The sequence below is a fragment of the Nymphaea colorata genome, chromosome 11 (assembly GCF_008831285.2).
Source record: "Nymphaea colorata isolate Beijing-Zhang1983 chromosome 11, ASM883128v2, whole genome shotgun sequence".
In the NCBI taxonomy this organism is placed as follows: Eukaryota; Viridiplantae; Streptophyta; class Magnoliopsida; order Nymphaeales; family Nymphaeaceae; genus Nymphaea; species Nymphaea colorata.
The window spans coordinates 19,734,730-19,877,054 of record NC_045148.1 but is presented as its reverse complement, the minus strand read 5'-3'; the positions used below and the strand labels follow the sequence as shown (position 1 = coordinate 19,877,054).

General features: G+C 39.8%; 11 protein-coding genes across 14 annotated transcripts; all 11 read right to left on the bottom strand.

Moving 5' to 3' along the window:
• Positions 1–16,193: 16,193 nt before the first annotated feature.
• Positions 16,194–18,854, bottom strand: LOC116263645 (G-type lectin S-receptor-like serine/threonine-protein kinase At4g27290). The gene is made up of 5 exons (XM_050080371.1): positions 18,803–18,854; positions 17,863–18,029; positions 17,178–17,388; positions 16,751–16,988; positions 16,194–16,305 (listed from the first exon to the last, which is right to left on the bottom strand). The coding sequence occupies exons 1-5, from the start codon at positions 18,852–18,854 to the stop codon at positions 16,194–16,196; spliced, it is 780 nt and encodes a 259-aa protein (XP_049936328.1).
• LOC126410511 (cysteine-rich repeat secretory protein 38-like) lies at positions 17,973–20,044 on the bottom strand. The gene is made up of 2 exons (XM_050080424.1): positions 18,803–20,044; positions 17,973–18,230 (listed from the first exon to the last, which is right to left on the bottom strand). The coding sequence occupies exon 1, from the start codon at positions 19,891–19,893 to the stop codon at positions 19,039–19,041; it is 855 nt and encodes a 284-aa protein (XP_049936381.1). The 5' UTR covers positions 19,894–20,044; the 3' UTR covers positions 17,973–18,230; positions 18,803–19,038.
• On the bottom strand, positions 19,911–20,702 carry LOC126410512 (putative cysteine-rich receptor-like protein kinase 9). The gene has a single exon (XM_050080426.1). The coding sequence runs from the start codon at positions 20,526–20,528 to the stop codon at positions 19,911–19,913; it is 618 nt and encodes a 205-aa protein (XP_049936383.1). The 5' UTR covers positions 20,529–20,702.
• A 2,288-nt stretch (positions 20,703–22,990) lies between these two features.
• On the bottom strand, positions 22,991–28,257 carry LOC116263927 (cysteine-rich receptor-like protein kinase 6). Its single transcript, XM_031643754.2, has 7 exons — positions 26,456–28,257; positions 25,641–25,739; positions 25,380–25,546; positions 24,720–24,930; positions 24,267–24,504; positions 23,597–23,747; positions 22,991–23,414 (listed from the first exon to the last, which is right to left on the bottom strand). Exons 1-7 carry the CDS (start codon positions 27,909–27,911, stop codon positions 23,127–23,129), a joined length of 2,610 nt encoding a protein of 869 aa, XP_031499614.1. The 5' UTR covers positions 27,912–28,257; the 3' UTR covers positions 22,991–23,126.
• Positions 28,258–38,656: 10,399 nt separating this feature from the next.
• LOC116263928 (uncharacterized) lies at positions 38,657–54,458 on the bottom strand. The gene is made up of 14 exons (XM_031643755.2): positions 52,749–54,458; positions 51,918–52,022; positions 51,656–51,822; positions 50,937–51,147; positions 50,457–50,694; positions 49,816–49,966; positions 49,347–49,642; positions 42,323–43,770; positions 41,513–41,617; positions 41,251–41,417; positions 40,535–40,742; positions 40,055–40,292; positions 39,413–39,563; positions 38,657–39,222 (listed from the first exon to the last, which is right to left on the bottom strand). The coding sequence occupies exons 1-14, from the start codon at positions 54,205–54,207 to the stop codon at positions 39,010–39,012; spliced, it is 5,157 nt and encodes a 1,718-aa protein (XP_031499615.2). The 5' UTR covers positions 54,208–54,458; the 3' UTR covers positions 38,657–39,009.
• Positions 54,459–59,440: 4,982 nt separating this feature from the next.
• LOC116263644 (uncharacterized) lies at positions 59,441–81,776 on the bottom strand. The gene is made up of 15 exons (XM_050080370.1): positions 81,179–81,776; positions 80,445–80,546; positions 79,871–80,034; positions 79,559–79,772; positions 78,822–79,059; positions 78,348–78,498; positions 77,195–77,477; positions 64,159–65,757; positions 63,305–63,409; positions 63,044–63,213; positions 62,327–62,537; positions 61,489–61,726; positions 60,822–60,972; positions 59,954–60,237; positions 59,441–59,776 (listed from the first exon to the last, which is right to left on the bottom strand). The coding sequence occupies exons 1-15, from the start codon at positions 81,381–81,383 to the stop codon at positions 59,773–59,775; spliced, it is 4,119 nt and encodes a 1,372-aa protein (XP_049936327.1). The 5' UTR covers positions 81,384–81,776; the 3' UTR covers positions 59,441–59,772.
• An 854-nt stretch (positions 81,777–82,630) lies between these two features.
• On the bottom strand, positions 82,631–86,032 carry LOC116263935 (cysteine-rich repeat secretory protein 55-like). The gene is made up of 4 exons (XM_050080425.1): positions 85,958–86,032; positions 83,933–85,500; positions 82,939–83,784; positions 82,631–82,855 (listed from the first exon to the last, which is right to left on the bottom strand). The coding sequence occupies exons 3-4, from the start codon at positions 83,634–83,636 to the stop codon at positions 82,762–82,764; spliced, it is 792 nt and encodes a 263-aa protein (XP_049936382.1). The 5' UTR covers positions 83,637–83,784; positions 83,933–85,500; positions 85,958–86,032; the 3' UTR covers positions 82,631–82,761.
• A 1,805-nt stretch (positions 86,033–87,837) lies between these two features.
• On the bottom strand, positions 87,838–107,920 carry LOC116263642 (uncharacterized). The gene is made up of 17 exons (XM_050080369.1): positions 107,451–107,920; positions 106,524–106,652; positions 106,309–106,436; positions 105,986–106,196; positions 105,149–105,386; positions 104,655–104,805; positions 104,234–104,569; positions 101,459–101,625; positions 101,367–101,406; positions 98,126–98,297; positions 92,701–94,179; positions 90,612–90,725; positions 90,329–90,501; positions 90,028–90,238; positions 89,028–89,265; positions 88,574–88,724; positions 87,838–88,379 (listed from the first exon to the last, which is right to left on the bottom strand). The coding sequence occupies exons 1-17, from the start codon at positions 107,917–107,919 to the stop codon at positions 88,098–88,100; spliced, it is 4,689 nt and encodes a 1,562-aa protein (XP_049936326.1). The 5' UTR covers position 107,920; the 3' UTR covers positions 87,838–88,097.
• Positions 107,921–107,972: 52 nt separating this feature from the next.
• Positions 107,973–109,385, bottom strand: LOC126410501 (cysteine-rich repeat secretory protein 38-like). The gene is made up of 3 exons (XM_050080368.1): positions 108,536–109,385; positions 108,100–108,233; positions 107,973–107,984 (listed from the first exon to the last, which is right to left on the bottom strand). Exons 1-3 carry the CDS (start codon positions 109,383–109,385, stop codon positions 107,973–107,975), a joined length of 996 nt encoding a protein of 331 aa, XP_049936325.1.
• Positions 109,386–112,901: 3,516 nt separating this feature from the next.
• On the bottom strand, positions 112,902–117,461 carry LOC116263641 (cysteine-rich receptor-like protein kinase 25). The gene is made up of 7 exons (XM_050080367.1): positions 116,636–117,461; positions 116,381–116,557; positions 115,220–115,356; positions 114,863–115,073; positions 114,327–114,564; positions 113,445–113,595; positions 112,902–113,204 (listed from the first exon to the last, which is right to left on the bottom strand). The coding sequence occupies exons 1-7, from the start codon at positions 117,459–117,461 to the stop codon at positions 112,902–112,904; spliced, it is 2,043 nt and encodes a 680-aa protein (XP_049936324.1).
• Positions 117,462–119,683: 2,222 nt separating this feature from the next.
• Positions 119,684–126,657, bottom strand: LOC116263929 (cysteine-rich receptor-like protein kinase 15). Of its 4 annotated transcripts, none has more exons than XR_007574791.1 (8): positions 125,686–126,657; positions 125,404–125,583; positions 124,448–124,569; positions 124,074–124,284; positions 122,641–122,881; positions 121,634–121,784; positions 121,076–121,440; positions 119,684–120,140 (listed from the first exon to the last, which is right to left on the bottom strand). XR_007574791.1 is itself a non-coding variant. In XM_050080654.1 (7 exons), exons 1-7 carry the CDS (start codon positions 126,503–126,505, stop codon positions 121,138–121,140), a joined length of 2,028 nt encoding a protein of 675 aa, XP_049936611.1. In that variant the 5' UTR covers positions 126,506–126,657; the 3' UTR covers positions 120,909–121,137. The 4 variants fall into 4 exon arrangements, 1 of the variants encoding a protein (XP_049936611.1); XR_007574792.1 differs by lacking the exon at positions 119,684–120,140 and adding an exon at positions 120,245–120,719; XR_007574790.1 differs by lacking the exon at positions 119,684–120,140 and adding an exon at positions 120,245–120,714.
• Between the last annotated feature and the right edge of the window lie 15,668 nt (positions 126,658–142,325).

The following is a 142,325-nucleotide window of genomic DNA, read 5'->3' as shown; positions in this document are numbered from 1 at the left end:
GCGTGCCTGGTTCCGTTTTGAGTTTTGGTGGCTCCGTGATGAGTCCTTTGTCGCTGTCGTCCCTAAATGGTGGGCTCACATCATCAATGGTAGGTGGGCTGCTTTTAGAATCTCATGGAAGTTACACTCCATCAGGAATGAGGTATTCGCTTGGAAACACATTTTCTAGAGTGGCAAATTTTCTGAGGTGTCTGTTTGGGATGAGGAGATCTTGTCCATTCAATCTTCTGACAATATCTCTGCGGATCAGTCTTCCCGTCTCCTTTGTCTCCAGTGCCTTGCTTAGGAGTGGCGGGTTAGGGAGTCCATCCATTGGCAGCAGCGTTCTAGGTTGGGTTGGCTTTCCAATGGAGACCAGAATTCTAGATTCTTCAACTTGGCCGCCTCTCAAAGGCGTCGCCAGGCGTTGCTCCAGTCCATGGTTATCGGGCAAAGGGTTTTTCTTGGTGATGACATTCTTCCGGCTTTGACTGCTGATTTTCGAGATTTCTACTTTAAACCTCTTCCCTTCCGTGATCCATTGCCAGACTTTCACCTCTTCTCCCTCTCTGTCTCGTGTGTGATCTCTCTTGAGCGGCTTTTTTGGCAACAAAAGATCAAAAACGCTGTTTGGGCCCTTGGTTCTGGTAAGGCGCCCGACATTGATGGTTTCCCTATTGAATTTTTTCGTACCTTTTGGGAGGCTTGTAGCGCTAATGTCTTTGCGTTTTGTGATGAATTCGCCTCCAACTCCGTCTTTCTTAAATAATTTAATCGTGCCACCTACATCTTGGTGCCTAAGCGTCCTAACCCTACGGACGTCACCCACTTTCGTCCGATCTCCATCTTAGCCACACCTTATAAGATTATTGCTAAGTTGCTTTACTTACGGCTTGCACCTGTTTTGCCTTCTATCATTAACCTCCTCCAGATTGCTTTCATCAAGGGTCGGCGTTTGCATGATGCGGTTGTCCTCGCTAATGAGGTTGTTTACTCCATATACTGTCTGCGTCTTCCTTCTTTCATCCTAAAGTTGGACATCTCTAAGGCCTTTGATTCGGTTAGTTGGGAGTTTCTTTCTGACCTCCTTACCCACCTTGCTTTTGGTTCGTCGTTTAGGCAGTGAATCCTTTCGCTTGTTACTGGGGCCCAGCTTGCAGTCTCTTTCAATGGGTTGTGTGGTGATTTATTTTGTCTCGATCGTGGCCTTCATCAAGGTTGTCCATTATCGCATTTGCTTTTCCACTTGGTTGTCGAGTGCTTTTCTGTTTTATTCTATCACGCGGCGGTCGTTGGCTTCCTCACACCACATTCACTCCCCCACTTACAGACCTTTTCCACCATTCAGTATGCTGACGATTTTCTCCTGTTTGGCACCGCTGGTCGCCAACAGATTGTGAGAACTTGGCTCATCCTTCGGGTTTTTGAGTTCATATCGGGTCTTTCTATTAATTCTTCTAAGTGTCACCTTTCCCTCATCCACGCGATCCGGCTACGGTACTCTTTACAGAAGCTTGCTTTGGGTGTAAGGCTGCTGGCCTACCTATGGACTATTTAGGTCTTCAAATTTCATTGTCGCCTCCTGTGCCCTCCTTTTGGGATGGAGTGGAGCAGAAGCTTGTTGATCGCCTTCAGTGTTGGCAAGGAAAACTACTTTCTCTCCCAGGTCGTATTACTCTTGCTAAACACTGTCTTGCGTATGTCCCCCTTCATGCTCTAGCGGTCTTTCGACCTCCTGTAGCTGTTTTGAATAGGTTTGACAGAATCATTCATAATTTCATCTGGGATGGTGAACGGCCTTCGGATCGACTTGCTCGCTGTGATATGGTTGTCTTTCTGCGTCTTGGGGGTGCTGGGATTGCAACCTTAGTCAGGCTTGTGAGTCTTCTCTGTATTCTTGGTGGTGGCGTCTGGCAACTGAGCACTCTCCCATCACCTTATTCATTTGCTCCAAATTTGACCTGCCTTTCCCTAGTGTTTGAAGTGGTTTCATCTCTCACACATCTTCCTCTTACTTTTGGTGTGACCTTCTTTCCGCCCTTCCTCTTTTCCTCCGCCTTGCTGACCTCCCATCGTTTGCACCTCCTTCCTGGCCTCTTTCACCTTCCCGGAGTTTCACTTTTTCTTCTTGCTACCTGGCTTCCTTTGGTTCTTCCGTAGCATCGCTTCCACCCCGATCCGTTTGGTCTCCTGCCCCTTCTCCTTATGCCATTGCTTTTACATGGCTTCTTTTTGCTGGCCACATCAACACTTTTGACCACTTGCAGTGCCTTAGCTTCAGTTTAGCTAACCAGTGTCACTTCTGTCTCGCCGCGGCTGAGTTTAGGGTTCACCTTTTTACCTCTTACATTTTCTTCTTTAGTGTCCTTACCTCTGCCTGACCTTCCCTTGTTAATAGTCTTCCAGACCCACCTTGCATCCGTCTTCTTTTCCTCTTATGTCCTTTCCCCAACTTGGTTTTTTTTTAAGGTCGTGTTTGGAGGTTGTGGCTCGTTTCAGCTTGGTGGCGCATTTGGAAAAATAGTGCAACAACAGAGTCTTCAGTGGCACCTTCTCTTCGCCGGAGTCTGTCGCTCGTCTTGTGCAGGGAGATGCTCATTTTACCATTCGGCTGCGGCGGCGTCTTTCTTTTGCGGCTGGGTGATGGTGTCGTTCCGTCCTTCCACTCTCTTCCCACCGTTCTTATTTCTTTTTTTTTGAGCTGTATTGTATATTTTCTCTTTTACTTTTAGTTTACGATTTCTTACTGTAACTAGGGGACTTTTTGTCCCCAAATTTTAACATGCATTCTCATTTTATCGGCTCTCTCTCTCTCTCTCTATATATATATATATATATATATATATATATATATATATATATATATATATATATATATATATTATAACACATTGATCTCATTGTCTAATGAGGAAAACATGAAAAAAGAGCAATTCCCATATGAAAATTACTCAAATAAAATTTTTAATGAGATTGATAAGGACTCTTCGGTAGTGACGTTCACTAAATCTTTACTCGCACCTTTATCTTGGTGTAATTGAAGTAATTGGAAGGGAAGAAAGTAAAGTGTTTTTTATGCTTTCCAAATGTTAATGTGTGGTTTTGAAGTGCATCATTTGTTTTTTTTTTGAAGAAATTGGGCGGAGTTGAAGCAATCATAACTTTCTCCATCAATTTAGCCAATGAGATGCCTAGAGTATTCAAATGAACTTGAACTTTTCTTCAAAGTCTTTAAGCCTAAACCCCTCGTCAGATTGGTGAATCTGTTGTTGCAAATGGTGTAGAGAGATAAATTACAAGCTTTTACGCCTCAATAGAATAATAGCTCCCAAGTTAACTTCATTTTGTGGGCATCAATGCTCGTCTTAGTAACTTATGATCTCACGCGTACACACTTTTACTTATAATTGCAATAGCTCCACAGGTCACATTGTAAATAAATCTTTATTAGCTTATTTTCTTCCAAAAAATTGTCTGTAGCATGTTGTATGTTCCTTAGGCCGATTTGTGGAAAATCACAGTCTTCCTCGTTCTCCTTTATTCTCCCAACATCAACCAAAGAGGCTTCTTTATAGTTCTTTCCTGAAATGCCATAAGAGGTAGTCAATCAAGAAAGTTGTGCGACTTCAGTGAAAGAGAGGACCTATAATGCTGTTGAAACATATACAAATTTACTTGAATTTCGCTGTCTTCTCCAAACAACACACAACGCACAGGCTGCTGCTATGATTAGTCCGCATATGATGCTGATGATGACAAATATCCACCAGCGCTTATTCCCTGCAAAGTTTGTAATTGGGTGACATGATTGCATTCCTAAACGTTTCACCAGAAAAACTGATTGCATTCCTAAACGTTTCACCAGAAAAACGGAGCCAAAAAGGGTTTCTTCATTTTAAGCAGAAAAAATGAGCTTAGTAGACATGAAATTTACTGTAGTTCTAAGGCAAGGTGATAATGAGAGTCTGAGGCATCCCGAGGCCTGGGAGTAAGCAGTGCTAAAATGAACGTAGGGAGGCAGAGCAGGGGCGGAGGGAAGGGGGGGCCGCCTAGGACATGGCCCCACCCCAGTTAATGAAAAATTTGTTTTTTATATTAAAAAAAATAATATTTTTTAATTATGTAATGTATTTTTTGTATTAAAATTCAGTTTGGCACTACCTGGATTCAGAGATCAAACTGTCGGCCTACCCTTAAAAAAAATCTTAAAAACAGAAAAAACATAAACAGTAAGATACGGTTGCAGTAGCTAAGCAGATATGATGCTCTGTTTTCATCGGAAAAAATAGTCCTTTTAACAGCAAGAAAATTAGTTGATTTTTGTTTTTTGGCCTTTTTTTTTTTTTTTTCTTCTGGTGCTTCCAAGAAGGCTAACGCAAAACTCATGCAACGATAGATTCTCGACCTGGCGTCTTGATAATTAATGAAGACAAGACAGATTACATCATTTGCCAAGTTACATCTTTAAATACGACTGACATTGACATCACAAACACGAGTTGGCTTAATGAATCTATTCTGGATACAAATTAACCATTAAATCTCATAATGGGAGCAGCCTTTCACCAAAACGTGTAAGCCCGACGATTTTTTTTCTTTTTTTTTGTAATTATTGCGAAAAATAAATGATAGATTAAAAGGGCTGTTAAAAATAGTTGAAACTGCCAAATCATGAAGGGGCAGTAAAAGAAAGAAATAAAGGGATTATGGCTGAGAGGAATAATTGAAAAGATTAAACGAAAGATGGAAACTGAAAAAAATCATTTACTATTTTATGAGAAGCTGCAAAATTAGTAGGGCAATTTTGGAGTCCTCAATATAGCAAAGAACCATTCCTTTTGCTGCAGTCTTAAAGAAGAAGGTCCAGCAATGAGAGAGGTCTTCATTTTCTGCGCTCTTTTTGGTGGAGGTCACGGTTCGTGGCTGCTTGAAAGAATCACAAAGCATAGAAGGCTGCTTGAGAGAGGTCCTCATTTCTATGTGGTTACTCGCCTAGATATGAATAGAGGTGTATACACAACACTCTCATTCTTAAACATCACTGGTTGCCTATGATTTTCTGTTTCTCACCCACGGCTCCCTGTTTTACCGAAGAGGTGTCTCTTGCGGTCGATTCCACCCACATTGATCAACAAACACATATGAGCTATTTGTGAAAGAATATATATGTTATGGTACTCCATGCATGATATGATTATATGAAGCAAGATGTGACACCCTTGTGCTGCAATTGTTCGTAACATGTGTTCCTATTTCCATGAAGGTCCAAGTATGCTGAAATTGATGGTGTATACATATGACAGTTGTACACGTTCTGTTTGAGAAATGAAACACTTTGAAATCAAAGGTTTTAGACAGTAAATTTTATAAAATGAAAAAAAAAGGAGAGAGTCTTAATTTCACCTTACCTTGAACCTATACAGGATACAACAATGTTGAAGCCAGGCTTGCCGAATGTTTCACTCGTTTTATAGTTAGCAATATTAGACACGTAGGAAGATACTTGACAATGATAAGAACATGCAGTTATGTTTTGGTATGTTTATATGATGATACATAACCAAAACTCAATTTGAACTAGGTAATGGATTTCTGAGATACCCATGTGTCTGCTGTTAACATGATAAGCAACAACGAGTATCTTCACAAAATTAGAATGGTTGGAAAATAAGATCATTTGGTGAACCTGCATATGGATAGAATGATTTCCACATGTCTATGAATCAACCAAAAAAATAAATAGGTGGAACAAATCCAAGGAACTAGAATAGCCCTTCTGGCTAAGATTAGCTTATGAATGTTATCAAAGGAATCATAATTTTTCTTAACATAGAGATTCTATGAGCAAAGCTAACAAGACGTAGACAAACCAAAAGTAGGATCCAAAGAAACTTACAGGACAAGCAACGAGAATAAAACAGATAGAAACTTATAGAAGTATGCAATTAAACTTCTTAATATTGGGTTGAGGTTCCTCGCTTGAAACCATCAAGTTCCAGAATAGTCAACGTATTATCACTTAGGAGGATTTTTACCAAGTTTGATGTGATTTGGACTTGAAATGAAGGAATCGAAGATGGAAGGAGTTGGGTGTTTTGTTCCTGTGTTTCTACAATGTCTGTGAAATCTGAAAACTATGTCAAATTCTAGCGACCGGTGTTGTTAGCTTCAATGTCGGAAAATGTCGAGTAAAGGCTTGTTGGATTTGCATACTTCTGAAGATTCTGCCTGTAAAATTTCATAATTTTTTGAGCTGCCAATGAAGAGATATAGATTTTTGAATGATTGTCTGTCGCTATTGCTTTCTGCGATGGAAAATATGAAAACTACGTCGAATTCCGGTGACCCGCACTGCCAGCTCCAGTGTTCGAAAATGTCGAGTAAGAGCTCATTGGATTCATCTGCTTCTGAAGATTCTGTTTGTAAAATTTCGTAATTTTTGGAGCAACCGATGAAGAGATATATATTTTAGAATGACCACATGTCGCTAAAGTGCTTTCTACGACGGCTAAAGAACCAGTGACAAAACAATTGTCTCTCGTGCCTACCCTTGTCAAATTCAGCTGGTGGGTAGGTTTGTGATTTGATCCTAAGTCCCTTGGGGTCCCTCGAACCAAATTTTGAAGCATTTGGAGCTGTGGGTGAAGTTTCGGCAAATTTTACAAGAGTCGCTACCCTAAGAATCCTAAATTATAATGGTAGTTGATGATAGACACAAGAATGGTGGAGATTATTAAATGTATATTGTCTGAATATATATATATTCACGTACGTGTGGCGTACTCAATACCAGTGGATGCACATATACATGAATTGGTAAAAGACCGTAAATAAACGTGTATACCTAACACGTATGTTATAGTGTTTATCCTCACTTATTGGGGATTTAAAGTGGCTGATTGATATTGTCTGGTGAATTAGGCCTAAAGTGGGCTTCATAGATGAAACGTGGAATATGCTTTATGCAATGGTATATGCGAGTGCGAGCACGAGCTTTGGTCCAGTAGTTGGTTCTGTCCTAGGAGATAATGTGCATGAGCTTACTGTAGTTGCACAATCCTCCGTTTTGTTATGTTTTGGTTGGAGAGCAAGGTGTCTCCTAGTCTCTCAATCCGAGTGCCTAGAAAGACTGATCTACCACTTCGGGTAACACCAGTGGTTGGACTCTGCTGCTACAACGGTGATCTGGGATATCTCAGGAAACTTCACTTCATGTTACCCTCGATCAGTTTGGATCGCCTGGTAAAGATATGTTATGTGCTACCTGTGGGTTGTGCTCACAAGGTTTTCTGTTGTTGGCTTGTCACAATGACCATGATCATTGTTAATGGAACACCGTTGTAATTCTATAAACATATGGATGTCATGTACACCTTGTTCAAGATAATAACTCTAAGGTGCTTTATGAGTTAACGATTTATGGAGGTTGACTATAGAGTCTTCATATAAATTTGTTTGACATAATGATATACTTATTTTGTCGGACTATGTTTCACTCATGGTTGGGTGTTACCATACTCATAGAAATTCTGAACATTTTTTCTATCTCTACAAGTAGTTCTTGAGAGATCGTGACTACAGGATTGGTGTCATCAGTCTTTGTGATGGACCGACATTGACAATTTGGACACTGCGTCGAGTTTGTGAATTATGGATGTTTTAGTTGTTTGAGTTAGGGTGTTATGGATTACTACTCAAGTTTCGTTAGAGTAAGACTCATGTTGGTTCTATTATTATTTATAAAAAAAAATTTGTGTCAATGAGAGCTAATCACTTTAAAAATGGGATTCCACACAAAGAGTGCAGCTCACCATGATTGGACTGAGGAAGTGAAAGCAACGTTGGATCGCCGAAAAAGAAGGGCTCAACTCCAAAACGCCATAGACTTGGTTGGAGCCCAGGCCGACGGTGTCGCTGTAGAAGCCAGGGCGCCGGTGTCGCTGTAGAAGCCAGAGGCGGCGCCCGTCTCTGTCAAATAAGTGAGCAGAACCTTGAGGTTTCTGTGGAAGAGGGTGCCAGTCATATTGGCCGATGCTGGAAGGGAGCAGTTAGATGAGAAATTGACGCTGCTAAGATCGATGTTGTGAGAAGAGGGAGTGAAAAAGGGGTAGGTCTCATATCTTACAAGGCAGACCGCTCTATAGAAAATCGCACAGCCTTGACGGCCAGCAACAGATTTAAGCATCTGGATGAAGGCCAGTCTAAGCAAGATTTACAGTCGTGCGGTCCCAGGGATTGCATGCACTGTGCGGTGGAGTAGGATTAACTCTGTGGTAGAATCAGATACACAGCCCTGAAAACGTTGGCTACTAAAGAAGCCAACGCATTGCGGTCGAAGGTGCTGTTGGTTTCGTACTTTTCGGGGCTGAAGATAAGCATCAGGCAGTTCTGGCCATTGCTGCTCCGATGATACCATTCGCCACGTTGTGAATGATGACGAAATTCTTCGGTGATTGGCAGCCGAAGCAAAAAAGATGAGGGGGGATGCCGGATGGTGCATTAACTAGTGATTTATGTTCTCTCTCCGCATTGCTTCCAAACTCATGGCGGACTCATGGTCATGGCCACGTCGTTGTAGACTCCATGGCCATGTCCTTGCAATGATTAGCAATCAAGAACAGTGATCTTGTGGGTGCTCATGGCGGCTTCCACCATATTTATCTAAATATCGCCCACTTTCGTACTGTTGCATGTCACATTTTGTATGCTAGACATTAAACTCCTTTATAGGGCAGGAATCCTCGAGTAGAAAGTCGTCTGATTTTTTGTGGTGTTGTTTTTCTATTCTTTAAATCTGTTAAACAAGGTAGTGTATCCTAAAAAAGAATAAAGAAATAAAAAATGTTATTTATAAGAAGCCCGGTTTAACAATTTTCAAGTTGAAGAAGGTCAATAAGTGAATAAGAAAGCAACTAGACGTCCTTGTGGGTACCTTTGCATAAAGTAATGGACTATTGATTCTTTTTTTTTAACTTTATTATTATTTTTTTATCGTTTATAAAAAGTTTTTGTAACAAAATTATTTTGGTCGGTGCATCACAGAAAAAAGGTGACAAACAAGATTTCCATGCAAAATTAGGGCTGGATAAAAAGTCAGGTTTAGGGCTAGGCGCACAACTTAGACTTAGCCGGGACCCCTTTAAAATAAAAAAAATATTTGTTAATACAATTTAATATATAAATATAATTAATTATAATAATATTATCATATTTTAAAAAAAATATTTTAAACATTGCATAATTTTTTGTGCACGCGCCAAACACGCGCCAAAAAAGTAAACAAGTCCATAAAAAATGTCAGGTTTGGGCTGGGCGCAGAACATGACTGTAGCATGCAACTGGGACCCAATCCCAGCCCACCGTACTTAGAATATATATATATATATATATATATATATATATATATATATATATATATATATATATATATATATATATATATAATTAATGATGGCAATAGAGTGCTCAATTTTAAGGGGTGAATCGGGCTGGGTATCTGATACGTGTCGGACCCTAAAATTGCAATTGATTACTTATATAATCCATGTTATCTCGATACAGAGCTTGCTCACCCATTTAAATCTAAAGTTCTGTTTTAATCACCAACCCCACGTACTTCACAGATTCGTATTTCTCTCAAATTTCTTCCCCAAAAAGCTCCAAACATTTTCTGCCACCAAGCGATAAGCAAGAAATGACCGTTTTTTTTAAACGCTTACGGTTTTCTTTTACACAGGTACTTCACAAGAGTATACACAGTCCTTATGTAGCAACTTCAGCATAGCATTGATAAAAAGGCAAAGCCACATGGAACAACCCCTGTGTAGGAGTTCCCTGTGTAATGATTTTTATTTGTAAGTTAGTCTTTGTCCACCTTCTTGGTTGTGTTTTGAGGAGGAGAATGTGGGCTTCCCATAAAAATATACGTCTTAAAGATAAAGCAGCTGAACTTTTTATTCATGTTGATATTAGTCGAGTCATATTGTTTCACTAATGCCTGCCAAAAGATTAGATATCAAAACAGAAACTCAAATATCTTTCCCATAGTAAAGTATACATAATTTTTTCATGACATTTTCATTTTGCAAAGTGATAATTTTAATTAAATTAGCATGCAATGCCCTTGTTTGAAATAAACTAATAGATTTTTTTTTTAACGCAACTGACCATAGACAAACAGTGTATTTTTAAGAAAATTTAAAATTTGCGTGTGTTTGATCTTATTGTTTCCAAATGTTAATGTCATTTGACTTCAACAATTTTTTTTTTCAGAAAAAAAAAAAGTAAAAAAGGAGACGGGCCGGGTAGATGAGCTTACAACGCAACTATATATATGTGTCAAGACTCAAGATGCTGACCATACGCACCGCAATTAATTTGATCCACTTTACCTCGCACTGTTAAAAGTAGCAGACTCAACGCCACAAGAAAGTGTTTGACAGGATTCGACAGCACCATTCCCCTGGACAAATGCTGGTTGCTTGGGCAAGGGAAGATCCAAAGAGTTGTTACCGAGCATGAGAACCACTGTTGACATGGCAGGCCTACTTGCAGCATCTTCTTGAATGCAGAGCAACCCAATGTTCATACATCTTATAATTTCAGTTTTACTTGAACTTGTTCTTTTTAGGACTGGATCGATGAACCCTTCCCCATTTTCTTCACACCACATGCTCCACGCCTACTTGCCCATTATAAATTCAAGTAAGAAAGCAAGTTTCTGTTTTTTCTTTGTGTGCGTGTGCGTGTGTGTATATATATCAGAGAGAGGGAGGGAGGGAGAGAGTGAGAGGCTTACATGCGCGACAAGGCTATGAGCTTGATGAGTAGCATTATAACTTGCATTCAGTTGGCCACCGATGATTTCCAGCAACAAAATACCAAAGCTGTAGACATCAGATTTGGTCGAGAACACTGTTGGCGTTCTCCCGCGATTCACACTCAATCCCTCTCTTTTGGTAATGACAAAATGAAGAGAGGGGACCGTAGGCTGCAACACACCAACGAGGGAAAGGGCAAGAGAGGGAGCAGCTGTACACGGGCAGAGAGAGAAGCAAGCTGCGTCTAGGGCAGCGTGAGAGAGAGAGTCAAGGACGGAATGAGAGAGAGAGTAAAGAGCGAGAGAGGGAGGGAGAGAAAGATGGAAACTTTCTTCTCCTCTTTTGGCGTTAACTTCTCAACTTCTCATTTTAGTAAAAAAAGCTAACATTTATAGACGATAAAAAAAAACTGAAAAACTTAACGAGTAAGTTTAGCAACTCGTAGATCGTGCTTTCTCACGATCCCTCCGCTTCAACTTTTTCAGCTTCCACCATTTTCTCCACTCCTTATTTAACTGCCCACGCACACACTTTCTCTTGTTTCCACTTTTCACTCCTTCACGCACTCATGCTTTTCCCACGAGCTCCACACGTTCTCACGAGCTCCTCCACTTCAGGAGTTAGAGCAACAATCTCCCCCCTAATCCTGATGTGGCCCGAGCTCTCGAACACCAAGTACGTGTCGCATTGTTGCCAACTTTGCCGCTGATAATGCCTGTCATAAGATCCGCTCGTTGTTCATCTGTGCGTACAAAATCCACAATAATATGTCCTCTGTCGACACATTCTCGAATGAAATGGAACTTTGTATCAATGTGTTTACTACGTCCATGAAAAACTGGGTTTTTCATCAGTGCGATTGCGGACTTGTTGTCCACATACAACTTCACCACTTGCGGCTCTCTCCCAATCAGTTCGGCCAAGAGTCCTCTAAGCCAAAGTGCTTGACATGCCGCCGCAGTTGCTGCCATGAACTCAGCCTCGCATGAAGACAGAGCAACGGTCTTCTGCTTTTGCGAGTTCCATGAGACTAGGCTTTCATTTACATAGAACGCCATGCCTCTGGTGCTTTTCCGATCATCGACGTCGCCCGCCAGGTCACTATCCGTGAACCCGACAATCACTTCTTCTCCTTTTCCTCTGGTGTATACAAGACCGAAGTTGATTGTGCCTTTCAAATAACGTAAAATCTGCTTCACTGTTTTGTGGTGCATCACTGTCGGTCTCTCCATGAATCTACTAGCTACACCGAAAGCATACGAAAGATCTGGTCTTGTGTGGAGAAGATACCTTAGACATCCGATGACTCGTCGGTACTCAGTTGCATCCACCGGTTGTCCTTCGGGATCCTTGTTCAACTGTGACCTTGGTTCCATAGGGATTTTAGTAGGATTGCAATCAAACATGCCAAATTGAATTAGTACCTTTTTGGCATAGGCTGCTTGTTTGATCCAGATACCATCTTCACCTTGTTCCACCTCAATCCCAAGGTAATAGGTGAGCAGGCCGAGGTTGCTCATCTCGAACTCAGCCATCATCTGCTGCTTGAATGATGCGATTGCCTTCGAATCCTCCCCTGTTACAATTAGATCATCAACATAAACTCCGACGATGATACCGGTACGGTCTTTTCCCCTCGTATACATGGCTTGTTCAAGCGCACACTTTGAGAACCCAAGGTGCTTCAGGCTTCGATCCAGCCGCGTGTTCCAAGCACGAGGTGCTTGTCGGAGGCCGTACAATGCCTTGCTTAGTTTGAGCACCATATGCTCCTTGTTCTTCACCGTGAAACCTTCTGGCTGAGTTACATAAACCTCCTCCTCAAGTTCGCCATTGAGGAATGCTGATTTGACGTCGAGGTGATGGACTTGCCACCCACGGTTCGCTGCGACGGCAAGGATGACTCGCACGGTGTCGAGCCTGGCGACTGGTGCAAACACCTCATCGAAGTCGATCCCTTGCCGTTGAACATAGCCTTTTGCGACTAGTCTGGCCTTGTGCTTGATCACCTCTCCGTCTGAGTTTTTCTTTAATTTGAACACCCATTTGAGTCCAATTGCTTTGGTTCCAACTGGTAGGGTTGTCAGCATCCAGGTCGAATTTTTTTCAATGGACTCAATTTCCTTGGCCATCGCATCCACCCATGCCGGTTGGCCCATTGCCTCTTGATAACACGATGGCTCCTCTATTGCCGCAAGCATGGCCTCTTCTTCGACGTCTTCATCATCGCGCTCGACATGCCGAGCGTCTCGCATGATATCATCGATATGTCTATACCGAACGGGTCCGTCATTACTGTCCTCCATCTCCGAGGTTGCGGCAGTTTCATCCGCCAGCAATCTCCGAGCCGGCGTCACCACCGGCATTGCTTCGCCACCCATCGGTGTCGATGAAGAAGTAGGGTAGCCTAGATCCATGGATAGCGACCTTCCTGCTTGTCCGCTTGCAACCGAGTTGTCCACTGTTGATTCATCCTCAACAGTGAAATTCGACGAATCACTGCCTCCTGCATCCATGTTCCAATTCCACTTTAATTTTTCTTCAAATTTAACATCACGACTTACATGGATTCTCCCGCGCCGCGGATCGAATAATCGGTGTGCCTTGCAGCCATCCTCGACGCCGAGATACACCATTGGCTGGCTGCGATCATCAAGCTTCTTGAGGTGTGGTGTTGTCACCATGGCATGCGCCGTGCAGCCGAACAATCGAAGATGTGCAAGATCCGGCTTCCTATGACTCCAAGCTTCATACGGGGTGCACTCACCCATGGCCTTCATAGGCAAGCGGTTCAACAGGTAGACTGCGTGTCGTACCGCCTCTCCCCAAAATCTTCCCGGCATGCTCATGCTCTTGAGGAGAGATCTTGCCATCGCCATCACTGTCCTGTTCCTCCTCTCCACCACACCGTTTTGTTGTGGTGAGTATGGCGCAGTGAGGTGTCGCGCAATGCCCGCCTGTTCACACACATTGGCGAACTCAAGAGAGAGGAACTCGCCTCCACGATCGGTCCTAAGCGTCTTGACGCGATGCCCGCACGCGTTCTCGGCCAGCGCCTTGATCTTCATAAACGCTGAGCATGCCTGGTCTTTTGTTCTGATCACGCACAACCACATCCAACGAGTGAAGTCATCAACTATTAGTAAGAAATAGCTATTACCGGCAGGGGTGGGTGGCGTGATCGGGCCGCAAAGATCAGCGTGCAAGAGTTCGAGTGGCTCCTTCGCTCGATAGATGGCTGCCGACGGGAACGACTGTCTCGTCTGCTTCGCCACCAAACACTCCCGGCATAACTGAGCGGGATGAGAGATAGGCGGTACCCCGGTTGCCATCTTCTTGTTTACAAGCATCTTCAATGCTTGAAAGTTGACGTGGCCAAGACGAGCATGCCACAGCCATGCCGGATCTTCGAGGTTTGCCAAGAGACACACTGGCCTTGCAATCTGCAGCTCGATGCGATAGAGACGATTTGGCGTGCGTCTCACCTTCATGATCAACTGCCCTGGATTTTTGACAAATACCTCTAGTTTGTCTTCATCCATAACCACCTTGTGGCCCACCTCAGTGAGTTGCCCGAGACTCACGATGTTGCTGCGAAGCCTTGGAATATAGTATACTTCCTGGAGCAGCCATTGATCATCATTTTTGCATTTAAAAAGAATTGAACCCTTACCCATGATCTGCACCGATGAGCCGTCGCCGAACTTCACCTTGCCGGTGATTGCCTCGTTCAACTCCCGAAACTTGACCTTGTCTCCGGTCATGTGGTTGCTGGCACCGTTATCCAGGTACCAGGTGTCGGTAGTTTCCTTACCGTGCTCGGTCCCGTGCAGTTCGGGCCATACTTGCTCTTCATTCAGCAGAACGGCTTCTTGTCTCTCAGGTGCAGCGGGCACTGCTTCTTCCAACTCTACAAGCAACAGAGTTGGTTCGGTGTCGTCAGTTTGTGTGAGATGCGCCTCTTCCTTCTTTTTGGGAGCCTTGCACCGGTTCGCATAATGCCCCAATTCGTTGCAATTGAAGCAACGGAAGTGACTCTTGTCACGACCATCGCCTCCAGAGCCACCTGCTCTGTCTTTCAGTGGGAAGTCGCCTCGTCCGCCTCTCCCGCGCCCTCTACCGCGCCCGCGACCACCCCGGCTGCGAACTCCTCCTTCCCTGTGACTCGTCTCCCTTCGGGTCAACGACGGGTCGCTGCCGCTTCTCTTCTGCCGTGCCTCCCACTCAGCCTGAGTGAGAAGCAGTTGTGCATCGCCGTTGCCACCGGTACCGAATGCTCGGGGACGAGAGCGTTCTTCGTACGTCTTGAGTCGTCCCACAGCCTCTTCAAACAACATTGTGTCGAGGTCGCAAAATTGCTCTATGCCCGCGATTACGCTAAGAAACCTATTTGGAACGGTGTCAAATAGCTTCTTGACTAAGGCGGCATCGCTTAGGGTGCCCCCTAAGTTGGCATACCTGACGGACATTCCGGTGAGCCTGCCCGCATATTGATCCAACGACTCTCCTTCTTGCATCCTCATGGCGTCAAAGTCACTCTTCAACGTCTGCAGGCGTGCATTCCTCACGCGATCTGCCCCGACAAATCTCGTCTTGAGGCAATCCCAAACCTCCTTCGCCGTCGCCTTCTTCGCCACTTGCATTAGGAGATCCTCTGGGAGGGCTTGGAGAAGATGCGACCTCGCCTTCTTGTCCTTCCTCGTGTCGACAGCCACACCGGCCGTCGGCTCGACTGCCTCCCAGACGCCTTGATCTTCCATCATGGCCTGGACCCTAATCACCCAACTGGTGTAGTTGGTCGCCGTGAGCAGCGGATATTGGAACATACCGCTGGCAATCTCCCGCGCTGCCTCGTTTGTGATGATCGACATCGGCTTGAATCGAGGGAGCTTTGGCATACAACCTGGCTCTGATACCAAATGTTGGCGTTCTCCCGCGATTCACACTCAATCCCTCTCTTTTGGTAATGACAAAATGAAGAGAGGGGACCGTAGGCTGCAACACACCAACGAGGGAAAGGGCAAGAGAGGGAGCAGCTGTACACGGGCAGAGAGAGAAGGAAGCTGCGTCTAGGGCAGCGTGAGAGAGAGAGTCAAGGACGGCATGAGAGAGAGAGTAAAGAGCGAGAGAGGGAGGGAGAGAAAGATGGAAACTTTCTTCTCCTCTTTTGGCGTTAACTTCTCAACTTCTCATTTTAGTAAAAAAAGCTAACATTTATAGACGATAAAAAAAAACTGAAAAACTTAACGAGTAAGTTTAGCAACTCGTAGATCGTGCTTTCTCACGATCCCTCCGCTTCAACTTTTTCAGCTTCCACCATTTTCTCCACTCCTTATTTAACTGCCCACGATTTGAAACCGCACACACTTTCTCTTGTTTCCACTTTTCACTCCTTCACGCACTCATGCTTTTCCCACGAGCTCCACACGTTCTCACGAGCTCCTCCACTTCAGGAGTTAGAGCAACAAACACGCCACCCATGGCATATTCTGGAGCCATGTATCCGCTGAAATAAGAAAGGCTTGAACATAAGTGAAGACAGCAGATGCTTCATGTAAAGGGCTCTACAGAACTCCCAGTTTACAATTCGGGGAAAGAAAGGTTCTCTACATGACTAACAAGATAAAGGCCACATAATTACACAGATCATCTTCATGATTCCCAGTCCTTCTAGAAAGAATTTCAGAGTTGCAACTTTCTTCTTTAATTTGACAAAAGAGATGAGTTCAAAAGAAGGCTATAGTCCCAATTTTGACTGACCAAAACCTTTGAGTTGTTTGGTCATATATTATATCTGTCACTAGAACAGATGAAAATGTTTCCCCTCAGATCAAACAGCGTTGAAGGCCATATAACTCGGACTTTGAAAAATTAAGACAAACAAGAAAAATAGTATTGGTGACTATGAGGTACAATAAAGCTATTAAGGTTCACGGTAGTCTTGAACTTACTATGTTCCAACAACAACACTGGTAGTTGCTTGCCCGTGAACTCCACTGAAAATCCTTGCCAATCCAAAGTCGGAAATTTTAGGATTCAGTTGCTCATCTAGCAGCACGTTGCCAGCCTTGAGATCCCGGTGAATGATGTTCAATCTAGAATCTTGGTGAAGATAAAGGATTCCCCTTGCAATTCCAATGATGATTTTGGACCTCTTTTCCCAATCCAATTGTATGCGATCTTCTGCATCTGCACGGTGTAATGTTTAATTAGATTAACCTCTCTTTGTCTCCCTCTCCCTCATACAAGTTCCTTGCCTACCAAGCTAATTTTTTTCGAAGAATCATTAGGCTATTCCCTCTTTGTTAGCCAAATTTTATGTCCTTCTCTTTTCCAAAGGTTTCACATGTATGTGGGGAAAGAAATAAAGAAGCTAACCTTTCAGCAAGGCGTCGAGGCTTCCATTGGGCATATATTCATATATCAGCAGCTTCTCCCCTTTTTCCAAGCAGAAACCGCTCAGCTTAACCAGGTTTCTATGTTGAAGTTTGGATATCAAGCCAACTTCATTCTTGAATTCCTTTAGGCCTTGCCTAGAGGTTACAGACAGCCTCTTCACAGCTACTTCTTGTCCATTGGTAAGCTTTCCCTGGTTGACAAACGTCACTCCTTGTTATGTTTTTCTAATTCTAACAAAAGCCAACCGTATTCAGCTTATGCTGCTCATCGTATAGAAAATTCTATTTTTGGGACAAAATTTACCTTTACTTTGAAAATTACTCATATTGTTGAATCTTTAGATATTAACAGGGCCACAGGCCATATAACCATTGAAATCAGATTTAAAGTATGTAATTAGGGATATGTATCCTCTGAAGCTTTTCCTAGTGATATCTACAATATCGAAGAGTATCGTAGTCCTTATTTCGTTTCACATCATGAGACAGTGAACAGTGCAAGAAATCGTTAAAAGGGAAAAAAAAAAAAGGACAAACAGTGACCCATATCAGGAAACTCAGCAATAGAAACTACTTTTACAATTTACAAGTAACGTCTCTATACAATAATTTGCTGTCCTCATCAATGAACAACAGGGAGAAATGAATACGATAACTCCAATTACCTTATAAACAGGGCCATATCCACCTTCTCCAAGCTTGTTTTCTTCTGAAAAATTGTCTGTAGCATTTTCTATCGTCCTTAGGCTGATTTGCGGTAAACTACAGTCATCCTCATTGTCTTTTAAGCTCCCAGCATCAACCGAAGAGGCTTCTTTATATTCTATCTTCCCTGAAATGCCATAAAGATGCAGTAAATCAAGAAATATTAAGGCTTTTAGTGAAAGATAGGACCTACAATGTTTCTCAAGGCAAAATCAAAATTTACTTGAAGTTTTCTGTCTACTCCGAACTAAGCACAATGCGCAGGCTGCTGCTAAGATTACCCCTCCACTGATGCTGATGATAACAAACATCCACCAACGCTTATGCCCTGCATTAATAGATGCACGAACGAGTGTTTTGTATGAACTATGGTTTTCAAATCATTAGATGGCCAAATTTGGGGGTCATGGATTGCATTGCTACAAAAAACATTGCACAAAAAAGGGCACCATTAGGCACACAAGCTTCTGGTTACTCAAAAAAGTAAATGTTTTCTCTTGCCACTTATTAAGCGGAAAAAGAAAAAAGAAAAATGAGCTCAGCATACTACAATGAACCATAGTCAGAAAAAAACACATTTTTTATTCTTAATTTTTAAGTTTTTATTTGTTTTAAGTCATTGTATTTTTCTTGTTTTTCTCAAACTCACCATATTATATCTGAGAAAAAGTATGATCATTTAAAACGTTAAACGATAGTTGTGACTATGGAATGCACCTAAACAAGATCTAACCTAAACAGCACTAAAATGAAGATCAACGAGGCAGGTAAAACACAAACGGAAAGATGCAATTCCAGAAGCTAACAAACAGAGAAGATAGATTGGCTTTGCTTTCATCGTCAAAAGTCGGCCAACAGCAACAAAATTATTTCTCTTCCAATATGGCCAAGGAAACACACATGCAACACGGGATAAAATGATGAGAGTAGACGTCTTCATCTGCCTCGTCATTCCTTCAAATCCGACTGACACCACAAAAATCAGCTGGCTTGACGAGTCTGTTCTCAATAAAAGTGACGCTCTCAAAACCATTAATGCTCATAATGGTGACAGTCGTTCACCAAAGAGTCCATTTGGTAAGGTAAGCAGAATGGTAGGCAACGGCCCCAACACATGTATTATAATTCTATTTAGATCATGTGATTCGACTGAGTGGGAGTGGGGACTCACCATGATTGGTCTGGGGGAGAGATACCACCGTCGGATCGCCGAAAAAGAAGGGCTGCGCTCCAAAAGCTAGGTTGCAGCTTCCGGTGAGAATCCGACCGCCTTGTTTTCCATTAAAGCATCCTTCGATATTAGAGCCGGCGTTATCCAAGCACCACTTACATCGGTCCACGGGTATATCTCTCACGCACTGCACCATAGCATAGATCCTCTGTGATTCACCAACCACAGAAACTCCTGCGGCAAAGAAGCGACTGGAAGAGCTCTGCGTCGCCTGCGAGGTCAGGTTGGAGATGAGGATTCTCAAACTCTGATTGAAGTTGGCTGGGCTGGATGAATCCCCTAATCCACCCTGGCATGCCCTGTCATAGACATCAACCATGCCGGCGAAGTTCACGTCGGAATAGCGCAACTGGCAGCGGTCGAGCCATATGATTGCGCTGCTACTGTTGGGGCACAGCTCTTGGATTTTGGTTGCAGCCTGGGCTGTGCAGTTCCAGCAAACGTCAACAGGGACGTCGCCTCGGCACAAGACTTGGCCATACACTTGGTTGGAGCCCAGGCCCATCGTGTCGCTGTAGAAGCCAGACATAGGTGCCTTGTCTGTCAGATAATAGAGCAGAGCCTTGAGGTTTATGTGATAGGGGGTACCAACCATATCAATAGATGCTGGTGGGGAGCAGATTGACGTGATGAAATTCACACTGCTAGATTCAATCTTGTGAGATGAGGGAGTGAAAAAGGGATACGTCTCGTATCTTACAGAACATTCCAAGTTATAAAAAACTGCACCACCTTGTCTGTCTGCAAAATCTTTGAGCATTCGGCTGAAGGCATTGTCTAAGCAAGACTTACAGTCCCGTGGTGCCAAGTATTGTATGCACTGTGCTGTGCCGTAGACAGTAATATCTTCTGTGTAATGGAACTTGTAGCCCCAGAATAAGCGTCCTGAATGGTTGGTGATGGCGGAAACGATGAGATGGCTGAAGAAGGAAATGAGTATAGGCCTGAATTTTGGGGGTCGGGGATGGCATCAGGGCTCGACTGAGAAAAATTCAAGAACGATTGAGGTATAGTAAAGTTGGTATCGCGGTAGTACGAGATGCAGCCCCGCAAGACAAAGAAGGCCCCTCTGTTGCTGGGGCAGCGCTGAATGACCTGTGTGGCGGACTCAGATACACAGGCCTGACAAGCTTCCCCGTCGAGGTCGCCTCTGCACAGAGCCACCGCAATGACTTCGTCGGGTTTCTTGCCCACGGTGGCGTTGTAGAAGCCGGCGAGGGAAACGTTGGCTGCCAGAGAAGCCAATGCGCGGCGCAGGTTGTGGTCGAAGGTGCTGTTCGCCGTGTAAGTTGAGCTGCTGGCACAGTACCAAAAAGGAGCGTCGGCCATCTCGGCGAGTTTCAGTGGCTGGAGAAGGACCACAAGGAAGACGAAGCAACGGGGTATTCTGCCCATTGCTTCTCCGACGTTACCACTCACCGAGACGTGAAGGATGATCAAATTTTTCTACGATTGGAAGCCATGTTAGAAAGCCCATAGAATCACCTTCACTTGTATCGACTGGAGGGGATGAAGCTGTACACAGCTGTAAGTAGAACCGCATTTATAGCGGTAGACAAAGAGGGTATAAGTGCCAATGTTGTTAAATTCGGTGTCTGAATTAAACATGAAACTAAAAGATTTAGTGAATAGGTAAGTCGAATCCGAATCAGAATTGAATAGGAATGATTTAAAATGTATTTTGATTTTAAAAAATCAAATAAAATTTGGACAGCATTAAAAAATCAAAGAGAAGAAAAAATCAAAAAAATAATTTAAAATCTTTATCATTTTAAATAAAAATAAATACAAAGATAAATTTTTATAGTACTTAGCGGCCAAATGAAATAAGATACTTATCAAAGTAAATCACATGTTAGACCATACTTTCATAGTTCATACATTCAGTGCAACACATGTTAGACCATACTTTCATAGTTCATACATTCAGTGCAACACATGTTAGACCATACTTTCATAGTTCATACATTCAGCACAAGATATCAATAGTTTACTTTAAAATTTTAAGTTGTCATTAAGACATCACCATATCTGGCCCATCTAGGCCGGCCTGATACCCCGGCTTATCCAAGAGTGTTTTATGGGCTCAAATCTATTGGACTCCCAATAAAATATGTGGTTGAGTTGATTGAACCATGTTTGTGATCGCCTTGCTATCAAAAAGTGTCGTTTTAATTTTCTACATTTTTTCAGTGGGTCGGAATACATTGGGGGCCGTGGTTTTGCTTTATGAAACATGTTTGTGATAATAAATTGGAAAATAAATCCCTATCTTCTGCGACTAATCTTGCTTATATAATTGATTTGATATTACTTAATTACTTTGCAAGACCTTTTTCATGATGATTGCATATGTAGATAGTTCACCAAAAAAAAAATTGCATATGCCAAATCTGCTTAATCTCTGTCAATTAAGAGATAGGTAACAGTAAAGATATTTTTTTTCCTCTGCCAAGTTATAGATATGAGTTATACATATGACAGACTGTCGTTTATGTGGACGGTGAAAGATGAAAAGATGTAAGAAAATAATCAAATTTAATGCGTTTACTTTTACCTGTTGCCTTTTTTTTCTTTAACTTTTTCCTTGCCGTCGGCTTCCCCACCTACCATTCTCTTCACTCCTTTTTCCAACACCCTCCTCCTTTTTGCCCTTACCCCGTGTTAGTAGGGGCGAAAATAAAAACTTTTTATGAGTGGGCCGAATTAAAGTTTCAAAATTTTGACAGGGGTCTAATTATCATTTTTTAAAATTTTTATATACGACAAGTAAAATTTTCTAAAATTAACATGTAAATTTTTAAAATTTTTTAAGAGGGGTGCAGGGCCTTGCGAGCCCCTCCTTGGCTACGCCTTTGCTTATTAACCGTTTCTAACGGTTCACCTGCCATTCTTGGTTTAAATATGGGAGGAGTGGAATAATGAGTTTTTGGGACACAGCTACCCCTGTCTCTATGGGTTCTGCAGTGCGGTTGATGTGCACCTAGTTCTTCGCATTGATCTTCGTCTAATGCTGAATATTTGCCCCTCTCCAGTTTTGCCTCCTTTTGTTTGTTTGTTTTTTGTATTTTATTTTGCATTCCTTTTGTTTCTTGTTTCTTTGGTTTTGGCTATTGAATTTCCTGTCATCTCTCTACAAAAAGATATGGGAAGTGTGTAGCATAGCTGGTCTAGCAAAGGTATACCAGTTGCTAGTTGTATCCCCTTATTCATCTCTCTTTCTCTCTTGGCGGCTTGTTCTTGTAGTTAGTCGACTTCTTGTTCTCAAATTTTGTTATATATTTCTATTTTATCGGCTCATGAGTATATATATAACGAACATTGATCTCATTGTCTAAGGAGGAAAACATGAAAAAAGAGCAATTCCCATATGAAAATTACTCAAATGAATTTTTTAACGAGATTGATAAGGTCTCTTCGGTAGTGACGTTCACTAAATCTTTATTGTCACGTTTATCTTGGTGTAAGAGAAGTAATTGGAACGGAAGAAAGTAAAGTGTTTCTTATGCTTTCCAAATGTTAATGTGTGGTTTTGAAGAGCATCATTTTTTTTTTTGAAGAATTTAGGCGGAGTTGAAGCAATCATAACTTTCTCCATCAATTTAGCCAATGAGATGCCTAGAGTATTCAACTGACCTTGAACTTTTCTTCAAAGTCTTTAAGCCCAAACCCCTCGTCAGATTGGTGAATCTTTCGTTGCAAATGGAGTACAGAGATAAATTCCAAGCTTTCACGTCTCAATGGAATAATAGCTCCCAAGTTAACTTCATTTTGTCGGCATCAATGCTCGTATTTGTAACTTAGGATCTCACGCGTACACACTTTTACTTATGACTGCAATAGCTCCACAGGTCGCATTGTAAATAAATAACTTTATTGATCAACAGAAGAAAGTGATCACTTAGTTGCAACACCTCACACAACCATGACAAGCCTCAAGTTGCTAAGCATACGCATCACAACCACTTGATTCATGCAAAGCGTTCGGTACCTTCACTTTGGACTGGCAAAAGTTCCAGACTCCAAACCAGCAGAATGTTTTTGACTTGATTCCACACCATTCCCCTGCAGAAATGCAGGTTGGCCGGGCAAGGGAAGATCCACAGAATTGTTGCCAAGCATGACAACCACAGTTGACATGGTTGGCCTGCTTGCAGCTTCCTCTTGAACACAGAGCAAGCCAATTTGCAGACATCTTATAATTTCAGTTGCTGAACTTGTGTGTTTCAGGACCGGATCAATGAATTCTGTCCCTTTCTGTTCAGACCACAAGCTCCAGGCCTGTTTGACGACATTAATTAAAGTAAGCAAACAAGTTTTTGTTAATGAAATCATTGAATTATAAAGATACCCACCTTGGTGTAAGCTAAACCTCATATGAGGTCAGTGCCCACCTTACATCTCCACAGAGTGAGAGAGAGAGAGAGAGAGAGAGAGAGAGAGAGAAAGAAAGAGAGACTTACATGCACGACAAGGCTACGAGCTTGATAACTAGCACTAAAACTTGCATTCAGTTGGCCGCTGATGATTTCCAGTAACAAAATACCAAAGCTGTAGACATCAGATTTGGTCGAGAACACGCCATCCATGGCATACTCTGGAGCCATGTATCCGCTGAAATAAGGAATGAAAGTCGGTTAATTCGTTCTAACATCGTTCAAGATGGCAGCTGCTTCATAGAAGGACTCTGTAGGACTGCCCGTTCACCATTCAGGAAAAAGAAAGGCGCCCTAATTACTGATAAGACAAAAGTCACAAAAATACCCAGTTCACCTTCATGATTCAAAGTCTTTCAAGACAGAATTTTGGACTTGCAACTTTTGTGTTTTGACAAAAAGAGAGGAGATGAGAAAAAGCCTATAGTTCCAAGATTTCATTGACCAAAATCTGCAAGTTATTTGGACATGAAAGCCAATCAAAATATCAAGTAGGTTATTTCCAATCGTTTCTGTCACTAGGGCCAATCACGATGTTTCAGCTCATATAAATGGAGGAAATTTGACATGGAGACAAGACAATATTGAAGACCATACCACTGGGATCTTAAAAATTTACGAACAAAAGAGGAGAAACAGTTGTGAACATTTTAACGTCATGTGAGGTTATCAAGGTCCACGGTAATCTTGCACTTACTATGTTCCAACAACAACACTGGTCGTTGCTTGTCCTTGAACTCCACTGAAAATCCTTGCCATTCCAAAGTCAGAGATCTTAGGATTCAGTTGGTCATCTAGCAACACGTTGCCAGCCTTCAGGTCCCGGTGAATGATGTTGAGTCGAGAATCTTGGTGAAGATAAAGGATTCCCCTTGCAATTCCCATGATGATATTGGACCTCTTTTCCCAAGCCAACAATTTGCGACCTTCTGCATCTGCACAGTGCAATTTTTAATTAGATTAACCTCTCTCTCTCTCTCTCTCTCTCTCTCTCTCTCTCTCTCTCTCTCTTACTCAATTCCCATACCTACCTACCAAGTCAAATTTTAAAAGGATCATCAGGCTATTCCCTCTTTGTTTGCCAAATTGTATGCCCTTTTCTTTCCCAAAGGTTTCACATGTATATGAAGAAAGAAGCAAAGAAGCTAACCTTTCAGCAAGGCATCGAGGCTTCTATTGGGCATATATTCATATATAAGCAGCTTCTCCCCCTTTTCCAAGCAGCAACCGATCAGCCTAACCAGGTTTGTATGTTGAAGTTTGGCTATCAACTCAACTTCATTCCTGAATTCCTTCAGACCTTGCCCAGAGTTTACAGACAACCTCTTCACAGCTACTTCTTGTCCATTGGAAAGCTTTCCCTGGTCGAGAAACATCACTTCTTGTTATGTTCTTCTAATTCTTACAAAAGCAAACGGTATTCAGCTTATGCTGCTTATCGTAGAGAAAATTCTATTTTTGGGACCAAATTTGTCTTTAATTTGTAAAATAGCTCATATTGTTGAATCTTCAGAGATTGAGAGGGTCTCCGGTCTTTTTACAACTATTAACCATAGAAATCAGATTTAAAGGATGTAACTGGAGGTATGTATCCCCTGAAGCTTTAATTTCCTAGTGATATTTAGTATATTGAAGAGTATTACAATCTTATTTCGTGTCAGTTGAGGCGGTGAAAAGTGCAAGGACTCATTGGAAAAAAAAAACACACACAGTAAACCCTTGTTTAGCAGTAAAAACAGTGTCCCTTGTACAATAATTTGCTCTCCTCATCACTGAACAACAGAGAGAAATGAATATGATAACGACTTACCTTATAAACAGGACCATATCCACCTTCTCCAAGCTGATTTTCTTCTGAAAAATTGTCTGTAGCATTTTGTATAGCCCTTAGGCTGATTTGCGGTAAACTACAGTCTGCCTCATTCTCTTTTATGTCCTCAACATCAACCGAGGAGGCCTCTTTATATTTTGTCTTCCCTGAAATGCCATGAAGATGTAGTAAATCAAGAAAATTAAGGCTTTGGGGGAAAGGGAGGACCTACAATGTTTCTCAACGCATATAAAAATTTACTTTGTTGTCTTCTCCGAACTAAGCAGAATGCGATAGCTGCTGCTAAGATTACCCCTCCAATGATGCCGATGATAGCAAATATCCACCAGCGCTTATGCCCTGCATTAGTAGGTGCACAAATGAGTCTTTTGTATCAATTATGATTTACTAATGGTTAGATAGCCAATTTGGGTGTCATGCACTGCATTGCTACAAAACACATTGCACAAAAGAGGGCCACCATTAGGCACACAAAGCTTCTAGTTACTCAACAAGTAGACGGTTTCTCCTTCCACTTGTTCAGCAGAAAAAATTAACTTGGTGGACTACAAATTTTCAGTAGTATGAACCTAAAGGGAGGTGAAGATTGAAGAAGGAGACATAACTTTGCCATAAAGTAACCAGAGCCAAAATGAAGATAAGGAGGCAGATAATACAGAAGCAGAAAGATACGGTTCCAAGAGCTAATAAACAGAGCAGAGATGACGCTCTGTTTTCTGTCAAATGTCCTCCAACAGCAAGAGAATTGGTTCCTTCCCCAAGTTGTCATCTGGAAGCAGCTGATTTTGTTTTTTTGTTTTTTGTCCTTGTTTTTGTTTCTGGTGCATCCAGCAAGGAAAATGGAAAACACATGCAACACCATCTTCCCCATAAGTCGTGTATTTAAGTACGGCTGACGCCACAAAAATCAGTTGGCCTGACGAGTCTAATACAAGGGACCGACTCAACGCCATTAATGCTCATAATGGTAACAGTCGTTCCTCAAAAGGGGCTTGCCGTTAGGATTTTAATTCTCTTTAAGCATGTGATTCGGCTGAGTAGGAGTGGGGACTCACCATTATTGGGCTGCGGGAGTGTTACCACTGTTGGATCGCCGAAAAAGAAGGGCTGCGCTCCAAAAGCTAGGTTGCAGCTTCCGGTGAGAATTCGACCGCCTTGCTTTCCATTAGAGCATCCTTCAATATCAGAGCTGGCATTCTGCAAGCACCAGCTACATCGGTCCATGGGTATATCTCGCACGCACTGCACCATAGCATAGATCCTCTCTGATTCACTACCCACAGAAAGCCCTGTAGCAAAGAAGCGATTACGGGAGCTCTGCGTCGCCAGCGAGGTCAGGTTGGAGATGAGGAATCTCAAATTCTGATTGAAGGTCGCTGGGCTAGGTGAATCCCCCAATCCTGGCTGGCATGCTCTGTCATAGACGTCTACCGTGCCGGCGAAGTTCACGTCGGAGTAGCGCAACTGGCAGCGGTCGAGCCATATGATTGCCCTTCTACTGTTGGGGCACAGCTCTTGGATTTTGGTCGCAGCCTGCGCTGTGCAGTTCCAGCAAACGTCAACAGGGACGTCGCCTCGGCATAAGACTTGGCCATAGACTTGGTTGGAGCCCACGCCGGCGGTGTCGCTATAGAAGCCAGAGATAGGAGCCTGGTCTATCAGATAATGGAGAAGAGCCTTGAGGTTTATGTGATAGGGGGTACCAACGATATCGCTAGATGCTGGTGGGGAGCAGTTCGACGTGATGAAATTGACACTGCTAGGGTCAATCTTGTGAGATGAGGGAGTGAAAAAGGGATATGTCTCGTATCTTACAGAACATGCCAAGTTATAAAATATTGCACCGCCTTGTCTGTCTGCAACATCTTTGAGCATTCGGATGAAGGCAATGTCTAAGCAAGATTTACAGTCCCGTGGTGCCAAGTATTGTACGCACTGTGCGGTGCCGTAGACAGTAATGTCTTTTGTGTAATGGAACTTGTCGCCCCAGAAGAAGCGTCCTGAAGGTTTGGTGGTGGCGGAAACGATGAGGTTGTTGAAGAAGGGAATGAGTATGGGCCTGAATCTTTGGGGGTCGGGGATGGCTCCAGGGCCCGGGAGAGAAAAATTCATGAACGATTGAGGTATAGTAAAGTTGGCATCGCGGTAGTACGTGATGCAGCCCTGGAAGGCAAAGAGAGCCGCTCTGTTTTTGGAGCAGCGCTGGATGACCTGCGTGGCAGACGCGGATACACAGGCCTGACAAGCTTCGGCGTCGAGGTCGCCTCGGCACTGAACCGCGGCAATGACTTGGTCGGGTTCCTTGCCCACGGTGGCGTTGTAGAAGCCGGTAAGGGAAACGTTGGCTACCAGAGAAGCCAATGCGCGGCGCAGGTTGAGGTCGAAGGTGCTGTTCGCCGCGTAGAGTGAGCTGCTGGCGCAGAACCAAAAGGGAGTCTCGGCCATATCAACGAGTTTCAGTGGCAGGAGAAGGACAATAAGGAAGATGAAAGAGCTGGGTACTCTGCCCATTGCTGCTCCGAGGTTACCACTCACCGAGATGTGAATGATGATTATATTCTTCCGCAATTGGAAGCCGAAGGAAAGAACCCTTGGAAGATCAGGAGGAGGGACGACGGATGGTGGAAGAATTAGCTCAGTTGGGCAGTCAACAACGGCGATCTTGTGGGGACTCGAGATGCATGATCTCCACCATGTCCGTGGAATCTAATTGTTCATTTCCGTACTGGCGTTTCAGAAATGCATCTTCTAGTTGCGTGTCTGAAACTTTCACCTAAGATGTGTGGTCTAAACGGATGACTGCGCAAGCTTGAGTTTTCCCATGGGTTTAAAGTACTACTGTATGAACTGTAGATTTTAGTAAACTTTGTTGTGGATTGTTTATTTATTTTTTTGTTTAAATCTCTTAATAAGTCAGTGTAATGGTATTCTTGAATAAAATAATGGTAGAAATATGGGCAAAAATTATTTAACAGAAGTGAAATTTAATGTTTTCAAATTGAAGATGGTATTTATAATGTTGTCACGCAGTAGCAAAACTACTGATGTGGGCATGCCTACGTCAGTAATAAAATTTTTATGTTGCAGAATTATATATAGGCTGACGTAAGCATGCTTATGTCAGCAATAAAATTTTTATTTATTTTTATATATTTTTGCAAGGTTGTTTTATGATTATTTATTTATTTATATATGTTGTGCCCTTGAACGAAGAGCACCCCATAAAAATGAAAATTCTAGGTGTCACGCTTTTGTCGACATATGATTGCTTGAAACAACATACTCATGCCCAACTCGACTTGGGCCGAGTGGACCCAAGCAATGGAAGTAGTGCTGCCCAATTAAGTTGCTGGGCTGGCTCGACTTGGTTGATAACTTATATTTAAGATGATTTTATTATTTATGTATATAATTATATACATTTTGTTTTGGTTAAATATATTTATATATTATTTTATATTAAAAAAATATATTTTCAATGCTAATCGAATCAACTGCGGAGCTCAAGCTGGAAGTTCGGGTAGTCTAGTAAAACCCAGGTACACTTGTGGGCTGCAGTCCAGCCCATCACAATTTCTTACAAGAAAATCTGCTTTGGAACATACCGAAACTTTCTTCTAACGCGTGGAAGAAAAGTGGCTTTCTTCCCACCAATCTCAAGATTTCCACATTGGCATGCCTTTGACCGTGAGACTTCATGGATGGCCAGTAGAGAAGGCCAGAGATTCCAGGATTTCGTTTATATGTTAGAAGGAGAAAGGAAGGGGGAAGGACATCTATTTGCAGGTTGTGGTGGGGATGGATGTGGGTCACCTAACTACATGCTTTTGGCAGGTTAGCTTGATGGAGGCGGCTGCCTTTGGTACACCCCACCATGCCCATTAAGAAATTGCGCATGCAGTTTCCATCACCCTTTTAGCTCTTCGCATTGCTGTGGAAAAGTTTAGGCTTTCCACCTCTTGAACAAGCCGCATGGTCATTTGACTGAAACGCAGAGCATTTTGCCTGGGGCTTACTTAGACTAGAAAGCTTGAGAACAGTGGCGGCCAGGTCAGGACAAAAGGAGCGGGGAGGAGGAAGCGCAAAGGATTCCAGTGTCATTCTCGGCTCGGTAGTAGTCCTTTTCAAGGTCTTTGAACCAACAAGCGCCATAAACCACTGGTCTTCTTTTAGATCTATATTGTTTTTTATCATTTAGTTGAAAGTCGAGGACTCATGACGATTCTCAGTATTATCCCATGTAATAAATGCTGCACCTCTTGTATTCACAAGTTTTTTATACGAATCATTCATGCTGTAATAGGGAGATTGGTGGTGAACCTTCCTCAACCTTGGTGCTTCCTCTAAGTGAAACCAACTGTAACGCCCATGATCTCATTCCTTTTTCCTTATTTATGGAAAAACATTAATAAGGGGGAGAATTATAAACGGCAGATTTAAATGGGGGTTACATAAAATGAACAATTTAATCATAGGGAAAGCAGTTTTGGAAAGAAAAGAAGGGGAAAGAAAAACTGACGGGTTATTCATTTCTTTGAGAGAGATTGTAAAATAATCATCCCTTATTGCTGCAGCCCTAGACGTGAGAGTTCAACCACTAGAGAAAGAGAAAGGAATAGAGAGAGAGAGGGACGTCCGCATCTTTGCCCTCTTTCTAGTTGAAGATCGAAGTGGTTGGCTGCTGGAAAGAGACGAAAAGCAAAAAGGGAAGTCAATTCGGAATTGAAAAAGGTATGGGGATTTTCTGCCATGATTGAAGCATGAAGCCATGTAATTTGATTTCTTACGGATACATATATACTTAGAAGATGAATCCATGTATGAGAAATTTCAGTTATGAATGCAGCATGAAGCCTGGATATTTTGAGTTCTTATACATACATATGCAATGTGGATTTATGAATTTATACGCCTAGACATGAACATATGCATGAGGCGTTGTATGATGTTAATGTTACACAATGTTCTTCGATTCGTCTCTGATTTTCTTGGACCTTTGTATTTTTATGCATAAATATGAATCTATGCATGAGTTAGTGTATGTTGGGATGGAAATATAGTGTTATAAGTTCTGGTTCTCTCTGATTTCAAAGAAATCGAAGCATGCGAGGTATGAAGGGTGAGGTATGTTAGTCTTCGTTGGGTTATTGAACCTTCTCCGATGACTCGTACCATGTTGTTTTCCCCTTCTTCTTATATTTCGTTTATTTCACTTGTGAGAAAATGAGACTAAGCCAACATTAAACAAAGGACGTATAGCTGTAATAAGGATGCGTTAAAGAATCTAAACCAACCACAGAAAAGGGGAAACAGACTCTGCTCAGTGTCGTCGACAGAGAGCAACGTCTGCTCTGATCGACATAAGGAAAACAAGGAATGTTGCAGAGGTGATTTGGGGGAAATTGGAGAACACGACCTTGACGTGGCAGGTTTCCTCATGTCGTCCCCCATTGTAGTCGGTTTCTCCCTGTCGTCTGGAAGAGCAGGGTCCTCCTTGCTGCCGGTTCATTCTCGTCGCAAGGAAGGAGGAGCAGAGAGAGACATGCCTGGTTTGGGGAGGTCGTCTCCCTCACGGTGGCAGGGCTGAAAAACGAGAGCAGCAGAGGAGGAGGTGGTGGTTGAGAGCATCGGACGGTGGTGGGAAACCAGAGCGTTGAAGCTTTCGGGAGGAGGACAGATCTCTCCCCACGGTCCCGCTTTTCGCTGGTTTTGATTGAGGAAGAACGGTGGAAGCCACCGTCGGTCAAACGCTTGTGAAAAGAGGAGGACGGAGCAGCTCACGAGGAGAGAGAAAATCAGGCGTAGAAATGAGAAAAAACGAGGGTTGGGCCATATTTATATCAAAGTTGGAAAATTTCAAAACGGGTCCACTAATTAGCAAAATATTCAGATAAGCTGTTATACATTTTATAACTTCCATGCCGCAACGTTTTTGCTGAAAACCTCTTCAAAAAGATGTTTGCGAAAGTAATTTTCAGTAAAAACTGGGTATTTAATATGAAATCACGTTTTGGTACCCTCTCAGTTTCTTAAATTTTCAAAAGGGGGTTTTCTTATATTTGTTTGTAATTTGGAAGGAAAAACGTAATGTTATGCATTATTGCTCTGTGGTACCTTTTGTGTTATTTAAATTTCAGGAAAAGGGTATTGAACTCTCTTGTTTTGAAATAGTGATTATTGTGTTAATTTGGATGTAAGTCTATTTGACTTTGTTCTGTTACCATTAAATCAAGATATGAAATGGCTTATTTTTGTGGTCTGGAAAACCGAGCCCAAGGGCGGTTTCTGTGAGAGGTACTAGACGATGTCTAGCATTGGCAAACCCTCACTTTTGAAATTCGAAGGCGAAACGTGGACTTTGTGCGATGGTTTATGCGAGTGCGAGCTTTCTGTTTTGCCCAGTGTTTGGTTTCGTCCCGGGAGGTAGTGGTCACACTCCTCTGGCTGTACTGGAGGGCCCACAGGGTATTGGGCGGCACAAGGGCCCGGGGTACTGCTGCTGTGTTGGGAGAGACATCTCCTGGTCCCTCAAACCGGGTTCCTAGAGGGGCCATGCTGCTGCAGCGGCGATCTGGGATATCTCAGGAGGCTTCACTTCAGGTACCCTCGATCCGTTGGATCGCCTGGTGATGATATGTTCTGTTCTGCCCGTGAGTTGTGCCCACGGGGTTTTCTGTTACTCGACACGATGACCATGACATTGTCAGAGAACCACGGTTGGAAGCCTACGAAATTTTGGAGGTTGTGCACACCTCGTTCTGTCTTTGATGATGTGATATGTGTTAAGTTTTGGAAAACTTATGGTTGTAGTTCACAAGGACTTTTTGGAAGCGTTTTACGAAACTAAATATTATTTTGGGCCATGTTTCCATTCATGGCTGGATTTTCTCATACTCAGAGGAATTCTGACCCTTCTTTCTATCTCTACAGGTAGTCCTTGATAGCTTTTGGCTTTAGAGCGACGACCTCAGTCTTGTGATGGACGGGCATTGGCATTCTGGACACTGCGTCGGTTTTGGGGATTTGTGGTTATTTTTGTTTGGGTCCAAGTATTTTATTATTGAAATAAAACAATGTCTTATGTTCTGGTCATGACTCAATATTGCTTCCGCTATTATAGAAATGAAAGAAAATTTTTGGTGTCAAAAATTGGGTCGTGACAACTTTGGTATCAGAGCACAGTGTCTAGAGTCAATGTCCAATGCCAATGTCGATCACAAGCAGAGGAAGGTCATTCGAGCAAATTAAAGAAGGGTGTTTTTGATTTATTGTGAATATTGAGTTTCGAAGTTTTATATTTGTCCTAAGTGATTGTGTTTTTACTATAGCTTTTATGGATCTCATGAATCAGATATTTCATGAGTACTAGGATCGATTCATCATAGTATTTATCGACGATGTGCTAGTGCACTTAGAGTGTTAAGCATCACATGCGGTACATCTCGAGCATGTGTTGAAAATTTTGAGACAAGATTAACTGTATGCCAAGTACTCCAAGTGCGAGTTTTGGCTAGACAAAGTAAATTTTTTGGGACACATCATCTCTAATGAGGGAGTGTCAGTTGATCTGGCCAAGGTAGAAGTTGTTCAACAATGAAATGCACCAACCAATGTGACCAAAATAAGAAGTTTTCTTGGTTTGGCATGTTATTACAGGAAGTTCATTAAGAATTTCTCGACAATTGCAACCCCAATGACTAAAATGCTTCAGAAGGGAGTGAAATTTACGTGGATAGATGACTGTCAGAAGAGTTTCCAGATGTTGAAAGATAGTTTGACAAGTGCTCCATTTCTAACACTACCAAAAGGGAGAAAAGAGTTTGTGGTATATATTGATGCTTCAGGAACAGGTTATGGAGCCGTGCTTATGCAAGGAGATAAAATCATAGCATATGCTTCTAGACAACTGAAACAACACGAGGAAAAACTATCCAACGCATGATCTGGAATTAGGAGCAGTGGTATTTGCATTAAAAATGTGAAAACATTATCTCTATGGTGTGGAATTTGAAGTATTTTCTAACCACAAATCTCTCGAATATTTGTTCTCGCAGAAGGAATTGGACATAAGATAGAGAAGATGGTTGGAATATCTTAAAGATTATGACTTTGAGATAAAGTATCATCCAGGAAAGGCCAATGTGGTTGCCGATGCACTTAGCAGAAAAACGACTGCTAAAGCTAGTGGGCTATTAATGCAGACATGGAATTTGGTAGAAGACTTTGAAAAATGGCATCCATTGCGAGATGATAATGGAAAGGTGAAGTGTGCAGGAATAATTCGAGATAGTTTCCTTGATGAAATCATTGAGAAACAAAAACAGAATCCAGAATATGTGAAGTTGAAACTTGAGTGTCACAAGAAGGAAGAAACTCTTTATTCTGATGATGACGATAGATTTGTGTGGTTCAACGGTAGATTGTGGGTTCTGAATGATTCAGAGGTGAAAAACAAGCTGCTTGATGATGCACACAAAACAAGATACACCATACATCCAGGAAACACAAAGATGTATCAAAATTTAAGAATAAACTTTTGGTGGCCAGGAATGAAGAAAGAGATTGCTGAGTTCATCTCACGATGCTTAGTGTGTCAACTGGTTAAAGTGGAACATCAGAAACCAGGTGGTTTGATGCAACAGATAGAAATTCCTCAATGGAAATGGGAAGACATCACCATGGACTTTGTAGTGGGGTTACCACGTACTCGACGACAACACGATGCTATTTGGGTAGTGGTTGACCGCCTAACAAAATCTGCACATTTTCTTCCGATCAAGATTTCACAATCACTAGAAAGTCTGGCAGATTTGTATGTGGATGAAATTGTGAGACTTCATGGAATCCCTAAATCAATAATCTCTGACAGAGATCCAAGATTTACATCCAAGTTTTGGGGAAGGTTACAAGAAGCATTGGGAACAAAATTGAAACTGAGTACAGCATTTCATCCGCAAACAGATGGACAGTCTGAGCGAACCATCCAGACTCTTGAAGATATGTTAAGAGCTTGTGTTTTGCAGTGGAAGGGTGAATGGGACAAACATGTGAAGTTGGTTGAATTTGCCTACAACAACAGCTATCACTCTAGCATTGGAATGGCTTCGTTTGAAGCTCTTTATGGCCGACCTTGTAGATCACCATCATGTTGGACAGAGATAGGAGACAACAAGATTGAGGATCCTTTGGTGATTCAACACTACACTGATCAAGTCAATATGATTAGAAAGAAACTTTTGGCTGCTCAGAGTCGACAAAAGAGTTATGCAGACCAACGACGAAGAGAGTTGGCTTTTGAAGCAGGGGATCATGTCTTTGTCAAGATATCACCCACCAAAAGTGTTTTTCGATTCGGAAAGAAATGAAAATTGAGCCCAAGATACATTGGTCCATTCGAGATTTTGGAAAAAGTTGGAGAGGTTGCATATCGAATTGCACTTCCACCGCAGTATAGTCATGTTCATCCAGTATTTCACGTGTCGATGTTAAGGAAGTATGTACCTGATCCTTCGCATGTGATAGATTATGAAGAAGTCGATTTGCAAGAGGACTTGACAACCGAGGAAAAGCCGCTTCGGATCATAGATCGAAAGGAGCACGTATTGCGAAAGAAGACAATCTCACTAGTTCAAGTGGAATGGCAGCATCATGGCATCAAAGAATGCACATGGGAGCCAGAAGAAGACATGAGAAAGAGTTACCCTCAACTGTTTCAATAAGGTACGCTCAAATTTCGAGGACGAAATTTCTTTTTTAGGGGGGGAGGATGTAACGCCCATGATCTCATTCCTTTTTCCTTATTTATGGAAAAACATTAATAAGGGGGAGAATTATAAACGGCAGATTTAAATGGGGGTTACATAAAATGAACAATTTAATCATAGGGAAAGCAGTTTTGGAAAGAAAAGAAGGGGAAAGAAAAACTGACGGGTTATTCATTTCTTTGAGAGAGATTGTAAAATAATCATCCCTTATTGCTGCAGCCCTAGACGTGAGAGTTCAACCACTAGAGAAAGAGAAAGGAATAGAGAGAGAGAGGGACGTCCGCATCTTTGCCCTCTTTCTAGTTGAAGATCGAAGTGGTTGGCTGCTGGAAAGAGACGAAAAGCAAAAAGGGAAGTCAATTCGGAATTGAAAAAGGTATGGGGATTTTCTGCCATGATTGAAGCATGAAGCCATGTAATTTGATTTCTTACGGATACATATATACTTAGAAGATGAATCCATGTATGAGAAATTTCAGTTATGAATGCAGCATGAAGCCTGGATATTTTGAGTTCTTATACATACATATGCAATGTGGATTTATGAATTTATACGCCTAGACATGAACATATGCATGAGGCGTTGTATGATGTTAATGTTACACAATGTTCTTCGATTCGTCTCTGATTTTCTTGGACCTTTGTATTTTTATGCATAAATATGAATCTATGCATGAGTTAGTGTATGTTGGGATGGAAATATAGTGTTATAAGTTCTGGTTCTCTCTGATTTCAAAGAAATCGAAGCATGCGAGGTATGAAGGGTGAGGTATGTTAGTCTTCGTTGGGTTATTGAACCTTCTCCGATGACTCGTACCATGTTGTTTTCCCCTTCTTCTTATATTTCGTTTATTTCACTTGTGAGAAAATGAGACTAAGCCAACATTAAACAAAGGACGTATAGCTGTAATAAGGATGCGTTAAAGAATCTAAACCAACCACAGAAAAGGGGAAACAGACTCTGCTCAGTGTCGTCGACAGAGAGCAACGTCTGCTCTGATCGACATAAGGAAAACAAGGAATGTTGCAGAGGTGATTTGGGGGAAATTGGAGAACACGACCTTGACGTGGCAGGTTTCCTCATGTCGTCCCCCATTGTAGTCGGTTTCTCCCTGTCGTCTGGAAGAGCAGGGTCCTCCTTGCTGCCGGTTCATTCTCGTCGCAAGGAAGGAGGAGCAGAGAGAGACATGCCTGGTTTGGGGAGGTCGTCTCCCTCACGGTGGCAGGGCTGAAAAACGAGAGCAGCAGAGGAGGAGGTGGTGGTTGAGAGCATCGGACGGTGGTGGGAAACCAGAGCGTTGAAGCTTTCGGGAGGAGGACAGATCTCTCCCCACGGTCCCGCTTTTCGCTGGTTTTGATTGAGGAAGAACGGTGGAAGCCACCGTCGGTCAAACGCTTGTGAAAAGAGGAGGACGGAGCAGCTCACGAGGAGAGAGAAAATCAGGCGTAGAAATGAGAAAAAACGAGGGTTGGGCCATATTTATATCAAAGTTGGAAAATTTCAAAACGGGTCCACTAATTAGCAAAATATTCAGATAAGCTGTTATACATTTTATAACTTCCATGCCGCAACGTTTTTGCTGAAAACCTCTTCAAAAAGATGTTTGCGAAAGTAATTTTCAGTAAAAACTGGGTATTTAATATGAAATCACGTTTTGGTACCCTCTCAGTTTCTTAAATTTTCAAAAGGGGGTTTTCTTATATTTGTTTGTAATTTGGAAGGAAAAACGTAATGTTATGCATTATTGCTCTGTGGTACCTTTTGTGTTATTTAAATTTCAGGAAAAGGGTATTGAACTCTCTTGTTTTGAAATAGTGATTATTGTGTTAATTTGGATGTAAGTCTATTTGACTTTGTTCTGTTACCATTAAATCAAGATATGAAATGGCTTATTTTTGTGGTCTGGAAAACCGAGCCCAAGGGCGGTTTCTGTGAGAGGTACTAGACGATGTCTAGCATTGGCAAACCCTCACTTTTGAAATTCGAAGGCGAAACGTGGACTTTGTGCGATGGTTTATGCGAGTGCGAGCTTTCTGTTTTGCCCAGTGTTTGGTTTCGTCCCGGGAGGTAGTGGTCACACTCCTCTGGCTGTACTGGAGGGCCCACAGGGTATTGGGCGGCACAAGGGCCCGGGGTACTGCTGCTGTGTTGGGAGAGACATCTCCTGGTCCCTCAAACCGGGTTCCTAGAGGGGCCATGCTGCTGCAGCGGCGATCTGGGATATCTCAGGAGGCTTCACTTCAGGTACCCTCGATCCGTTGGATCGCCTGGTGATGATATGTTCTGTTCTGCCCGTGAGTTGTGCCCACGGGGTTTTCTGTTACTCGACACGATGACCATGACATTGTCAGAGAACCACGGTTGGAAGCCTACGAAATTTTGGAGGTTGTGCACACCTCGTTCTGTCTTTGATGATGTGATATGTGTTAAGTTTTGGAAAACTTATGGTTGTAGTTCACAAGGACTTTTTGGAAGCGTTTTACGAAACTAAATATTATTTTGGGCCATGTTTCCATTCATGGCTGGATTTTCTCATACTCAGAGGAATTCTGACCCTTCTTTCTATCTCTACAGGTAGTCCTTGATAGCTTTTGGCTTTAGAGCGACGACCTCAGTCTTGTGATGGACGGGCATTGGCATTCTGGACACTGCGTCGGTTTTGGGGATTTGTGGTTATTTTTGTTTGGGTCCAAGTATTTTATTATTGAAATAAAACAATGTCTTATGTTCTGGTCATGACTCAATATTGCTTCCGCTATTATAGAAATGAAAGAAAATTTTTGGTGTCAAAAATTGGGTCGTGACACCAACTGCTTTGACAGGTACTCTTCGGAAAATGCCTTAGATGCTTCTGTTTTGAATCGTCTCTTACAGCAACACATTGTTTTGGTCTTTATGTTTTCTTTCTTCTTGTTTCTGACCACTCCTAAGTCATTAGGTCTTACTGTTCCCTTACAACACCTTGTCGGAGGTGTTTTTTGCTAGTAGTCTTGAAGAACCCATCTCTCTCTCTCTCTCTCTCTCTCTGTGTGTGTGTGTGTGTGTGTGTGTGTGTGTGTGTGTGTGTGCATTCAGCTACAACGACGTCTTGTGATGAGAGAAACGAGAGGCTGATCGAGATGAATCCAGAAACGTAGGGTGATAAAGTGAAAACCCCCTTACCTCACGCTTGTATCTCGATGCTGTGATATCCATACCCCGGGATAGTTCTGTCTTTGTCTTCTCTTACAGGACTGGATCAAGAACCAGCTTTCATCGACACAGACAATATGTTCGTGATTTCAAACACATCCCTAACAACTAGATTAAAAACATGTGAACCTGTGAAGAAACTGGACTTGATTTTTCGAACCTATGTTAAACCAGATAACTGCTACACGCTAACATGTGTTCATATCTAATCTCTGATTCCTTTCTTCTTTCAGTTATACAGGTAATCCACCACTAGCTTAGCTTCATTTTGTAATTGGGTGCCAATTTTAGTGACGGTATGATCATACGCACTAACTTAGAAGCACACTAGCTCCAGCCGCACAGACTGGTCTACAAGATGTACATAAACAACTGTTGAACAACAAAGAAGCATGCTGGCCTAGCGAGATTACCACACACCTCACGCAACTCATACAAACCTCAATTGCTGCGACTTGATTTATACAACACATAGGGCCAAACCCCCATTTACAGCCGGTGAAGAGCACTCCTCCAACATTGAAACAAAATATTTATTAATTATTTTAATTAAGTGGGTCATAAATGATGACTCCTAATTTGGTGAAAGCCCACTAATAGGAACAGACTCTATATCAGAAGAAAACAATTGACATGATTCCACAACATTCCCCTAGATAAATGCAGGTTGCCTGGGTAAGGGAAGATCCAGAGACTTGTTCCCAAGCATGAGAACCACTGTTGACATGGTTGGTCTGCTTGCAAAATCTTGAATGCAGAGCAAGCCAATTTGCAGACATCTTAGCATTTCACCGGTTGAACTTGTGTCTTTCAGGACTGGATCAACGAACCCTTTCCCGTTTCCTTCACCCCACAATCTCGAGGCCTGTTTGCCAATATCAATTGAAGTAAGCAAGCTAATTTTTGTTTATGCAGTGACCCGATGATAAACCCACCCACCAATCTTGTAACCTAAACCCCAGACGTCGACACCCTACAACTCTGCAGAGAGAGCTAGAGAGAGAGAGAGAGAGAGAGAGAGAGAGAGAGAGAGAGAGAGAGAGAGAGAGGCTTACATGCTCGACAAGGCTGTGAGCCTGTTGAGTATCAACGAAACTTGAATTCAGTTGGCCACTGATGATTTCCAGCAACAAAATACCAAAGCTGTAGACATCAGATTTAGTCGAGAACACGCCATCCATAGCATATTCTGGTGCCATGTATCCGCTGAAATGAGGAAAGGAAGTCAGTCACTTGATTTTAAGATAACTCAAGAAGGCAGCTGCTCCATAAAAGTGCTCTGCAGATCTCCCGGTTTACCATTCTGGAAAAGAAAGGTATTATACATAACAGACCAGACAAAAATTTATGTAGTTCACAGTTCACCTTCATGATTCACAGTCCTTCTAGATAGACTTTTGTACTCGCTTTTCTCCTTGTCCCTTGAAAGAGATGAGATTAGAAGAAGCCTAAAGTTCTAATTTGCAAGTTATATTTTTCCTCACAAAAACAAATCAAATAGCTTATTTGCATTTTGCAAATATCTGCCTTGTCACAAGAACAGATCGCTTCACATAAAAGGAGGAAGAGAGGAATTTGACTTGGAGATCAGACATTGTTCAAGGGCTTAACATGGATTTTGAAAAGTAAAACGAAAAAGAGGAGAAATAATTGTAGCCTTGTGAAGCTATCGAGAATCATGGCAGTTTTGCACTTACTATGTGCCAACAACAACACTGGTAGTTTCTTGTCCGTGAACTCCACTGAAAATTCTTGCCATTCCAAAGTCAGAAATCTTAGGATTTAGTTGCTCATCTAACAACACGTTGCCAGCCTTGAGATCCCGATGAATGATGTTAAGTCGAGAATCTTGGTGAAGATAAAGGAGCCCCCTTGCAATTCCCATGATGATATTGGACCTCTTTCCCCAATTCAACAATATGCGGCCTTCTGGATCTGCAAATTGTATTATTGTTTAACTTACTTAGTTTCTCTCTCTCCACAAGATACAGATGCCATCTGCTCGGAGAAAAGTTAGAATTTTCAGACAATGATTAGGCTAAGTTCCCTACTCCTACTGGAAAGCACTCCCTATAGCCATCAACCTCAAAATGGAAGTTTCACTTTCTGAACATCTGATAGATGAACTTTGGATGCATATCGGGAATATATGTGCAGAAAGAAGTCAAGAAGCTAACCTTTCAGCAAGGCATCGAGGCTTTTATTTGGCATATATTCATATATGAGCATCTTCTCCCCCTTCTCCAAGCAGCAACCAATCAGCCTAACCAGGTTTGTATGTTGAAGTTTGGCAATCAACTCAATTTCATTCCTGAACTCCTTTAAACCTTGCCCAGAGTTTCCAGACAGCCTCTTCACAGCCACTTGTCCATTGGGAAGCTTCCCCTATTTGAAAAAATCACTAGTGGTTATGTTTGTGTAATTATAACAAAAGTATACACTGACCAGATCATATTATGCTGCTTGTTGTAGGGAAATTTTTTTTTTGGGCCAAACCTTTTTCCTTAATTTTTAAAATAGCTCACATTATTGACTTTTCAGATATTGAGCTAGGTCATAGGCCTTTTACAACTTTTAACTCTAGAACTCAAATTTACTCTATGTGGTCCAGAGACATTATCTTCTAACACTTCTCCTAGTGCTATCTAGTATAGCAAAGAAGAGTATCACAGATTCACAGTCATTATTTCAATTCAATTGATCACGCACAATGAATAATTGACAATGTAAATTTTTGTTCAGCAATTGTCGAAAACACTGCTACTCACATCTAGAAATTCAGAAATCAAAAGCTTCTTTTGCAATTAATTTTTCCTGGATGACCTTGAAATAATAATTTGCTACCTTCATTAACGAATGGCAGGGACAAATCAACTAAGATAACTGCAAGTACCATGTAAACAGGACCATATCCACCTTCTCCAATCTTATTTTCTTCCGCAAAATTTACTGTAGCACTCTGTATTGCCTTTAGGCTGATTTGTGGTAGATCATAGTGTGCCTTGTTCTCTTTTGTACTCCCAACATCAAACAAAGAGGCTTCTTTATGTTCTAGAATCTCTGGAATGCCATGAAAAGTAAGGGAATTAAGAAAAAAATAAGACTTTTTTGTCAAACAGAGGACCTACAATGTCTTGCAAGCATATAAACTTTACTTAAAGGTTTCTGTCTTCTCCGAACTAAGCACAACACCCATACTCCTGCTAAGACTACCACGCCAAAGATGCCGATAATGGTAAATATCCACCAGCGCTTATGCCCTGCATCATTAAATATGTAAATGAGCTTTCTACAAGAGTTATGGTTATTTGCAAATTCTTAGATAGGCAATCTGGGTCACATGGCTGCATTATTACAACTTTCATCCAAAAAATTGTACAAAAGAAAGGCCATCCTAAGGCACACAAGCTTCAAATAGTACTGAACAAGTTAACGTTCTGCTTTATAGGCAGAAAGCTTGCATGGGTAGGCAGGAAATGTCCAGTAGAATGAACCTAAAGCGAGGTGACGAGGACACATCACCTTGGCTTGAAGTAACTAGAGCTAAAATGAAGATAACAACCAAGTAAAACAGAAATAGTAAGAGCACCAGAAGCAAATAAACAGAGAAGATACGATGCCCTGTTATCATGGTCAAAAGTCCTCCAACAGCCAGAGAATTAGTTCCATCCCGAAGTCGTCATCTGGAAGAAGTTATTTTTTTTTAAAATAATATTATGATGTATTTACCTTGACCATATGACAAATGATGAGAGTAGATTTCATCATCCGGCAAGTTATTAAACCATTAAATGCAACAGGCATCACAAACATCAGTTGTTTACATGAATCTATTCTCCATACATGCGACAGACTCCACATCATTCATGCTCATAATGGTGAGAGACAACAACGGAAACATGCACATGATTAGGATTTTGAATGACTTTAAGCATGTGATTCAACAAAGTAAGAGAGGGACTCACGATGGTTGGGGTGCGGAAGGGATACGAATGTGGGATCGCCAAAAAAGAAGGGCTGCACTCCGAAAGCCAAACTGCAGCTTCCCCTGAGGATGCGACAGCCTTGTTTTCCATTACAGCATCCCTCAATATCAGCGCTGGCATTCTGCAAGCACCACCTACATTGGTCCAGAGGTATATCTCTCACGCACTGCACCAAAGCGTTGATCCTCTTTGAGTCCGTAAGCACGTAAGTCCCTGTAGCAAAAAAGGGATTGGGAAAGGTCGGCGCCACCAGCGAGGTCAGGTTCGAGATGAGGATTCTCAAGTTCTGATTGAAGCTTGCTGGGCTTGACGCATCCTCTGCTGCTTCTTGGCATGCCCTGTCATAGACATCTACCGTGCCAGCGAACCTCACGTCAGAGTAGCGCAACTGGCAGTGGTCGAACCATATGGTTGCCCTTCTGCTGTTGGGGCACATCTCCTGAATTTTGGTAGAAGCCTGGGCTGTGCAGTTCCAGCAAACGTCTACAGGGACGTCGCCTCGGCACAAGAGTTGGCCATAGGCTTGGTTGGAGCCAAGGCCGACGGCGTCGTTGTAGAAGCCAGAGATTGGCGCCGTCTCTGTCAGATAAGAGAGCAGAAGCTTGAAGTTTCTATGGAAAGGGGTGCCTATCATGCCGCTCGATGCCGGTGAGGAGCAGTCGGATGCGATGAAATTTACGGTGCTAGTGTCAATCTGGTGAGATGGGGGAGTGAAAAAGGGGTAGGTATCGAATCTTACAGAGCACGCCATTCTATAGTAAGTTGCACCGCCTTGTCTGTCTGCAAAATCTTTGAGCATTCGGACGAAGGCCATGTCTAAGCAAGATTTACAGTCCTGTGGTGCCAAATTTCGCATGCACTGTGCTGTGCAGTAGACAGTCACGTCTTCAGTGTAATGGAACTTGTCGCCCCAGAACAAGCGTCCCGAAGGATTGGTGGTAGCGGAAACGATGAGCTTGTTGAAAAAGGAAATGAGCATGGACCTGAACCTTTGGGTGTCGGGGATGGCGCCAGGGCCCGGGAGAGAAATATCCATAAATGAGGGAGGAATGATGAAGTTGGTATCGCGGTAGTAGATGATGCAGCTTTGGAAGGTAAGGAGAGCCGCCCTGCTGTTGGGGCAGCGCTGGGTGATCTCTGTGGTAGACTCAGATACACAGGCCTTACAAGCTTCGCCGTCGAGGTCGCCTCGACACTGAACCACGGCAGTGACTTGGTCGGGTTTCCTGCCCTCGGTGGCATTGGAGAAGCTGGTGAGGGAAACGTTGGCTTCCAGGGAGGCCAACACGCGGCGCAGGTTGTGGTCGAAGGTGCTGTTCGCCGTGTAGTTGGAGTTGCCGGTGCAGTACCAAAAGGGAGACTTGGCCATGTCCACGAGCCCCAGCGGAAGAAGAAGAACAACTAGGAAAATGAAGCAGCAGGCTGTTCTGCCCATTTAATCTCTAATGTCACCACTCCCCACAATGTGAAGGATGAAAAAACTCTTCAGTGCAGAAGGGAAGAAGATTAGGAGGAAGCACGTACATGGGAGAATTAGATTTCTTTCTAGCTCCTTCATTCTACATGGCTGCCTAATATATTCATGTCCATCACATCGCAGAGACCTACTCCTCCGCAACGAGCGGTAATAACTAATCAAGAAAAGCGATCTTATGGGGTACTCTTCTGTAATCATATACTGTAATCTAATCGCGCATCTCATGCGTTTCCTTCGCAGTACTGCATCTTTACTTGTCATTTTCAAAGTTCTATCTGAAAAATATAGATGTGGTCTTCGCACAAATGTTTTTTTTTTGGCTTGTGTATATAAATGTCACTTTATAACCTAAAACCTTGCCATTGAATTTTCTATTTTTTTTATCAACTGTGATGTGCATATCAAAATTAAACTAGTTAATCGCTCAAATATTGGGTTCCAGATCATGTGCATATATCGTTTCGATTAATGCAGAGAAGTATAGATCTCAAAGAAATGATTTTTAGAATTCAGATGCACATTTGTTCGAACGTGTCGGACAGATTAACGTAACAACATGTATAGACTATTTATTTAATGCATTAAATTGACACCTATCCTATATCCATTTCAATTGTGCGATCGAACGAAACTGGCTTTTACTGAGGTGCTAGGGGACAATCATGTATCCATCTCAATAATCGACGCGTATTTGTAGAAGCTACGGTTTCAGAGAATGTCTACTCGAGGAGTCTACACTGAATCTCCACGATGCAGCAGCCAATTTTCCTGTATTATATATAGTTTTTCTATCAATTAATTAGATCTCTTAATAAGTTCATGACTATACAAACAAAAAGAAAAAGTTGTTCCATTCGTAAGACGTTTACGTTAATTGACGACGGTAAACAATTCAATGCTAGAGTCATGCTTTTGTTGGCATAAAGTGGGGTAGAGGTAAAGTTAGAAATCTTTTATAAGTTGGGTCGAATTAAAATTTTTGAAATTTTAATTATGTTGAAATATTATTTTTTCAAAATTTTTATATAAAATAAGTAATTTTTTTTTAAAATTTACATGTAAATGTAAAATAAAAAAAGAAATAAAGCCAAAGACCATGAAAGACTTACTTTGGCTCCTTCTCTGACTTGGTAGACTTCCTCCTACTTCCAAGTCGTCGATGCAAAAAAGAAAAGTATTCATGTAAGACGAGCGCGTTGATGAATAGTAATGATAAGACCAATAGTGACATTTACTTTGCCGCTGCCGCTAGCGCGTTTTAGGCAAAACTTGTAAAGTTTACAACAATTACTTTGTGTGGAACTCGCAACAAATTTTACTCTTGAGTACAATAATAATAGAGATTTACAAATATGTATATTACTCTGAGTACTTAGTTTTTTTATATTTCTTTTTATCAAATGCTCAGTAGAGAGCACCGTGACTCGTGAGAGTAATTTCCCATGAGATTTCCTATGCAATATAATTGTCATATTTATTGGTTCAAATATTTTTAACTTAGACAAATTTTCACAAATAACAAAAACGTACTCATAGTTTCAAAATGTCAATTAGCAGCGTGTTTATTTGTCTGGAAAAGCTTATTAGTTAGGCCATGGGAGATTAGTAGAAAATAAATAGCCAAGGTGGAGGCAAAAACATATCCACGCGTAGAACAACGAATTGGATTAATACTGAAAATTCTTCTTACGCGTGAAAGAAAGATAGATTTTTGGAGTTCCACGGTCATTCTCCGCGTGGTGAACCAATAAGCGCCACAAATTAGCTCTACTCATTCTGCTGATTTGGAATGTGTATTTAGGAGGAATGAAGTGAAGCAACATTACCCAGTTCACTATTTCTGCCAATAAATCAAGCTCCAACTGAATGCCTCAAATGGCCTAATATCCAAGCAAACCGACCTTTCATGAATGGCTGCATCAACTCAGGCAAATCTAACGATCTTATATATATATATATATATATATTCAACTGAATCGTAAACAGCTGCTCATAGTAGAGCAGTAGAGATCAAGGCATATAGAAACATGATGCTAAAGAAGCTTTCTTGCAAATATAAAGCATATTTTCATTTTCCAATACTACCCCAGTGCCATGAAAAATCAAAGTTGGTCAATATCAATATCAACGCCGTCAATATCATTTCCACTCACAATAATAGAGAGCCGTGAAACGATCTCTAGTCATTCCTCTTAGCTCCCCACAGAAATACTGGGTTGAGCAGACAGGGGAGACTTTTTTGCTCCCCGCTTTAACATAGCATCAGCCTAGAGGCCACTACTTTCTTTGTTTTTAGGTGAACAAAGTTTTAGGATATTATACTCCTTCAAGGCGGAGCCCAACTTCCCTATTCTTGGTAAAGGCACATCACATGTGCAAAGTTTTTGAGGATTTTGAAGAAGAACATCTCTTCATTGAAAGGGTTGGATCATAAAACTTCATCCACGACCAAGGCCAAGCAGTCTCCATACAGGGAATGAGTTTTCAGCTCACATACTTTCATATCACAGCCAGTGAATACTTCTGTAAGAGAATAACTGATTTTCTTGTGAAATGCATTAGAAGATGTTTTCATAATTTCTCATCAATTCATTTCAATTGTTTCTGAACTGGACAACTAATCCAGATCCCCACCACCCCTTCTGCCAATGCTAGTGGAATATCCTTCGCTATTTCACTAAAATATGGAACATAATGATCTTGTTTTGTCCTTCTGTGGAAAAGAGATGTCTTGATCAATCAAAGAAGCACATCGACAAACAAGTTTGATCTTGACTTTAGTATACAATTATTCAATCATGCAAGATTTAGGATTTATGCCCGAAGCAAAACAAGAAAGAAAGGCAACCACAAGTGCATTTCTGTTGAAACCCAGGTTGCAATTTTATAGGTCGTTCCTAGCCACTTCTCTGCCAAACTGTTTTTTTTTCAGATTCCATCCTTAGAGTTGAAGTATGCACGGCGAGGCAGAATGTGCAAATCTGAGATCTTTCATACATGCAAGTAGCTAGTTTTGGCAGTTTAAGACACCAGTTTTTAATAAAAAAAATTGCATCTTCCTTGGCTTTGGAGTTTCTTGCATACATATGACAGCATTTTAAATTCCCATTTGCTGCAGCCATAGAAGGAAGGTCACAACAACTAGAAATTGGAGAAGAGTGGGAGATTCTTGTTTTCCTGTATCTTGGAATGAAGATCAAGAGGTAAGAGGGACTGGTTTATCATCCATGCCTTGGAGGATCAAAGAAGCTAGGGAGTTGCTGGTCGAAACAAAGGACTGCACATTTAGAGTGACCTTGGGAATCCTATTGGAACGCCTTTGGAGTGGCAGCTCTGCAAGCACATCAAATTGACTGCACCTTGGAGCAATAAGGTATGAAAATGTTCAGACCATATGTGCAACATGTAGTCCATGTAAATTTTGTTGTGCCTATAGATAAAGACAAACATATTAGAGTGTACATGTACAGTTATGTGTATATTTATTTAAAAGGATTTGGAGAAGAGAATAAGTTCTATATCAAGATCATGTAGCAACCTATATCTCTTTGTGCTATAACCTGTACAGTAGTAGGACAGCGAAAAATAGGAAATATATGACTAAGTATAACTGTAGCAATGAATATTATAGTGTACAACAGTCTGAGTTCGGGTATAGCAGAATGTATTAGTCATGTTTACTATATTCAGTTGGAAACAAGGATATAGTTGTATACTAGATTTGTGTAAAAGTACTATGTAATAATGTATATACATAGATGTGTTTGCATGTATATTTGAGAGCATGACTGAAGTTGAGGCATTAGAACACCACGCTGGAGATGATACAAAACATCAAAAAGGAAAATCGAGTTTACAAGAAGCTTAGTATGAGAGACTTGGCCTATGGGAAAACTGTATGGAGAGGTTATAGGTCTGATCATAAAACTTTTTCTGTAATTTTAGAAAGTGATTGGGTGGTGGACGATAATAATTCAAAAGAATGTATGGGAAGTGATGACCAAATATGAGAATTTTAGATGTTTAAACTGAGTAATGCTTGTTTGGACAAGACTTCATGCTTATGATATGCCTATGGATTAGAAATCTTGATTTTCTGCAGAGTTTACACAGAATTTGTTGTGACCGACTCTGCTGCAAGGATGCATAACGTAACTTACTGAGATTCTATGAATATATACATGTATGTTTCTTGAGATGTTATCTTAACTAGCTATACAGATAGTAGAAGTCTGCTGCAACCTGCTAGTTATCACTATGGATGTGCTGTTTGCATGGAACTGAAGTGGCAGCAACTAAGTCTGTGCAATCAGATTTAATAGATCATTTGTCCGTTACATAGACGGAGTGACAAGGGTGAGATACTAAACCTAAAAGCAGATATAGAAAAACTGAAACACCAAGTAGAAGAAATGGAGAAGATGAAAAACGAGGTAGAAATCCTAACAAAAGCCTTAGAACAAACACATAAAGACGGAACAAGCATGGCAAGATAAAAACCAGAAACATTTTTCCCTAGAGAAAGGCAAAGAACCACAAATAGTGGAAATTAAAAAAAAAATAAAACGGAACCAAAAGAAAGAAGAATAATATTTTTTAAAAATCAAAATCTAAATAATGGGTTTCAGAAATATGAAAACAAACCAAAACCAGTACAATTTGTTCCACCACCAGTACAAACTTACGTAGAAATAATACAAGCCCTAAAAAAAGAAAGCCAGAACTTAATCACCAACAACTATGTAAGAAACCTAAAACAAGTAACTGATTTCCTAAATAAGAATCCCAGAGAAAAATGCCGAGAAGGTGAAGGATATAGTACTATTACTATTCCTCTCCTAGGTATAAACAAATTAATTGCATATCCTAATACGAGCCCCAATTTAATCAAAACAGCCTTACAGTTATGGATTACCACAAGAGCCACAAACCACTGGTATTCTTTTAGATCTATAGTGTTTTTCTATCATTTAGTTGAAAGTCGATGACTCATGACGATTCTTAGTATTTTCCCATGTAATAAATGCTGCACCTCTTGTATTCGAAAGTTTTTTGCACGAATCATTCATGCTGTAACAGAGAGATTAGTGGTGAACCTTCCTCAACCTTGTGCTTCCCCTAAGTGAAACCAACTGCTTTGACAGGTACTCTTCGGAAAATGACTTAGATGCTTCTGCTTTGAATCATCTCTTACAGCAACACATTGTTTTGGTCTTTATGTTTTCTTTCTTCTTGTTTCTGACCACTCCCAATTCTTTCGGTCTTACTGTTCCCTTCCAACACCTTGTCGGAGGTGTTTTTTGCTAGTAGTCTTGAAGAACCCATCTCTCTCTCTCTCTCTCTCTCTCTCTCTCTCTGCATTCATACACACCTCATGCAACTCATCAAACCTCAACTGCTGCGACTTGTTTATACAACACATAGGGCCAACCCCCATTTACAGCCGGTGAAGAGCACTCCTCCAACATGAAAACAAAGTTTTTATGAATTGTTTTAATTTAGTGGGTCATAAATGATGACTCCTAATTCGGTGAAAGCCCATTTGTACTGCTAATAGGAACAGACTCTATATCAGAAGAAAATAATTGACATGATTCCACAACATTCTCCTGGATAAATGCAGGTTGCTTGGGCAAGGGGAGATCCAAAGACTTGTTCCCAAGCATGAGAACCACTGTTGACATGGTTGGTCTGCTTGCAGAATCTTGAATGCAGAGCAAGCCAATTTGCAGACATCTTAGCATTTCACCGGTTGAACTTGTCTCTTTCAGGACTGGATCAATGAACCCTTTCCCGTTTCCTTCACCCCACAATCTCGAGGCCTGTTTGCCAATATCAATTGAAGTAAGCAAGCAAATTTTTGTACAAGCAAATTTTTGTACATGCAGTGACCGAATGATAAACCCACCCACCAATCTTGTAATCTAAACACCAGATGATCGACACCCTACAACTCTGCAGAGAGAGAGAGGGAGAGAGAGAGAGAGAGGCTTACATGCCCGACAAGGCTGTGAGCTTGGTGAGTATCAACGAAACTTGAATTCAGTTGGCCACTGATGATTTCCAGCAACAAAATACCAAAGCTGTAAACGTCAGATTTAGTCGAGAACACGCCATCCATAGCATATTCTGGTGCCATGTATCCACTGAAATGAGAAAAGGAAGTCAGTCACTTGCTTATAAGATAACTCAAGAAGGCAGCTGCTTCATAAAAGTGCTCTGCAGATCTCCCGGTTTACCATTCTGGAAAAGAAAGGTCTTATACATAACAGACCAGACAAAAATTTACGTAATTCACAGTTCACCTTCATGATTCACAGTCCTTCTAGATAGACTTTTGTACTTGCTTTTCTCCTTGTCTCTTGAAAGAGATGAGATTAGAAGAAGCCTAAAGTTCTAATTTGCAAGTTATATTTTTTCTCACAAAAACAAATCAAATAGCTTATTTGCATTTTGCAAATATCTGCCTGTCACAAGAACAGATCGCTTCACATAAAAGGAGGAAGAGAGGAATTTGACTTGGAGATCAGACATTGTTCAAGGGCTTAACATGGATTTTGAAAAGTTACACGAAAAAGAGGAGAAATAATTGTAGCCTTGTGAAGCTATCGAGAATCATGGCAGTTTTGCACTTACTATGTGCCAACAACAACACTGGTAGTTTCTTGTCCGTGAACTCCACTGAAAATTCTTGCCATTCCAAAGTCAGAAATCTTAGGATTTAGTTGCTCATCTAACAACACGTTGCCAGCCTTGAGATCCCGATGAATGATGTTAAGTCGAGAATCTTGGTGAAGATAAAGGAGCCCCCTTGCAATTCCCATGATGATATTGGACCTCTTTCCCCAATTCAACAATATGCGGCCTTTTGGATCTGCAAATTGTATTATTGTTTAACTTGATTAGTTTCTCTCTCTCCACAAGATACAGATGCCATCTGCTCGGAGAAAAGTTAGAATTTTCAGACAATGATTAGGCTAAGTTCCCTACTCCTACTGGAAAGCACTCCCTATAGCCATCAACCTCAAAATGGAAGTTTCACTTTCTGAACATCTGATAGATGAACTTTGGATGCATATCGGGAATATATGTGCAGAAAGAAGTCAAGAAGCTAACCTTTCAGCAAGGCATCGAGGCTTTTATTTGGCATATATTCATATATGAGCAGCTTCTCCCCCTTCTCCAAGCAGCAACCAATCAGCCTAACCAGGTTTGTATGTTGAAGTTTGGCAATCAACTCAATTTCATTCCTGAACTCCTTTAAACCTTGCCCAGAGTTTCCAGACAGCCTCTTCACAGCCACTTCTTGTCCATTGGGAAGCTTCCCCTATTTGAAAAAACACTAGTGGTTATGTTTGTGTAATTATAACAAAAGTATACACTGACCAGATCATATTATGCTGCTTGTTGTAGGGAAATTTTTTTTTTTGGGCCAAACCTTTTCCCTTAATTTTGAAAATAGCTCACATTATTGACTTTTCAGATATTGAGCTGGGTCATAGGCCTTTTACAACTTTTAACTCTAGAACTCAAATTTACTCTATGTGGTCCAGAGACATTATCTTCTAACACTTCTCCTAGTGCTATCTAGTATAGCAAAGAAGAGTATCACAGATTCACAGTCATTATTTCAATTCATTTGAGCACGCACAAGGAATAATTGACAATGTAAATTTTTGTTCAGCAATTGTCAAAAACACTGCTACTCACATCTAGAAATTCAGAAATCAAAAGCTTCTTTTGCAATTAATTTTTCCTGGATGACCTTTAAATAATAATTTGCTACCTTCATTAACGAATGGCAGGGACAAATCAACTAAGATAACTGCAAGTACCATGTAAACAGGACCATATCCACCTTCTCCAATCTTATTTTCTTCCGCAAAATTTACTGTAGCACTCTGTATTGCCTTTAGGCTGATTTGTGGTAGATCATAGTGTGCCTTGTTCTCTTTTGTACTCCCAACATCAAACAAAGAGGCTTCTTTATGTTCTAGAATCTCTGGAATGCCATGAAAAGTAAGGGAATTAAGAAAAATATGAGACTTTTTTGTCAAACAGAGGACCTACAATGTCTTGCAAGCATATAAGCTTTACTTAAAGGTTTCTGTCTTCTCCGAACCAAGCACAACACCCATACTCCTGCTAACACTACCACGCCAATGATGCCGATAATGGTAAATATCCACCAGCGTTTATGCCCTGCATCATTAAATATGTAAATGAGCTTTCTACAAGAGTTATGGTTATTTACAAATTGTTAGATAGGCAATCTGGGTCACATGGCTGCATTATTACAACTTTCATCCAAAAAATTGTACAAAAGAAAGGCCATCCTAAGGCACACAAGCTTCAAATAGTACTGAACAAGTTAACGTTCTGCTTTATAGGCAGAAAGCTTGCATGGGTAGGCAGGAAATGTTCAGTAGAATGAACCTAAAGCGAGGTGACGAGGACACATCACCTTGCCTTGAAGTAACTAGAGCTAAAATGTAGATAGCAACGCGAGTCAAACAGAAATAGTAAGAGCACCAGAAGCAAATAAACATAGAAGATACGATGCCCTATTATCATCGTCAGAAATCCTCCAACAGCCAGAAAATTAGTTCCTTCCTGAAGTCGTCGTCTGGAAGCAGTTTTTTTTTTTTTTCAAATAATATTATCATGTATTTATCTTGGCAATGCTTCCAGTGAGGTTTCTCCGGTAAATATGAGAGTAGATTTCATCATCCGGCAAAGTTATTAAACCATTAAATGCAACAGGCATCACAAACATCGGTTGTTTCCATGAATCTATTCTCCATACATGCGACAGACTCCACATCATTCTTGCTCATAATGGTGAGAGACAAGAACGGAAACATGCATATGATTAGGATTTTGAATGACTTTAAGCATGTGATTCAACAGAGCAAGAGAGGGACTCACGATGGTTGGGGTGCGGAAGGGATACGAATGTGGGATCGCCAAAAAAGAAGGGCCGCACTCCGAAAGCCAAACTGCAGCTTCCCCTGAGGATGCGACAGCCTTGTTTTCCATTACAGCATCCCTCAATATCAGCGCTGGCATTCTGCAAGCACCACCTACATTGGTCCAGAGGTATATCTCTCACGCACTGCACCAAAGCGTTGATCCTCTTTGAGTCCGTAAGCACGGAAGTCCCTGTAGCAAAAAAGCGATTGGGAAAGGTCGGCGCCACCAGCGAGGTCAGGTTGGCGATGAGGATTCTCAAGTTCTGATTGAAGCTTGCTGGGCTTGACGCATCCTCTGCTGCTGCTTGGCATGCCCTGTCATAGACATCTACCGTGCCAGCGAACCTCACGTCAGAGTAGCGCAACTGGCAGTGGTCGAACCATATGGTTGCCCTTCTGCTGTTGGGGCACAGCTCCTGGATTTTGGTAGAAGCCTGGGCTGTGCAGTTCCAGCAAACGTCTACAGGGACGTCGCCTCGGCACAAGAGTTGGCCATAGACTTGGTTGGACCCAAAGCCGACGGCGTCGTTGTAGAAGCCAGAGATTGGCGCGGTCTCTGTCAGATAAGAGAGCAGAAGCTTGAAGTTTCTATGGAAAGGGGTGCCTATCATGCCGCTCGATGCCGGTGGGGAGCAGTCGGATGTGATGAAATTTACGGCGCTAGTGTCAATCTGGTGAGATGGGGGAGTGAAAAAGGGGTAGGTCTCGAATCTTACAGAGCACGCCATTCTAGAAAAAGTTGCACCGCCCTGTCTGTCTGCAAAATCTTTGAGCATTCGGATGAAAGCCATGTCTAAGCAAGATTTACAGTCCTGTGGTGCCAAATATCGTACGCACTGTGCTGTGCAGTAGACAGTCACGTCTTCAGTGTAGTGGAACTTGTCGCCCCAGAACAAGCGTCCCGAAGGATTGGTGGTAGCAGAAACGATGAGCTTGTTGAAAAAGGAAATGAGCATGGTCCTGAACCTTTGGGGGTCGGGGATGGCGCCAGGGCCCGGGAGAGAAATATCCATAAATGAGGGAGGTATGATGAAGTTGGTATCGCGGTAGTACATGACGCAGCTTTGGAAGGCAAAGAGAGCCGCCCTGCTGTTGGGGCAGCGCTGGGTGATCTCTGTGGTAGACTCAGATACACAGGCCTGACAAGCTTCGCCGTCGAGGTCGCCTCGACACTGAACCGCGGCAATGACTTGGTCGGGTTTTCTTCCCTCGGTGGCATTGTAGAAGCTGGTGAGCGAAACGTTGGCTTCCAGAGAGGCCAACGCGCTGCGCAGGTTGTGGTCGAAGGTGCTGTTCGCCGTGTAGTTGGAGTTTCCGGTGCAGTACCAAAAGGGAGACTCCGCCATGTCGACCACTACGAGCCCCAGCGGAAGAAGAACAATTGGGAAAATGAAGCTGCAGGCTGTTCTGCCCATTTGATCTCTAATGTCACCACTCCCCACAATGTGAAGGATGAAAAAGCTCTTCAGTGCAGAAGGGAAGAAGATTAGGACGAAGCACTTTCATGGGAGAATTTAGATTTCTTTCTAGCTCCTTCCTTCTACAATGGCTGCCTTATATATTCAATGTTAGGGCCATGCTTTTGTTGGCATAACGTGGTGGACGTCCGCCTGCTTCCAAGTCGTCCATGAAAGAAAGAAAAAAGTGTTTATGTGGGACGAGCGCGTTAAGAAGGATAGTGGCATTAATAGTAGCAGAATTTACAATAGTCTCGGCACTACTTTTGATAATAAAGGAGGAGAGCCTTATCTTCCAGCGACATTCAGCACAACGACGATTGCTTTGGGCATATTGTTTTTTTTTTATCAAAGTGCGTTGTATACAGTTGGAATTCTAACGTCCCAACTTTATATATAGGCGAATTTCAGGGCGGCAGAAAATCAGTCTATAGTGATCATCGGTACGTTAAATTGTGAATCCATTTTACTAGATTAATTAAAATTCATTTAAATGTCAATGGTTATTTTTTTTCAGGTGAGTGGTTCATTCTATCTCTCTCTTAAATTTACAAAGCATGTTTTTAAAATTTTTTACTAGTTCTTAAAAGAGGTGGACCAACATAAAATATATTATCATCATAAATATTAATTTCTAGACACATTTAAATTAACACGAGAAAATCTCAATAACTGCTGCCGCGTTTTACGCAAAGCGTGTAAAGTTGACAGCAATTACTTTGGTTGGAACTCGGCAAAACTTTTTTGATAGGGGAGTTAGTCCCTTGCATCACAATTATATATATATATATATATATATATATATATATTACTCTTTTTTATATTTCTTTTTATCAAATGCTCAGTAGAGAGCACCGTGACCCGTGAGAGTAATTTCCCATGCGATTTTTTTATGCACTATAATTGTCATATTTATTGGTTCAAATATTTTTAAGTTAGACAAAATTTCACAAAATAATAAAAACGTACTCATAGTTTCAAAATCCAATTAGCAGCATATTTATTTTTCTGGAAAAGCTTATTAGCTAGACCATGGGAGATTAGTAGAAAATAAATAGCAAAGGTGGAGGCAAAAACCAAATTATCAAATAAAAAGTATCCACGCCTAGAAGGGAGGTTTTCTTTCTTTCTTTTTCTTTTGGACCAACGAATTGGATTAATATTGAAACTTTTTCTCACGCCAAGAAAGATAGATTTTTTGAGTTCCACGGTCATTCTCCGCGTGGTGAACCACTAAAAATTGACCCTACTCATTCTGCTACTTAGGAATGTGCAATTAGGAAAAATGAAGTGAAGCAACCTCAGTTCACTATTTTCTGCCAACAAATGAAGCTCCGAGTGAATGCCTCAATGGTCTAATATCCAAGCAAACCGATCTCCAAAAAAGAAGAAAATATAACAAGAATACAACTCATTCCATTCCATGAATGGCTGCATCAACTCAAATAAATCCAAGGATCTATTATATATATATATAAAGTAGGTCATTGGATTTCTTTGATGAGTTTGAATGGAAGAATCCTCCGGCCTCTCACACAGCACGCCGCCGGATGCATTGTGGCTGCAATCATAGCATACTAGATCAGTTGACACAGCTGCGATGCACAAGAACTCTGCGTCGCTAAATATCTCTGCGCATTATCTAAAGCACACGGGATTTGATATCACAGTGACCAGTTGTCGTTAGGATTTGACGGCACTATGACCAGTCGCTGCTAAAATGAGTATCTTTTTGTCAAGTTCCATTCACACCCAAGTGGTGGACCTGGGAGACCACTTACGAAGTTTGGACTAACTTTTGGGACCCATAAGTGGCACAAACAATCAAGCATGCTCCTATTATGCAGTTGAAAATTTTAAACACATGCAACACTTCAAATTTTCGCAAAAAATTTCCAAGCAGTTTCTTAAAACAGTGAAAATCCTTAATAGAGTCCGTCGTGCCATTTCTTATAAGTTTCAATTCAGCTAACAGAGAATGGTTGAAGGCTAACCAAACAATTTCAAAATCAAACCGCCTTTTGCTGGTCATTTTATAAAACCTACAAATATTCAACTGATCGGAATCAGTTGCTCATAGTAGAGTAGTAGAGATAAAGGCATATAGAAACATGATAACTTTTGATTGAGTAAAAGGAAGACAATGCACACAGATTTACGTGGTTCGGATCTGTCGATCCTACATTCACGATAAGAACATCACGCTGCCTTGCTCGATTTTCTCTCGTCTTATTTACAGATTACAATGAAAATATATAGCGTTGAAGGAAGACCAACAAGGAAAGCGTTTCCTCAATGTTTCCTTAATGACACTCAAACGATTACAAGAGGAATATATGGCAATAAGAGCAAACATTAACAAGGTAAGAAAATATTGTCAATTTCATTGGCGTGATGTTCAAACGTCGAATTCTCATCAAAACATGATGCTAGAGAAGCTTTCTTGCAAATATAGAACATATTTTCGTTTTTCAATCTACCCCAGTGCCATGAAAAATCAAAGTTGGTCAATATCAATATCATTTCCACTCACAATAATAGAGGGCTGTGAGACGATCTCTAGTCATTCCTCTGAGCTCCCCAAAGTAATACTGGGTTGAGCAGACAAGGGAGACTTTTTTGCTCTCCACTTTAACATATAGCATCAGCCTAGAGGCCACAACTTCCTTTGTTCCTAGGTGAACAAAGATTTAGGTTATCATACTCCTTCAAGGAGGAGCCCAACTTCCCTATTCATGGTAAAGGCGCATCACATGTGCAATGTTTTTGAGGATTTTGAAGAAGAACATCACTTCATTGAAAGGGTTGGATCATAAAACTTCATCCACGACCAAGGCCAAGCAGTCTCCACACGAGGAATGAGTTTTGAGCTCACATGCTTTCATATCACAGCCAGTGAATACTTCTGTAAGAGAATACTGATTTTCAGGTGAAATGCATTAGAAGATGTTTTCATAATTTCTCATCAATTGATTTCAGTTATTTCTGAACCTTTTAGTCGACCTGGACAACTAATCCAGATCCCACCACCCTTCTTCCAATGCCAGTGGAATATCCTTCGCTATTTCACTAAAACATGGAACAAAATGATCTTGTTTTGTCCTTCAGTCGAAAAGAGATGTCTTGGTCAATCAAAGAAGCACATTGACAAACAAGTTTGATCTTGATTTTTAGTACAATTATTCCATCAATGCAAGATTTATGATTTATGCCCGAAGCAAAGCAAGAAAGAATGACAACCACAAGTGCATTTCTGTTCAAACCCGGGTTCCAATTTTATAGGTTGTTTCGAGCCACTTCTCTGCCAAACTAAATTTTTTTAGATTCCATCCTTAGGGGCCCGTTTGATGGGCGGGTGAAATTTAACGCGGTAAGTTTACCATGGTAAATTTTTCTAGAAAAATTTAGTGGATGAAATTTCACCCTCTTCTAAAACGAGGCCATGTTTGATTGTCGGGTGAAATTTAACGTGGTAAATTTAACCCTGTTTGATGAACATGAAGAATTTAACGTGGTAAATTTAACCCTGTTTGATACACAAGAAAAATTTAACCTGGAAAATGTTGTTTTTTTTTCTCCTCCCCAATCTGACGTTGGAAGGAGTAGGAATGTGATCTTCCAAAACAACAAAAGATCACCACTCAAATAAATGCCACAAAAGCTTGTGTCAAGAAGCCGAAACATCTAACGAGAAAGATCATCACTTCATCACTGGTTCTTATATGTACAGATTACCCAAACACACCACCAAACGAGAAAGATCATCACCTCATGGAACCACCACCAAGCCAAAACCAATAAACAAAAAATGGACTGTAGAACCCATATATTTCTTCATGAATCATCCCAAAACAAATCACCATACAGCCAGTTCATTAAGAGACGACCATTCACACGATATATGTAACAAAAAACAAAAAGAAATATCCAGCAACACATTACAACAGAAAGCACCTTCTTGAGAGCATCTACAACTGCAAAAGTTATATATTTGTTCCCAAAAGCATTAAACAAAAAACTCGAGCGGTTGAAATTTTGACCGCTCTCTTTTAAAGAAAATGGGAGAAATTTAATTGTGTTTGATGGTTGTTTCGTTGAAATTTCACCCGCCCGTACACATTTCAACTGCGGGGCCCCATTTACCCCGCCTATCAAACGGAGCCTAGAGTTGAAGTATGCACAACGAGGCAAAATGTGCAAATCTGAGATCTTTCATACATGCAAGTAGCTAGATTTGACAGTTTAGGCACCCGTTTTTAATAAAAAAAATTGCATCTTCCTTAGTTTTGGAGTCCCTTGCATACATAAGTACATAGCTGGTCATCTCGAACACAAGCCTTGCCTTCACAATATCACTCGCACCTGTGAGCCGTAAACAAAGTTTAGTAAACTCCTTACGAGACTTCACCGGGCAGAAGATCGTACTCTTGTTTCACTCATTTTGCTGCTTTCTCTTAAGAGCTTTTCTCTGGTAACTTCTTCCAGATGTGTATTTAATTGATTTATCTAATTCATCAATTGCTACTATGCTTAAATTCAGTGGAGAGGAACTGTGGCTGCATATATAAAATTGTCCAAACTTCCCAAATTCTTCCGGACTGACAACCAACTATGAGACCGAAAAACAGCACAAGTTTGTATGAACAGGATCATCTTTACAATCCGCTTATGGTTCATTTGACTAAGTTCCAACCATTAGCTGAATTTGGAGAAGGTCTCAGCTCCCTGAGAGCGGTTCTATATGGTAACAAATGGGGTCAAGATTCTTATCAGCCAAAGTATTTGAAGGTACAGTTATTTTGTTATAGAAAGCTCATTTCTCTCATTTATGGGGAGTACCTTTCACTAGTTGGTTATATAGATGTAGCAGACAGCAAAAGAAGTAGATAAAATTTGTCGTACGGATTTTGCCTGGAAAGAAGTTTCAACTAACTTTTCATGGGTGACGAGATGGAAGGATATTATTTCCGGAAATTGTGGAGGAGAAGTCCGTGGTCGTTGTTGGAAAATGGCCAACGATGTTATATTGCAGCAAGCTGATTAGATATCACATTGCTGCGGATGGCAAATGCAGCCACCTCGAATTTAATATCACTTGTCAAAAACTACTAGGACGAAGGAATCAGGCCTAACCGAAGAATACTGTTTAATATATGGAACTTTGCACTATGTATAACTAAGCTTCTAGAGATTTATGTTTCTTTTAAACAAGCGTTCTCATGTTACACTTGTTCAAGTCGGTATAGCCATGGCTGGAGCTTGAGCTTCGTTTATTACAAATACCTGAGGTTGACCACATTAAGTTTCAGTCGTTTTAATCGTATGCCAGAGCGCCAAGCATATCTCCGAGGGCACAGTCTTTCTGGCTAAGAATAGCTGCAGAAATCTAATTACTTGCTGTGATGATAAAATTTCTTCGAGGAAGAATGCTCTCAGGACCTCCACGAGGCATTTCCTTTACAGAGCGATTAGCAACTAATTAGACCGGGGAATTACAAGGCCATTGACAGACGTAATTCTCTCTCACCTGTGCAACAGGAGAGGATGAGACTGTGTTAGCAAAAGTGATATGAATCCGACAAAAGTGGTATGAATCAGATAAAAACACATTAGATATATGGTTTTTCCTCAAATGTTTTTCTTAGATTGATGATACGTCGTCCGTATTCACATATACTCGATGTAGAACGTTTGGTGCCATTACCTTGTATTCTCGAAAGCAACAGCCTCAATAACTGAAGAAAGCGGTTCATTTGATTCTACAACACTCCATTGCATCAATGCAGGTTGTGTGGGCAAGGGAAGAACTATAGAACTGTTTCCAAGCATGAGAACCACTGTTGACATGGTTGGCCTAGTTGCAGCATCTTCCTGGATGCAGAGCAAACCAACGTGCATACATCTTAGCATTTCACTAGTTGAAGTAGCACCTTTGATGGCTGGATCGATGAACCCTGTCCCATTTTCTTCACACCACAAGCTCCACGCCTGTGTGCAAGTATTAACTGAAGTGAGGAAGCAAATATTTGTCATTGCAGTACTTAAATTATAACCCCGCCCACCTTGTAACTTAAACCCCTCCATGACTACCTTCCTTACATCTAAACAGTCAAAGTAGTCAGTCACACCTAGATGACGTCTTCAGGTCGGTGCTTTCAAGCACCTCTACCTGCCCCAAAGACCCCTTAGTGGTGCCAGATTTTGTTCCAAAAATAAGCATTGTTTCAACTCAAATGTGTTGAGCTACAGGTACCGTGTCTCGTCAAATTGTTTACAAGACCATCACACAGTATGCATCTTTCTACCTGGGCAACTTGGACCAAGAAGCGGCACTGCTTAGCTAAAACATCTCCTTGGACTGCATTGCAGGACACAACAATGTTGCAATTTCTACTATGTACAGGGAAATTGAAGAATCTTTGAGTGTTTCCGACATCAGGCCAACTACTTCATAGATGCGTTTGTAGCAGGAAAGCTTCTACGTTAGACCAATAAAATAGAGAGAGAGAGAGGACGAAATGAAAATGAAATTATACACTACAAAAAAGGATGTGAGATAGAGAGGTGTTTACATGTCCAACAAGGTTTCGAGCTTGATGAGTAGCATAAAAGCTTGCATTCAGTTGGCCGCTGATGATTTCCAACAACAGAATACCAAAACTATAAACATCAGATTTGGACGAATATGCACCACCCATGGCATACTCTGGAGCCATGTATCCACTGAAAGAACAAGAAGAAGTTAGTTGTTTCTAAGATATCTTGAAATTGTAGCTGCTTCGAGATGTGCTCCGCAGGTCTCAAAGCTTCCTGTTCTTAAAAAAGAAAAAAGGGTGCCCTACAGAATGGTAATAAACGGACCCAAAGTCACATGATTATACAGTTCGCCTTCATGATTCACAGTCCCATAAAGAATTCTAGATTTGCATCTTTTTGTGGATAAAAAAAATACAGATTACATGAAGCTGTAGTCTAATTTGACCACCAAAATTTGTGAAGTATTTGGTAAAATAATCCAAATCACGGAGTTCACTTCCAAATATCCTCCTGCAGCCTGCCACAGGCAGATAACAAAGTTTCACCCGCATAAATGGAAGAACCGAGGAATCTAATTTGGGGATTGGACACTCTTGAAGACCATAACACCAAGTATTATGAAAATCCATAAAAACGAAAGAAAATAGTGGCGGACATACAGCCATATTAAGTAATCAATGTTCATGGTAGTATTTCACTTACTATGTCCCAACAACAACACTGGTAGTTGCTTGGCTGTGAAGTCCACTGAAAATCCTTGCCATTCCAAAGTCAGAAATCTTAGGATTCAGTTGTTCATCTAACAATATGTTGCCAGCTTTGAGATCCCGATGAATGATGTTGAGTCGAGAATCTCGATGAAGATAAAGGATTCCCTTTGCAATTCCCATGATTATGTTGGACCTCTTTTCCCAGTCCAACAATGCACGGCCTTCCTGATCTGCAATTGTAATATCTAAGTACATCTCATCTCTCTCTTTCTTTCTCTCCATGCTTCTAGAATTCCAAAGGCAGACTTGGTCCAGTAACATGAAACAGGATAGAAGTCCCAAAACCCCAAGTAACATTTAAATTTTCAAAGAATAATTAACTTAGGTTCCCTGATTGTTACAGAAATTTAGATCCTTTCGTTTCAAAAGTTTGATACATTTTCCATGCTTATTCAGAAAAATGTTCGTCTGCCATGTATATGAGACTAAGTTTGCAATTGTGTCTTGGAAATGAACTTGAGACATTTAGTTGGAAAACACAAAACTTCATTAATAGCTTTGGTTGCTTTCAAGAAAAATATATGCTGGTGCACCCCACATGCAGGATGGAAACCGAATTTGCAACGCCCAAACCACCTCCGGTATCCACAGGCGACCGAATTCCTGAACTGCGTGAGATAGCTAGGAGACTCTGCCCCAGTTTCACAACACCAAATAAACCTTGTTTCTGAACACAAGGAAGATGGCACCCTTTCTTAACCCTGACAGGGAACTCCCATAACCATAGAAGAACATTATATGTTTGGTGAAAGAAGTAAAAAAAAACTAACCTTTAAGGAAGGCATCAAGGCTTCTATTAGGCATATATTCATATATAAGTAGCTTTTCCCCCTTTTCCAAGCAACAACCGATGAGCCTAACCAGGTTTATATGTTGAAGTTTTCCTATCAACTCAACTTCATTCCTGAACTCCTTCAAACCTTGCCCAGAGTTTCCAGAGAGCCTCTTCACAGCCACTTCTTGTCCATTGGGAAGCTTCCCCTGGTTGCAAATTATCACCATTGTCATGTATTTGCCATTCTAACAAAACTAAAGAGTCATCAGTTTTATGCTGTTTACTGTAGGAAAAATCCGATTGTCAGGCCAATCCGATTGTCAGGCCAATCCTTTGCCCTTAATCGTAAAATGATGTTCCTCATATTGTCCGGGTCACAGTTTCTTTAAAACTATTGACCACAGAGGCCAGATTTATTTTATGTCTTCCAGAGGTGTGCATCTTTTTGAAGCTTTTCCTAGTAATGCCTAGTAGATCAAAGAAGAGTAGTACTGTCACTATTTCAGTTCAATTGAGACAGCAAACTCTGCTAGGAATGATCCACAAGGTAAGTCCTCGTTAGAAAATGCAAAAAGCTTGGCTTATTTCAGGAAATTCAGAAATTGACCGTCCCTCTTTGAATTAAGTTGCAACCACGACCTCCAACGAGTAACTTTCTCTCTTTATGAATGAATGGTAAGAGGAAAAGAACAACTAAGATAACTCCAGTTACCTTGTAAACAGGGCCATATCCACCTTCTCCGAGCTTATTTTCATCTGAAAAGTTGTCCGTAGCATGCTGTATTGTCCTTAGGCTGACCTGTAGTAAATCATAGTCTGCCTCGTTCTCATGACTCATGATACCAGCATCAGTTGAAGAGGCTTCTTGAAAACTTAGCTTCTCTGACATGTCATTAAGAGGCAGGAAATCGACAAAACGATGAGACTTAGTGAACAAGAGCAACTAGAATAATTTCAAGGCACATAAACTCACCTAAATTTCTGTATCTCCTCCGACATAAGAACAAAGCGCAGGCTGCTAAGAAAAGCACCCCCACAATGATGCTGATGACAGCAAACAATAACCGGGGCTTATGCCCTACATTAATGAAAAGATAACTGAGGATTTTCTACTATGACGAGTTACAGTTAATTACAAATATCGCAAAAATATCAAAATATCGCAAAAAGAAGATCAAACAAGGCACAAAAGCTTCTAGCAGTACCCTACAAGTTGGCGTTTTCCCCCCCTCCTTTTAAGGAGTAGGAGAATCATATCAGGAGACTGAGAAGCTTCTTTAAACTTAACCTAAAATAAGGTCAAAATGAGATGTCACCTTGCCATGAAGTAAACAGAGCTAAAATTAACAGTGGGACAGGCAAAATAGAAAAAGTAAGATGCAGCTGCAGAAGCTAATAAGTAAAGATGTTTAATTTCATTATCAAGAAGTCTTCAAACAGGAAGAAAATTCATTCCTCCCCAAAGTAGTCGACTGGAAGCAGTTTATTTTTGTTATCCCTTTTCATTCCTGGTTCTTCCAGCAGGGTAAAGGGAAAATGCCAACAGCACTGCCTTTACAGTGGCCTCTCCTGCCTCAGACAGCCCCCTAGAGGTTGCCCCGGCCTGACCTTGTAATAGGTAACGATAGCAGATTTCATCATCTACCAGGTTCCATGTTTTAAATACGATTGACATCACAGCCATCAGTTGGCTTCACAGAACCATGTTAGTAAGTGATGTCTTTCATACTCACAATGGTGACCCTCTGCCACCACGTAAGATATGCACAGGATAAAATTCCAGATCTCTTTAAGCATGCTATTCGGCAAATTAAGAGCGGGGCTCACCATGACTGGGTGGCGGAAGTAAGACCAGAGTTGGATCGCCCAAAAAGAATGGCTGCACTCCAAAAGCCAGGCTGCAGCTTCCCCTCAAGATGCGACCACCCTGCTTTCCATTAGAACATCCTTCAATACCAGAGCTGGCATTCTGCAAGCACCACCCACATTGGTCCACAGTTATATCTCTCACGCACTGCACTAAAGCATAGATCTTCTTTGATTCAGTAAGCACAGAAGCCCCCGTAGCAAAGAAGCGATTGGGAGAACTTTGCGTCGCCAGCAAGGTAAGGTTGGAGGTCAGGATTCTCAAATTCTGATTGAAGTTCGCGGGATCTGACGCATTCTCCGCTGCTGGTTGGCATGCCCTGTCATGGACATCCAACACTCCGGCGAAGTTCACGTCAGAGTAGCGCAACTGGCAGTGGTCGAGCCATATGATTGCACTTCTACTGTTGGCGCACACCTCTAGGATTTTGGTAGAAGCCTGGGCTGTGCAGTTCCAGCAAACATCCACGGGGACGTCCCCTCTACACAAGACTTGGCCATAGACTTGGCTGGAGCCCAGGCCTACACTATCGCTGTAGAAGCCAGACACAGGTGCTTTCTCTGTTAGAGAAGAGAGCAGAGCCTTGAGCTTTCTGTGGAAAGGGCTGCCAACGATGTCGCTCGACACTGGTGGAGAGCAGTTAGATGAGATGAAACTGAGGCTGCTAGGGGCAATGTTATGAGATGAGGGAATGAAGAAGGGGTACGTCTCGTATCTTACGGAGCACTTCAATCTATAGTAAATTCCACCACCTTGTCTGCCTGCAATATCCTTGAGCATTAAGATGAAGGCCATGTCTAAGCAAGATTTACAGTCCTGAGGTGGTAAGTATTGCACGCATTGCGCGAGGCAGTAAACTGTCACGTTTTTAGTGTAGTAGAACTTGTCGCCCCAGAACAACCGCCCTGAAGGGTTGGTGGTAGCGGAAACAATGAGATTGTTGAAGAAGGAAATGAGTATGGGCCTGAATCTTTGGGGGTCGGGGAGGGTTCCAGTGCTCGGGAGAGTAAAATACATGAATGATTTGGGTATGGTAAAGCTGGCATCACGGTAGTACATAACGCAGGTTTGGAAGGCAAAGATAACCCCTCTGCTGTTGGGGCAGCGCTGAGTGATCTGTGTGGCAGCATCAGAAACACAGACCTGACAAGCTTCGCCGTCGAGGTCACCTCGACATTGAACGGCCGCATTGACTTGGTCGGGGCTTTTGCCGACGGTAACATTGTAGAATCCGGTGAGAGAAGCGTTGGCTGCCAGAGAGACCAACGCGCGGCGAAGGTTGTAGTAAAAGGTGCCGTTCGCCTTGTAGGTTTCTCTGTGGGTGCAGAACCATAAGGGTGATTCGGCCATGTCGACGAGACCCACTGGAAGGAGAAAGGTAATTAGGAAAATGAAGCTGCAAGCTGTTCTGCCCATTGCTCCAGCGCCACCTCTCGCCGTAATGTGAGTGATGATAAATTTCTTCTGTTGTTGGAAGCAGAAGAGGAAGAGGAGAAAGCACGTAGCATGAAAGGCATGAAACGACGGAGGCGTCAGTCTCCCCTTCAGATTGCAGCGTTAAAGTCATGTTTGATTTGATTACATGACAGTCTTCCTTGGATGTATACGGCTGCGAGGGTGGACTTGCATTTCTTCAGTCGTCTTGAAGCAACACCATGCGTGATTAACTGCATCGGTTGAAAGAGAAGCCAACCTAGGCCATGAAACAACGCCTAAATCTTGGTGAAAACATGAACATAATCAGTAACCGCGTGGATTTGCGGTGATAAGTCGTTTTGCTTTGTATGGCAACGATTTTATAACGTAAAAACTTGAACAACTTTTGATTCTTGTTAACTATATCTACATATTAAAGTTATAAACTGGTCCACCAATGGTCAGATTCTAGATGCAGATCGTATACATCTATCTTAGCAATTCAGAAAAGTATCTGCGAAAATGGTTTTCGAGAAAGTAAATAGCAATTAATTTTGAGCAGTTAATTCCATCTGGTGTACATTAACGTAATGCCTGCAGAGACTATTTGATGCTTAATCTTTTACTTGAGCGATTTTATAATTAAATTTTGCAATTAATCAAAACTTAATGTTACTTAGAAGTGAGAGATACATGTCTTCAATGGAACACCCACTCTAGCTGCAGTAACCTAGAATACATATACATATACCCTGTGTGAGAGAGATCTGAGCTGTAGTGTGTAAGGACCTAAACCATTATCTCAGGGAAAATTTTGACTTGTTAGAGAGAAAAAGAGGAAAAGTTAGAAGAGGAATTTGATTTGATTCATCGACACTGAAACAGGGAAATAGGAAAAGTTCCATTGTCGGACCAGAAATGAGCATTTCATGCAAAGTTGCAGTCCTCGCGACCATTTAAATGCTTTCATCAACGCGGTTTCCCGACTTGAAGAGAACACATACCCTGGGAATGGTTCGTACATGCATGTCAGTAACATATCTGTGGAATTTTGGTGTTTTCTCTAGAATTCAATGCATAAGGGATCCTCGGTTGGCCCCTCGATGAAGAATTAGAAATGGGGAGAAGCTACTCTATGCCTTAGGGTTCCAAAGAAGTCGACCATCAATTCACGTGTTTTTAAATCGGCGAAGCTATTCTATGCCTAACCGATGATCACGGGGCGATTAAAAGCCTAAGGTTAAAAAGCAAAAAAAAATCATCTAAACTAATGCAGATTGAATTCTTACAACACCAAGAATTTTATCATTAATCTAAATGGGTTGATGCTATAACCTTCATAAAATTTGAATGGCACGTAAGACTTCGACGTTGTTTTTCTTCAAGCCTATATTTGCAAAATTGTTTGAACTTACATGAGAAAACTGCAAGAACATAGCCAAACCAGCAGGACGACACTGGTAACTCAAAGTGCTTCCAACAAAGAGATTGGTCAAAATAGCAGAAACGCGTTGGTGTTGTTAGTGTTGGGAGGACCCAAAAGGGAGGGCACCCGATGGTGCCCCCAATCTCTCTCTATTAGGCTTTTTCTTTTGGGGGAAAAAGAAAAAGAAAGTGGGAGATTTTGTGGCTGCACAGTAAGAGGAGAGAACGAGAAGAGAAAGGCAAAAAAGAAAAGACTGCGAGCATTTGACTTGAACAAGATTTGATATCGAGGAGGAAGCCAGACGTATCTCTGCTCCCAATTCATGATTTCTACATTCCATCGATGATATTCTCCTTGTTTATCTTATATTGTTTTGATGAGATATTATTGTTTGAGGGTTGGCTTTGTGTAGCTCATCGTGTGAAAACTTATATCATTGATTATAGTGGATTGACTTTGGGTCATAGTATCCCGTAATTTTTTACCCTCATTGTTGTTGAATCATTTTCATTGTTGTTGAATCATTTTAGTAGATTCGTGTCCAAATCCATTTTATCCCAACAGTTAGGTGTCCACGTTTTATATTGCCTATGAAAATCAAGAGAAAAAGAAGATAGCAAAGCAGAAAGAGGTAGAAACGGCACCAGGCAGATTAAATCCAACCAATCCGATGAGGGGGAAGCAAACACAAGCCCCTTACTAAGACAAAACAAGGAAAAATGCAGAAATATATTTCCGCGATATAAGGTCCTGCTCTTAAGAAGATAGAGAACGCAGTAAACGAAAAGGAAAACTGCCCCCATCCTACCGACGTCGATCCGTTGCACATCTGATCAACTTTGTAATAGAAAAAGCAAGTTATTGCATCAAAACTTCAAAGCCTGCAAGGGAACCTTCTTCCAATTAAATGAAAATTTTGGGTTACTAAAACATTTTTTTTATATTTGAAACAAAATATAGGTTTTTTTTTTTTCTCAACTGCCAATTTGGTCTATGTTAATTGCTTCACTTTCCAGTTCGTCTTAAGTAAGTTTCAAGTTGGAAAACGTTTAAAACTTGAAGCGCTTAAGAGACGTCAAGTCAAGCATATCATAGTTTTTAGAATCAGTAAAAGTCGACTACTTTTTGACTCCAACAGTGAGTCAACTTGGCTGATTGCCATGATTTGACAGAAAGGCTACGAGGCGGAGGTTTCCATACTGCGGCGCTTAGACTCCAACTTTCACAACATCTAGGGAAGGGAACAAAGCACGATTTCCTTGAAGCTCCAGGCCCCAGTGGGCGCCTTTCCATTGGACTTCATATAAAGTTTCATGAGCATGTTGAAGATGGTCGCCCCGTTGCAGAATGCCAGGACGGCATAATTGAGAAGCTGCTGGTTTATGGAAATCTACAGTATAATCCTTATCATTCACATAGAATGCTCCTGTTAGAAATCAAGAATCTGAAATTTTAGAAACTTGTAAGATTCTAAGAGCTCAGTTCACCTGACATCTAACGCCGAAGGTTTTCGGTTTCTATTGCTCCACATTTAGTTATGGGCCGAGATCATAAGTGCCTCGTTTGCAGCCCTAAGTAGCCAGAGCATCTAGAATAAAAAAGGAGATGTGCTAGCAAGTTGCAGAAAGGGATTGGGAAAGCGAACGTATATAAAGGGCACAATGACGTGTGTCATGGCCAACACCATCATATTCTGCAATATTTCCTGTTCTTCATTATGAGGTTTGTGGATAGCCGCAGCCAAGAGGAGATTAATATTATAATCTTGTGGTGTGGTCAAAAAATTTAGTAAAGGGTACTAGCCTTAGTGGAGCCTTAGTGGGTTTGCCTCTATAGACCATTGATGTGGGTTGGTGTGGACACCACATGTGGTGTGGTTGGCGGTGGCCGAGTCACATATGGCTGGTGTGGGCAGTGGCCTGCACCACCCTCAATTTTCATTAATTTTTATATTAAGATATTTTAATATTTATTTTGTTATATATGTAAGTGCTCCTTCAAGTATAAAAATCTGTAAATTAATGTCTCTCTAAAAAAATTTTTTTTGACTCCGCCAGTGGTGGTTGGACCCGGGTCCATAATAAATATTTTAAGGGCTAGCATTGGCTGGCATGAGCAATGGTTCACATCAGCCCACACATGACCTCACTATTGCTAGTGGCCATATGTGTTGTACACTGTTTAAGATCTACAGCCCAACCAGATCCAGCTAGAGGTGCCTGGTAGGAAGAACATATTGTTTTGAGAACACATGTTCCTAAAAAACATGTAGTATTTTTTAAAATATGAACCTGACAATCTGTTCCAAAAAAAAAATATGAGTCCTAACAATGTGTGCCAATTCTCTTTTGTCCATTCCGAAACATCCGATAAAATTGGAATAACAATGTGTTCCAAGATAATGGTGTTCGTATCAAACACCGTGTTAAGATCCCAATCGAACTGGAATTTCAGTTATATTTAGAAGTTTCCCATGTTCACATAAACTTTGAGGTATATTAATATTTCAACCTCATAAATAGCAACCCGAGCAACAGAGATGATGTGCTCCACTCCACTTTGCTTGATCTGTTGGAAAATTATGCGGGACGTGATAGCATCGCCAGAGATGTTACTTAATCCGGTTTAGATCTGATATCTAACCGAACTGTATTAGAAAATAGAGAACCGATTAAGAATTTGGATCGGATTCAGATATAAAAAAGTTAACATTGGCCAGATTGGCGTTGGATTCTGATCGGATATAGTTTTAAAGAAAAATTTTGTACTCAGTTTCTATAATATGGTTTAGATTCAGTTTAAAAATCGAACGTGAATTCAGACCTTAATCTAAAATCAGATTTGAAACTCACATGTTAATTTCAATTGAGATTTGGATAGGATTGAGAGTATGAATTCGGATTTCAGATTCGTATACAGTATGGATTTTTGTCTCCCAATTTGTATTCGGATATGAATTCGGTAACAACCCGACCCACTCTCGGCTTGGGTACCTTGGTGGATCCCAACCCGCCTCCTAGCAGTTTCGGCTCCAAACCTAAAAAGGTTAGGAAGTAGGACAATCATCTCATTAATGGTCTTCATTTATAAGCCATTGAAGAACTCTCACAATCTTCGAAACATGACTAAACTTCTAGGGTGTTACAAATTCAAACCTGAATATATAAACTTTGGAAAGAATGGATATAGTAAACGTATATATCCGATTTAAATCTGATCCACTGGCATATGTAGACATTGGAATCGGAAGAGAATCTGAATTCATTAAGGTCGCGATATCGAACTCTAGCCCCCAGCTGGATCTGATCCTATAACATATATTGCAGCTAAAATTCCATCATGAAAGATTTGTGCCAGTATGATGGTTCCGCAAAGATAATGTGCTTGTAAATAGGCACAATTGGGGCCAATAGTTAATTGTTTAACCAAGCAAGTATATTGACAAAACTTGTCTATTTCAAGGTTAGGCCAAGAACCACTTGAATAAAGATCATCAGAATACCAAACACTGGTATATATAGCTGATGTCTTCCTCCGGGGTCCTCGTGTAGTAGTGTAATAGGGGCGACTCAATTCCGCCATTAACTGAACTTAAGCCCTCGGTTCTTTGAGAATAGAAAGAACAATTTATAGGTACTGTAGTGGGGCAAGACTCTTGCTTAGACATGTAGCCAAGCATCTGAAATGACTTGCATAACAGGAATGTAGAGTTATTTTGTTATACACAGCTCGATTCTCTCAATTGTGTGGAAGCATTTTTCACAAGTTTGGCTTCGAAGAAACATAGCACAGCCTAAAATCTTATAAAAATTTAGGAAATCTTGAGAAAATCTTAGATGATCCTGGAAAATAATTTCAAAGGGAGGTCTATTAGTTCAGGAAATTATTGCATTCTGTAGTTAGAACTAGGAACCTTAGCTCGTCATACCTGAGTCTGTACCGACGATGCCTATACTCTGGAACGTCTGCATTAACAATGCATGTGCATACACTCTGCAACACAGACTTGTGCTTGGGTGCATGGAACTAACATCGTGTGTGATAAAGTAACAATGGCTAAAGATCACGATGAAAGATCTCCTCCTAAAATCAAGCAATCAGTTGAAGATCAAGATGAAAGATATCTTCCTAAAATCAAGCAGTGGACTGATGGAATATCAATTCCTAAAATCAAGGGATCGGCTGAGCATAAAGAGTTACCATGTTTATCCAAATCAAGATCCATGATTGTAGGATCCCTGCTGTAACACCAACTATAAATATCAATAAAGAACTCTCTCAACACATTGTAGAAGAGAGAGGTTTCCCCTTGTCGTGGATGTAGGCTGAGTTTAGCCGAACCACGTTAATTCCTTGAGCTTTTATTACTCTCTTTCCTTCTTACTCTCTCTAAATTTTCATGGTATCAGAGCTGGTAAAGGCATCAGCCAAAGCTCCTGTTTTCAGACCTACGGTGGTAGAGCATTGTCAGCCTCATCTTTTCCTCAGTTCTGTCACTGACAGAATTCTTGGAAGCGTCAAAACGTTGTGCGCCTTCCCTGCAGCCTCAGATTTCACGTTTGGAAATCTGCTTCTTCAAGGAGCTGTCTACGTCTGTGTATTCCAGCAACCTAAGACCATCACGTGATCCTGTTGGGGAGCAGCTTTTGAGGAAAGCTTTTGGGCGTCCCTTCCTGTTGATGTCAGCTGCCTCTTCACCAAGTTTGGTATTTTTTGGAGCTTCCTGTGATTTTATAAAAATCTGAGAGTGGTCCCCTGTTCTCACTTGAAACGATCTGTGAATTCCTGTGGTACAAATTATTAACGCGTTTTTTACTGGAGATAGATATTGATCTGAAACTTTGGGCGTTCATTCCTCCGTATTCTAGCTACCTACAGTCCAAATTTCAGGGCAAACAGAGCTATGAATAATTTTATGTGATTTTTGGAGCATCGATACCTCCTGAAAACAGCAGTCTCACGTTTCACCATTTCCTTCTTCGGCTGCATCTTGTTACGCAGGCGACAATATGTTTCTTTGTGTTACAGCAGGATCTTCTGGTACGCTCTACTTTAAACTTTGTCACTGCTTGGTCAATATACTTTGTTATCTGTGAGGCAAATAGTTGCGGGTATCATGGCTGCTGCAAACTCAAGTATGTCTGGCTCAACCGTAGCCTCTGTCTCAAATCCAGGGACTCAATGGAATGCTTTTTCCAGCCTAGTTTCTGTTAGATTGGACAAAAACAATTACTTGCTATGGCGATCACAAATTACTAGTGTGATGAAAAGTCAAGGCTTATTGAGGTACGTTAATGGTTATTTTCATGCTCCACCCGAATATCTTGATGTTGATCAAACTAAGCCAAATCCAGAATATGATACATGGGAACGTGCAGACCAGTTGGCCTTGAGTTGGATTATGGCAACTGTTTCTGAAACCATTTTACCTCAGCTAATTTCCTACAGCTCGGCTCGTCAAGCTTGGTGTGCTCTTGAACAACAATATGCCTCACAGTCTAACTTAAGAATCATTCAGCTGAAACGAGATTTACAAAATGTAAAAAAGGGAGACATGCTCATGGCTGATTACTTGAATCATGTTAAGTTTCTATATGACTCTTTAGCTGCTGTCAACCATGAGATTTCTGATTCAGATTTGGTGCTTTATACTCTTAATGGCTTATCAAGTGAATATGAGGCGTTTATCACCACTGTTACCACCTTCAAACAATTGCCAAGTTTTTCTGAAATCTTTGATATGCTGGTCACTCAAGAAAATCATCTTCGCATTCTTACGCCACCATCATATAATAACAGCGACTCCTCCACTGTCGCCTTTGTTGCCCAACGTGGGCGAGGCCGAGTTAATTTCAACTATGCAGGCCGAAGTAACTTCAACTATGCAAGAGGAAGAGGTACTGGTCGCAATGGTGGCCACAACCGCAACTATAATGGTAATGGTGGGCGTGGAAACAATACTCTCAACACCAACTTCAAATCTGCTCTGCTAGGACAAGGAATAAAGTGCAACGTGAAGGTTGCAAAAACTATCTTTCTCTTTCAAAGGGAGGTGTTGACACTTTTGTAGGGGACTCTAATAAGTTATTTGATTTATGGCACACCCGGTTGGGACATGCAAATGCTCATTTGATGAATAAGATGATTACATCAAGATTAATTCCTCTTGATGCCATGCATAAATATAAAGTGTGTTCTGTTTGTGCCTTAGCGAAGATGCATCAATTACCTTTCCCTAAAGCAGATTTCAAGACTTCCGCTCCTTTAGAAATGCTTCATGCAGATCTATGGGGTCCGGCTCCGTGCACGTCTAGGGAAGGCTACAACTATTATTTGGTGATAGTAGATGATTACTCACGTTTTACATGGATCTTTGCTTTAACAAAAAAATCAGAAACTTTTGCTTGTTTTCAGAGTTTTCACAAGATTGTTGAGCGACAACTTGAAAAGAAAGTGAAAATCTTTCATAGCGATTCTGGTGGAGAATTCTTGAGTCACGCCTTTTCTAATTATCTTAATGCTCAAGGCATCCGACGATGGCTTTCATGTCCGCACATACCACAACAAAATGGCATTGCAGAGCGAAAGCATCGACATATTGTGGAAATGGGATTGAGTATGCTCATTCAGGCAAGTATGCCTACATCTTTTTGGATTGATGCTTTCAAAATGGCGGTGTACATTATCAATCGGCTACCTATAATTGACATGCAGAAGGTGACACCATATGAGAAGTTACTTGGTGAAAAACCACCTCTTGAGCATCTTAAGGTTTTTAGATGCACTGTTTACCCTCTTGCTGGGCCTCAACGTAAATCCAAACTTGCGCCAAAATCTTATGCTTGCATCTTTCTTGGTTATGCTAAATGTCATAAAGGTTACATTTGCTATAATCCCTTAGACAAACGTACCATGATATCTAGACATGTTTTATTTGATGAGAGCACTTTTCTGTATTCAGGCATTTCTCCACCAACCACTGCCAATGAAATTATCCAATGGCTAGCATCCAACCATACCAATCCACCAATAGTCAAACCTCTAATTTCTTTGCCAAACCCTTGTTCCAACATGATTGAACCATGTAACCAAAATCTTAGCAATCAAGATATCGAACCTACACCTACTAGCATTGAAACCAATGTTGAACACAATGAACCTCTTCGTCAACCTGAACTTCAACCACCATCGTCACATGTCAACCATATCAGGAGTCACCTTATGGTCACTAGATCTCAAGATGGGACGAGGAAACCCAAATTTTTCTCCTATCTCAGTGAAACCAAAACCCCTATCGAAGACTCTGAACCTATAACCTTACGCGCAGCTCAAGAAGATTCTAGGTGGGTCGATGTCATGTCTAGTGAAATTCATGCTCTTCACAAAAACAAAACTTGGGAATTGGTACCTTGTCAGCCTCATTATAATGTTGTGGGTTGCCGATGGATATACAAGGTCAAACGACATGCAGATGGTTCTGTGGTGCGATTCAAGGCTCGTCTTGTAGCCAAAGGGTATAGTCAAAGAGAAGGTATTGATTATTCAGAGACTTTCAGCCCAGTCATTAAACCTACTACTATTCATTTGGTTTTATCTATTGCTGCCAGTCAGGGATGGATTATTCATCAACTGGATGTGAACAATGTATTTTTACATGGCACACTAAAGGAAGAAGTATATATGAGTCAACCGCCAGGATTTGTAGACAATGATCACCCTGATTATGTGTGCAAATTGAAGAAGTCTCTATATGGACTTAAGCAAGCTCCTCGAGCATGGTTTGAAAGTTTGAGCACATATCTCATATCTAAAGGATTTGCAGGATCCAGATCTGATCCGTCTTTGTTCGTATATACTTCGTCATCATGCATTGTGTATATTCTCATATATGTTGATGATATCATTTTAACAGAAAACTCCCCACTTGAGATACAAAACATCATTCATGAGATGAGTAACAAGTTCTCCATCAAGGATTTGGGAAAACTCCATTACTTCCTTGGGATAGAAGTTGAATACAATGGATTTGAACTTTATCTCTCACAAAAAAAATACATAAGGGACATCCTTGTTCGAGCTCAAATGGGAGAAGCCAGAGCCGTCGTCACACCAGCTGCCCCTAACATATCCCTTTCAAAGTTTGAAGGAGAAAAACTCAAAGATGAAACTTTATATAGAAGCATTGTGGGTGCACTTCAATATGTGACCCTCACACGTCCAGACATTGCATTTGCAGTCAACAAGGCTTGTCAGTTTCTTCATGATCCCACTAATCTTCACTGGACTCATGTAAAACGGATTCTTCGCTATCTTCAAGGCACTCGAGCTTATGGTCTACATATAAAAGCATCCTCACATTGGAGACTTGAAGCATATTCAGATGCTGATTGGGCCGGTTGTCCTGATGACAGAAGATCTACAAATGGATTCATCACTATGTTGGGAGGAAATATAATCTCATGGGGATCAAACAAACAACACACAGTAGCTCGTTCAAGTACAGAAGCAGAGTATAAGGCAATGGCTGGAGCTACTGCAGAACTTACTTGGCTAAGACATCTTCTCAACGACTTACAGGTCCCACTACATGAAGTTCCTATATTAAAGTGTGATAATTTGGGAGCCACCTATCTTGCAGCCAATCCTGTTTTTCATGCACGAACAAAGCATATCGAAATAGATTTTCACTTTGTTAGAGAAAAAGTCAGTAAAGGAGAAATTCAAGTTGAATTCGTCAAATCCGAACATCAGATAGCAGATATTTTAACCAAACCGTTACCAGGGCCGAGGTTTCATTTTCTCAAAGACAAACTCAATCTTGTTGACACAAGTCTTGGTTTGAGGGGGCATGATAAAGTAACAATGGCTAAAGATCACGATGAAAGATCTCCTCCTAAAATCAAGCAATCAGTTGAAGATCAAGATGAAAGATATCTTCCTAAAATCAAGCAGTGGACTGATGGAATATCAATTCCTAAAATCAAGGGATCGGCTGAGCATAAAGAGTTACCATGTTTATCCAAATCAAGATCCATGATTGTAGGATCCCTGCTGTAACACCAACTATAAATATCAATAAAGAACTCTCTCAACACATTGTAGAAGAGAGAGGTTTCTCCTTGTCGTAGATGTAGGCTGAGTTTAGCCGAACCACGTTAATTCCTTGAGCTTTTATTACTCTCTTTCCTTCTTACTCTCTCTAAATTTTCAGTTTGATCGATGTCCCAAATCTTGAAATGGGTGTCACGCAAGATTGGGAGAAAGGAGGAGACCGTTGAGGAGAACGTTGGAGCTTTCTAAGGAAATATGTGAGGAGAAAGTTGGAACCATCTAAGGAAAATAAAATTTTAGAAACTCCCCAACCTGCCTTCCTTGTCTCTCTTACCGTTGTATTGAGCTCTTATTTAAAGAGCAGCTGAGTGTGTGGAAATAATACAAGCTTCTCCGCATTCTACCGTGGATGTAAGCATTTAAGCCGAACCATGTAAATCTTGTTGCTTCGTTTTCTCTCATTCTCTGTGTTTTGCTCAACTTAATAATGGGGACATAGAGGTTCATGCTCTCATTATGTATTGACTTGTAACTACCGCATTTATGGGCAAAAGTATTTTCAAGTAAGCATCTATAGTGAATAATTCTGTACTTTTTCTCCAAAGAACTCCATTCTCCCTTATCCTTCTTTTGATATCTAATCCTCTACAGAAGAAAAAATATGTACCTAGTGTAGGAAAATGCCACATAGTCTCTATACGATATTGCAACAAGGTGATCATATATCACGTTGCTGAACGTTGCTGGCAGCAGATAGCAAGCCCTAGAGCAGTAAATAAGCTTGCTGCTCTAACAAAAGAGATGACAGAGTCGAAACAGGATAGGAGCATGTTTACAGAATTAAGCACAACACTATGATAATGAGATATACCAGGTCCACAACTCTCTCTCTCTTTCTCTCTCTCATCGGTCCTTCAGCTATACAATGCTTCTTATTTACCAAAGAAGAAGAACCAATGAAAAAAATTTCTACTCCATAAAATTAATCATGTTAGTAGGGCAAAAGCCATATTGGCACGCATGGCTGATTCTCAGATGCATTTGTCAGAATGATTAGTGCTCCTTATTGACATACGCTTGTGAAGAGGCAATATAATTCTATCTGGGCAATGTTTGAGAAACAGTAAACCCATTTGATGAAGAACATGGTTCACTTGAATCTGCATCAATCTTGAAAAATGCTGGGCGTGTGGGTGTAGGAAGGAATAAACCGTTGCTTCCAAGCATGAGAACTACTAGTGACATGGTTGGCCTACTTGTAGCATCTTCCTGAATGCAGAGCAAACCAATATGCATACACCTTAGCATCTCAGGCATTGAGCCATTTCCTCTGATTACGGGGTCAACGAATTCGGAACCCTTGTCTTCACACCACAAGCTCCACGCCTGTTTGTCAATGTCATTTCAAGAAAGAAAAAAGGTTTCCATTGGTTTCGTTTTCTAACGGGAGTACAAGGAAGAAGAACAAAAACATTAAACAAAACCAATGCATGCTACAAGTAAATCTAAGAATGTAGACATTATCTTTGATCGATAACTCTTGCAAATTTAGGAATGAGAATTCCCATTAATTTTTATATGGTTCTGGCGTTTATGTGAATAATAATATTCAGCTAATCGGTATCAAAACCTATTGGTTTCCTAGAGATGATGACATAAAGCCGAATATTCTAGTTTATGTCTTGCATAAAAAATTTTGTTTGATAGTTTTAATCAACCAAGTTATGTAAAGTTAGAGAATTTGAAACAAATAGCAAGTTTATGGGGTCGTTTGGTTTGGCTAATGGAACGGCGGCAGACCATTGCATGAACCTGCACCAAAAACGGGGCAAGTTTATGGAACACTACAATTAGCATTGGGGAGGTTCCTGGAACAATTTACCATTTCATCAGGGGCTATTTAGCGATGAGAACTGCTACTGCTTCATGAAACTGCCTTTAAAATTGATATAGATTCATGAATACAGTGTTGCAATATTTCATAAATCTGTTTAAATCTTTGGGGCACATGGAACAATAGCAAATTGTTGTTGCTGCTAAATGGTGCCTCGGCCAAAGGGCCCCTATAAGATGGTGACCAAGGAATTAATAGCTTCTTTCTGTAGTTTTTTAAGCCATAACACGCACCACGCACTACTTAGAAAACAAATATTGCAAACAGCAAAAATATTTTACGGTCATGCCCAAAACGTTTATTAAGCTTTCAAAAGAGAGAGAGAGAGAGAGACTTAAAAAGAGAGAGAGAGAGAGACTTACATGCTCAACCAGACTACTAGCTTGACCTGGAATATGAAATCTTGCGTTCAACTGGCCACTGATGATTTCCAGTAAGAGGATACCAAAGCTGTAGACGTCGGATTTGACAGAAAATAAACCGCTCATGGCATACTCCGGAGCCATGTATCCACTGAGAACAACGACGATCATAAGTCAATGATTTTGAAATAAAAAATTGTAAGGACTCATGACTGTGCATTCACTAGAAGACGGCAACTGCCAAAAGTACTAGCGTAAGAGATCACTATCTAGCTATCTAACTTTTTTGACAGTTTGAACGTTTCAAATTTAGAATTTTAAAGACATTTCTTGATAGGAACTCCAGAAGAGATGTAGAATGGCATAAAGCTACGCATGAACAAAGACTGGAAACTTATGAACTAAGAGAAGAAATCATGGTGTTGAATTAGGTGATTCCAGAGGGGAAAATTTTTCATGCAGGATTGCACTTACTATGTCCCGACAATGACCTTGGTATTTGCTTGACCCTGACTTGCACTAAAAATCCTCGCCATGCCGAAGTCAGAAATCTTAGGGTTCATATTCTCATCTAACAATACATTTCCAGCTTTAAGATCCCGATGGATGACACAGAGCCGAGAATCTTGATGAAGATAAAGAACTCCTCGAGCAGTTCCCAAGATGATGTTGTACCGTTTTTCCCAGTCCAATGTTGATCTCTTCATTGGATCTGCACACAACAATATTAAATTTGATTACTCCCTGTCTCTCTCTTTCTCGTTTTATAAAGATTGGTGAGATCTTGTCATCCTGTTCTTAATGAATATTTCCATTTCGTCGGCTCTCTATCTCTGTGCCAGTCTGCCACGTTTAACAGTTCAACTGTTAAATAAAAGTTCTTAAGAGCTTCTCCTGCTTAATGCCATAGCTGTAACTAAAGTTTTGTTGAGCAATAAGCTAAGCGGGTGGGTCCTAAGGCAAACAAATTGCCATCGAAATCACTATGCAGCACATTGTGCCGAACCTTGCGCGTTAATGTTTTCCAGCAAATTGGCTTCTTGTATTCAACAATATTGGAAAAAATATTCCATGTGCCAAGGCTTGTAGTGAAAAGCTTTCTAAGAGCCCCCACCAGGACATGAGAAAGTTTCCTTTCTGATCAGGTTCATGAGGAAAGCTATGCATTAGTATATGAGTTTCTGTAGAGCAAAACAGATGAGGAAACTAACCCTTAAGAAATGCATCAAGGCTTGTGTTTGGCATGTATTCATATATGAGCAGTTTCTCGCCTTTCTCCAAGCAGCAACCGATCAGTCTGACCAGGTTCTTGTGTTGAAGCTTTGCAATTAATCTCACTTCATTTCTGAACTCCTTCAGACCTTGTCCAGAACTCGCCGACAGTCTCTTCACAGCTACTTCTAGCTGTCCATTGCGAAACCGCCCCTGCTTGGGAAAGGCTGCGGGTTACCACGATTCCCGAGATGGAAAACCATAACGAGACAGAGCAAGAAAACCAACAGAAACATTTCTTCATTAATTACCTTGAAAACAGAACCAAATCCACCTTCTCCAAGCTTATTTTCTTCTGAAAAGTTGTCTGTCGCCAACTGAATTATTCTTAGGCTGATCTGTGGCAAATCTTTCTCATTTTCTCTTGGACCGTTGTTGAGAGCAATCAAACAGGCTTCGTTGTATCGTTGCTCCTCTGCAAACGCCACGAATTTGCAGGAAAGAGTTACGAAGGTTCTAATGAAAATTAATTTTACACATCAAAGGTTTGGTGGCATGAAAAAAACCTTTTTAAGGCCAAAAATCTTAAGAAAATTTGAACTGCGAGTTAAATTTAATAAGATACTAAGATTATTAAGAATGATTAACAGTTCCAAATTTTTTTTTTGTTTATATCAGTATCACAACCGATTCAACTGAATCGGTAAGACAACCTTGCCAATTTAGTCCAGAAACCAATTTTTACAGCACTGCGAAAAACTTTGATTAATCGATTTATTTTTATTTACCCTTCAACCACCATCCAGCCAAAGCCACATTATAAGTCCTTTTCTTTTAAATTTAAACACAAACTCGATTATTATTGTCCAAGGTGAAGTATTCTACCTAAACGAAGTTGTCGGAGCCGATACAGGCAGAAGGCACAAGCTGATAGGAGTATCCCTCCAATGACGCTGACGATCACCGCTAGCTTCCAACTGTTAACCCCTGCATTAAAATTTGAAAGCACAGTAATCACTGTTACTCAAGGAACACGGAAAACAAACACAATTTTTTCTATATCTCTCGTGCATAAACACAAGATTATGTCGACAAACTTTCAAGATTCAAAGAAAAAATCGAGCTATGAAGTCGCAGGATTGAAACTTGACCTAGGATTTTCAGCTCAATACCTTCCACTACCTCCTAAAGCGATCTGTGTATCTCTTTTTCCTATCTCTAGAACTAAGGTACTGTGTTAATTGATGCGAGAGGTATATAGTTGCAGTGAATTGCAATATAACACAAGCATTTGATGAAACGAATGTAAAGCAAGGTGATCGAATTAGAAGGTGTTCAATTGCTTTTCTATTTCTAAGAAGAGCAAGAACAAGAACGTCCTATTCTGTTGCTCTCGCAGAAACGTAGATCTGTTTTTTCAGAAATAGGTGCAATTTTTTTTTCTCAAAAAGAGGGATATCTGTGCTGCCTGTCCTTGTTTGCTTAACAAGAGCATGGACAGGCTGAGCCTTCACCTGTTCACAGTTCAAAAATTAATATCATCGCAAGTCAATTTGCTGCTGTAGTTCCCAGCAGGGCCAACCATGGTGAGGATGACAACGACGGCACTTTTTTCCTACCCTTTTGTAAACTACTACTTTCACAATGTGGAGATCTTGTAATACTTGCCAGTTCGGCTCCACGTCCTACCCTTCCTGAAAAAGAGGGACAAAAACACCAAGAAGAAAAAATGGCGAAGAAGAGGAAAGAATACAAAAACAAGAGGGATTTTAATATACTCGTAGCATTAAGAAGAAAGAAAACAATTAACAAGCAAGACGGCATTTGATTTTTTCTTTAATTCTGCCATCTCTTCCATTCTCATGGTTCCCACCGAAATTACAAGGAAGAGACCAATTCGAAGCGAAGATTGGAATGGGTAACCTAAGCGTGGAGGAAAGGTCCCCTTGGACTGGAAAAGGGAATTCTTTGAGGGATTGAGGGGGAGAGAGAGACAGAGAGAGAAAGCATGTGCCCAGAGAGATTAACAGCATTTCTTCCCCTGCATAGCAAAAACTAGAGGGAAATGCAGACGCAGACGCAGTGGCCCATCGGCTTCCCCTGCTTTCTCATTTCCTCTCTGAAATATTCATGGTAAATAATTGACCGTCTCTTACTACATGCGTGGAGAGGCACTTGGATGCGTTGAGGGGATCAGCGAGGGAGGAGAGGGTGAGTGCTGACCTCGGCCTAAGAATGCATCGGTTCTTTCTTGTTCTGCAGGGGTGGTACAGAACGCTGGATCTGTTGATTCCGGAATGCACGAACACCCTGTTCTAAGCATTCCGACGTCCACCGTTTATTAGGCTAAAAACAGAGCTGCTACCGTCGTGTGCCGGCAGAAGTGGATCAAACGTCTCCCAACTGTCTTTAACTTAATTACCTCATAATTGATACTTTAATCAGAATCAAGGACAAGGGTCCTGCTTTTGTTTAGGCATGGAAACAAAGGCCAATCTTCACCCTTCTCTGATTAGGTGAGAAACTTTTCTACTTGAAACAATAATACCGATCAGCAATTTCCTTATTTTTCGCTTAAAAAGAATTGGGTGGAGGGGATCATGGACTCACCTTGACGAGAAGCCACTTGATCCGGCGATGATGAGTCTGGTGGCTTCAGCATCGGCTCTCCGAGAAAGAAGCGGTTCACCCCGTAAACTAAGCTGCAGCTGCCCTTGAGGATGCTGGCCCCAGCCTCCCTTCGCAGCATCCTCCAATATCTGAGGCGGCAGTCTGCAAGCACCACCCGCAATCTTCAACAGAGATATCCCTCGTGCATTGCACCAAAGCATACAGGCTCTGCGACTTCGTTAGCACGGAAGTACCGGTAGCAAACATTTGGCCTGATGAGTTGTTGGTAGCGTAGGAAATCAAACGAACGATGAGGCTTCTCAAACTCCGATCAAAACTCCTGGGATCCGACGCTGTCTCCGGGCTCGGCCTTTGTACCCTGTCATCGGTATCCACAATCGTGGCGAAATCCACGTCGGAGTAGCGCAGCTGGCAGTAGTCCATCCATATCATTGCTCTCCTACTGTCGGGGCAGAGTTGAAGGATTTTGGCGGAGGCTTGGGACGTGCAATTCCAGCATTGGCTGACCGAGACGTCGCCTCGGCAGAGTACCTGTCCGTAGACTTGTTCAGGACCCAGGCCGATGTCGTGATCAAAGAAGCCCGTTAAAGGGGCAAGCTCTATCATGGAGAGGAGCAGAACCTTTAGGTTTCCCTTGAAGGTGCTGCGGTCCGCGCTGGTCGACGCTGCAGAACAGTTGTTTGAGATGGGAGACGCGCTCGTGAGGGCGTTCTGCGACAAGGGATAGAGGAAAGGGAAGGTTTCGTACTTGATATAACATGGTCGAGACAGAATCCTAGCGCCTTGCTTGTTTGCACAACACGCTTGAATTTTAGCGACGGCTTGGATTAAACACGAGCTGCAATCCTGTGCTGTCAAGTCAGCGCTGCACTGCACTACAGCGTACACGGTCACCTGATCGGTGTACTGGAAGTTGCCGGCGGCAAACAGGCGGGCCGGCTGGTTGGTGGTCGCCTCGGCGATTAGCTTGTTGAAGAAAGATGTCATTTGTGGCATGAACTGCTGGGGATCGGCCGGCATGTCCCTCTGATTGGTCGCTACCGAGACAAAGTTCGTCGACAAGGTTCCAAAGAAATTGGTGCCGGAGTAGTATAACAAGCAGTACTGGAAACTGATGAAGGCCTCCTTCTTGTTGGGGCACAGTTGGACGACCTGCGCGATAACGTCAGTCACACACGTCCGGCAAACTTCACGGTCGACGTCTTCGCGGCACGAGACCAATCCGTAAACTCGGTCCGTGGCGTTTGCCCCGATGGATGTGTAGTAGCCTGGGGCAGAAGCCTTGGATGACAGAGAGTCCAAGAGGCGTTTCAAGTTCTGCTGGAATGCCTCGGTTGGTGGTGTATAGTTTGGAGAGTCAGGGCAGGACTTGTAGTAAGAAGCCTGGACCTTGACGATACACAGCAAATGAAGGACCAAGAAAAGAAGCCGAGTTGTATCACCCATTCTTCGGGAGGAGTTATTGATGTCTAATGAAATGGGTTGGGACGAGATAAGTTCATCTTTGTCTTGATGCCTCCTCAAGCTGGTCCATCAATTTCAACAAACAGTTGCAGCTTGGATGTCTGTTTGGTGAAGATCTGTATTGAGTAACCTGCATTCATCAGTTTCCAGAAAACAAGAATAAAAGATTAGTGATCACTCAGTCATAAGGCATATGTGTTCTTCAAAAGCATCATGCGTGGCTCGATTTTTCAAGGCCAAACATGAAATTCAAAATCGTTAATTCACTAAAAGGGTACATGGAGAAACTGCTGTACTGTTGATGCCTTGATGGTATGCGTGATGGTACCCCTGTGTGGTTTGATCAGCTCTTGTTCCTGCAGGATCGGAAGCTCATTGAAGGAGGATCAGAAAGTGCTCTACGATCAATTTACTAGAGCCTGACACCTTGCACACAGACTTGTCCTTTGTCATCGTAGAAGCTGTCTCTGATCCCAACCCCTGTCTCCACCTTACAATTTCTATCCACATCGAATCCTGACAATGGACGGGTTCTGTATGGCAGGATTGACATCCCCGTCTAGTAGGACTTAGCGGCAACTTGCCGGTCTGACCTGGGGCTGCTGAGCCCAATTGAGCTATGCCCACCCATCTCGTTTCCCAAATTCCCTTAATTTTCCGAACCAAGTTAACCCACTTTGGTCAAGTACCGATCAAGTTAGAAAGCGAAATTGTGGACCCTCCTAATTATAATGGGTATTAGGGGTCCCCTCCCATTCATGTCAAACACTGGTCTTTCACCCTCTCAAATCATTTCTGGAAATGATTTACCTTAAACTTCAGTTCTATCAAATGTCTTTTCTTTTAGCTAGTTCTGGCAAATCACGTGGGGATTCATGCTCATTCAGACTGACCGGATAGTGTCATAAACAAAATAACCTAAATAAGATTCCTTATAGCTTCTCTTCATCCTGCTCCTCCACTAATTACAACGCAATAATGCTACTTGTGGAGCCCGTGAAATCTGTGGAGAGGCTTGTAAGATGTTCCTACATGATTGGTGTTATGTAAGATATGGAGAGATGAATGTATAAGGGCATATATACATTCCAGAGAAAAAGAAAAAGCATAAGCATCGCCATCAATAGCTTGGAGGGTGAGAGATGAACCAGATGATGGTAATAATCTTGGTGTCTTCCTTTCCATTGCTTTGGAACCTTCGTCGGTCCTGCTTGGTCACTCACCTACTCTGAAAGCTGAACGGGGACGGCGTTGCAGTAATAGCTAAGGAAAAGTCAAGAAGCAATAAAGATAGGAAGTAAAGGGGTCCTCTGTTTGGTGGGTGGAAGAACTTTTCCAAGGAAAAGGAAAGGTTAGGTGCAGACGAGACCGAAGAGGACAAACAGAACACTGTTTCGCTAAAGCTGTTCAAAGTTTACGGCCAATTGCCATTGAGAGAGAGAGGCTGCCAAATCGTCTGCAAAAATCAATTGCGTATGATATTCACATGCTCTGAAAAGAGAGATCTCAAGAGTTCTTCCTGTCAATCTATCGGTAATTAAATGCTAAAAGCAAAATCGGCACCAATAGCAGCTCATTCCTTCTAGCCACACGTTGTTGTGAGAGCCGACGCCAGACGTCCCCGTCAGTCAGGAGAAGAAAGAGCGTTCTTCCTGCTCCGCCACCGCCACTGACTGCCCCGAAACAGAATATCCGCCGCTAAAGGGTAAATCAGTCTCTCTCTCTCTCTCGCTCGCCCGCCGTCTCTGCGTGCGCTTGTGTTCACTAACAGTGACGTTGGGATTCCGACACAGCCCGGAGCAGTCGCCATGGTTGGTATTCTGGCGAGCTCTTCTGCAACAACTCTCTGTCCATCGAATTAACAATGAAAAGGAATCACAAGGACTCCTCTTGGAGACGACCAAAGGTGATCGTGAAACACGTTAAAGCGAATAAAACAGTCAAAACAGTGTAGGATCCGCTCCCAACAGAACCTCCCGTTAACAAAGAGGTGGAGATTCAATCCGAACCTTATTTATAGGCGCCCTGAATAAGATCTCACAGTAACAGAGTCTCGGTTCAAATTCATCAGGCAGATGTGATCTATCTTCATGGTTAATCCGGAAGCATTATGAACAGAGATCACAAGAATAGTAATACATATACAAATTTCACACTTCAATAACTGAATACCCCCTCCCCCATTTCAGCTGGGGTTCAAAACTTCAACGGATTCGACATCATACTGAGATACATGCATGGAACCAAAAATCCCTGATAAAATTAGCAGACCTTCTAATTAAGAACGAGCAGCAGAATGTTACCTTTTGCTGGCAATTTCTTCCGATCGGCCGCCACCTGCTGATACAGAAACAACACAACAAAGAGAGAGAGAGAGAGAGAGAGAGAGAGAGAGTTGTATATGTATGGTTTCCAAAAAGTAGCGATGTTGACTAATGTGGGAACTGAAGAATGCGATGTCAGAATTGACTGCTAGTAGCCAAACTCTGGAATTCTTCTATGTTCGTCATCATACAGCTAAATTACAAGGTATACAGAATCGGTAGAGCTGGTGAATCAAACAATTTAGCAATTCAGCAGCTAGCGTCGGCTGAGGATCAGCAAATTTGGAAGAATCCCAGGAAATAGATGTAAAGGTGGACGAGTTGAGATTTCCCATTTGACCCGTTGCTTCCTCAACGGACGAGAGATCTGCGGTTGGATATTCAAATGGGTGTGGCGTATAAAGGGGTTTGTAGAATTTCAATCTTGTTGCTAGCTAGCATACCGGGCAGATACGAAAATATGTCTTCCATGTTATAAAGAGCAATTTTCTTCTTCTTGTCCGTTTTAAACTGGATCCTATTCGTTAGTTAATGTTAACTTATTCTGCATATAATTTTTCACTGGCTAGCAGGATTGAAAAAACATGGGATCGAAAATTTCGTGTACAAAATTGGCGCATAATTTTTTTTACCTATTTTGGGGGATTAAAAAGCTGTGGAACAATTTGTTGGCGTTAATTAATTCGATCAGAAGTAGGACAACTTTCCTTTTATTAGGAAGCTCCTATCAAATTTAATGCATTTATCAGGGTCTGATCTTGTACCTAGTGGTGACGCATGCCACACATGGGCTGTTGAAGTGAGGTGGTCTTTAGAAAATCACATATATAAACTAATTAAATCATAACTTGCATCAATATAATTAACTTCCAGTGAAATAATCTGTATGCATCAATGACAAAAGAGGCCGACAGAGAAGTCAATCTTGAGATTCTGACTCACTAGCGACTTGACTGACGGAGTTGTCAAGATTGGCAGGATACTTTGGGATTCAACTGAATATGTAAAAGTTTCCGTAATTATGGCTTTTTAAGTTGGAAGAAGAACGTTTTGTAAATTGTAAAAGGATTTATTCCTAAGTAGCCAAAAAGGAAAAAAAAAAGTCCTCTAAATGGTTAAGATTTATTCACAAGTTGCCAAAAACCGAAGCAAACCTCATTCCCAAGAATTAGGAATGTTAATGGATCGAATTTGGATCGAACATATTCTTAATCTTCTTTGTTTTTTTGGATATTCATACGTTCAGATTCAAATACAAACAAAGAAAAGTCATAACTGAATTCAAATCTGAAATCCGAACAGGATTTGAATCCAATTTTCACATTCTCATTTGAATCTGAATCTGAATTTTTTGTACCACATTCTTTCCAAATGTAAGGGTCTTGGACATAAGCTGTTTGTTGAAACTAAATTCAAATAGAATCCAAATCCGAACAAATGTTGATGTATATCCAAATCTCAACCTGATTGGTTGTCGTTTCTTAAATCCAAATTCGATTATATTTCTCAATTAGATATTAATTCCTTTTTATATCCAACTTTTTTTTTCTTGAAATGGTTTGGTCGAACATCCGATCAAAATCAGATATAATGCAGGGGCAAAGCCAGGAATTCTGGATTAAGCCAGAGAACAACTTGTTGAGTGCAATTCAAGGCCTCAACAAGTTGAATTACAAAAGAAAATTCTAACTTAAAAGAAGGATACGTAAAACATGATGTAAGTCATTGATCCTTGATGCAGCATCAGCAGCCTCATTTTTTTTTTGTCGCATTACAGGAATGCATAAAAAATATTGGAGAATTACCCTAAGATGTTACTGTTTCAGACTCACAGTCACTTCTTTGTATACCATCATCAATTGTGACAATGCAAACGACAATAACAACAATTAGATTTCCATATCAAACAACGACGTTCAGACAAGCATGCCATCGTCAAGAGGCACCGTAAAAAGCAACAAGTAATTAATTAACGGTGAAAAACAACATTAAGAACATCAATATCTACAACAACGAGTTTTACATCCCGTCCATCGACACTTTCATTTCCGGCAAGGACAGTTTGTGGTTCAGCTGATGAATCTTCAGAGAGGTTGCGACCATTAATGGCGGAACTAAGCTACCGCGGTATGACTTCACTGTGAGTGAAAAAGCTGCCCGTGGTCGAATCAGTCATTGACTTCTTCGTAGAGAATGTTGGCTCCAAGGGTTTCTGTAGAGGCGGAGACTCATTTCCAAGCATGTGGAAAACCGTTGACATTGTTGGCCTGCTCGAAGAATCGTCTTGTAGGCATAGGAGAGCAACGTGAATGCACCTCAGAATGTCTTCTGTGTGGACCGAACCTCCAAGCATCGGGTCGATGAAGTCCAATGGCTGACCCAGACACCACAAGCTCCACGCCTTTTGTTTTTTCATCGTTTTTTGAAGAAACCAAATTAAACATCAGCACCAAGGAGAGGATTAGTTAATCTTTTTGCTGTTATTAGCATCCAATGAGATCCTTGATACTGTTCTAGCTAATCAGAGTTGGTTAATTTGCATTAAGTAAGATGGTGCATGTATATTTTCGGAGTTTATGAACTAGGCAAACTTACATGGCCAACGAGGCTGTGAGACTGTTGGGAAAGATGAAATCCGCTGTTCAGTTGGCCGCTGATGATCTCCAAAAGTAAAATCCCGAAGCTATAGACGTCAGATTTGATGGAGAACAAGCCGTCCATGGCATACTCGGGTGCCATATATCCACTGTATACATACCACAACAGAAGACGATCCTCAATCACCGGTTCTTTAAGAATTAGTCAATGCAATAAGCTAAGGATTAAGCAAATGTAGACTAAAGAATGAATGTATAAAAACACATCATATTAAATTTAACATAACTTTCATATATTTTAATGAAATATGCCTAAAATAATAAATTTAAAAGACCAAGAAACCTTTATTGCAGCAAGACCATTAAAAAGGTTTATTGATCATTCAAGCGCAAACTTCAGAGAATCAAATACATAAACTGCAAAACTGATAACGAACAAATCTTGCACTTACTAAGTTCCAACAATCGTGCGCGTGTTTGCTTGACTTTGATTTCCACTGAAAATCCTGGCCATGCCAAAGTCGGAGATCTTGGGATTCATGCGCTCATCCAACAAGACGTTGCCTGCTTTGAGATCTCTATGAATGATGTTGAGTCGAGAATCTTGATGAAGATAGAGAAGCCCCCTCGCTACCCCCGTAATAATGTTAAACCGCACCTGCCAACTTAATGAACTACGTTTCGCCGGATCTGAAAAAGCATTGGAAACTACGGTTAGCAGGCGTTTTGATTACCACAGATCTTAGATTGAATGCCCAGTTTAATAAAAAGTCCACCTTAAATTCATGTTATAAGAAGTTGCATAGTTGAGAACTTGTAGACCCTTAATTATGCCTTGAATCCGTGAATCTCAAGTCATAGGGAGGGGGATATCTGACTTGGTATTCATGAATTTCAAGATGCAAGGGTTACAAATCTATCGTGTAATACTGGCATCTTTCAAAGGATTTCAAAGCTTTGGTAGAAATCAAGGATTTCTAAAACTTTTGAATCTAATATCCTAAGGACTTGGATCACCTCAAGATCCGAGATAGTCAAACACACCCTAAGGGGCAAAGCAATTATTTGTGTTCTTTTGTATGGTTTGACAACAAAGAATAGGGCCTTAATCACCATAAAATAAGTATCTAATGAGAAAGATAGAAAGAGTAGTAATGCTAATGGACCAAACATAAAATTGAAGGGATATATATGAGTGGCTGAATGATGACTCTGGCTCTCTAGAGTTACTTAGCCATTTCACTAGGAATGTTCATTTATGGATGGTTGAAAGAAAAACAAAAAAAAAAAATACATGCAAACTAATACTAGATGACAAAAATACCCATCACCTTTTTCTCATTGGTTTCCTTTTAACTGTCTATTTGAACAAAGTTACAATTCAATGTTATTACATATATATATATATATATGTGTGTGTGTGTGAGAGAGAGAGAGAGAGAGAGTTGTGACCTCTAAGGAAGGCATCAAGGCTTTTGTTAGGCATATATTCATATATGAGCAGCTTTTCTCCCTTGTTCATGCAGCAACCTAACAGTTTAACCAGGTTTTTATGCTGAAGCTTTGCTATCAAATTGGCCTCATTCTTGAACTCATTTATTCCCTGTCCCGATTCCTCCGAAAGACGTTTCACTGCTATCAGCTGCCCGTTGGGAAGCCTTCCCTGAAGTTGGACATACATTATGCATACGAGAAGTATACAAACGTTTCATATCCACTAGTTAAAATATAAGGTCGATCGTCCGTAGCATACCTTGTAGACATGGCCATATCCACCTTGACCCAGCTTATTCGCATCACAGAAGTTGGCAGTCGCATCTCGTAGAACCTTCAAACTGATCTGTGCTAATTCCTGGTCTCCAGATTCATGGCTGCTTGGATTTCCCATGTAAAGAAGCGAAATCTCTTGATTGTATCTCAGCCTTGCTGTAATGAACAAAATGGCAGCATAAAGATTGGTAGCCGGAAACAGGGTGATGTGTGTCTGTGTGTGTGTGAGAGAGAGAGGGAGAGAGAGAGACAGAGATATTACTCACCTAGGTACCTCTTCCTTATACGAAGTATGAGGAGAAGAAAAATGAGGATGATGAGGGCGCCACCAGTGGCACTGACGATGGTGACAATCTTCAGCAACCGCTTCTGATTGCTCTCTGCACGTAGAAACCAATTCCCTTTTTAAGAAAAAAACAGGAGCTTAACTTCCTTGCAAAGTGCATGACAATTAAAAAGCTTAGTTCGAGGCGTTCGGTTTGGCCGGACAAATTATCAGGTTCACATGAAATTTTGCCAGTTGATACATTTTGAAACAGAACATTGTTGAATATTGCATCATCTGCAATACTTATTGGGAAGACGGATAAAAAACAAATAATCGATGAAGTCATGAAGACGTCCAACTATTTTTTCAAGAATAATTCTTCCATTGTAAAACACAGAACTTTTTTCCACTGGGGGGGGGAGTTTGATCCAATCAAATATTATAAGAAAGCAACTTTTCTTGCATATGACGAGGAGAATTATTTTCCACAAAGAAGTCGGACCCTTTTTTTTCATGTTCTAACAGCGCTGTCATTCCCTCCTTTTACTCTTTACAACAGATAAACAGAAAAGATCCACCCCGTTTGATTTCTGACTTCAACTACACTTTGGAATCTTTTCTGAATCCCCAAACGGTTTCAGCATCACTTTTTCAAGAATAAAGTACTTTGAAAAAAGGAAGGCATAAGGCATCTGCTTTTCTTTGCTAAGGAACATTTCTAAAACTTCGAAAGGACAAACTAGCTTGAACTTGACACCTGTAATCGATTATTCTTTTCGAGAAAAATGAGTTTCGGAATACATTTAAAAGGAGGGCCGTCTATATTTTTCATATATTTTAATCTATTTTCGAAAACTGTAATATAAATTTTAATTTTCAAAAGTCCCAGTAATTATGTGGAACATACTTTTTGGATATATATATATATATATATATCACATAAGCGGCTTGAGGATTTGTTCCTGCCTCTCTTGTCAACATCGGATATTTTCACTATGTCGGTTATTAAACTTGTGATTTTTTGTCTTCTTTTTTCAACCTTTATGGGGAATAACAGAAAATAAAAAGTTGGTAGCTCCACTTTTAAATCAAATGTTCCATGTCACCGACAGGTAGGATTGTTTTGTCTCGTGCAAGGGCAGGTTTGAAAGAATTGGAAAAAAAAAGTTGCTATGGTCTGGCAATGAAGGTGTTAAGAATGTCTCATAATTTCAACTTGGCTTAGTTTACATGTATCGTACCGAGCAGTGATGTGAGGATCTTTCTCAAAAACTTAAGAAGGAACAGGAGATCCTGATACTTCGATGTAAATGAGGGAATAGGAGATCGTTGTGTCATCATCTCTCTAAATTTTCCTCAACTTCAAACGAGATTTTGTTTTCTTTTGCTGTCATGAAGCGAAGAACAAGGAAAAAATTAAGAGAAAGCAGAAGTATAGAGAGAAAAAGAACACGACTCGAGGTTCACCTTCACTTCGGAAAACAGAACAGCGTCTAGTGACTGACTGCGACATTTGAACTCAAGATTTTACCAGATTCTAACGTAAATGGACGCAGAATTACTAAGTGCCTTGATCAGGAGTCTGGTGGCCTCCCGTCTTCGAGAAAATCTGAGATGAAGGGTGAGAGGCTCGTGCCTCCGTCCCGTCTCCCTTTGATCCACAGTTTTAGGTTGGTGTGTGGGAGATTAGCTTTCAGGAAACGAGGTTATCCAGCGCCACAATTTAGCATACAATTCTCTTTTAACACTCAAATCATTAAGTAAAAACTTCTATAATATCTCAAAAGGGTTTCATTTGTTCTTACTGGCGGCAGAAGATGGAAACGAGTTCCCTCTTTCCGGACAGCAAAATTTGCTCTGAAAAATGTCTACTAACTAACTAAGGCGAGTACTTTCATCTGTGATTTTAGCAGCGAGCGTGAAGTTTGGGGAAATTTCAAGTATTTTTTCAGAGAAAAAGGGTGTGGATTACTGGATATTTTCAAGCGAAGGCTCTTCTTAGTACTGCAACATGCCGGAGGCACAGAGATGCTTAAAGAAACGAAGGAAAAAGGCGAAAAACAGAGTGGAAGACAAGGGGGACTCACCGCGACCGGACATTACCAGCTGCGGATCACCGGAGAAAAACTTATCCATTCCGTACTGCAGCCTGCAGCTTCCGGTGAGGATAAGAGCGCCCCCCTCCCTGCTTTTGATATCGGAGGAAGCATTCTGCAGGCAGTTCCGGCAGTTAAGGCCGGTGATGTCCCTCGCACACTGCACCAACCCGTATATCTTCTGCGAGTCAGGAGTCGGAATAGTTCCCGTGGCAAACATGCGCCTTGACTCGTCCGCCGTCGCGTAGTCGGATAAATTGTTGATGAGAGTTCTTACTTTCTCATCAAAAGATTTATGGGTCGATGCTCCGTTTTGATGCTCCGGCCTGTAATCTCTGTCATCGGTATCAATGGTACCGGTGAAATTGAAGTCGGAATACCGCAATTGGCAGTAGTCGAACCATATGACCGCGCTTTTACTGCTAGGGCAGAGCTCAAGGATTTTGGCGGATGCGTGGGACGTGCAGTTCCAGCAGTCGGCGAGGGGGACGTCCCCTCGGCAGAGTGCCTGCCCATAGACTCGATCGGCAGATTGGCCGGCCGTTCCAAAGTAAAAGCCGATTTTCTGAGGCGTGTACTCCACCAGGTAGAAGAGCAAAGCCTCCAGATTCTTCTGGAAGGTGGTGCCGGCCACAGCAGAGCACTTCCTTGAGATGGGCTCGGCGCCGCTAAGGGCGGCCTGCGGCGAAAGATGGAAGATGGGGTACGTCTCGAATCTCAAGTTGCAAGACCTCCCCACGACTCTACCGCCCTGTCTATCGGCACAGCACTTGACAATCCGGTCGGTGGCATCAGCCAAGCAGGAGTTACAGCTCGCCGGCGACAAGTCCCGAGTGCACTGCAAGGCACCGAAGATGGTCAAGTTGCCGTTGGTGTATGAGAAATTGCCGTTCCCATACAGGGGCTGCTTTTGGCTGGCGATGGCTGAATCGGTGAGATTCCTGAAGAAGCCCTGGAGCAACGGCCTGAAAACATCGGGTTCTTCGACGTTCAGAGTGCTCGAAACGACTATGAAGTTGTTGGACGGCGTTCCGAAGAAATCGGCGCCGGAGTAGGCCAAGAGGCAGAATTGAAGGAAAATGAAAGCCTCCCTCTTGTTAGGGCATTGCTGAACGATCTGTGAGGCAGCGTCGGAAGCGCACTGCCGGCAAACTTCACGTTCGGCGTCGCCACGGCATTGAACCAGTCCGTAGACTTTATCCGCGCCATTGCCCTCTGTAGCGTTGTAGAAGCCGGTGATGCTAGCACTGGGTACCAGAGAGGAGTTCAACAACCGCTGCAAGTTGTGATCAAATGTGCTATTGGCTGTGTAATTCTGAGTGTCGGTGCAGAATTGGTAGTAATCCTGACCTCTGATAACAAGGAAGAAGGATGAAAAGATGAAGAAGAGAAGGAGGGGGCTGGCCATGGCCTCCCTGTTCCTCCCCATGATCCAAACAGACGAATTGGGTGGCAGCAGGTGAGGTGATTAGCTTCTCATATGGAGGATGGGATGTCTGATTTTGTACACAGGCGAACGGCCAGGATGAATTGACGTCGATTGATGGCATCTACTGCGTTCGATCGATCTCCAAATTTTCTCACCCATGGGTGATTCTTAATGGAGAAGTCTCCATCCTGGTGTTGACGCCGCCCACTCGTGGAGCCCTGCGCTTATATTTTGGCCAATACAGGAACGATCGGAGAACGTCATGCAGGTAGGGCCAAGGTTCAATGACGTCGACCGCATTGGATTTCCAGTTCTTTCTTCTTTGGCCGCCACTCGACACTCGTTGTCACTTCGAAAAGAGAATCTCCGGACGATACCTTTCCTGGCTGCCACCCACCTCCTGGGCAAGCAATTTCTTATATCGATTGGATTAAGTAGTGGAAATGAGATAACCTAGAGTCAGGTTCTTCTTCCGCCATTAAAACTCAAACCTGTTGAAGCCCGAGCTTCTGCCATTAAAACAGGGTACGGGGACTTGCCTCACCTTTCCTCTGTATGTATCTTTGATTGTAAATACTTCTTTTACCTGTCATGCATACATACATATAAAAAAAAGGTAAAAATGTGATCAATTGTATAGAAGATGTTGTTGTGATGATGTTAATCAATGAGATGACAACCGGGCAAACCTATCGTATAATAAAAAACGAAATGGAGAAATTTTGAATATTTTATGAATCACCCTTCAATTTTTGTTGTTTCTTGGCAACTTGATCTGCGAATTCATGTTTATTAAAGCAACGAGTTTCACGGTGACGTTATTCTGTCTCGGGAGCAGAATCTTTAAGCTCAAAAAATGGCTTGTCCAAAATGTATGAAAGCCTGACTCATGAAACCACGAAACGAAACGAGGCTCCGATCTATGTTTTCGTTCTTTTTGTAAACGAGCAGGTAGAAGAATATATACATTCAGATTGAGTCAAACAATTTTATCCTCATCACCTTCGTAACCCGTAGATCTATGACGAGTTGGGTTTGTGACCACTTATATTAAATACTATTAAAAAGGGGAACCATATTATTTAACGTGAAAAGATGGCGCTGTCTAAACTTCTTTTGCTCTAATTTTCTTGGTACTTCAAAAAGACATGAAACTTGTGGCCGAGTTTTTTCAGCTCGCGCGGTGCCGAAGGCGTTCCCCAAAACCTTCGAGACTGTGGACTAGACGAAAAGTGCTAAGCACTCGGCACACCATCACCCAGGTTTATCTCATTGTCGACCATCGGCAAGCTGTAACCATGAGGTCAGAACTTTGCCATTCTTCCAAGTGCCTATCTACATCCAAACAAAATCTGGGTGAAGGTAGCTGCAAGCGTTTACCGGTCAGTAGAAAATTGAAGTTCATTTCGTTTTTCAAAAGCCGTCCATATAACTTTGTTGATCAAAGGGTTAGGTAAACTTCATATACGGTTAATTAAAGCATCACAATTTCTCTCTTTCTCTCTTGCTATATATGACAAATTCATGAAACTTTGTTTATTGAGGCAGCATGTGGATCATATGGATGGGCCACAATAGATCATAATTAACTGTAGGTCCGTCCCTGGACATCACGCTTGATCAGGAATTACATATGAAGAAAAAGCGTGCACCCACTTCTTAAAAGCCCAACCCCAATGTTTTTCTCTTCAAAATCTATCTTAACGGAATACATATGATCTTTATATTTTCTATAACCCATAGATTCACCGGTTGACGGATATAGTGCTTCATAATTAACATTAAAGAATTGCCTTTTACCTTCATAAACTTGTGGAACGTGAAAATCAGGCTTTTAATTTTTAAAGACAACTTTCGACGTCCCTTTTGTCCGATCGGATTTCCCTCCGACCCGTCACTCATCAGCAGCGGCCAAGTCATTAACTTGTGAAATAGAAGTTTTAATTAAAAAAATCGGCTTCAGTCGTGGTTCTGCCGGTTTGAATCGATGAGTGGAAAATTAAAGATGATTTGATTTTATGGGCAACTCAAGGGTGGCATGTGTCGCTTTCTAGATTTTTCTCATATTCAGATCTTTTTTTGAATTTTTTTAAGAATATTTTTGTTTACTTTTTCAAGAGAGGCTGATTAACGGAAAAAGTGGAGGCTTCATGGAGTTGGTTTCCTTTGAAAGTGTCTGATTCTCCGGTCTAGGAACAAAAACGTCATGTCTTAGCGTTTTCACTGCAGGTGGCCCCAGATGATCCGCCAATCCAGATAGGTGGTGTTCCTCCGGTTCAGCGTTTGCATGTGCCCACAAGCCCTATTAGGGCGTCTGTTCCGCCCCTGGAACGGCGTCAAACAGAGCTGATGGGTCCGATCTCCACGCAGTAGCTTCGATTAGATATCCGGCCCATATCTTAGTAACAAATTGGATCAGATTGGAATTTCAGAAGTGACACTTGATCGGCTTCAAATTAAGACTTAAGCAAATATTTGATCACATTCGGGGTTCAGATTCGGACTGGATTTAGTTTTGAACAAATTTTTTTATATCCAATTTCCGTACAATTTGAAAGTTGTGGATTCAGATGTCAATCTAAACATCGGATTCATAGATTTTTCTTTATTCATGTTCGAGCCTCAATTCAAATATAAAAGGATTTGAAAAAGGTAGATCTGGTAAATAGTATATTTGATTTGATATATTTGATTTGAATATGATTCATTGACATCCCCAGCAGTACCAAAGCTATTATTATAAGTGTATGCTCGACTTATATTAGTTAAAGCTAGTGTTCTAACGCCTCAAAAATTTAGTCTCATATTGAAGATTGTTAGGAATCTTCAAGGGCTTATAAAAGAGTTATTGACTAGATAGATAGTTGTCTTGGTTCTTAGTCTTTTTGGGGTTGGAGCCAAAATTGCTAAGGGTGGGTTGGGATCCACCGAATCAGGGACCCAAGCCCAGGAGTGGGTCGGGTTGTCTCAGCGGTATGAGAGTCGGTTTAACACTCGGACTTAGGGTCCCACACGTGTGGATGCATGTGCCTTAAGAGGAGTGGATTGTAACGCCCCCAAAATTTAATCTCATATTAAAGACTTATAAATGAGGTTATTGAATAGATGGTTGTCTGGCTCCATACTCATCAAATCCAGCCAACAGCAAATCCAACTTAGCAAATCCAACTTAGCATGATGCAATATATTCATAGCCAATTTGGATTTTGGAATGCAACATATTTTAAGCCACAACTGATATGGATTCTTTTACATGTAATTGTGACTTGATTTTTATTCCAAATGCAAAAAAGTACGGCTTCCTGACTGTACCCTGGATACTAACGCTATAGGACTAGGGCTGCACAACGAGTCGAGCCAACTCGGGCTCGACTCGAACTCACCCGATTAAACTTGGCTTGAGCTCGACTCGTTTATAAACGAGTCGAGTTCGAGCTTACAATGAAACTCGAATGAGTAAACGAGTCGAGTTCGAGTTTTAATAACTCGACTCGTTCATATAAAACCGTTTAAATCTTAAAAACCGATACACAAATTTACCAAAACCGGTTCACCGGTTTAGGGTAAAAATTGATCGGTTATAACTTATTTTTCTTTTTCCCTTTTCTCTCTCTTCCGTCGACTATCCTCACTCCTCAGACCTCAGTCCTCTCCTCTCCGCGACTCCGCCTGTCTGCCGCACACCATCTCCACCGGACCATCGTCCGGCATTCGGCATCTAACCACTAGCTCCACCGTCTGGCAATGGCATTCGACATCTGACCACCAGCTCTACTGTCCCGCCTGCCGTCTGCGTTGTCATTTAGGCTCCCCACGACAGTCCACACAACGAAAAGAACACAAATGGGCATCCAGAGACGACCCAAAAGATTGGCAACGCTTGTTGTGTGAGCACCAGGTATGTTCCCCTCTTTTTCATGCGCTCTTTCTTTGCCTCTCTCTCTTAAACTCTCGTGAGTCTGTGACACCTCATCCTCACAGGCTCACCTTCGCAGGGTTTGCACAAGCACGGGAACGACAGCCGCACTATCTGCATTTCCTCCTCCTTTTCCTTCTCTGCCACCGCCACCGGCCCACCACCACCCTCTGTTCTGCCTAACGCCTGATGGTATGCTAATGCTCCTCCAGGGGTCAAAGTTTTGAACATCTTGTGTTGCGCCTGTGCTTTCAAACAAATCCTTGACTTCATCCTCTTATTAATCATTTTTTTGCTTTTTATTTTGACAGAGATCTTAGAATGGGATAAATGTTGAGGTCGTAATTGCTTCTAGAGGCGTGCTTTCTGCTCCCGCCTTCACGGTACCCCTTCCACCTTCCTTTCTTCTCCTTGTTGTTCATCTTTCTTTCTTTTTATTTATCTTCTCACATTGTTTCTTGCTCTGTTGCCTGGGAAGATTTTTTCTGTTCATTCATTCATTCATGGCTGGGAAGCCTGCAATAAGATTTTGCAAGAACTTTTCTGTACTCGAGTTAATCGAGTCGAGCTCGACATTGTTAATCGAGTCGAGCTCGAGCTTCTGTTAGGCAGCTCGACTCGAGCTCGTTGAGTCGAGTCGAGCTCGACTCGGCTAGTGTGGAGCCCTATATAGGACTCCAACCCTCAGGCTTCACGCCAAGGCCTCTTCCTGTTTTCCCTGTGGATCTTCACTTTAAAGTGGGAGCTTACGATCATATGCATGTTTTGATTAAATGAAGGATTCAAGTATGGCAGATACTGAACGTTGCGAAATAATTGAAAATTAAAAGTCTGTCGTTGAAATAGTTGCGCTAAGAGTACGAGGAAGGCTATTAATGATAAAAGCGATAGTCGCAGGCAAACAAAGCAAGTCATCGTCAAGGAAAGTATTCCAGATTATACATGATGACTTTGATGGTTTGTGGTATCCGCTAAAGCATAAATCAAGGAATCTTTGTGTTATTATAGCTTATACTTGAATATCTTGTGACAGCTCCATAAATCATGGAGCTGGCTATTCCAACTCTAATGGCCTATGTATAAGAAATTGACACGGTACTCTACAGTTCCGAGGCCGCTGGCATTCTTTGAGTAAATAAAATACTGCTCCACGTTGAACTTTTCTTCTGGTCAATATCATTTTATGTTTTTTCAACAGAATCAACCTCTTAAGTTATACTTTTCCCAAAAAGTTAATAAAAACACAAGTTGCAGCCATCTACTGCTTCATGCTCGTGAGAAATCAGTGAAATAAATCAGATTCCGTTGAATCGGACGCAAATTCCAACTACCAATCCGTTGCTTTCATCAGTGTAAGTTCGAGAAATGGGCACAAAATTAGGAACATAAGAACGGAAGATGAAGGGATTAATCCCTCTCGTGATCATCCCATTGCCGTGCATGGGAGCATTCTCCGGTCACGTTCTTCACATCGAGTTGCAGTAAATTCAGATGGCGGCTAGTCATCTGACATCACGTTTAATGAGAGACAACCCACCATCATTTATCACACGATAGGTGCAGGAGTAGCCCCTATTTACGTCAATATATCAAGTTTCATATTCCAATAGCTCATTGGAGATACGGACAAACAGTCTTAAAGGCAATCAACGTCAACCATCAGAAACATTTGCCGTCGGATGGTTCACGTTTGTCTCCGGAGGCCAAACTCGAGGAATTTAAGATGCAAAATGGGATGTAAAAGGCAAACCATATAGAAATTAAATTTGCTGCTTTAAAAGATTTGTGGATGCACATGACATATTTTTGGTTGCACACACACAGATTTACATAGGAAAAGTTACGAATGTTGCACTTCCAATGGAAGTCAGCAAAATATTTATCAAGAAATTGAAAGGGTTAACTTATTTTTAACAAAGTTATTTTGAAACCAATTTGGTAAATTAAACGTTCTTTTCTTAATCAGGCCTGCATGGTCTCCTAATCCCACCATCAAGATTAAAGAAAAAATACATAATCATGAAGAAGTTTTTATGTATTAAAGATCATGAAGATTTGAAACATATCAATTATTCAACTAGATGGTGTGCTAAGTAGGTTAAATGGGATGTGGAGTGTCTGAAAAGAAAAATACCTGCCTCCAAATTAAAAACATTTTACAAAAATGATAAATACAGAAAGTATCCTCTACAAGAACAAAATAAGAATCCCAAGTTGGATGCCCTTTTCGAAACCTGACGTAGTCACATAGTGACTTTGTAAGGAAAGTCAAACGACGCACACAGAGATGAAAGAAGCATGACGACCCTAGTCCCTAGCGCTTGGAGCGCGCAACTACTCGCGGTCAAGCACGCACCTTCGTGTTCGGATGGCAGAATGAGAAAAATACCTTTAAATATAAAATGTTAAAACTGCCCACCTTCATAACGATAAAATGCACGCAGGAACTTGACATTTGGGATTCTTATTTTTAAAAAAAAAACCAAGATGAATTCTACTCCTTATCAGGAGGGACTGTTGATGAATTAGTGCTTTAAAAAAAAAAAAAAAAAACATTTCTTGTTTCAATGAGTTTCAGAGATCCAAAAGCATGTACTTTATGTGACAAGGATTTTCACCAAACTTGTTAAGTGAGTGATAAGATATACGGTGAAAATTTCAAGACCAAGTGTGTGTCCAACTCCATCTTACGTAAGTGCTTCTTCATTTCAAAATAAAAAACAGGATGAGAGCATCCTTTGTAGGAACTTCCCCTGGGCAGAGCCAAGGCCCACAAGGGCCATGGCCCTACCTCAAAATACTAATAATAATTTACGTGTAAAATTTTAAAAATATCACTTGTCGTATATAAAAATTTTAAAAAAATGATATTTTACTTGTCTTATATAGCATTAAAAAAGTTCTTAAAAACGATGTCAATATATTTGGATAAAAAATAGATTCCTTAGGGCGATGTGAAATGTCAAGGCATGACCATGACTAAAATAGACTAAAAAAACTAGGATTGTAGCTGGCATCAAGGTGTGTCTTGTGTTGTCACAAATACGTGGAGGATCAAGGTTGTCTGATTTAAAAAATATTATGGCAGTTCATTGCAATTAAATTGAAGCAGAAGATTTTAAGAGATTCATGATGAGAAGAATACAAGAAAGCAAACAGGAATATAATGTTTCCTGTTTCAACAGAGGTTGAAGCCGCTGGTGCATGATCTTATCTCCACGGCGACCTCGAATGAGCCGGCGATCATGTTTGCCGCTGGATCCACCGACTACAATGCAGACGATCCGTGGAATGGCGCAGTGCACGAGAGACCTCTCCCTGAGCAACTGCCGCAAGTGTTTGGAAGCTGAAGCTGCAGCAATTTCCACGAAACAGGGGGCTCGTGTTGTTGGCATCAGCTGCACCTTGCGGTATGAAACTTGTCCATTCCTTTTCCCAACGGCGACGTCGCCGGCACCTTCGCAGGCGTCTCAACCACTGAGTCCTCAATCTCCACCACCAGCTGCTCAGCGGGCGCCATCGGCCGCTCCACCCTCTGCTTTTCCTTTACCACCACCGGCACCGGATGTCCCTGTCGCTAGGCCCAAAATGCAGTGGATCACACTTGTTTTTCTTATTTTTGGCAAACAAGTTGTTAGGCAAAACTTTTGCCCTTTAAGGCTTTAGCTGACTCTTTATTGAAACCGAACAACCTTTTCTTTTAGGACTTTGTCTTTAGTATTCAAATAAACATAAAGAAGCTTTACTTGTTTTTCATCTTTTTTTTTGCTTTATATGAAAAGAAGGCAAATCTTTTGCCTTGAATCAAATGGCCGTAATGCTTTTGAACGAAGAATTTCGAGTCTGTGTTGATATCAACGAGGATGATTGTTGGCATGGACTTGCTCCTTTGAAAGGATTACGCTTTGGTTGAGCCCAGACGATACAGAGTATCTGTATCGTTGTTTTGGCGATACGAGATAGGCCGATATAAATAATACTTTTTTTTTTTTTGTGTCAGCTTTAATAGGTTAGAATTAGGCCCAAAATGTAGTGGGTCACACTCGTTTTTCTTATTTCTGGAGTTAGGCTAAAGTTTTGCCCTTTAGCTTACAGTTTATTTAAACCAAACAACCTTTTCTTTAGGGCTTCCTTTTTAATATTCAAATCATGTGAAAACCTTCCAAGGGACCGACCCTTTTCCTTTTTATTAACAAAAAATTGAGGCATTTACAACAACAACAAAAAAAAAATCAAATTCTTTTGTGAATGATTACATTACCAAAAAGACAGTCGAGTGGAATCCCAACCAAGGTTCATAACAAGTTCTTTATATCCCCTACCATCGGAGCATAAAAACAGCATCCTGCAAACTTCAATCGATGGTCGATGGTTGTTGGCATGACAGCTGTAATCTACTAAGATGACTTTGTACATGCACAACAAACCCAATCCTTTTTGTTATACCTTTCACGGCTTTGTCCACTACATCTTTTCAAGCCTCATTGTTAGATTGTATGACTATTGATCTTACCTAGACATTTGTTCAAAACCCAGCTCTCAAACAGCACCCTTCTTTTTTTCAACCAATAGCAAACTCCAAAAAGGTATCCTGGTATCCTCCATTATAGCTTCTAATCAATTTTACCACGCTGCACAAACTTTCTCCATGTCAAAATGCAATATGAATATTGTGTCCAACTCATTTTTAAAAGCTTCAATTAGAGGTGGGCATCGGGCTGGCCCACTGGCAGGGGCCCGGTACTTAGCCCGTAACAGGCCCGGGTCAGCTCGACAGGGCCCAACTCGACCCATTAGTATTAAAAAAATATTTTTATTATTTTTATTTTAATAATATATATTTTATTATTTAAAATATAATTTATATTCAAAAATTATTTTTATAATTAAAAAATATATATTTTTTTAATTTTAACGGCCAAGCCCTGCCCGATGCCCACCTCTACCTTTAATTTGCTGACCTGATGCCTTGGCGTAGCCAGATTTCCACTTTTTTTTAATTGGTGAAGAGGAGGTTCTTCAGGCGTTGGAAGGCGCTGTTGGCTGCAGACCGTGTTTAGATGTAGCGCGTAGGATCAAATTTCTTAATTCAGTTGACATTCAGAATCATGAAAAAAAGGCAGACTAATGCTAAAATCACTTGTTTGATTGAATCCCTTGTCGCCGTCGGGAGTCACGGCAGTGCAATTAAAACGTCGTGACCGGATCGAGGTCGTGGAGTGGTTAAATGCGTCGATCATACCTTGACTTTGACTTTGAATTTTTTATTGCACCAAGCAACAATGGAGGAGCCTGCTTCTCCGAAGACGCCCAGTGTTCATGTGGGCCTCGGTTTGTCAAAATTTTGCATCTCATTTTCCTAATCTTCTTCCTAAATTCTTAGAAGAATTTAATACAAAAGTTGCTTCTATGGAAATGCCTCGGCAGCTATTAAGTTGAACATATTACCGATGTTTACTGTTGGTGCGCAAAAGTTCCAACGAAAATTGTATCTTTTCTAGAGTTGTTTAACCGCCACTAATCTACTCATGGGTGGGCTTTTTTTGAGTTACCTAAAAGTATTTATGGACAAATATTAATCGTTTTAATTAGATGATATCCATGTATTCTCAACTCAGAAATTTAGCGCGCATGTCATGTTTGGGAAAAGAATAATCTCTATTGGCCTATTGAAGAACATATTTTGTCCTACTAAACTAGTGTCTCTTAGATTAATCATCGTCCTACATACATAAGCACGAGATCTGGAAGAACTAATATAGATCACTTAGATTTTCATTCGGCTGCAGAATACCAAAACCGTGCATTTCTCTTCTCGCATAGTGGATTTGTTGGCGAACCAGATTAATTCTACATGTTTTTCCTGTATAATTCTTGTTCCATTCCAAATACGGGTGCACTACTTTGTTAGTTTGTTGTTTCTTCCAACCATTATAGGATACGGTGCACCCATGTTCTATTTCATCAGCCCGGAGTAATAAAAACTCAACCTTTATATAATCCCCTCGATTCTCTTAGACTAACATACAAATCCCAAAAAAAAAATTGTAAATGTCAGATCATAAAGGTTGCATTAATAAAAAACAAGGACTGGGTTATCACCCTGTGGCCAATCCGTTTTCCGGTAAGAGTTCCAAATTGAAAAGATCTTTAAGTAGCATCTGTTATCTAGCTTCAACCTCGGAAATGGTCATATCATTTTCACATTTTGGGGCGGAACCACTCCGTGACTTGTCCGACCCCGTTCTTGCTGCAGATGAGCCAGTGATTGAGGTGTCTGAGTACACTCTGCTTCTCCCCAATATGAAAGCAGGAGCCGAAGGCGCAGGAAGGGTCAAAGAGCTGCTATTGAGCATGAGAACAATAGACGACATTGTTGGCCTTCGTGTTGCATCCTCCTGAACGCATAGCAACCCAATATGGATGCACCTTGCCACTTCACTTCCGTCGCTTGAATGAGTGAGTGATTCGTCTAATAGTTCAGTTGCCTTGTTTTCCCTCCACAGCCTCCACGCCTGTGCCATTTCCACATAAAATTAAAAAAAATGAAGCAGCATATGCGCATACGAAATTAATCTGTTGTTACAACAAAATGCTTACATAGTCAAGCAGGCTTGAGCCATATTGTGAATGAGGGAATGAAGAGTTCTTCACGCCACTAACAGTCTCTAGCATCAAGACTCCAAAGCTGAACACGTCTGACTTGACAGAGAATTGGCCTTGCATAACATATTCCGGTGCCATGTAGCCACTGACAAGAGAACAAAGTGAGCTCAATTTTTGTAATTTGTGGCATTCTAAACATTAATAGGTCAGTCAGAGAGGTCCCTTATGGTGTTAAGGAATGCTGTTGTTTATAATTTAGTGGCATTCTAACCAGCGGAGGTTGGTTAGGGAGCTTTCTACAACGAGCAAAAAATGAACCGGTAGAAGCCTGCGTAGTATTAAAAATTTTTGCTGTTGCTGTTAGAATAAAAATAGTATATGCGAAGGTCCTTGTATGGGAGAATAAGATACGCATACTCATCTACTGATCACTGTTTTTCCATGCACAGGATCGGTATTTGACATGCAGGTTAGGATGCAGAACTTACTATGTGCCAGCAACATTACTCGTCTTGCCTTGTGTTTCTTCCACTCCAACAAGCTTTGCCATGCCAAAGTCTGAAATCTTAGCAGTCATGTCCTGATCTAGAAGTATGTTACCGGCCTTGAGGTCCCTGTGGATGATTTTAAGTCGAGAATCTTCATGAAGGTAGAGAAGTCCTCTCGCTACGCCAGCTATTATTTTGCTCCGGATCAGCCAGTCCAATTGTGTTTTTCTAACTGGATCTGCACAATGAATAATCAATAAAACCATGTTATGTTTGAGTAGAAACAATACAGTATTCACGTTGATACAAGGGTAAATGTGCGAACGATACAATGCACCAAAGACCAGGCCAAATATTCATAGATGACACTTTCAGGAATCCAGGTCAGTTTTTGCAGGATCAAGGTAAACTATTGGATCATTGGACAACCAGGCTAAGGCATAGCCTGTATCTAAATCAATGTTAATCCAGTGAAAGAAGTGATCTGGAAGCACACCTGAGCATAATAACTGGTAAAAAACAAAAAATAGACAAAAAATTGTTTTGTGAGGTTCAACCATATGATTTTTGGACTGCCAATTGAGAGCCTTCACGAGTAAAACATGGACGCGGTGCTGGTAAGAGTTAATACAATGGGTACTGTCGTTTTAGCCGCTCAAATAAAGAGAATAGATTGTCGTTCAAGAACGTGAACCAATTTCCTTAATTATAATCTACCAATTACACATCTTAAGAAGGAAACTAAGGTTACTAACAACAGCACATCTAAGTACTATTGGTAACTGGGATGCTGATATCTGCAGAAGACTAAAGACTGTGAAGCCGCAGATGACTAACCAAATAATAGCTTGTCCAGGCTTCTATTGGGTACGTATTCGTAGATGAGTATCTTTTCTTCCCCTTCAAAGCAGCAACCAAGAAGGCGAACCAAGTTCCTGTGCTGAAGCTTTGCTACCAACTTCACCTCGTTCTTGAACTCAGTTGAGCCTTGCCCCGAGTTCCTGGACAACCGTTTTACTGCTATTTGCTGTCCGTCTGACAGTTGACCCTGCAGAAATCCCATTCAGTTTTGTTTTTTTTTTTGATATTTTCATGAAATTTTACAGAAATCTATAAAACAGATATTGATATGCAATCTCAAGTAGATAGAGGACCTTTACCTTGTAAACAGGACCATACCCTCCCTCCCCAAGTTTGTTAGCATCTGAAAAGTTGTTCGTGGCAGCTCTAATGATGTCCAAGTCAAAAAACAGTGAGATCTTGCTATCAATTTCTTCGCCACCATAACCTGAATAGGAATATTGAATCTTAGCATCCACAAACGACAACCAAAAAGTAAAATGCGTGACCCAGATATTTGTAGATATTGGCGAACCTTGGGTGGTGCTTTTCCTTTTGGCTTTCTTGGAAAATAGGAAAAATGTCAGGAGGCATAAAAGTACTGTTGATGGAACCAAGACGGAGACGATGATCATCGTTCTTCTTGTTCTCGACTTGCCGGGACCTGCGTGTTTGTAGACGGAACACAAATAATTATTGGAGTTTTGGACAAGAAGACTTTTTTCGAAATAAATGTAAGAAAAAAGAACATCTAATCGTTGCAATGATGCAAGAAATCACTCCTAAAACCGGAGGGGAAGAACGACAGCCCATAAACAGGAACACTTACATCCAAGCAAAAGTAGAAACAAGTGATAAAAAAGAGGAAATAAAATCTTATAGTGGAAACAGGTGGTGAAAAAGAGCAAGTGAGCATTTTTCGTTTATAATGAACCACAATCTCATGTTTTCCGCAAAGCAAACCATGTTTCAAGAGAACGTTTTGAATCTTCATTTCATATAAGAATAATTATCTTAGGAATTAAGCGATTTAGATAAGCAATGTCATTATCACCAGTCAAAGTGCTGGATAGAGAACCAGAAAAACAAAATGAAGCACAAAAATACTTCAAACTAATGGAAAAAAAACAAAAAACTGAAACGCAACAGTACTACTGGAAACTATGGAAGAAAACAAAAAGCACAAGTAGGAGAATAAAGTTTCATCCGCTGATGTATAGAAGAAACTGTTAGCAGCATCGACGAAACCGATTGCTGATTTATTTGGCAGAGTTCATGCTTTAAAAAAAAGAAAGAGAAAGAGAAGGCTGAGAGGTGATCAACAATGCAGTTATCTAGTTCACATGACATGGGCAGCCTAACCATTCAACAATACTGCATGAGTTATGCAATAAAACTGGGGAAGAGCGTCGACAACTAAATGATTAACAAAGGAATAGTTTAAGAGTTAAAGGATACCAACCATACGCTGCATTGGAAGGAGGAAGGGCGATGCTCGCAGGGGGACTCGCTGGTGCTGAAACCCCTACAGCTTCAAGAGAAGGCTGAGGCCCCACCAGGCCGTAGAAGAAATTGTACAACTCGTACCTCACGTTGCAGCTCGCCGTGACAACCCGGCCACCCCGCCTGCGGTCGCAGCAACTCGGGATCCGAGACATGGCTGTGGACAGGCAATTCGTGCAGGCAGAGGCGGAGAGGTCCCTTGTGCACTGAACCAACCCATACATCTTCTGGCGGTCGTTGAACCTTGTCTCTGCGGTAGCAAACAGCCGGCCGGAGGGATCAGACGTCGCGTTTGAGGAGAGGCTGTCCAAGAGTACCCCGAGCAGTGAATTGAAAAGATTGACGTCTAACGTGTTCTCGAGATTTGCCATGGTGAAGGAGACGTCGGTATTTACCATTCCAAAGAAGTTGACGTCAGAGTAGCGCATGAGGCAGGAATCGTACCATACCACTGCCGATTTCCCTTTGGGACAGAACTGAACTATCCAGAAGGCTGCATACGAGATACAGGCCATGCAATTGTCCCCAGGAACGTCGCCACGGCAGAGGACGAGGCCATGGACCAGATCCGGGCTGCGGCCCTCCGTGGCAGTGGCGAAGCCACTTACGGATGCATTAGAGGAGGAGGAGAAGAAGCGTAAAAGGGCGTCGCGGTTTCGCTGATAGGTGCTATTGGCAGTGAAGTTGGAAGTGGTTGGGCAATAATACCGCATAGGTTGAGGCATGCTAGATTCTGGTGAAGCTGCAAGAAAAGCAAAACGTTATGCATGTGGAAAACTTGCAGGTAGAAGCCAAACGTAAAGAAAGTGAAAATACCAAAATTGAATATAGTTTTGAAAAGAGTAATGTCATTTACTGTCTTTTTCTTAATATTGTGCAGATTAGTTCTTACATGAAGTCCTGAATAATAGTGATTTTAGTTAGTAAAATTTTTAATTTCATCCTTCTCTCCAAAGCAAAAAAGATGTCACATCTACTGATTTTATTCTAATAAAAAAATTGGGGACCTTCTGTGGGAAAAGTAACAGAGGCGGTACCAATTACCAGATTTGGAGATAGGAGGAGGGGCGCCTACGGGCGGATTCGCCGGTGGCAAAGCCGTGCCGTTCGGGGGAGAAGGTTGAGCCGTCCCCAAGTCATTAAAGAAACGGTATATCTCGTATCTTACGCTGCAGCTTGCCTCAACAACCCGACCGCCCTGCATCCCTTCGCAGCAGGTCGGGATTTTGGAAAGGGCATCCTTCAGGCAATTAGCGCATTGACTGCTTGAGAGATCCCTTGTACACTGCACCAGCCCATATAAGTCTTGGGACTCATTGAACTTAGTATGTCCGGCCGCGTACAGCCGGCCCGACGGATCGGCCGTGGCCGTCGAAGTGAGGTTGTTCATGAGGGATCCAAGCACTGAATTTAAGAGAGTGGGGTCCGATATGTAGTCGGAATTCCACATGTAGAACTCGTGAGCGGTATCGACCACTCCAAAGAAGTCCCGACCGGAGTAGCGAAGGAGGCAGTTGTCGTACCATATGATTGCAGACTTCCCATTAGGGCAGTGGTTGACTATCTCCTTGGCTGCGTCCGACGTGCAGCTCGTGCAGTCGCTTGGGGAGACGTCACCGCGGCAAAGGGCGAGGCCGTACGCCTGGTCGGGGCTTTGGCCGGCGGTGGCAGCCGTGAAGCCGTTTTTAGACGCATTGGAGGTGAGGGAGAAGAGGACGGTGTTCAGGTTTTGCCGGTAGGTGCTGTTGGCGGTAAAACTTGGAGAAGTTGAACATATGAAGTACAGATAATCAGCACTACAAAACTGAGCTGAAGCCGCCGCTAGAAGCAGAAGCAGAACGAGTTCCTCTCTCGCCATGGAAAACTGCTGCGCACGTTTCAAGCAACGCACCATGCTTGCAGAGGGTGGAGGAGGAAAAGGGAAGGTGTTGAGGAGGAAATAAATCTTCCACGGCTTCTCTCTATATTCCCGTGATCGGCCTTGTGACCTTGAGCGAGCGAGCAAGGTGGACTTGGATGGGTCAATGGCGTGGTTCTACGTTAGGAGGTCTTCCCCACCCGGAACAGGTTAGGGGCCGGCTTTTACGGACATTTCTTTTTGTGTGCCGACAAAAACATGCCAATACTTCTCTCATTGACTACAAGGCTGACAAAGTTTCATCATCCTCCAATCTACAGTAATTTAATTCAAGAAAGTGTCCACCGAAAATATTTTTAATAAAGACTGCCCCAGAGTCAAACATGTTGATTATTGTTTGTGGGGACAACTTTCGCACGTTGATTCTTGTTTGCAAGAGGGAGGACTCGGTCTTTCCGTGTACCATGTAAAGGTGCATGGATTTGCGTGCATGATACGCTATCTCTAAAATTGGGTCAAAAATATTTCTAAAGATCCACAGGAAACTGTGCACAGTGCAGGTAACCATAAAACTTTTGTGTGTGTGAGAGCGAAACAGATGCCGTGGGATTTAGTGAGCTTGGTTTTGTGAAAGACAAAAAGGATTCGGTTCAATATTGTGGAGATTCAAGTGTAGTCTTCACGCCTTTTTTTTTTTTTGTTAATCCAAGTTAAGATTTGAAATCATAAACGTGAATATACTGATTCATTTACCATTGGGTAGTAACATTTAGCAAGTTCCAGTGGGTCCAATTAAGTTTAGAAACGACTGCCAGGCAAGAGACTAAGAATTACAAATACAAACTTAATATTAATATCAAAATATGAAAACCCTTCAATTTTCATGAGCACATCGCAAAAGCTGTATTAAAGATTTTAATAATAGTCAAGAGCTGCATGATAGCTACAAATACTAATTTAGATTCAAAAACCTTATAACTAGGTTTTTCATCCTCGTTAGATTCGTTTATAAAAATAAAGCAAGACATTCGGTCTAACAACAAACATTTTTAGTTAATAAGAAATTAGTTTATTTAAACCATTCATTAGATAGTGCATAATTAAACAACTTTATGTAATCAAAGAATTATTTTGATTCACTTGATGAGCTAAGCAAGTCTTCTTAATTAACATTCTTGTCTAATAGAAAATATATGACACTTTAATCACTAAAAATCTTTTCAGCTTTTATCAATTTTTAGAAATATAAAAATTAACACAAACAAGTATGTTTAATTAAAAAACATAATTCATCAAAACTTAATTGCCAATTAAAGAACCGAAGGACTGTCTAGTACGAGCTAATATTCACTAACTTAATATGAGTAAATATGGTAGAAATAAATTTTAATAATAGTAATTGCCTCATAGTTGCCACAAACCCTATTTGAGACTTAAAATCGTGTTAACTATGTTTTCCCTGCTAAAATTTAAGATACGAAAAAAAAGTAAGTCACTTTGTGCAATTAAAATACTAACATATTGGCATGATTATTATGGGAGACTTGAAGCTTTCACTAGTACATACATAATCTGCTGATTTGAGAACAAAAATTTTAACTTATAGCAAGTTGTTTTGTTTAATAAACTCCGATATTTTGTTTGATTAAGGAATATATGTTTTAAAGCAAATTATTTTAATTAACTTAATCATATGAGAAAGTTTCCCTTCAACAATATATTTGTTTAATATGAACAATATATGTCAGCCTAATTCAGAATTCTGAGTCGGAAACAATATAGTTGATTATAGAAAAAAGTGTTCACTAAAGCAAAATTTGTTATTGTCTAGATAATATACAATTAGCAATGGATGTACCAATTCCATATGAAAAGAGAACGAAAACTATGAAATAATCATTCACCATAAAACTGTTGTCGACTTAATAAAAAAAATATTTTGTGTAATCAGGCAATGCTAAGCAAAAGTTTTAAATCAACGAACTAATTGTTTTGATAAATATTTAGTAAAAAGAAGAATTGATTAGAGAAAATATTCAAAAATAATATAAAGCTTCTAAATTAAAAAACCCGTGCTTTATTTAGTGAAGCTATCTATTTTATTAATCAATTAATTATGTAATGGACCCATTCATAAATTTTTTAATCAACTCAATAGATTAAGTCGTGCTTTAATAAGCAAAAAAGAAAAGGACCATTACTGATCAATTAAAAGTCAAGCCAAAATTAATTGATATGCTTTTCAACTTCCCGTCCACCCTTTCATTTTTATACGACTCTTCAAATTTCAACTTTCCACCTCCTTATGTTTTATCCAACATATTTCAAAACTATTGGCTCCCTTTGTGCCACCATCATCGTCATCATTTTATTCTTTATTTCTCTCTTTCTCTGTCATCCTCCTCTGACTGTTCTCCTTTCTTTTATCTCCCTCATTTTCTTCGCATGTTGCTGACTTTTTGTTCCTTTGTAACTATTCTCACTTCAATGAGTTCTCATTTTGTCTGCTTTTATCTCTCTCTCTTTCTCTCTCATTCCCCCATGGATCTCACCTTCCTCATTGTTCTTTGTAGTTTGCGAATCCCGAAAGTTCGAACTCCTTTCTTGCTTGAAGAAATCAGGATCCGAGTTTCTCAATTCAACTTCTTTTATTGTTTTTTTTTTTTCTTTTTCCCTTCATATCTCCTAACCCCTTTACAAACAATGGAGCAAGCTATGTCTGCAGAGCCGAAGATTAGAAGAATCCGCAAGTACTCAGATTGGAAAAGAATTATTTCTGAAATAATGAAAAAATATAAGAAATAAGATAAAATGTTTTGAACATATTTGAAGAATAATTTAAATGACATATGGTGTTATTGGACGAGCCACTAGATATATATCGAATTTATTTGCTATGGAACCAATTTAGATTGTTCCATTCTAGTTTTGTTAAAATCGGGTTGAATCGTTTTATTGGGATAAAATCGGCTCCTTTCACAGAAGTTGATTCAAAAGCTTCAAGCAATCAGCCGATTTTTTTGTTAAATCAGCTAAATCCTTTCATGTTTCCGGCCAATATTTAAACAGTGACTACTTCATAAGTGGTCCCCAACAAAATTTGAGAAAAAAATGTTTTTGTTTCTTCATTAAAATGTGATATTAAGGCAATATTATAAGTTATTATTTTGGCTATTTTAAGTAATTATTATTTGTTGTCCAATCTGTATGTTTACATTTTTAACGGTTTTTGTTTAAAAATTATTAAAAAATTAAATTGATCCATGGCGACTAAGTATTAAAAAAATTATTAAAAACAAGTTGTTTGAGAAGACACAGTGAATAAGTAAATTGATCCATGGTGAAAGCAGAAGCAGCAATAGGAGAAATCTTATGATAAAACAAGTTATTTAAAATTTTTTATTAAAATAGAACTGCAAACCATTACAGATAAAGAACACTACTTCGACAAACTAATTAACCAAGAAGTTCACAGCTCATACACCAAAAGAATGAAAAATCATGGAACAAATTGCCATCTCTACTTTCCCCTCTCAAGAGTAGTTCGAACCTTCAATAACTAGATGAACCGAACTCTGGACCAGTTCCTGATGTAGTTGAGATTGTCTGTGGTGCCAATGAAATGTTTCTGGTTTTCCAGATAGAAGGGGCAGGAGGCGAAATGGCTGGGAGAATCAAGGAGCCGTTTTCAAGCATTGCAACAACCGCGGACATTTTTGGCCTACTTGATGCATCTTCTTGGACACAGAGCAGGCCAATATGGATGCATCTTAATATCTCATTTTTGTCAAAAGCTCCCTCCAATATTTCATCCACATTTTGCATAGCCCTGTTCTCCCTCCAAACTCTCCATGCCTGCGCCAAAATAGCAATTTTTATCATTTACTGTGGGAAGCTGTGACAATAATATGGAGGATAGTTTTTTATTGCTGGTTCGACAAAGAAACCAATTCCTTAATTACATTTAACATGCTTTTTGTTTGAAAATGGTCTAGATACCAAGCTGTCCATATGGTGCTATATAAACAATAACACCAGGAATAAACAAGTGATACAGTAAATCGCAGAAGCACAAGAACAATGCTAGTCACTTACATAATTTAGTAGATTCTCATTCGTCTGTTGTTCACAGAAATAGAAATTCTGTTTTCCACTTATAATCTCCAGCAGCAAAACACCAAAGCTGAAAACGTCTATTTTTACTGATACTTTCCCTTCAAGCAGATATTCCGGTGCCATATGCCCACTGCAGAGAAAGGTAAAACCATTCTTAGTCAACTTTGAAACATTGTTTATCTGTTAAGTGCATGTGCAAGTTCGCTTTCTAATAAATGTGTGAGGTGCCACTTCAGTAAAAAGAGTAAGAGAGGTTATGTAACAAGAATGATTATCATCTATCCTACTTCTTAACTTGTAGTTCCTTTAGGAACTAAATCAAAGCATTTAAACAGAAAGTTACGATCCATGAGACCAAATATGAACGTCAATTAAGGCTAGGCCATTACAGTGGGTGTTGTGGATAACTCTGGAACTTGGTGTGTAGCTTAAAGAGACTTGTTCCAAAATAGAGAATAGAAAAAGCTGTAATGTGGAAATAAGCACATATGAAATTCTCAACGAAAAGTTTATATATATATATATATATATATATATACCCCTTTTAGGTGTCAATCTGAATTAAACTGATATGCTTGCTTTCAGGTCAGTTATAGGCCGGGCCATGAAACATGGTAACTCAAGCTTATGTTGGAACTGGAAAAAAAAAGGCAACATGCAGATCTCCATGATTAAGATTAGTCAACTAACCCACATTATGGGAACAAGTTAATAGCAGTAGATGGCCTAATCTGTTTGAGGAGGAAGCTTCCCATTAAAATTGAGCTAGATGGATGCACAAACACTAGTATCGGTGTTTGATCTGCATTTTTGCAATGGCAATTTAGGCAGCTGTGCAACAACAGTCAGCGACCAACTTACCGGGTCCCCATAATCTCATTTGTTTCTGCTTGTGTTTGATCTGTGTTAAAGATCCTTGCAGTGCCAAAGTCTGAGATTTTGGGAATCATGTCTTCATCTAATAAAACGTTGCTTGCTTTCAGATCCCTGTGAACAATTCTCAGCCGCGATTCTTCATGAAGATATAAAAGTCCTCTGGCTGTTCCATTGATGAGGTTGGAACGAATTGCCCAGTCCAGTTGCAGACGCTTTGTTGGCTCTCCTTTCAAAGTAAAATAAGATAAAATGTAAATTGTGTTTTTCCTTTCTAGTAACCTTAAGCAAATATATAAGACTAAAAAATAAAGTATAGGATAATTTCACATCAAGCCAAACAATAAGCAACACTTTAACCCGATCAAACGGCGTAGCTAGATAGGCAATCTTTTTTTGACAATCACTCCCTATGAAAGTTATCGGCTGCAACCTTTTCATGACATCTCTGATCCGACCATTAAACCCTCAAACGAGAAAACAATAAGGGGAAAAAGAAAAGAAATAAGAAGAAACAAGCTTACCGAAGAGAAAATTGTTCAGGCTAGCATTGCGCACATACTCATAGATGAGCATCTTTTCTTCACCTTCCATATAGCCTCCTAAAAGCCGGACAAGATTTCTATGTTGAAGTTTAGCAAGTGTCTGCACCTCATTGTGGAATTGCTTCGGGCCGTTTCCTATATTGCATGACAATCTCTTTACAGCAATTTCTTGACCATCTAGTAGTTGGCCCTGACAAAGTGAGTGTCAATTAAGGGAAGACTTAGTAACCTAGTTACAGTGCCAGCTCCCTCCCCCTCCCCCTCTCTCAATTTTCCTACTGTAGCTTCCCCAGATGTTATCTTTTTCAGACGCATCGACAGTAAAAGAAATGATACCCTGTAAACTGCACCGAATCCTCCTTTTCCAAGCTTATTTGCCGGCGCAAAATCGTTGGTGGCAAATCTGATAGTGGCCAGATCAAATCTTAGTCCATCCATCGCATCCGTTCCCCTAGAAGCTGAAATTATCTCCACTGTTTAAACAAGGTAAATTGGTTAAAAAAGTTGAGTCTGTCTTTTGATTTTCATGATTTGATTCATTGCTTTGATTCTTATATTCTTTCTCGTTGTCAATAAATGGAGAAGGTCTACCCCAGCCCGCTTGCAATTAAAAAAAAATCGCAAACACAATTGCATGTGACTTTAGAGAGATAGCTTAATTTTGTATCTGAAGTGTGAGTGGATGGGATTAAAAAAGAATCTTATAATGAAGATTTTAAAAACTTCATATGAAATTTGACTTTTACATGTTAGCTTAACTTTCACATGTTAGCTTAAACAATCAAAATCGGAAAATTTGGGAAAGAAAAGACAAAATAAGATGCACCTGTAGAATTTTATTTTCAATTAATTTAAAACCATCTTAAATCCCAGAAAGCATTTGATTCGTGCTTTAAAGTTTTATAAAATTTTGACCTTATCAACTTTTTATGCGTGTCTGTGCGCGTGTGACTTTCTGTCGGTCATGGTAGGATTGGTGAATAGGGGTGGGAATTAATCTAGCCAAACAAGCAGGAGAGCCAGTGAGATGGCAATGTTATTTGTTGGACTAACAAAATCTAAGGTCTATGTACAAAAGCTGGTTATATGTGTCATATTGATGCACGTAAATTCATGCACTAGTATAGTTAATGACAAAAGTACCCTTCATTCACATAGAGGTAGGAGTAACTACCATCCAATGCAACGACTATATATATATATATATATATATATATATATATATATATATATGAGATGCAACTCTGCATTTTCCTCTTCTCAATGTAGCTCATGTTATGCTTCCATGTTGTCTTGCACGGTCATACTGCAACTCGGTTATGGACAACATCAGGGTCAACCGACGAGGCTGGTAGGTCGTGCACGTCTCGCCTAGACTTGCATAGACGTTGGTTTGTATTCGGTCTTGTACTCCTTTGTCTAATATATGGTTGGATTTGCAATGTTTAATAAGTATAATCTCCCTCTCTCCCCCAGTTTTGTTTCTTTTCTACCAACCTTGTTGTTGTATGGTCTCCTCCTCTTCTTCGTTCCTCTGCAATCCGCTTGGATTCAACTTCTTTCTTTCAAAGCAACAAAACTGTCTCCTCCACCAGTAAAAGCCACAAAGGACGCAAGTAGCAAGAACCACAATCAAGATGACGATTATGACAAACATAAAGTTTCTTCCCGCACCTGAAAGTATAAAGTGGTCTAGTTATGAGAGAGAGAGAGAGATAGAGAGAGAGAGAGAGAGAGAGAAGCCTGGCATACCTTGAGGTGATCCTGAATTGTACTGAGGAGGTAGTCCTGATGCTGAATTGGACTGAGGAAGTAGGCTTGGATCTGTTGTGGTATGATAAAAGAGCTGTGTATCGTAGACCACCCGGCAACTTCCCGTGGCAATTTCACAGCCGTGTGCAGTGTCGCAGGTCGTTGGGATCTGGGACCTGGTGGTATCCAAACACTGCTTACAATCAGCAAGGCTGGTATCTCTGGTGCACTGCGCGAGCCCGTATATCGTCTGCAGATCGGTGTATGGGATGTTGCCGGTAGCAAACATTAACTTTGAAGCTGGCTCTGTTGTTGCTAGAGAAGTTAGATCCTTCAGCAGATGGCCCAACTTCTCGTTGAACCCTTTACTGTCCGTCACTTTACCGCTTGTCCAATGCCAACCGCCAGAATCATCCACGTTTAGCTTACCAAAGAAATCGGTGTTGGAGTAGCGAAGCTGGCACTTTTGATACCATATGATGGCATCCATTGTGTTGGGGCAGTATTCGACGATTTGTATGGTGGAATTGAAGATGCACGCCTTGCAGTCCTGCTGATCAACATCGCCTCTACATTGAACCAGGCCATAGACTGTCTCCGATCCTTGGCCCACTGTGACGTTGGAAAAACCAAAGGGAGGAGCATCTTTTGTCAAGGTTGAGAAGACGGCCTCCATGTTCAGTTCATACACGCTCCCAGCTGTGTAATTACCAGTTGTGGAGCAGCGGTGGTTGATGTGGTCATGGGTGCAGCTCATCGCACGGTCGACATGGAGTGAAACGAGGAGGAGGAAGGGGAAGCCAATTTTCAACATAATGAGCCCCATTAGAGAATCTCTGGCTCTCCTAGCAAGTGACTTGGGAGATAATTAAGCACAGCACAGGCTAAAAAAGATGATGGTATGGTGGGCCTTGGCTGTCAAATGAGCAGCCATATAAGTTCAGCATTTCAAGACTCCACGAAAAGGTGGAACCAGAACCACTTAACAGGTTGTAAACATTTTCAGAATTTTTATTTTGTTGATTTCTTTTACAGAATATAATGGGGGAACTGGCTTATGTGTGGGGACTCTCGGAAAGGAAGAGAGAAATTTAACGTGGTGCTGTTCTTCATGAACCTAGCTACATCCACGATGCTCACTCTATGTTGAATTATGTTGGACAGTCACCCAATCGGAGTGCGCAGTCAAGATCTGAAAAATAAAGAAACGGAAGAATTAAATTGGGAGATCAGAGGAGAATCATGATGAAGATTGTACATATGCCGTGGAAGACAAAGAAATATGGTTGTGCTGCAATGACACTGAGGCCAAATTGGCCAATCAGTTTGGTAGAGTATCTAGTTGAGGTTTACGGAAATCCATTAATTTATTCCACGGCCACCGAAATCGACTAATTTTTTCTGCTACTCTACACAAATATTGATTAATAAAGCTGTTTCTGTCTACAGCCACAAGCACGTGACAACTCAGAATCTGAAAACTATAAATTTAAAGCCGCGGCAAGTCTTCGTCGTTTGCTTTTTATATCCCATTTGCTTCTTTTCAATCGAACCAATACCAAATAAAAAAGGGTCCCAAAATAAAATGCAGATATAAATTTTAGCAACTTGTAATCGAATTTTGAATAGTTAAAAGAAATAGCTTGGTAACTAATAGCTTTCGTGGAAGCCAGCAATTCATTTAGCTTGAACGGACAGAACAGTCACATCCTCGTTAAAGCGTTTAGTCAATTAATAAACAATGTTGACATCACCCGTATTACATATCAGTCTTAAATTTTCAGAGACAACAGCAATTTTTTAATTAATAGATGTTTATTTTATTCAAACCATTTATTAGATAGTGTATAACTAAACAACTTTATGTAATCAGAAAATTATGCTAATTGACTCGATGAAGTAAGCAAGTCTTCATAAATAATGTACTTGTCTAATAGCAAATAGATCATGGTACTTTAATCAGTAAAAAATTCTTCAGATTTATTAAGTTTTAGAAATATAAAAATTAACATTAACAAGTATGCTTAAAATGATAGAAAAAAACATAACTCATCAAAAATTAATCAATTAATCAAAGAACTGAAGTTTCTACCTACCTTAATACGAGCTAATATTTTATAACTTAAAGAGTTCATATGTTAGAAATAATTTCAATAATAGTAATAGTTTCATAGTTGCCACACACACTATTTCAGATTTTAAATCATTGTAGCTTTATTTGCTTGATAAAATTTAACTAAAATTAAATAATAAAAAATATTGGTATGTTTATTATAGCTCTATCCATGGCTCCCAAACCCTCTGCAAACACTGGACGAAGCTATCTCTTTATAGCACTCCATCGAATATTGGAAGAAACCGTAAGCACCCAGATTGGTAAAATCTTATTTCTGAAGAAATGAAAAAATATATGAAAATAAGAACGATTTTTTTAGCGTATTTGAAAAATAATTTAAAAAATGACACATCGTGTTGTTGGACGAGCCACTGAAATATCGAATTTATTTGCTATGGAACGGACCCATTAGAAAGATTATTAAAAGAATATTGTTTGTAAGCTCATCCGCTGAACCACACGTTCCCCTCGCCGAGCTGCAAGTGTCGATTGATGGGAGAGCTCCTTAAATTATTGCTTTTGAACAAATTTAAAACCAGATGTTGAGGGGTTCTTAGTAAAAGCCAAACATTTTGCTGTCATCCAAACACCTCGAAAGCTGGGTTTCTCAAGAACAACAACGTTTTGATTCCCGAAACCCAACTGCGTAAATTATTTACCATAATTGCATATTTGTTCACCATTCAACATTGCAGCAGGGAAATATTCACATATGGTGGGATAGTTAAAACTTGAACAGAACATAGGGATCTTGAGTTTTAGGCAGGCAGCATTCCAGAGTTCATCGGCCTAATACCGATCAGAAATGACCATGTACAAAAAGGAAAACCAGATGAAAAGACGTCTGCTTGATATTCGTAGCACGTTTGATCTTAAATGTAGTTTGGGATCATAAACAAAATGAGTAAAAAGAAAAGGAATTTTCTTCTATCGGTTCTGCTTGGTTCAGACTGGCGCGCAAAAATTAGGCCAACATGGAATCATTTCCTGTGCATGTTATCCTATTCCTTTATTTCTGGAAGCACGATTCAAACTTCACAAATCCAACGAAGCACTAAGCCGAACAGGACTAAGTTTGCACAGGGCATAATTTAATTGCATTCGAAACGAAATGGACATAGTTAAGGGATCATTCATCCGCATGAATTGCATCTCTTTTTTGTGGTAACTCCTGGTGCAGCTAAATCTGTCCAGATTGAGGGCATCTCCGAGATGATTGTTTCTTTCTGCCTTCTTGTGAGGCCCAACACCGATATCAAATTGTGCAATGGGAAGATGCTCTGTTCTTGGCACCGATTGCTTGTGACTTTCAGCTGATTCAACTGTACAGTCTCATCATTTCTTGATAAAGGAAGGAAGCCCCCACCCTCCAGCAGGTTTGCGTCGAAACTGAATGTCAAATAAAGCAATGGGCAGTTGCCTACTTTCCTTATAAGCCAATCACAAAATTGGGATTCCTTATGACATGCATAGCTTTGTCTCACAAATAGAGATAACTAAATCCATGATGACATTAACCTTGAATTCCACAACATGGAATCATATATAGGCATTAAATCAGGAACTTTCTTACAAAAATCAACTGTAACGAAGACGGAACGTAGTGATTTGGCTTGACAAGCAAGCCTAGATATTGCCCAAGCGCACTCGTGGGTAACTTAGATTACCTTGTTCACAAGCTCTGTTCTTGTTTTCACCTTCGTTCAAGCTCTCAAAATGCATGTGTTCTTAGAATGAAGTCTGATAAGGAACAATGCATTATTCTACCCAAGATGTCTTCAATACTGTTCTGTATTAGGGCACAAATTAAAAAATAAATTTTATGTTAATGTTCACCATCATGCAGTTTTTTTGGTGCCACTTGGAGAAAAAGTAAGATTTTGTAGTACTGGTAGCTCTTTGACCAGCGGTCAGCTCGAAATTGCAGCTTGTTAAGTCCACCAAATGAGTGATTTAATCCTTTCTGTCCTTCAAATAAAGAAAATCATTAAAGGGCATCAACAGAGTTTTATATAAATAAATATGCAGCCTGCATTTTCTTGAGACTATTTATCTGCGTTGCAAAACTGTTATGAAGATATTAAAGTACCTTCAGATGACCCAAATGAACAAATGGTTTCCCCATAAGAGAATAATAACATATTATTGATCTCATCATTAGTGCAATATGAGCTTAGACATTATATTGCACAATACTAAAACATGTTAATATGGAGGCATGTCCAAATCGTAATGAGATTTAGTACAGACAAAAAACATGACTGCAACTCTACAAGATACCATCCAGGGAGTTCACAGCTCATACACTAGAAGAACAAGCGTACCTTAAAAGGCAGAGCAATAGATGTTCATCTCGACTTCCTTCTCCCATGAGTAGTTAAAAGCTTCAGTAAGAAGATGAATAAAGCTCTGAACCAATTCCTGATGCAGTTGAGCTCGTTTGTGCTCCCGAAGAAAGGTTTTTGATTTTCCTGGTAGGGGGGGCAGGAGGCAAAATGGATGGAAGAATCAAGGAGCTGTTTTCAAGCATCGCAACAACCTTGGACATTCTGGGCCTGCTTGATGCATCTTCTTGGACGCATAGCAGGCCAATATGGATGCACCTTAGTATCTCATCGCTATCACGTGTTTCTTCCAATGTTTGATCCACAACTTCCAGAGCCTTGTTTTCCCCCCAAAGTCTCCATACCTGGACCAAAACATGTATTGATTATTTACTGAGAATAACAACAGTTCTACCTATATGGCGGTGAGCTTTATTGGGTCCCGAAGCTCAACAAAGACAGCAAATCCGAAATTACACAATTTCAACAATAATACCAATAATAGACAAAATTTACCTACAAAACAGTAGAAGCACAAAAGCAATGTTAATCACTTACATAATTTAAGAGATTTTCATCAGTATCTTGTTGAATTAAGGAGAAATTCTTTTTTCCACTTATGATTTCCAGCACCAAAACACCAAAGCTGTAAACATCTATCTTTACTGATACTTTTCCTTCAAGAAGATACTCAGGTGCCATATATCCACTGCAGAAAAAGAAGAAAATTATGAAAAAAACAGTAACTATTATAGGTACAAACAGATATGCTTTCTTCTTAAGTTCATGAACAAGTTCGCTTTCATGTACTTGTATTTGGTGTAACTATAGTAGGGAAAAGGAGGGATAGGTATGAAACGACCTAATTACGTGATTCAATTGTGAAATACATTTGTAATGATAATTGTCGAAAAGATTGATGATCATCTACGCTAGTTTTTATTTGTTGCTCCCATAGGAATTAATTGAAGCATACAAGCAATAAGTTAGTCTCCATAAGAATAAATGTTCGAAACAATTTTTTGGCTAGGCCATTGCAGCTGGTAATATGGATAACTCTGGAACTTGGGCAGAACCTACAAAACACATGTTCCTTGAAAGTAAATGTACAACAAAAACTTGGATGAGGATATGACTTGGGAACAAGCTCATATCAATTTCGAAAGAAAAGGTTACGAATCTTAGTATCTTGTATTCTAAATTATACCCTTTTTAGGTGTCTATCTGAAGCAAACTAACAAGCAGGTTGGGATCTAATATGTATGCTTGTTCTCCACAGTTCGGCCCATCTCATGGTAACCCAGTTTTTTGTTGGAACTGATTGAACAAAGTGGGCATATGAGCACACTTCCATGATTAAGATTATCTAGGAAAACTTACTTTGTGGGGACAAGTTAATAGCAACCATGGCCTAATCTGTTTGATAAATTCTGGTAACTGTGGACATGGTGGAAGCGGCCAGTTAAATTTGGGCTGTGGACTCTCAAAATACTAGTTTTGGTATATGATCTGAATTTTGCGAAGGCAGTAATAGAAATTGCGGCAACAAGCAACAACCAACTTACCGAGTTCCCATAACCTCAAGTGTATCGGTTTGTGTTTGGTCTGTGTCAAAGATCTTCGCAGTGCCAAAATCTGAGATCTTGGGATTCATGTCTGTATCTAATAAAATGTTGCTTGCTTTCAGATCCCTGTGAACAATTCTCAGACGAGAATCTTCGTGAAGATACATAACTCCTCTGGCTATGCCATTTATGAGCTTGGAACGTACTGCCCAGTCCAACTGCATACGCTTTGTTGGCTCTCCTTTGAATGCAAAATAATGAATAAAGGCATCTTGCGCTTATCCGTTACAGTAATGTTATATAACAGTTAATAAATAAAATACAAACAATTTAACGGCCAACAAATTTTATATATATATATATATATATATAGAGAGAGAGAGAGAGAGGACCGTGTGCCCTGTTTCTAAAGAGCAACACTTGTCACACAATTAAATGGTGGTATAGATAGACAGCCTTTGCGGTTGTATATCACGCCTTGTCTCATTTTTTGGATGTGAAATCATTAAGTTTAAACCATATAATCGGACAGGTTGTTAGGCACTGATTTCCTCCAATTTGATCTTCCTTGTTATACATCAAAAGGATTATGTTTAACATCCACCGAACAGTTTTGGTCATTCGAGAAAGATGGTTTTTATGTTTATTCAGCGGCATAGCAAAAGTTGTGGCGCATCTACTCCCCTGTTTATTATCATTGCCTGAAAATGGTTTCGCGTGTTATCCAGAACCATATTATTCTTAGAATAATTTTCTTTAAATTTCTTGGGCGTTTGATACAACGAACTTTCTCAGGGTGCACAGACATGTGAGTTTTACCTATCGTACAACCACAAATCACAAAAAGGAAAATATTTAAGGAAATATTTTACCTTTACTATTCATTACATACATTTTTTCCCAGAAAAAAAAGTCAAGTTGAAAACTGTTTTTTTTTTCCACGGACAAATTCAAAAACAAAATCTTCAAACCGTTTGATGCCCATCAAACGTCCCCTTCTGGTGACTGGTGTAATTCTGCTGGAAGTTGGGGCCGCCACCTTTGTCAATATAAGGCTGTTTCGGAAAGATAACAAAAGCTACAAACAGAAAGGAAGAGGGACGGTTCTCAGGAAAGAGGTCCATTAGAAATACTTCCCTGATAAGACTCTTTACTGGCTCTATTAGAAGAGATGAAACCTCTATAAGTTGGCTAAAGGAATGAATTCTCTATGCAATAAATCCAGAGAATTCGCTGCAAATATGATATGATAAAGTATACGAATGCTATCCACTGACATCACTACAATGTAAAGGGTCATAGTTTCGAAGATGCACTCCCCAGTGAAAACATATCGCCAGCCACCCTCTCGTAACATCTATGCTCCCACCACTAAACCTTCAAACCATCCCTATCGAGAAAAACATAACAAGGAGAAAATGAAACCAGCTTACCGAAGAGAAAATTGTCCAGACTACCGTTGGATACATATTCATAGATGAGTATCTTCTCTTCACCTTCCATAAAGCCTCCTAAAAGTCGGACAAGATTTCTGTGTTGAAGTTTAGTGAGTGTCTGCACTTCATTGTCGAATTGCTTCGAACCATGTCCTGTATTTAGTGACAGCCTCTTCACAGCTATTTCTAGACCATTCAGTAGTTGGCCCTGACAAAGCGATGGTTAGTGAAGGAAATTAGCAAGCTTAGTAACTTAGGTTTCAATGGCAGATCTCTCTCCCTTCCTCTCATTTCCTGACTGATGCTTCCCCACATGTTCTCATGCTGCATTTTTCAAACAGAGGGAAAGTAAAGGAGTTGTGAGTATATACCCTGTAAACAGAACCAAATCCTCCTTCCCCAAGCTTATTTCTGAGTGCAAAATTGTTGGTGGCAGATCTGGTAGTGACCAGGTCGAATGTTGGTCCGTCCATCGGATCTGCTCTCCTAAAAGCTGAAGAGAAGAACTCCACATGTAAACCACAAGGTAAACTGGTTAGTGGTCAGAGTGTCACTTGTCGAGCAAGACCAGGTATATCTATCATCCAAGAATCCAACGTCAAAATTGAGGTCGAAATATTGAAACATGCATGTCTGAAAAAGTAGTAGTCCAATCGCTTGCGGGAACATGTGATTCTAGACCCTGTTATGTTCAAATAGTGTAACTTATCGATTTTAATTCTCAAAGTTTGATGGGCAATTTGCGTTCAGTTTATACGGTTGAATTTTGAAGCTCAGCCAAAAAAATGACTAGATTAGCAGATGGCCGTTGAACTTCTCAGTATATATATATATATATATATATATATATATATATATATATATATATATATATATATATATATATATATATATATATATAATCCACGTATGATAACGAAAGAAGGAATATATCATAATTTTTGACAAAGTTGAAGCCGTCAGTTTTAAAAATATTTATATGTAGACTTTGGGTAGGAGAAACATAGCTGTTGGAACTGTTGCCCAAGGAACAGGCTGGGAGAGAGAGTGATACCGACCATGTACTATTAAAATATCAAAATATAAGGAGGGTTTGGATATTGAGAACGGTTTGTTACTGTTTTGTAAATTTGTTGAATGATCATAAAAAAGTTGAGACAGAGTGTTCCGTGAAGGATATTACTCTATCTCCACAAGCACGAGGACCCACCGGTGTGGTTAATTCACCACATTGGCGACCACGTGTGAAGTGAGTCGCCAATCCAACGACCAAAACTTTTGTGTGGTCGATCACGCGCAAAGAAAAGTCGTTCTTTTTTCTACCAACCTTGTTGTTCCAAGGCCGCCTCCTCTTCTGCCATCCCCTGCAAGCCGCTCAACTTCTTTCTCCAAAAGCAACAAAACTCTCTCTTCCACCAGCAAAACCCACAAATGGCGCATGTAATCACGAGAACCGCAATCAAAACCGAGATGACAATCGGTTTTTCGATTATAATATTGCCCGTCCCTGCGATCCCGTGAGAGTGAGAGAGAACGAGAATTTAATTAGCCTGGGAAGAAGACATCCCCAAAGCTATAGAACGAGAGAGGGGGAAAGAGAGAGACTAGCCTGGCGTAGTGTTGGATGCGCCATTTGATGGAGGTGCTGGAGGAGATGGGGTTGGAGTGGTAGTGGTACCATAAAAGAGCCGGGTATCATACCTTACACGGCAACTTCCCGTGACAATTTCACAGCCTTCCTCACCGTTGCAAGTCGATCGAATCTGGGAGATGATGCTATTCAAACATTCCTTGCAATCATTGAGGCTGGTGTCCCCGGTGCACTGCACCAGCCCGTAGAGCGTCTCTAGGTTTGTATACTGCATCTCTCCCGTAGCAAACATCGTCCCTGAAGGCTCTCTTGTCGCTTCAGAAGTGAGGTTACTCTTCAACAGGCTTGCCAACTTGTAATACAAGGCTTCAGGATCTTGCGCTTTGTGACCGGTAGATGAATTACCATAATCATCAGAATTTAGGAGACGAAAGAAGTTGGTGTTGGAGTAGCGGAGCTGGCACTTTTCATACCATATGATCGCATCCATTGAGGTGCCGCAGTATGGATGGACGATTTGGTCGGTGGCAGCAGAGATGCACGCGTTGCAGGTCACGTTATCAATGTCGCGCCTGCACTGAACCAGGCCGTAAACCGTTTCCGGTCCTTCACCTGCGGTGGCCTCAGCAAAACCAAGGGGATGGGCAGCGTTTATCAAGTTATTGAAGACGCTGTGCATGTTCGATTCGAACTCACCATGGATGGTGTAATTGGCTCCTAAGCAGAGGCTACTGATATAGTTATTGGTGCTCATTGCACGGTCGATATGGAGGGAATGGTGGAGGAGGAGGAGGAAGCCAATCTTCAACCTGATTAGCACCATTACAGAGTGAGCCATCTCTACCTACATCTCCTTGGTAGCCAGGGACTGGGGGAGGACAATCGGGAGTTGGGCCTCTTTTCATTTGCAAAAGGGGAAAAATTCCAAACCACGCATTAGATGAAAGGCCCTCGCCTAAAAGATGAGTGTCCTGTTGTTATCTTGGCAGACTTATGAAGGGCATTCAAATTCTTTGAACTACCTTGAGCATCGTTATTTAATAAGGAAGTTGGGACTTCAATGAAAGCCTCTGTGGGGGCTTATGCTCCCCATTTCAGTAGGGAAGTTGGGACTCGCTTGAGCTTTCTTCTTCAAGCATATTTTATTGTAATTTTTTTTTTTTTGTTTTTACTTGCAGACTTGCTCATCTCTATTTTATGGATATAGCCGATAATGCAACGGATATACCTTTATCCAGAACTGCTTGCATGCGCCGTTGTGCACGCAATTTATATACACCTTAAGAGCAGAAGAGACATATTGGTAATTTTATAAAAAATAATATTTTTTATAGTCTTTTAATTTTTCCTTATTTTTAGTTTTGTCTTTACAAAAAGTTTTCTTTTTTAATATCAATAAAAGGTATTTTTCATTAACCAAACTACACATGAAATTTCATGCACTAATATAGTGCATATAACCGATTCATCATTTCACAATGTCTCCAACCTTTTCAACCCATTTTTGGGATCCCTCCTTCTGTAATTGACATTTATAGGTAATGCCACTTCTATCAACTGCAAGAATATTAATTAATTTGCACAAAGGCTTTTATATATATTTGTGTGTGTTGCCCAGGACTCCGAAGCTAACCTTTCCGCACCATTAATGGTACAACAACAGTCTCGGGTCTGTGGTCCAATAACTTATCATGGGTTCGAATCCCAGCCAACTTAATCGCCTCCTAGTGGTTCATTTCATATTGGTAATTATGAAATTTGTGGACCTCAACTTCTCAACCAGCAGTTTCATTTCTTACGGTCCCAATGGTTGAGGAACTATTCCATCAGCCAGCTAGCTCCCTGCAAAATCTTAATGGCTTTCATTGCTTCCCGTTAGTCTTGGGCCCATGTAATTCAAGCCCCATGATCTATCCACTCTCTCTAGATCCATTGGCTTGGTTAGGTGGTATACGGTAACCACGTCCTTAGTTTGACTCTTCTTGAAGAATGAAAGTAACAAGGTCCTTAGTTTTTAAGTCTTGGAGGATAATGGTATTGAAGAATGTTAATCATGGAACTAGAGGCGCTACTAAAGGAACTGCTGACTAACAGTCAAAAGGTTTGAGTTCCCATGTAGTTGTCAGCTCTTGATTCATTCAAGCCTTATGTCAATTTTTTTTGTTATTTTTGTTTGTGCTCAGACTTTTTAAGTAATAATGTTTTTTTTCATATATATTTTGATGAGATTGAACAAGGGTTTCATTCGAGGCTATTGAAAGCGCGGGGGACAGAACCACATGGCAGCCACGGACGCACGGGCAGCTTCCCCTGTATTTTTTAAAAAGCTTAAATAAGCATTTAGTTTCTTGAATTATTTCTTTTTAACGCGTAAAAGATATGTGCAGAGGCCCAAAAAGAAATAATGGACCCTCAAAATATAATTTTTCTGGCCCGGCAACTGAATGAATGAAGGTTTTACCACATTGAGGGTAGGAAGAAAGACTTTGAATCCATTAGACCTATGTTCATAAAACTAAAAGGCAAAGAGCCACTAACTTCGCCATTGATGTCGACCCCGGACTTTAAAGACATGGAGAAGGGGAGGGTCTTCGGGTCTCTTTTGCTGATGGTGGTGGCTTATTAACCTTTCGCTCATCCGAAAAGAGTTGCTAATTTTGTAGGTGCATTAGATGCAACCTTGTGCGCTTCACCCACTATCGGCCTAGGCTGGACTGGATGGGAATTGCTCGCGGCAGCGCTGACGTGCATGATGTGGGCAGTGGGCTCTATCAGCGATGCTTCCAGCTATCCAACTCCTCCCTTCCTTTTGTCGCCCAAAAAGGGAGCCAACCGGCAGCTACCCCCACCGGCACTGCCCCCCTTTCTATCGGGGCCCTGCCATTTTGGCCTTCGCCTGGCCATGGCCTAGACCCCGGACAACCTCCTTTCAGATTTTTTGTGCTGTCATCTATTCAAATCCCTCAAATAAGTATGGACCACCATCCATAGTACAAACCAACAACCCGTCCCCATCCAAGCGCTTAATTTGCTTTGAAAATTAATTAAATTTGCTGATCACCCATGATATATGTTCCCAACCTTTTTCTTTCTATTTTCCTTACATACTTTTTATATTTGTACACCGCTTCCGGTAGCATCAATAAGTTTCAAAATTCACCACAATTGGATGTGAATTTAAAAACTGGATTCAGATTGTGAATTTGGATTCCAAAATATAATATAGACTCTTGCTCGTTTGTATTTGAAGGGGCATATATGAACATCCGAAAAACTAGATATGGTTAAACGTACATCAGATTCAAATCTGATCCATCGACAAACCTTATATACATCAACAATCTAGTCCAATAACTTTGTGAGCAATGCATGGGTGCCACTGATTGGTTGGGATAGGTGGTGTACGATAACTACGTCCTTAGTTTGAATCCTAAAGGATGATGTTAACCATGTCCTTAGTTTGAGTCTTGGAGGATGATGGTATAGAATAATGCTAATCTTGGAATTATAGGCATTGCTAAAGGAACTGCTGACTCTTTCGGAATCACCTTAACTTGCCTGGAATCGCCTGACTCGGTTGCAGTAAAAATACGTTAAAAAATTCATGACCTGACTCAACCAAGTCGACCAGACCCAGTGACCCAATCAACTACCAATCCGAGTTCGAACCACGAGACTCCCTTTTTAACAGGAATATCCATTCGAGGGGAGCTAATGTGGCCCGGTCTCCGGGGTATTTGTGTTTGTTCTTTCTGTTCCAGCTGGGACATTAAGAACAGAGTGTCCTCTTTCTTGAGTTTAGCAGACCTCTGGACAATTCTGTTAAAAACAAGTGTGATTTAAGGGATTCATATGATCACATATACTTAATTGAATGTGCTTAGCTTATTGTTACATCCATAATGATTGATTTAGAGAATTGAAATCACAAGTTTGTATGAAAATGAATTAGATTCGAGTGATTTATTTGATGTCTTACATTTAACCTAATGTGTTTCACTTATAATGAACGATTTAAATCACTGAAATCACAAGTTCATATGGATACAAATAGGATCTATGCATTATTACCTTGATCCCTTGCAGTTCATCCAATGAGTCGAACTTAATGTTACGTTTATAGTGAACGATCTAAAGAATTGAAATCACAAGTTCGTACCAACATTAATGATTTAAGTGATTCATTTGATCACGCATTTACAATTAAATGTGCTTAACTTGTAGTTACATCCATATTGAATGATTTTGTTGATTGAAATCATAAGTAAATTAGATTCAAGTAATTCATTTGATGCGTTGCAGTTTATCTAATGTATTTTACTTCTTATTACATCTATAATGAATGATTTAAATGATTAAAATCAGAAGTTTATATGGATATAAATGAGATGTATACATTACCTTATAGTTACATCTATAGTGAACGATTTAAGGCATTAAAATAACAAGTTCGTGACAATACGAGTGATATTTAAGTTATTGATTTGATTACGCACACTTAATTGAATGATCCTAACTTATTGTTACATCCATATTCAAAGAATTAGTATATTGAAATCACAACTTTGTTAAAAAATGAATGAGATACGAGTGATTCATCTTTTGTCGCAAACTTAACCTAATGCGTCTCGCTTCTTATTACATCTATAATCATGGATTTCAAGGACCCAAACCAAAAGTTCATTTGGAGACAAATGGGTTCAATGCATTGCTTTTATCTCTTGTAGTTAGAGTCCAATGAGTTGAACTTGTCACATTTATAATGAACGTTCAAAAGGATTGAAATCACAAGTTTGTATCAATGCGATTTAGGTTTAATCGATTCATTTGATCACGCATGATTAATTAAATGTGCTTAACTTATTGTCACATACATATTGAATGATTTAGGATTGAAATCACAAGTTCGTATGAAATTAAAGGAGATTCAATTTATTCATTCGATCTCTTATAGTTAATCTAACGTGTTTCATTAGTTATTACGTCCATAATGAATGATTTAAATTGTTAAAATCACAAGTTTATAAGGATATAAATGGGATCTATGCGTTACTTTGATCACTTATAGTTTGTCCAATCAGTTTAACTTGTTATTACATCTATAATGAATGATCTAAGAGACTGAAATTACAAGTTTGTATCAATACGAGTGAGATTTACGCGATTCAAATGATTACGAGAGTCAAGTCATTCAAATGGTCCCTTATAGTTAACCTAATGTATTTCACTTGTTATTATATCTATAATGAATGATTGAAATCACAAGTTCACATGAATACAAATCGGATCTATGCATTACTTTGAACCCAAGTAGTTAGTCCGATGAGTTGAGTTTGTTGTTACATTTATGTTGATTGATTTAGTGAATTGAAATCACAAGTTTGTACGAAAATGAATGAGATTCAAGTAATTCATTTGATTCATTATAGTTAATCTAATGTGTTTCACTTGTTATTACATATATTCGATAACTTACATTTAATTGAGAGATTAAGTGATTCATTAGATCACTGTGCTTAACTTGATGTTACATACGTATGTATGGAAAGAGTTAGTGGTTTGGAATGAGAAGTTTGTATGGAAATGAAGGAGAGTCAAGTCATTCAATTGGTCCGTTATAGTTAATATGATGTATTTCACTTATTATTACATATATAATGAATGATTTAAATGATTGAAATGACAAGTTTATATAGATACAAATAGGATGTATGTGTTACTTTGACCCCGTGTGGTTAGTCCGATAAGTTAAATTTGTTGTTACATCTATAGTAAATAATCTAAAGGATTGAAATCACAAGTTCGTATCAAAACAAGTGTGATTTAAGGGATTCATATGATCACACATACTTAATTGAAAGTGTTTAGCTTATTGTTACATCCATAATGATTGATTTAGAGAATTGAAATCACAAGTTTGTATGAAAATGAATGAGATTCGAGTGATTTATTTGATGTCTTACATTTAACTTAATGTGTTTCACTTATAATGAACGATTTAAATCACTGAAACCACAAGTTCATATGGATACAAATGGGATCTATGGATTATTACCTTGATCCCTTGCAGTTCATCCAATGAGTCGAACTTAATGTTACGTTTATAGTGAACGATCTAAAGAATTGAAATCTCAAGTTCGTACCAACATTAATGATTTAAGTGATTCACTTGATCACGCATTTACAATTAAATTTGCTTAACTTATTGTTACATCCATATTGAGTGATTTTGTTGATTGAAATCATAAGTAAATTGGATTCAAGTAATTCATTTGATGCGTTGCAGTTTATCAAATGTATTTTACTTCTTATTACATCTATAATAAATGATTTAAATGATTAAAATCAGAAGTTTATATGGATATAAATGAAATGTATACATTACCTTATAGTTACATCTATAGTGAACGATTTAAGCCATTAAAATAACAAGTTCGTGACAATACGAGTGATATTTAAGTTATTGATTTGATTACGCACACTTAATTGAATGTTCCTAACTTATTGTTACATCCATATTCAAATAATTAGTATATTGAAATCACAACTTTCTTAAAAAATGAATGAGATACGAGTGATTCATCTTTTGCCGCATACTTAACCTAATGCGTCTCGCTTCTTATTACATCTATAATGACGGATTTCAAGGACCCAAACCAAAAGTTCATTTGGAGACAAATGGATTCAATGCATTGCTTTTATCTCTTGTAGTTAGAGTCCAATGAGTTGAACTTGTCACATTTATAATGAACGGTCAAAAGGATTGAAATCACAAGTTTGTATCAATGCGATTAAGGTTTAATCGATTCATTTGATCACGCATGATTAATTAAATGTGCTTAACTTATTGTCACATACATATTGAATGATTTGGGATTGAAATCACTAGTTCATATGAAATTAAAGGAGATTCAATTTATTCATTCGACTCTTATAGTTAATCTAACGTGTTTCATTGGTTATTACGTCCATAATGAATGATTTAAATGATTAAAATCACAAGTTTATAAGGATATAAATGGGATCTATGCGTTACTTTGATCACTTATAGTTTGTCCAATCAGTTTAACTTGTTATTACATCTATAATGAATGATATATGAGATTGAAATTACAAGTTTGTATCAATACGAGTGAGATTTACGCGATTCAAATGATTACGAGAGTCAAGTCATTCAAATGGTCCCTTATAGTTAACCTAATGTATTTCACTTATTATTATATCTATAATGAATGATTGAAATCACAAGTTCAAATGAATACAAATGGGATCTATGCATTACTTTGAACCCAAGTAGTTAGTCCGATGAGTTGAGTTTGTTGTTACATTTATGTTGATCGATTTAGTGAATTGAAATCACAAGTTTGTATGAAAATGAATGAGATTCAAGTAATTCATTTGATCCATTATAGTAAATATAATGTGTTTCACTTGTTATTACATGTATTTGATAACTTTTATTTAATTGAGAGATTAAGTGATTCATTTGATCACTTATATTTAATTGAATGTGCTTAACTTGTTGTTACATACGTATGTATGGAAAGAGTTAGTGGTTTGGAATGAGAAGTTCGTTTGGAAATGAATGAGAGTCAAGTCATTCAATTGGTCCCTTATAGTTAGAGTCCAATGAGTTGAACTTGTCACATTTATAATGAACGGTGAAAAGGATTGAAATCACAAGTTTGTATCAATGCGATTAAGGTTTAATCGATTCATTTGATCACGCATGATTAATTAAATGTGCTTAACTTATTGTCACATACATATTGAATGATTTGGGATTGAAATCACAAGTTCGTATGAAATTAAAGGAAATTCAATTTATTCATTCGATCTCTTATAGTTAATCTCACGTGTTTCATTGGCTATTACATCCATAATGAATGATTTAAATGATTAAAATCACAAGTTTATAAGGATATAAATGAGATCTATGCGTTACTTTGATACCTTATAGTTTGTCCGATCAGTTTAACTTGTTGTTACATCTATAGTGAAGGATCTAAGAGATTGAAATTACAAGTTTGTATCAATACGAGTGAGATTTACGCGATTCAAATGATTACGAGAGTCAAGTCATTCAAATGGTCCCTTATAGTTAACCTAATGTATTTTACTTGTTATTATATCTGTAATGAATGATTGAAATCACAAGTTCACATGAATACAAATGGGATCTATGCATTACTTTGAACCCAAGTAGTTAGTCCGATGAGTTGAGTTTGTTGTTACATTTATGTTGATCGATTAAGTGAATTGAAATCACAAGTTTGTATGAAAATGAATGAGATTCAAGTAATTCATTTGATCCATTGTAGTAAATATAATGTGTTTCACTTGTCATTACATATATTCGATAACTTTTATTTAATTGAGAGATTAAGTGATTCATTTGATCACTTATATTTAATTGAATGTGCTTAACTTGTTGTTACTTACGTATGTATGGAAAGAGTTAGTGGTTTGGAATGAGAAGTTCGTTTGGAAATGCATGAGAGTCAAGTCATTCAATTGGTCCCTTATAGTTAATATGATGTACTTCACTTATTATTACATATATAATGAATGATTTGAATGATTGAAATGACAAGTTTATATAGATACAAATAGGATCTATGTGTAACTTTGACCGCGTGTGGTTAGTCCGATGAGTTAAATTTGTTGTTACATCTATAGTAAATAATCTAAAGGATTGAAATCACAAGTCCGTATCAAAACAAGTGTGATTTAAGGGATTCATATGATCATACATGCTTAATTGAATGTGCTTACCTTATTGTTACATCCATAATGATTGATTTAGAGAATTGAAATCACAAGTTTGTATGAAAATGAATGAGATTCGAGTGATTTATTTGATGTCCTACATTTAACCTAATGTGCTTTACTTATAGTGAACGATTTAAATCACAAGTTCATATGGATACAAATGGGATCTATGCGTTATTACCTTGATCCCTTGCAGTTCATCCAATAAGTCGAACTAATTGTTACATTTATATTGAACGATCTAAAGAATTGAAATCACAAATTCGTACCAACATTAATGATTTAAGTGATTCATTTGATCACGCATTTACAATTAAATGTGCTTAACTTGTTGTTACATCCATAATGAATGATTTTGTTGATTGAAATCATAAGTAAATTAGATTCAAGTAGTTCATTTGATGCGTTGCAGTTTATCTAATGTATTTTACTTCTTATTACATCTATAATGAATGATTTAAATGATTAAAATCAGAAGTTTATATGGATATAAATGAAATGTATACATTACCTTATAGTTACATCTATAGTGAACGATTTAAGGCATTAAAATAACAAGTTCGTGACAATACGAGTGATATTTAAGTTATTGATTTGATTACGCACACATAATTGAATGTTCCTAACTTATTGTTACATCCATATTCGAAAAATTAGTATATTGAAATCACAACTTTGTTAAAAAATGAATGAGATACGAGTGATTCAACTTCTGCCGCATACTTAACCAAATGCGTCTCGCTTCTGATTACATCTATAATCATGGATTTCAAAGACCCAAACCAAAAGTTTATTTGGAGACAAATGGGTTCAATGCATTGCTTTTATCTCTTGTAGTTATAGTCCAATGAGTTGAACTTGTCACATTTATAGTGAACGGTCAAAAGGATTGAAATCACAAGTTTGTATCAATGTGATTAAGGTTTAATCGATTCATTTGATCACTCATGATTAATTAAATGTGCATAACTTATTGTCATATACATATTAAATGATTTGGGATTGAAATCACAAGTTCGTATGAAATTAAAGGAGATTCAATTTATTCATTCGATCTCTTATAGTTAATATAACGTGTTTCATTGGTTATTACGTCCATAATGAATGATTTAAATGATTAAAATCACAAGTTTATAAGGATATAAATGGGATCTATGCGTTACTTTGATTCCTTATAGTTTGTCCAATCAGTTTAACTTGTTGTTACATCTATAGTGAATGATCTAAGAGATTGAAATTACAAGTTTGTATCAATACGAGTGAGATTTACGCGATTCAAATGATTACGAGAGTCAAGTCATTCAAATGGTCCCTTATAGTTAACCTAATGTATTTCACTTGTTATTATATCTATAATGAATGATTGAAATCACAAGTTCACATGAATACAAATCAGATTTATGCATTACTTTGAACCCTAGTAGTTAGTCCGATGAGTTGAGTTTGTTGTTACATTTATGTTGATTGATTTAGTAAATTGAAATCATAAGTTTGTATGAAAATGAATGAGATTCAAGTAATTCATTTGATCCAATATAGTTAATCTAATGTGTTTCACTTCTTATTACATATATTCGATAACTTACATTTAATTGAGAGATTAAGTGATTCATTTGATCACTGTGCATAACTTGTTGTTACATACATATGTATGGAAAGAGTTAGTGGTTTGGAATGAGAAGTTCGTTTGAAAATGAATGAGAGTCAAGTCATTCAATTGGTCCCTTATAGTTAATATGATGTATTTCACTTATTATTACATATATAATGAATGATTTAAATGATTGAAATGACAAGTTTATATAGATACAAATAGGATCTATGTGTTACTTTGAACCCGTGTGGTTAGTCCGATAAGTTAAATTTGTTGTTACATCTATAGTAAATAATCTAAAGGATTGAAATCACAAGTTCGTATCAAAACAAGTGTGATTTAAGGGATTGATATGATCGCACATACTTAATTGAATGTGCTTAGCTTATTGTTACATCGATAATGATTGATTTAGAGAATTGAAATCACAAGTTTGTATGAAAATGAATGAGATTCGAGTGATTTATTTGATGTCTTACATTTAACTTAATGTGTTTCACTTATAATGAACGATTTAAATCACTGAAACCACAAGTTCATATGGATACAAATGGGATCTATGCATTATTACCTTGATCCCTTGCAGTTCATCCAATAAGTCGAACTTAATGTTACGTTTATAGTGAACGATCTAAAGAATTGAAATCACATGTTCGTGCCAACATTAATGATTTAAGTGATTCATTTGATTACGCATTTACAATTAAATGTGCTTAACTTGTTGTTACATCCATATTGAATGATTTTGTTGATTGAAATCATAAGTAAATTAGATTCAAGTAATTCATTTGATGCGTTGCAGTTTATCTAATGTATTTTACTTCTTATTACATTTATAATGAATGATTTAAATGATTAAAATCAGAAGTTTATATGGATATAAATGAGATGTATACATTACCTTATAGTTACATCTATAGTGAACGATTTAAGGCATTAAAATAACAAGTTCGTGACAATACGAGTGATATTTAAGTTATTGATTTGATTACGCACACTTAATTGAATGTTCCTAACTTATTGTTACATCCATATTCAAAGAATTAGTATATTGAAATCACAACTTTGTTAAAAAATGAATGAGATAAGAGTGATTTATCTTTTGCCGCATACTTAACCTAATGCGTCTCGCTTCTTATTACATCTATAATGATGGATTTCAAGGACCCAAACCAAAAGTTCATTTGGAGACAAATGGGTTCAATGCATTGCTTTTATCTCTTGTAGTTAGAGTCCAATGAGTTGAACTTGTCACATTTATAATTACCGGTCAAAAGGATTGAAATCACAAGTTTGTATCAATGCGATTAAGGTTTAATCGATTCATTTGATCACGCATGATTAATTAAATGTGCTTAACTTATTGTCACATACATATTGAATGATTTGGTATTGAAATCACAAGTTCGTATGAAATTAAAGGAGATTCAGTTTATTCATTCGATCTCTTATAGTTAATCTAACGTGTTTCATTGGTTATTACGTCCATAATGAATGATTTAAATGATTAAAATCACAAGTTTATAAGGATATAAATGAGATCAATACGTTACTTTGATCCATTATAGTTTGTCCAATCAGTTTAACTTGTTGTTACATCTATAGTGAATGATCTAAGAGATTGAAATTACAAGTTTGTATCAATACGACTGAGATTTACGCGATTCAAATGATTACGAGAGTCAAGTCATTTAAATGGTCCCTCATAGTTAACCTAATGTATTTCACTTGTTATTATATCTATAATGAATGATTGAAATCACAAGTTCACATGAATACAAATGGGATCTATGCATTACTTTGAACCCAAGTAGTTAGTCCGATGAGTTGAGTTTGTTGTTACATTTATGTTGATCGATTTAGTGAATTGAAATCACAAGTTTGTATGAAAATGAATGAGATTCAAGTAATTCCTTTGATCCATTATAGTTAATATAATGTGTTTCACTTGTTATTACATATATTCGATAACTTTTATTTAATTGAGAGATTAAGTGATTCATTTGATCACTTATATTTAATTAAATGTGCTTAACTTGTTGTTACATACGTATGTATGGAAAGAGTTAGTGGTTTGGAATGAGAAGTTCGTTTGGAAATGAATGAGAGTCAAGTCATTCAATTGGTCCCTTATAGTTAATATGATGTATTTCACTTATTATTACATATATAATGAATGATTTAAATGATTGAAATGACAAGTTTATATAGATACAAATAGGATATATGTGTTACTTTGACCCCGTGTGGTTAGTCCGATGAGTTAAATTTGTTGTTACATCTATAGTAAATAATCTAAAGGATTGAAATCGCAAGTTCGTATCAAAACAAGTGTGATTTAAGGGATTTATATGATCACACATACTTAATTGAATGTGCTTAGCTTATTTTTACATCCATAATGATTGATTTAGAGAATTGAAATCACAAGTTTGTATGAAAATGAATGAGATTCGAGTGATTTATTTGATGTCTTACATTTAACCTAATGTGTTTCACTTATAATGAACGATTTAAATCACTGAAATCACAAGTTCATATGGATACAAATGGGATCTATGCATTATTACCTTAATCCATTGCAGTTCATCCAATAAGTCGAACTTAATGTTACGTTTATAGTGAACGATCTAAAGAATTGAAATCACAAGTTCGTACCAACATTAATGATTTAAGTGATTCATTTGATCACGCATTTACAATTAAATGTGCTTAACTTGTTGTTACATCCATATTGAATGATTTTGTTTATTGAAATCATAAGTAAATTAGATTCAAGTAATTCATTTGATGCGTTGCAGTTTATGTAATGTATTTTACTTCTTATTACATCTATAATGAATGATTTAAATGATTAAAATCAGAAGTTTATATGGATATAAATGAGATGTATACATTACCTTATAGTTACATCTATAGTGAACGATTTAAGGCATTAAAATAACGAGTTCGTGACAATACGAGTGATATTTAAGTTATTGATTTGATTACGCACACTTAATTGAATGTTCCTAACTTATTGTTACATCCATATTCAAAGAATTAGTATATTGAAATCACAACTTTGTTAAAAAATGAATGAGATACGAGTGATTCATCTTTTGCCGCATACTTAACCTAATGCGTCTCGCTTCTTATTACATCTATAATCATGGATTTCAAGGACCCAAACCAAAAGTTCATTTGGAGACAAATGGGTTCAATGCATTGCTTTTATCTCTTGTAGTTAGAGTTGAACTTGTCACATTTATAATAAACGGTCAGAAGAATTGAAATCACAAGTTTGTATCAATGCGATTAAGGTTTAATCGATTCATTTGATCACGCATGATTAATTAAATATGCTTAACTTATTGTCACATACATATTGAATGATTTGGGATTGAAATCACAAGTTCGTATGAAATTAAAGGAGATTCAATTTATTCATTCGATCTCTTATAGTTAATCTAACGTGTTTCATTGGTTATTACGTCAACAATGAATGATTTAAATCCTTAAAATCACAAGTTTATAAGGATATAAATGGGATCTATGTGTTACTTTGATCCATTATAGTTTGTCCAATCAGTTTAACTTGTTGTTACATCTATAGTGAATGATCTAAGAGATTGAAATTACAAGTTTGTATCAATACGAGTGACATTTACGCGATTCAAATGATTACGACAGTCAAGTCATTCAAATGGTCCCTGATAGTTAACCTAATGTATTTCACTTGTTATTATATCTATAATGAATGATTGAAATCACAAGTTCACATGAATACAAATGGGATATATGCATTACTTTGAACCCAAGTAGTTAGTCCGATGAGTTGAGTTTGTTGTTACATTTATGTTGATCGATTTAGTGAATTGAAATCACAAGTTTGTATGAAAATGAATGAGATTCAAGTAATTCATTTGAACCATTATAGTTAATATAATGTGTTTCACTTGTTATTACATATATTCGATAACTTTTATTTAATTGAGAGATTAAGTGATTCATTTGATCACTTATATTTAATTGAATGTGCTTAACTTGTTGTTACATACGTATGTATTGAAAGAGTTAGTGGTTTGGAATGAGAAGTTCGTTTGGAAATGAATGAGAGTCAAGTCATTCAATTGGTCCCTTATAGTTAATATGATGTATTTCACTTATTATTACATATATAATGAATGATTTAAATTATTGAAATGACAAGTTTATACATATACAAATAGGATCTATGTGTCACTTTGCCCCCGTGTGGTTAGTCCGATGAGTTAAATTTATTGTTACATCTATAGTAAATAATATAAAGGATTGAAATCACAAGTTCGTATCAAAACAAGTGTGATTTAAGGGATTCATATGATCACACATACTTAATTGAATGTGCTTAGCTTATTTTTACATCCATAATGATTGATTTAGAGAATTGAAGTCACAAGTTTGTATGAAAATGAATGAGATTCGAGTGATTTATTTGATGTATTACATTTAACCTAATGTGTTTCACTTATAATGAACGATTTAAATCACTGAAATCACAAGTTCATAAAGATACAAATGGGATCTATGCATTATTACCTTGATCCCTTGTAGTTCATCCAATAACTCGAACTTAATGTTACGTTTATAGTGAACGATCTAAAGAATTGAAATCACAAGTTCGTACCAACATTAATGATTTAAGTGATTCATTTGATCACGCATTTACAATTAAATGAGCTTAACTTGTTTTTACATCCATATTGAATGATTTTGTTTATTGAAATCATAAGTAAATTAGATTCAAGTAATTCATTTGATGCGTTGCAGTTTATTTAATGTATTTTACTTCTTATTACATCTATAATGAATGATTTAAATGATTAAAATCAGAAGTTTATATGGATATAAATGAGATGTATACATTACCTTATAGTTACATCTATAGTGAACGATTTAAGGCATTAAAATAACGAGTTCGTGACAATACGAGTGATATTTAAGTTATTGATTTGATTACGCACACTTAATTGAATGTTCCTAACTTATTGTTACATCCATATTCAAAGAATTAGTATATTGAAATCACAACTTTGTTAAAAAATGAATGAGATACGAGTGATTCATCTTTTGCCGCATACTTAACCTAATGCGTCTCGCTTCTTATTACATCTATAATCACAGATTTCAAGGACCCAAACCAAAAGTTCATTTGGAGACAAAAGGGTTCAATCCATTGCTTTTATCTCTTATAGTTAGAGTCCAATGAGTTGAACTTGTCACATTTATAATGAACGGTCAAAAGGATTGAAATCACAAGTTTGTATCAATGCGATTAAGGTTTAATCGATTCATTTGATCACGCATGATTAATTAAATGTGCCTAACTTATTGCCACATACATATTGAATGATTTGGGATTGAAATCACAAGTTCGTATGAAATTAAAGGAGATTCATTTTATTCATTCGATCTCTTATAGTTAATCTAACGTGTTTCATTGGTTATTACGTCCATAATGAATGATTTAAATGATTAAAATCACTATTTTATAAGGATATAAATGGGATCTATGCGTTACTTTCATCAATTATAGTTTGTCCAATCAGTTTAACTTGTTGTTACATCTATAGTGAATGATCTAAGAGATTGAAATTACAAGTTTGTATCAATACGAGTGACATTTACGCGATTCAAATGATTACGAGAGTCAAGTCATTCAAATGGTCCCCGATAGTTAACCTAATGTATTTCACTTGTTATTATATCTATAATGAATGATTGAAATCACAAGTTCACATGAATACAAATGGGATCTATGCATTACTTTGAACCCAAGTAGTTGGCCCGATGAGTTGAGTTTGTTGTTACATTTATGTTGATCGATTTAGTGAATTGAAATCACAAGTTTGTATGAAAATGAATGAGATTCAAGTAATTCCTTTGATCCATTATAGTTAATATAATGTGTTTCACTTGTTATTACATATATTCGATAACTTTTATTTAATTGAGAGATTAAATGATTCATTTGATCACTTATATTTAATTGAATGTGTTTAACTTGTTGTTACATACGTATGTATTGAAAGAGTTAGTGGTTTGGAATGAGAAGTTCGTTTGGAAATGAATGAGAGTCAAGTCATTCAGTTGGTCCCTTATAGTTAATATGATGTATTTCACTTATTATTACATATATAATGAATGATTTAAGTGATTGAAATGACAAGTTTATATAGATACAAATAGGATCTATGTGTTACTTTGACCCGTGTGGTTAGTCCGATGAGTTAAATTTGTTGTTACATCTATAGTAAATAATCTAAAGGAT

Coding starts and splice junctions, on each gene's coding strand:
- LOC116263927 (XM_031643754.2), bottom strand. CDS start 27,911: ATGGGCAGAGTACCCAGCTCTTTCATCTTCCTTATTGTCCTTCTCCTG. Junction 24,505..24,719: donor CCTCGATGCCTTGCTGAAAG/GTTAGCTTCTTT, acceptor TGCACTGTGCAG/ATGCAGAAGGTCGCAAATTG. Junction 23,415..23,596: donor CTCGTAGCCTTGTCGTGCAT/GTAAGTCTCTCT, acceptor GTCGTCAAACAG/GCCTGGAGCTTGTGGTCTGA.
- LOC126410501 (XM_050080368.1), bottom strand. CDS start 109,385: ATGGTGCGTTGCTTGAAACGTGCGCAGCAGTTTTCCATGGCGAGAGAG. Junction 108,234..108,535: donor TCCTCCTATCTCCAAATCTG/GTAATTGGTACC, acceptor CTTTTCTTGCAG/CTTCACCAGAATCTAGCATG.
- LOC116263935 (XM_050080425.1), bottom strand. CDS start 83,636: ATGGGTGATACAACTCGGCTTCTTTTCTTGGTCCTTCATTTGCTGTGT. Junction 82,856..82,938: donor TCTCGACCATGTTATATCAA/GTACGAAACCTT, acceptor ACTGTTCTGCAG/CGTCGACCAGCGCGGACCGC.
- LOC116263642 (XM_050080369.1), bottom strand. CDS start 107,919: ATGCGCTACTCTGACGTCAACTTCTTTGGAATGGTAAATACCGACGTC. Junction 90,726..92,700: donor GCTGGTAATGTCCGGTCGCG/GTGAGTCCCCCT, acceptor TTCTACGTGCAG/AGAGCAATCAGAAGCGGTTG. Junction 89,266..90,027: donor CCTTGATGCCTTCCTTAGAG/GTCACAACTCTC, acceptor ATGCTTTTTCAG/ATCCGGCGAAACGTAGTTCA.
- LOC116263928 (XM_031643755.2), bottom strand. CDS start 54,207: ATGGGCAGAACAGCCTGCAGCTTCATTTTCCCAATTGTTCTTCTTCCG. Junction 49,967..50,456: donor AGTGTTGTTGTTGGCACATA/GTAAGTGCAAAA, acceptor TTCTCATTTCAG/TGGATACATGGCACCAGAAT. Junction 43,771..49,346: donor ACAAATGGGCTTTCACCGAA/TTAGGAGTCATC, acceptor TTAAATGGGCAG/AACAGCCTGCTGCTTCATTT.
- LOC116263645 (XM_050080371.1), bottom strand. CDS start 18,854: ATGACGAGGCAGATGAAGACGTCTACTCTCATCATTTTATCCCGTGTT. Junction 18,030..18,802: donor CATTTTATCCCGTGTTGCAT/GTGTGTTTCCTT, acceptor ATGGCATTTCAG/GGAAGATAGAATATAAAGAA. Junction 16,306..16,750: donor AGTGTTGTTGTTGGAACATA/GTAAGTTCAAGA, acceptor TTCTTATTTCAG/CGGATACATGGCTCCAGAAT.
- LOC126410511 (XM_050080424.1), bottom strand. CDS start 19,893: ATGCTCAAAGATTTTGCAGACAGACAAGGTGGTGCAGTTTTTTATAAC.
- LOC116263641 (XM_050080367.1), bottom strand. CDS start 117,461: ATGGGGCTCATTATGTTGAAAATTGGCTTCCCCTTCCTCCTCCTCGTT. Junction 114,565..114,862: donor CCTGAACAATTTTCTCTTCG/GTAAGCTTGTTT, acceptor CTTTGAAAGGAG/AGCCAACAAAGCGTCTGCAA. Junction 113,596..114,326: donor AATGAGATTATGGGGACCCG/GTAAGTTGGTCG, acceptor CTTTCTCTGCAG/TGGGCATATGGCACCGGAAT.
- LOC126410512 (XM_050080426.1), bottom strand. CDS start 20,528: ATGGGCAGAATACCCCGTTGCTTCGTCTTCCTTGTGGTCCTTCTCCAG.
- LOC116263929 (XM_050080654.1), bottom strand. CDS start 126,505: ATGGCTCACTCTGTAATGGTGCTAATCAGGTTGAAGATTGGCTTCCTC. Junction 125,584..125,685: donor CGCATCCAACACTACGCCAG/GCTAGTCTCTCT, acceptor ACGGGATCGCAG/GGACGGGCAATATTATAATC. Junction 124,285..124,447: donor GATTTGGTTCTGTTTACAGG/GTATATACTCAC, acceptor TCGCTTTGTCAG/GGCCAACTACTGAATGGTCT.
- LOC116263644 (XM_050080370.1), bottom strand. CDS start 81,383: ATGCCGTCTTGCTTGTTAATTGTTTTCTTTCTTCTTAATGCTACGAGT. Junction 80,035..80,444: donor GCTCCGACAACTTCGTTTAG/GTAGAATACTTC, acceptor TGGCGTTTGCAG/AGGAGCAACGATACAACGAA. Junction 79,060..79,558: donor CCTTGATGCATTTCTTAAGG/GTTAGTTTCCTC, acceptor TGTTGTGTGCAG/ATCCAATGAAGAGATCAACA.